General features: G+C 47.9%; 2 protein-coding genes and 1 long non-coding RNA gene across 5 annotated transcripts; 1 reads left to right on the top strand and 2 right to left on the bottom strand.

The window, feature by feature from the left end:
• Positions 1-1,842: 1,842 nt before the first annotated feature.
• COQ8A (coenzyme Q8A) lies at positions 1,843-45,587 on the bottom strand. The gene is made up of 15 exons (XM_071421631.1): positions 45,437-45,587; positions 33,491-33,685; positions 30,934-31,344; positions 29,886-29,952; positions 21,657-21,731; positions 15,275-15,397; positions 11,683-11,768; positions 10,476-10,616; positions 9,324-9,405; positions 7,977-8,070; positions 7,028-7,169; positions 5,485-5,592; positions 4,711-4,776; positions 3,893-3,979; positions 1,843-3,230 (listed from the first exon to the last, which is right to left on the bottom strand). The coding sequence occupies exons 2-15, from the start codon at positions 33,665-33,667 to the stop codon at positions 2,937-2,939; spliced, it is 1,953 nt and encodes a 650-aa protein (XP_071277732.1). The 5' UTR covers positions 33,668-33,685; positions 45,437-45,587; the 3' UTR covers positions 1,843-2,936.
• A 32-nt stretch (positions 45,588-45,619) lies between these two features.
• LOC139587380 (uncharacterized) lies at positions 45,620-46,513 on the top strand. Its single transcript, XR_011678381.1, has 2 exons — positions 45,620-45,714; positions 46,210-46,513. It is a non-coding gene; the product is annotated as an uncharacterized lncRNA (long non-coding RNA).
• A 10,838-nt stretch (positions 46,514-57,351) lies between these two features.
• On the bottom strand, positions 57,352-106,232 carry PSEN2 (presenilin 2). Of its 3 annotated transcripts, XM_071421667.1 has the most exons (12): positions 106,018-106,232; positions 80,117-80,286; positions 70,760-70,955; positions 69,596-69,825; positions 68,632-68,773; positions 67,781-67,848; positions 66,756-66,976; positions 65,834-65,932; positions 64,009-64,086; positions 62,270-62,389; positions 61,652-61,770; positions 57,352-59,782 (listed from the first exon to the last, which is right to left on the bottom strand). In XM_071421667.1, exons 3-12 carry the CDS (start codon positions 70,901-70,903, stop codon positions 59,627-59,629), a joined length of 1,377 nt encoding a protein of 458 aa, XP_071277768.1. In that variant the 5' UTR covers positions 70,904-70,955; positions 80,117-80,286; positions 106,018-106,232; the 3' UTR covers positions 57,352-59,626. The 3 variants fall into 3 exon arrangements, with proteins under 3 accessions (XP_071277768.1, XP_071277775.1, XP_071277758.1); XM_071421674.1 differs by lacking the exons at positions 80,117-80,286; positions 106,018-106,232 and adding an exon at positions 76,087-76,177 and having other exon boundaries at positions 69,596-69,822; XM_071421657.1 differs by lacking the exons at positions 80,117-80,286; positions 106,018-106,232 and adding an exon at positions 76,087-76,177.
• Positions 106,233-142,938: the final 36,706 nt, after the last annotated feature.

Raw genomic sequence — 142,938 nt, forward strand, 5'->3', positions numbered from 1 at the left:
CCTGTCCCTCTCTTTCAGTCAAAATGTTCACGTGGATTGAAGCCCATGGCTCATCCCACTGAGGCAGCTGCTGTAGCTCTGGGACATAGCCTCGTTCCTGTGCTCTGACTTTTCAATCAGTGCTTTATTTCTGATTTCCCAGGGGTCCAGTTGCACATCACAGCTGTGAAGGTCTTGGGAAATGGGCCTTGTAGTCAGGGATTTGGGCATTAGAAAAGCAGAAACTGATCTGCGTGTTCACCTCCTGTTCAGCTCCTCAGCATGCAGTTTCTGTTTTGATGCAGCAGCCAGGTTGACTATAGAAAGAAAGTAGGAAAATCACTGCTACCAGAGGTAGCCTGAATCTTGTTCCTTTAGAATGGAAAATCACTGTCATTCCAGAGGCAGCTTTAATCTGCAGCCTGCCCTGTTCAAAGAAGTGTTTTCACTAGAGATTTTTCTAGACCCTAGAAGCTTCCTGCAGCACAGAAACAGTCACATCCTCAACCCTGCAAGCACAGGTCAAGCAAATGCAGTGCCTGGCATGGATCAAATGTTCCTGCTCACTGCACAATGTCACAACTTCTCTGACTTGAAGCCAGAGTTTCTAGCTCACGTTTTCTACAGGGCTGTTCCTCTGACATGCAATTCCTCCTGTCACAAATCTCTCTGGACCAAGCTACAGCCATTATTAATGCTTTCAGAGCATACACAAAAGGTCAGGAGAATTAGTGACTGAGGGCTCTAATTAGCTCTCCTAATAAAGCAACATCTCAGCTTCTGCAAGTTGCTACCCTCTGGCAAATGCAAAACAAACTGCACTGTTCAGCTGGATGTCATTCCTAAACCCTCTTGGGAAGGGGAATGTTTGCCAGGAGTTGAACACTCTTGCTCCAGCATGGTATACACAAGATCTGGGCTGACATGAGCAAGTGGAAAAGTGAACTGCAGTGCTCCAGCTTACTCTGCCACCTTTGCAAGGCCTCTGAACATGCTGGCCTTGAATCTTCAGTTTCAGAAAACCTGCTCTGAAGCTCACCTAATATAATTCCCTTGTCAGCTTTTTATACTTTACTTTTTAATCTTTAACATAAGCATTTAACAGCTCAAACAACTCTGCTGTTTTTACAGCTGCAAGGTCTAGAGCCAAAGGAGAAAAACTAAACAATGTCTATCAGAACTCAAAACAAGGGAAGTTACTGTAACTTTGTACACTGATAAACTGCTTGATGCAAAACTATTATTACTTCATTGAACAGCAGAGTTAACTCTTCTCAAAAGGTTAAGAATAATCTGACTGGGATTTTGAACTGAACTGCACTGCATCTTCTTCAATAAAGTCTTAAATGAAGTGGCTTACATGTTTATGGCTTTGCAATAAAGATAATACATAACCTGTTTTCCTGTTTCTCAGAGGTCACTCCTGAGACAGACCATTTATTCACTTACCTGTTCTCCCCCTCTGAAGTGTCAGCTGTCAGGATTTCACACATGCTGGAGTGTAAGATCAGGCCACCTGGGCATTCCTGGGCTCTGTTAGCTGAGTAGGACCAGCTGAGCCTGCTGGTAAATAAACACCTGGCACTTGCCAGACAAGGACACCTGGTAAGGCACCAGGGAAGCCTCAGCTCCACCAGCCTCTCCTTCACAAGTGGAGGAAAGGCAGAGAGACTTGTGTTCAGGAGGCTGCTACCAGAGTGATTAAAACAAAGGATAATTAAAAAACAAGTAAATTACCAGGGATTTTCATGGCATGAACAGGCCTCAGCTTCTGCTGAGCTGCTGTTTATCCCCAGACCAGGACACTGCTCGCCTGAGTGTCCATTCCCACACCAGAAGATGACACAGCCACAAGCAGCAGGCCCACGGCACAAGCACTTGTTTATTGACATCAGGAAGTCGTACAGGTTCAGGCTTTGTACAAAAACCTACAAAAGTCAATTTCCTAGCTTGACTCCAGGAGTTTAAAACTGTGCGTCTGGTTTGAACTGTGTGACATTTCAGCTGGATCTGCAGCTGCTCTCCAGAGGCAGGACATTTGTTTGCCTTGCTGCAAGTTCTGCCTCACAGGGAAACACACAGAGGAGGTTTTAGTCAGGAGTCCAGCAAGCAGTGGGGGTCAGAGTTGCAGCTTATCTAACTCGCCCTCAGGAAAGCTGATACCTACCAGACAGTGCAGAATCCCACTAGTTGTGCTCAGATCTAGCTCTGCTGATTACATGTTTGACTCCCAGAACTGAGATGGGTTGTGAGAGTGTGTATGTGTGTGTGTGTGTGTTTAAAAGAGACTGGCATTCAATTCTCGGACTTTTAAAATATTTCCTATGTTTAGCTTGCAAGCCAGAAAGAGGCAGAAAGCGTCAAACTTCAACGTACACACACGCCCCTTGCATTAACTCAATGGCAGTAGAATCCAGGAGGGCTCTCAGACTGCCACCACTTGACTTACAAAAACGTGGGGGAGGTGCTGGATGTGTCTGTGGTAGTGAACACCTTGGTATTTCATTCTCTAAATTCACAGTATGAAAACTACTTGAATTCCACCTCAGCTTTAACGAGGGAAGGTTTTAAAAAAATTTGTGGACAATTACAAATCGGTTTCAATATTAAATTCTGCTCTCATCCTCCTTCCCCTACTCGTTATAAAACCCTCTCAATATGCAGCCACCATCACAATGTTACAAATGCATTCAAGGTAGTCAGCTGGTGCCTTGAAGCAGCACAGAAGCACTCAAAGAGTTTCCTGCAAGCTGTGGGCTGTGCTGGCAGTCCAGGCAGGACACACACAGCAGGAAAGAGCAGCTTTGTCCTCGTGGAATGCACCCTTGGCTTCCAGGGCATGGGGCTGCTGCATGTCAAGAGGATGGAGGGCTGGGGAGCAATGCAGGGGAGGCTTGGAACGCTCTCTGCAAGGCTCAGCTGAACCAGGCCCCCAGAACAAGACAAGTTCCTTCTTACTACTCCTCTGGCTTCTTGCCCCTACTGCTCCAGTACTTGGTGTATGCCTCTTGGAACATGTTTTTGCAGGGAATTTTGGCCTTCAGTTTGGTGCAGATGAGGAAAGAGCCGCCCATCTTCCGATGAAGGGAGTAGGTCTCCTCCGGCGGGGGGATGAGCCGGTGCTTCAGCATGATTGGGATTAAACCATGGATCTTCTCAGTGGTGCTTTGGTTGCCAAAATCAAAAGGCTCCTTAGATGCAAAAGCCTCTCCCAGGATGAGGACAGCATTTAAGTGGGCATCTTCCATTTCCTGCCCAAAAGGAAAGAGAGATAAGTAACACTTAACTAGAGGGATAACACCACTAGCCGTGACAACCACCAAAGAAAGAGGAAAAGAAATGCCAGTGCTAACAGCAGCAGCTCAGGAGAAACAGCCCTGTCCACGACAAAGGGAACCTCCAGCCCCCAGCAAGACTGAGGAACATTTAGTTCATACAGTTTTGAGCAACTAAACCTTCCAGAAAACCATCTTCCCAGTCATACAACATGCTGGTTCTAACACATTTGCACAAGTGCACAGTGGGAAGGAGTATGTGAGAAAATCGATTTTCCTTTAACATCTTTCAGAAAAAATAACTAAATCCTTTTGAAATTACAAAATCAAAGTGACTGGATACTTTGCTATATTTTATGACTTCCCAGTCATGAAACTTCAGAATTGTCATCAGCTGCAGGGTCTTGCACGGGGAGAGAAGGAAGGACAGTGGTTTTGGGGCTAGCTGTATCCTCATTATTTTCCTGCTCCCAAGAGGAAGTGAGAACAAAAGCCAAAACCTTTTTTGCCCTCCTCATGCTTATCAAAAGGGCTTTTGGACTGACACTTTTACCACATCAAGAAGTCTGGGGAAGTTCACAGACCTGCAATCACCTTATCTGTGGCTAACACCAAAATCAGACCTTTCTGCTCCATACCTTGATTTCATAGCCAGTGAGGAATTTCATTTCAATGGACTTCTTCAGTACTCTCTCTCTGTCCATGTCAGCAGCTGCCTTGATTACCTGAGAAGGAGAAATACTTTCAGGAGAGCCAAGAGAAGACTGAACAACAGGACTGCTGCCCAGGCCACAGGAGCACACATCAACACCACCCACCTGCTCACTCCCTTGCCTCTGCCCTCTCCTCAGGGCCCTGCATGCTGGGCAGGTTAAGAGCTACTGGCTAAAAGATCCACCTCTTCCCAACAGGGCTGCACATGGCCCAGAGAATGTAAGGGACAGCAAAAAAAGCTTCACAAATAGTCAGCCCCTCCCCAAAGAAACAGCAGAGCTGACTGTGAGCAGCTTTAGGTGGGAGCTGCTGGGCCTGGCAGCTCAGTTACCAGTGCAGAACATGGTGATCACAAAGGAAGCATGTTTGACTTCACATCCATTCATCTATCTGTGGAAAATCTGAAAATCTCAGGAAGAGGTGGGGAACAAGCAATTCCTGCATATCCTCATATAAAAATCACAGAACTGTGAGTGCTCTGATACACCCTGATGCCCAAGGCCCCCAGCAAGCATCACTGCAGTGCACTTTTGTGAACATCCCACCTCAGAGAGGCAGCAGCTTGCAGCACATCTGCAGACAGCCATGGCAAGGGATGAAACAGGCACAGAGACCACTCTTGCCTCCAGCCCTGCTTCCCTCCACACCCAAAGTGTATTCCAGTACAAAGTGATAACAGCTAAGAGATAAGAGTATTTGCAAAATCGAGTGCAGCTCTCTAGGGCACAGTGTAAGTCCTCACCTCTATGTAGACATCTGTGAACTTCTCATCAAACCCTCGCGTTGCTCCAAAGTCCAGCAGGGCCACCTGGAAGTGGACAAAGCTGTTTGTATTAACTCCACCACTCTGGTAGAACCTGATCTTAAGAATCCTCCTCAGTTCTTCAGGAAGCTCAGCTGGCTTTCCCAGCTCTCCTCTGCATCCCAACTGCTCCTGACTCCTTTATTCCCAGTCTGCAGCCCAGCAGGGCTGAGGCCACTGCCCAGTGCTCACACTGCCACACCTGCTCTGCTGGCAGCTCCACTCAGGCTCCATGTGCAGGGACAGAGCAGCACTGAGCCTTTTCCCAGCACTTTGCAGCACAGACCTCAGGAATAAAAAGCAATTCCATCTGCCCTACAGAGCACAGACAAGCAGCCAAACCAATGAGCAGGAATTGCTACCCTTATCTTCAGCACAGCACAAGAGCATTTAACTGGAGAGTCCTGGGCTCAGGTGTGTCCTGCTAGAGCACTGCCTGCTGCAGCTTCCCACCTTCAGAACAGATCCTGAGGTTAAGGAAATGGCTGTGACTGCTCAAGGGCCAGGGTTACAGCAGCCCTGCTTTCCTACTGAGCCCTAGAGAGGGCACATGGCAAAGGGAGGTTCCCCTGTGCTATCTGCCCATGCCTCAAGGACAGGAAACTGAGAGAATCCCAGTCAGGACTCATTAAGCAGGGAGTGGGAGTGAAGAAAAATCAAAAGCTGGTGAAAACTGATGTTTGTGTAGGCAGGAGAGTGGCTGCTCAGCCTTACCTTGTGCAGCTGTGGGTCATAGAAGAAGTTGGACCAGTTGGGGTCGGTCTGCATGTACCGGAACTCAAACAGCTCCCGCAGGCACAGCACCAGGATGTTGTGGCAGATCTTGTACAACAAGGAGAAACAAGGAGAAACAAGAAACAAGTCAGGAGGGCAGCGAGCCCTACTCACACCTCTAACTTAGAGCAGGCATCAGCAAACAGGGCACACATTGCCACACCAGCAGGAACCATCTGCTCTAAGCAGAGCTGAAGGAACACCTCTCACCACAGCACCAGCAACTCCCAGCCCACCCCTGCCATGGGATGTCCTTAGCAGATGGCACAGATGCTCCAGTGCTCATCCAGCTGCATTCTGGTCCTGCCTTTTCACTTTCCAGCATTGACTACACACTGGGTGCCTGCAAGGATGGGAATCTTGTATGATACCTGACCCAGCATGCATTCCTGTGGGCTCAGCACTGAGCCAGCTTGAGGGAGGAGCACAGAGCCACACCTTGGGACCAACAGGCACGGAGCAGCAGTCCCTGAGAACCCCCCTGCTGCATTACACACTCCAGCAGAGCTTTTCTATGAGAATGGCTAAGCTGGAGCCTGTTCAGCAGAACTGCCAGCCTCACTCTGCCCCTCTCCAGCTGCTGCAAAGCTGAGTGAAACACCATGTCCAAGGTGGAAGGAAGGGAGCACCAAGTGCAAGCCCAGCCCTGCTACAGGACACTGCCATTAGGGTCAGAAGGCAGAGGGTCAGCCAGGCCAGTGGCTTACAGGAAAGAAGGGCTGTTCCTGCAGCAACACCCCAGCTCAGAGACTTGTTAAATGAGTCCTGGTGATGGAGCAGCTCATTGCTGGGGACAGTCCCTAAGAATAGCCAGCCAGCTCTGGCACAGCTTCAAATCTAATGTGACACTGAGATCTGTTTAACCAGGGGAACAGACTCTGCCCTCTTCCCCAGTGGCCTAACAGCTGACAGCTCACACCAAGAGACACACACACACATCCAAATACCAGGACAGTTATTTCTGCTGCTAGAACAGCTGCTTGTCCCACCACAGCACTCCAATCCCTGGCTATATTCAGCACCAACACCCACCTATCCCCACATCCCTGCTTTTGTTTACTGACAGGTACTTTTCCAGCAGCCCTGTGTAGCACTGGTCTGTCCTGCAGGAATGACACCCAAGCTGCTTGTACTGGGATGATTCTGCAATCCTGCCCAGAAGAGCAGCTGCATAAGACCCCTTTGCCCTTACTGACAGTCCCCCCAAAATTAAGGTCATCAGAAATGGCATCACACAGTGAGGCTACCTCCCCTTCAGCTGCCCTTGCCATTCAGCCCCTCCAGCCCCTCCCTGCTGAATGCTGGTGCCTGCAAGGCCCAAATAAGCCTGGAGAGACTCCAGTGTCACTGCCACCTTCCCTAAACAAGTCTTCCTAGAGGCTCCAGACAGTCCTGCTCAGGGTTTGCTGAGTGCCACAAGGCATGCCCCCAAGTCTGGCACGGGGCTCTGAGCAAGGGCAGAAACCCAACATCCCAAATTCACCTCATTTCGGATCTCCTGGCTCAGTCCTTCAGCTTGATCCAAGGGAAAGCCAGACACCAGCTCTGTGGTCAGCACGTGCTTGCTGCACAGCTCATCTATTACTCTTGGTACATAAAAGAAGGGGTGGTCTTTCAGCAGCTCCCTAGGGGTGGAGAAAGGAAAGGAAAAGGTTTAGGAGCCCTGAGAGCAGACAGACCCATCAGCATCACCTCACACAGCCCTTGACCAGCCTCTCCCCACACCCTGCCTGGGGCTGCCAGGAAATGTTTTCCTCAGCAATTACAGTAGGGATTAAGTCAGCAGAAACCCTGCCAGTGACTCAGAGCTGCTGCCAGCTCCTGAGGTCCCATCTCCTGCCAGAGCAGTGATACTAAGAAGGCTCCAGGCCAGTGCATCAAGGGGCACTGGGCTCTTTTGCTGACCCCACTTGGTTTTAGGGCCAGACTGCACACAGGGAAGAGTTGCTCTGCCAAGGGGAGCAGTGCCACAGGGGCACTTCTGCAGCAGGACAGGAAAAGCATCCAGCACCATGTAAAAATAATCTGGGTGCTTTGGCAAGCCAAGGGAGCAGGCAGCACTGCTGGTGGTAACTGCTTTAAGAGAGCTGAAGTGAAAACCTCCTAGGCTGAAGGATGGGAGAGGTTAACAACAGGCTGAGGTAAGAGCACTGCAACCCTCAGGAGTTACTGCAGCACCTTCCCATGTGGCACAACAGACAGACTTGCACCAGAGGAGGAGATCACATCTCAGCTGACTGAAGCCATGCCCAGCTGAGACAAGGTGGTGATTCTGGGGGACAGCTCAGGCCACAAGCATGCACCCTTCCCCTGTGCCACATGGCAGGGCACAGCAGTCAGCTCCCCACCACCACCCCTCAAGTTAAGCAACCTCCTCCTGCCTCTCCCACACACACACAGAGAAGGGGCTCAAGGCAATGGTGGGAACATACTGGAATTTCCTTGCACAGGCAGCTTCTCTCAGGTAGTCACACTCCAGGGCCAGCTCTCTGCTCACAACCTCAATCAGGTGCTCTGGGAACAAACCTGAAAGTCAAACAGCACAGGAGAGAGCAGGCTTAGAAAAAAGGATCTCCTCAGGCTAAGCTTCCCAGAGCTGCAGCTGAGGAGCACAGAGGCCCCAGAGCGCCATGGTGTAGTTCCAACCAGATGCAGATTGTGCAGTAATCACAGCCCAGGTACATCCACAGCAGAGCTCTGTCCTCTCCCAGCTCCCACCCCACAGCCCAAACTGTCCATTCCTGCTACTGGCATGGCTGTGCAGGAACACACACCAAAGACAAGCACCCAAACACTGGGCAAAAGCAGCAAAAACAGCTCCATAGCTGCCTCCAAGTGGCAGCAGGCAGAAACAGGCAGCATGACTAATGCAGTGTACTGCAGCAGCAGCACGTAGCCAGGGCCTGAGATGCCAAGCCCAGTCTTCTTAGTCTTGAATTTGGAAAACCAATCTACTTCTTGGGCCAGACACAGCTGGGGCTGCAGCAACTTCTGCAGGGCCCTGCCCAGCCACCAGAGAGAACAGTCCCAGATTTTCTCAGCACCCAGCCTGATTTTAGAGCAGCTTTTGTACAGTCCCACTAATATTTGCAGCTGCTGCAGGCATGTATTTGGAAAAAGGAGTGGTAAGTCCTGCATTCTCTGTGGGAAAAGGGACTTATCCATGTGCTGGGACACTGAGCAAGTTCTAAGTCAGACAGCTCTCCACAGCTCTGAAAGAATAGAGAACATCTGGGGAGAGCACAGAATGCAGGCATGGAAAGCTACAAGGGAACATGGAGAAGAATGAGTTCTGCCAAATGTACCAGAAAGTAACAGGACAAAGCAACACTACCTCACCTGAACACTGCCCACACTCCAAGCCTAGAAAGCCACCAAAAGTGAGTATTCCCAGGCACTTTATATTTTGCCAAGCATCCCTATGGAACTGTCTCTATAGAGAGCACACAGAGACAAGTGCAGTTACTCTGGCAGGTGTGTGCACACACGTGGCCAGCAAACACACAGCTGCACTTCCCACCCCACCAAGTGGGCACTGGAGCAGGCACCTGCCCCAGCAAAGGCAGCACAGCTCTGCAGCACAACAGGGGAACAGAGCATGGCTCCCCAAGCTGGCCCTGCACCCTCTGCCTCTCCTGCTTTCTGTAGGAAATCTGCTCCTGGGCACACTTAGTACCCTTAAGTTCCTTTCCCCAGTCTTTGGAGGGACACATGAAATGTGCTGCTTGAAAGGGGTTGGCAGAACTCAACCTGGGAACACAGGGTCTCTGCCTTTTTACCTTCAGGGAGAATATTGCTCATGCTCAGGACAGCCATCAGGTTGTTGACATCACTGTTGATGCTCTGGGCAACTCCAGGGTACTGTGGGACAGAATGGGAGAGAGCAGTGTTGAGGTTAGATGAGGCCAGGGCAGGATAAAACACCTGGCTCAGCACCCACTGTCCCCACATCACAGCAGGCCAGGGTATTCCTGAGCCACTCATCCCTCCTCTAAAAGCCTACTCAAAGCCCAGCATCTAAACCAGGGGACAGACAGAAAGGCTCAGATGCAGCTCCCTGCAATCAGAATGGCCTGTTCAGATCCTCTGATGGGAATTCTTCCAACACATGACGGGTTCTCAGACACACAAATCTCACAACAGCCATGGCAGTCAGTCCTTTCCCTCCCACAGCTGAAAGCACACTGCCCTGGAAGCCCCAGAGTGTCATTCCCAGCAATAGGGCAGGTGGTGAGGCCCCAGCCCAGTCCTGGCAAAGGCACCTCATCCTGTTCTCACCCTGTCTGTCAAGGGGAAGGAGCCTGCACTGCTGAGGAGAATGTGTGCTGATGCCAGAGGGTTGAGTTTCTGCTGCTGTTACCTTGGCCTGACTTCAGAGAGTAAGTGGGACACAAATGGCTTCAGAAGACACCCACACCCATTGATAATATTTCTAAAGTCTCCCCATACTACAAAAACCCACCAATGAGTTGACCAGCTTTGCCTGGGATACTGCTCAGTCAGCAGGAACCTCACTCCTTGGGATTATAAAGCATGCTGTACCAGGAGCTTTAGCTCTAGAATGTCATTTTGTTGGAAACAGCCACCTGAGGTTGCTGACACCCAGAAAGGGGCCTGGGGCATGTGCACATCCCTGAAAGGGGACTGGCCTGGGGAGCAGGTGGGACCCTCCCATAGAGCCCTGAAAGTACAAGCAGTCCCTCAGCACCATTACCCCATACTGCAGTGGAAAATCTATGGGATGTCTCCTGCTCATCTGGACACAGAGTGGCTCAAGCTGCAAAAACCTTTCCTGTCTTTTCCACTCAGCTTGCACTACATAAGACTTCTTCACTTCCATTAAAACGTTTCTTATTTCTCTAGCAGTACACACATAGCTCCCCTGCCCTTCTCTGAGCACAAACAGGACATGGCTGCTCTGGAAAGCCCACCTGGATTTTCATGGCAACTTCTTTCCCGTTTTTCAAGCGTGCCAGATGAACCTGACCAATTGAAGCAGCAGCAAAGGGGCGTTCTTCAAAGGACTCCAGTTTATCCCTCCAGTTGGGGCCCAGATCGTTGTTCAGAGTTTTCTACAAATAAATAGAAAGGATCAGGGTATGGGAAGCAAAGATTTAAGACTTTCAGTCTTGCAAATCACGTTCCTCTAAGGTGACTGAGTTCTGAGTGCCTATAACCTGCTTTCTAGATGATCCTCTGTGCCTTGTCATTGCACACCAAGGCAGGGAGTGGTGCAGCCAGCAATGCTGCCCCAGCACTCAACAGGTGCTGATCAGATCTCTGTGGGGCTCTGCCCTAAGGGACAGAAATCTTGAACACAAACACTGCTGCCTTGGCATACAAACATCCCCTTTTAGGTGCCACCTGCTATCATCCAGAAAATGAGCAAAGAAAATGAGTTAGCTATTTCTCCTCTTTCATCATGCTGCCAAGCTGAAGAGAAGCAATCCAGGCATGACTCTCTTTAAGGCAATATTGACAATTAAACATCACAGCCTACTTTAACATCTTTTTTGTTACCCTGCCAGACTCCCATATTTAAGTTCTAGCTCTGCTTAGTGTCTTTCAGAAGATAAGTAGTGCTGGCAGTTCCTTTGGCATCACCCTTTACACGTTAATTTACAGAGAACATAAACACTGGGGAAAACAAACTTAGTTCACTTCATTCTGGGTTTTCTTGATGGCAAGTTAACCAAAATGGTAAGGACAAAGCTGCTGGTTATTTTCCATCAGACTGAGGCTTGTAAGTCTGTTTCTAAAATGGGATGTAGACATATCTAGACACCACCTTAAGACCCACAAGAAAGAGAAGAGGAAACACAAGAGGAGGCTACACTCACCAACACCCTATAACCATATTTGTGGCAGCATCCTGCTCCATATCAACATTAATCTCAGGACATGAAAAACTCCCACATTTTTTCCCCTCTGTCTAGACCCAAACTTCCAATTTTTTGAGAGAAAAGACAACACATAATTGAGAGAAGGAATCACACTTTACCCCCAGCTGAAAATATGTAACCTTATTGAAACATTCTATAAAATCCCCATCCACCTCCCTTACTAGGGCATGTCACAGGTGACATTTTTTCTGTCCATTGTCTCTTTCCCTGACAGGCACTCAGGAATATTCCTCACCATCATCTGCTTTATGGGCATGAAGTCGGCACTCTGACGCACGCGCTCAAAGATCCTCTGCAGGTGGGGGTTGATGAAGGCATCATCTGCCAAGGGAAAGCACACAGCACTCAGAGCAGGCATTGCATCCTTCCACACACCAAGAAATGTGCTCCTGCATTCAGACAAGTCAGGCTGTCCTGCCCCAGGCACACCCCAGTGAAGGTTTTAGAAGTAATTCTTTAATTCTTTTGGTGTGGTGACAGGTGACAGAGCCAAGAGCAGAGCGCTCTGCCTCTGTCACACACCAGCCCATCATCTCCTGGCTGGCAGCATCCAGGTCTAGGAGAGGTCACAGAAGGAACCCTGGAGAGCCATCCCAATGCTCCAAGGTTCCCAGTGTGGTTTAATCCAGTTCATTTTAAGGGGCAGCAGCTCCTCTAAAATACTGTGCTATAGTAAAACACCACTTAGACAAGTGCTGAACTCTTGGAGAAACCAGGATTCAGCATCTGCCACTGTAAACAACTGCCCAAACACAGAGCAACTACAAATGGGAAGCAGAGAACACAGCTGACCCCAAACTTTTAAGTCAGAAGTATTTAGCAAGCAAGTATTTACACTCATAAGAGGAGGGGCTGGGGCATCTTGAAAGATTAGTCCTCTGCTTGAGCAAAGGCTTCTACAACAACTCAGAGAAAACCACCACTGCTGGCAAACTTTTAATTTCATAAATGATTATAGAGGAATCAGATTTATCTGCTGCTCTCCCAATATTGGAAAAATCCAGGCTACAAGCCTTGATTCCTGAGAACTGAACCTGCACATGCAATTGTGACATTCAACAGAAATGTATTGTTCCTCTCTAAATACACATGCACGAACCACCTTATATCTATCCCAGGAAACAAGAAACAAACAGTGACCTTAAGAGGACTGTCCTGGGAAGATGGATGAAAAGGAATGGACAAAAAAGATAAATAATGCAGAGATGTGACATTAACACTCAGCATTATTTACAAATTCCCACTGAAGCCATAGCAGCATTTAAAAGTACTAACAAAACCCCACTGTGGAGCCAAGGGAAGTTTTGAAGAGGATCAGGCTTTGCAGGAACAGTGAGTGGAGCTCCTGTGTGACGCTGCAAACCCGCAGGAAGGTGAGACATTGCATTTGCGTGTGCACTGAAAGAAACACCTGCTCTGTCACTGATGCTGTATCACTGCCCAGCCTCTGAACATGCTCCAAAATATTCTCAGGGCTCTGTGAAGGTATTAACCACCATGCTGCAGTGTGTCACCTGCACTGTCAAGGGTGACTGGGCAAAAGGAGAAGGGATCTCACTCAGAGCGACTCCCCAAAGCTGTTTGTGTCAAAGCATCAGCATCTGCCACAGGCATTCAGGATCAACCTCCTTTAGTCTGCTCACTGCTGACATCCATAAAACTCTCAAAGGGAGAGCATCCATCCTTAGCTGGGGTGCTTGACCACCCCCAGCCTTTGTTCATGAGCACAATGTCAAATAGCCAAGGAACCTGCAAGTCCAGGCTGACTGTACAGAAACTCAGCAGCAATGTCAAAAATCAGCCCTGCCGTGGAAGCAGCTCTGCCAGGCTTACAACATGCTGATGAATAAGGTTTTACGTCTTTGTGGTCAACTGCTGAGGCCTTACTGGAACAAAACACGAAGCAGGAGCCAAGGTAGGGCACTCTCAGCTGGCAAATGCAGCTGCCTTTCCACCATCTCACAGAACACAGGATGACTGGGGGCCTTTGGCATCTTTTCTGTGCAGGACCTTTAGGAATGTGGGTCCCCACAAATCCACTGACTCCCCCCAACAGACGTCAGAGGTTTTAAGGAGACTGCTTTGTGACTTGTGCTCAGCTACAGGGAGCCCCTGCCCCCAATTAACAGCCAGACCTGCTGACAGAAGCAGTGAATTCAAACTCACCAGGCCCCAGAGAAGCCTGTGAAGTGGCAGGACCTGTGTGAAACCCTCCTGTACAAACAGCCACCCCAAGAAACAGACACTCTGCACTGTCTGATTTATCTCACCACAGCTGTCCCCCAGCAAGGTCACCATGGGCCTGTGCTCTTGCCAGGCACAGCAGAATCCACACAGTTATAGCAAGAGTCCAAATGAGGCTGGGTACAACCACTGATGTTGCTGAAGGCTGTTCCTGACACCAGAGTGAAGTCAATCACCAAGTATCTGACACTCCTGCCAGAGCAGTGTAATGTTAGGAGACAGCAGGCAAGTTACAAAAATCCAGAGCATTTCTGCTCCTCAGAGACAGCCTTTCATAGCTCCCTCCTCTGCACTCACATCCAGGCCTAGGGCAGCTGTGACCACACTTGGGCACACAGCAGGCACAGCTCAGTGGTGTCCCAAAAATCTGAAATTAATCCCACCTATAGTAGATGAGTTTAAGTGCAGAGCTGATTTCCAGGCACATACCCTGCCCACATACCAGAGGCACTGGAAAGCAAGGAGCACAGGAGCTCCTCCTGGAACTGCACTGTGAGCCATCAGTTTCTGGAGGCTGAGGAAACAGCATGTGGGTGGCAGCCTTTGACACAGCAGCTGATGCCTCCCACTGGGCTCTGCCAGGTGCCATCAGCCTGGCAAGCACCTAAACCAATTGATTAGCAAATGAAATGCCAGTCAGGGCTCTCTGGGACAGTGAACTGATCTTGTTTTGTTGGTAAGCCCAACAAAAACTGTAAACTCTAAAATCCTACTCTATTAGAGTATTTAATACTCTACTAGATCCAGTCTCATCAGCTAATACCTACAAAAATTAAAGTAGAAGCGCAAGCCAAGCAAAATGAGTACTTCAAACACTCAGACACTTACTCCATTTCAGAAACACATTGAAAGCTATTTCCAGACAAGTCTCACAGCTATTTTTGGCTGGTTCTTTCCTTCCCTATCAGGCTGGGCAGCAAGGCAAATTGGAAAGATTCAGATAAGGTTTGAACTGAGCACACCTGCCAACTCCCTAACATTTTAGGGACACTGATGTCACTCATGCCTTCACCTGTGGTCACTGGCCTCAGAGCTCGAGGGGTTAAGCAGCAGTTTGAAGTCTTCTCAGGATGGAAACAAGTGTTTTATACCTGATAAGATTATCAGCTGTACTGGCCTTTCCAGTAAAGCTTCAGTGCCCACAGAGCATGTAAACCACAATCAGGTTGCTATAATGGGAGAATATTGTGGATATAACCTTGACCACTTTTGGTGAACAAAGAACAGGATCACATTTTTGTTGTCACCCTCCTCCTTTCTAGCAGGACACCTGCAATTAGAGTGTAATACAGCTCTGCTTCTTAACAATTGCTTGTAACAGACACTAAAATTCACAGTGTCACCCTATTGTCAACCAATTTCAGTTACACACAATAAGGACACTGAGAGAGTGGTGGTGTCTAAGTGCACCCACCTACTTATTTCATACTGGGATTAGATGGAAATCAAAATTTCCATCACTGCTCTCACAGGAGAAAGCCATTTGTTCAGAGTCTCCACAGTCACTTGACACTGCCTGATTGCACACAGCTGACCCTGTGTCACAGCTGGCAGCACTAAGGACCTGTGCTAAGGACACTTACCTTGAATGCTCAGCATCTGTCCCAGCTTCAGTGCTGCTCCCCGGACCTTGCACAAGGTCCTCACGATCCTTTCTGCGTTGGCCTCTGACAGGAAGGGGCTGGAATCCATCACTGCTTTCTTCCCTGAGGCAAAGGAGAGAGGGTATGAATGAACAACACCCTTATCTTGGCAAGCCCACATTCAACAGGAGATTTGCCCTTCCCTAGGGAAATCAAACCGGGACTGAATTGTACATGTGCCTTGGGACAACTTTGACACTGTTGGCTTGAGAGCCAGGAGCAGCAAGTCACAGCCTCCCAGAATGTGCTGCTCTGCAAACTGTCTGGGATCCTGGGTAATGCTGGTGCTTGAACTCACTGTGCCAGCCAGCACAGCCTAAAACACTGTGCAAAGGTGTCTTGAATCCCACACCACGGGCTGCAGCACAGCCACAGCCTCAGAAGGGCAGTGGGAGTGAGCCACAGCAAGGAGGAATCCTCAAAAGCCTTGGAAGAACACAGACCAACAGGCTTCTCTCTTCCAGCCTCTTAATGTGGAAGCTTAGACAGAACAAGGCCAAAATAGACACACTCAAACACACACTTTCCTGTCCCCAAGCATGTGTAAAGCTCATGTCTGACAGGCTCAGAGAGGTCACACAGCCATGCACACACCAGTGCCACAGTTCCAAGTATGCAACAGGGGCATTGTGTGGCGTAAGAAGCACTTCACTTTAATTTTATTTTATTTTTATTAAGGGAGAAGGGAAGGAGATCCTGATTCTAGTTTGTGGTCCCTTTGGGAGAAGCAGCCCAGAGCTCCCATGCAGGGCAATGCCCAGTGGAGCAGGGACAGAGGGGGCAGGCAGACAGCACCCACCTCTCCTGCTGACAGCAGCCAAGCAGGAGGAAGGGCAGCCTTGCAGCCAGGCTGCAGAGCTCACAGCTCACATGCTGATCTTGCAGCTACATTGTTTTTAGAATATTTTAGAGGAACAGAAGACAGAACAGCTGAAGCCCCCCATAAACAATGAGCAGACCCAAAAAGGCACAGCAGATGAAAACAGCCCTGGAGATCTCAGGCAGCAGATGGAAATGAGTGGTGTGTCCTGTGCTGACCAAAGCAGCCAGAGATCCTCTCCTGGATCTCTCAGGAAGGTACACAGAGGGACTTAGACTGGCCAGGGGACAGGAGAAATAACAGACACAGACTGAAGCAGCTGCTGTCTAAACTCTGGCAGCTCCCACAACTTGGTACCATTTTCTTGAGGTGCCAAGCATGTTACTGATCTGACAGACACCCTTCAGGCCCTGCAAGCAGCTGGACTGCTTACAGACCTTCCCTGCAGAAGTGGTTCCACAGAACTCTCCACTGGCAGAGCACAGATATGCCAGCTCCAGGCTGCTCTACTGCCCTTCATCCCCTCTCTCTCTTTCATCTGTTTCATGAGATAGCAGCAAGATGGGAGTGCATGTGGGACATTCTCTCTACAAATCCTTGTCCTAAGTCAAGGATGTACAGGAAAAAGAGGAATAAAACCACCAGAAGTACACAGGACAGCTATCCTGCTCTTGAGAGCAACATATGGAAAAGCAGGACAGGTCCAGAATTCACCACTTCCAGCACATTGCAATCCTTGGAACACATTTTGCTCTGGATAATGGATGTAAGGAGACTTAAAGACTGAACAGGTAGAGCTACCCAGGGCAGAAGGATCTGGCTTTACACACTTGAAAAGCTGTCTCTCAAGTGTCCTATCAGGAAAATTATATCCTTAGCAATGAAGAGGCAGATCCCTGTATGAGATGACACACAGGACCTAGGGAAAGTATGAAAACCATATCTCCCTTCACAGCACTGCACACAAAAACATCCTCCTTTGAGTCAGCAGCAGAATAAAGGGGTTAGTTAATGATTAAAGCCACATCCAGAAGCCAGTGAACCCTGACAATTTTAACTCTTATCAGAGAAAGGGCCAAACACAGGCAGTCCCAAATCCTCTTCTGCTGGCAGGCTCCTCACTGAAGCCAAGCCTCCAGGGGCAATACCTGAGCACCAGGCAGCCCAACAGCACAGGGGCAGCTCTTGCTTGGGTGCTTTGGTACAAGTGTGCATGAACAAGAATGTGACCTGGAAGCAAGAGTGAAAAGCACTGCTATGTCAATGGCAAGCAGAGAGAAAACAGACACAGCCTTCCGAGGCTGGGTGGAAAGGGGGTGGGGAATTAAACCCAGCTCAAGTTCATGGAAAAATATACCAATTTTCAGTGAGTTAACATTTTACCCAAAAGATGGCTGGCACCTTTTGGTGCCTCACATTATTTCTTCCCCATCTTCAGATCACAAAGCTGGTTTCACCTGTTTCACTAGGGAAAGGAAAAAATGCAAATAGGAGTCACATACAAGCTGTGGCAACACGGACACCTCAGAAGGTGCCTGGGCTTTGAGTTCTTCCACAGAACAGGCAGCAGGCAGACACCCTCCCTGCTGCTTGACCCACTTTTATTTTTTCTTCCTTTCCAAATTCAGAATCAGCATGAACCTTTCCAGACCTGTGTGCAACTCACTGCTGCATCACTCCTTTGCCACCATCAAATGGAGAACTAGTGACTAGACTTTGTTTTAGGACCATCTGCCACAGAAACTTTGGGGCAAAGGAATATTTAAGAACATGGCCTAAGCACTTGAGACTGACAACCCAAAGGCATGACTGCCTTTCATAGGAAAATCCCCCTGTGTCCAAATCCAGGCCAGGTGCCAGCCTGTCAGGGCTCTGTCCAGCCTGGCATTTGTGCAGAGCCTGAAGAACTGCCCAGGACAGATCATTAATAAGTGACAAAGTTGTCCTTGAACCCAGTCTCTATACTTGTAACAGCAGCTGTTTATTTGGGCACTCTCATTCTAATTCCTGGGAATTTATTCTGCTTTCCCATTCCCACCCTATGTGGGCCTTCTACTGTATTTACATACAAGTGTGTATTTACATACACACTGTAAATACTGAGGCTGCCATCAAGGTCACCAGTGACAGAGGGGGTTTTCAGCCTACCAGGAAAATTCAAACTGGAAATCAAGTCAGTCATCCTTTTTCTAACAAGATAAGATGAGCCAAACCCCTTAAAGATGGCAGCATTAGGGCCTTAAGCATTAAAAAAAAAAAAAAAAAAAAAAAAAAACCAACCAAAAAACTGCACCTACTCACAAGAATTTGGCAGCAGAATGAATTTATGTCCAGGACATCAGGCTTGGACAGAAAAGGAAGAAATTCACCAATTCTTGCACCAGACATATTTGTTCTAGGCTAAGTCCCTAAGAAGTGACTTGTTTATGGAAAAAGAGACAATCCAAAGTAGGGAGAGAAGAGTCCTGTGGCTACTAAACAAAGATGGGGAAGCTGAGCTGGAAAAAACAGATCAGCACCAGCAGAATTGCTAGAGAATGTGCAGGAGAGTAGGAATTTGCAGTCCCTCTGATAGCAGCAATGGAAAGAAGAAGTACAAGCTGTGCTGTCAGGATCATGTGTAGCTCAGGAGCATCTGGCAAAGGGGTTGGGACTAAAGGACCAGTGTTTCTAACTCCATTTTAAAAGTGTAAAGACACTTTAATTTGTACTATCTAGGCAAGAGGAGAGCAACCAAGAGAAAACTCTTCCTCATTACTTCTGGATGCCAGTGAGAGTGTGAAATTCTTAGGCATGCCTTTGGGCATACACACAGCCCACTTGTTTAAGTCTGGAGTGCCTATTAATATTGCAGCAGTAGGGAGAGAAATTACATCCTCCAGCAGCTTCCCAGGAACAGGACAATATGTCATTCTCCAAAGAGACAGGTCTCAGCACAAACTCATGGTGCTAGCAGCCACAAAACTCGGCAACAAATGCCTCGAGCTGAAATCAGGAAAGGAGTGCATTTTAAAGAAATGTAAAGGCACTTATGTCATGAGATTGCCCCCAAGAAGAGCTCAGGCTGGTATTGTCAGAAAAACAGCAAGAAAATGGAATCTTGGACTCCCACTGTGTACCTGCCTATCCTCTGCTGTGCATTTCTGCAGGAGCAGAGCCCATGGAGAGAGCTCTCATTCATGGAGCCTTACCCAGCATTCTAAAATACTGTGGAAAACACATGCAAGGACACCAGCTAGAGGTGTAGCTGAGTTACCTGGAAACCCTCCTGTGGCTTTTGCCTGAGAAGCTCCAGAGGAGTACAATGATGGAAATGTTTCATTTTGCCTCACCTCACTTGCTGCTCTTGGCCCATTCTCAGTTCCACTACTGATATTACTCTACAGCACAACCACTGCTCCAAGATCTTATCTAAGCAGACTTGACAGCAAGATGGGAAGCAACAAGGAAAGACAAATAAACACCTAAAAATAAAAGCCAGGTCATTTTCTTATTCCCTGCCTAGCACTGAAGTTGGCAGTTCTCATGGCCACCTTTTTTAATCAAGGTTTAATCAAGAAAATCACTCTTCCCAAAGCAAAATTCAAGACTGTAGAGAAGGCTTATGACAGAGAAAAATAGTAGTTTCCTCACCAAGAAGATAAAAGATAAAAAGTTTAGACTTTTTAGCAATTGCTTTATTGCAAGGAGAAAGTGTCTTCTGCTCTCTAAATAATAAAAAAAAAAAATAAAACTAATCCTTCTCATGCTGGAAGAGAGAGGAAAAAAGCTCATGTTATTCCCTCAAACTTCAGAGCTCTGCAAGCTCATGTTTTCATTTAGGGTGTGCCTAATTAGAAAACACTCTGGCAAGCAGAGAAATACCAACAGTTGTGCAATTCCACCTCTGTTAAAAGCAACACAAATCATCAGCTTCCAACAGGTATCAACAACCTGTCAAACATGCCAGGTGCTGAAAGCAAAAGGCCTTGAAGGATTCTCTACAGGATGAGCTGTGTTTGCCTGAGTGCATGTTTTTAAATCAAAGCAAAGAAACCCTCCCATCCTCAAACACCTCAGGTCTTAGAGAGAAACAAGAACTCTTTGCCAAGGATGGTTTTTCTCTGCTGGGCTGCTCTGTATTGCCTTGCTGTTAATATTTACATTTTGGTATTCCAAATACAAGCAGAGTCCTGGATTGTCCACAACTCCTGCCTCCCACTAATGGGAATGTGTTTCATATCCTGAACTGTTGTTTTATGGTTTGGGAATTTATTTTGGTTGGGATTTTTTTGTTCAGTTGCTTTGTTTTTTCAGTGTTTTCCCCCCTCCAAATTTCTTCATTTTTCAGCCACTCTAATACCTCCTGAAAAAGAGGTTCAATTTCCATCCTTCTTCCACCCCTAAAGATGACCAGGGTGAAGACAGAAACTGAATTAGAGTAGAATTACAAGGACCCAGCAGTTGCCATTATCTGAAAGTAATGCTTCTGAACCAGGAACAATTTGACTTCATTTTTACTTCTAGCTACAAGTATTTCAACCTTTCACCAGCTCCCTCCAGTCACTGGAAGTAACCTAAACACACAACCACACCAGCCAAACCAGAGAGACCAGCTGGAGACCAAACAGCCTGCAGCAACTCCAACAGACCTTGACATTCTGCAGTATCCCACCAAAGCTTTTTCTGGATAACAAGCAAGTGAATGGAACCACAAACTTGAGAGTAATCTCATGTTTTCTAGAGAAAAACACCTGAATTTTCTATGCCCTAAAGCATTCACCCACAGAGCCCCCACAATATTTTACCAACACATATGCTTAGAAGAAAGCCACCACAACACGATCAGGTACAACTTAGGAACATTTTACCTCCAATTTCACATAAGCTGGAAAGGAAGGAGGATCAGGTCAATTTGCACAGCAGAGCCTTTTGCATGTTATGAGAATCCTTTAGAAGGCAGCACAGACAGATATTGGAAATGGAGAATTCCCATTTAACAGGAGCATAAAGTGCTTTGTCTCTCTTGCAAGAGAACAGCCATCCTCCAAGTTTCTCCTAGGCAGAACATCCTTTAATTTCAAACAGACTGCAACCACTAACAAAATTTTCAGACACACAGGCTCTTGTAAAGTTTCTGTACTGATAGAAATGCATTGTTTCACTGAACAGTTTAAAGAGAATTGTTAAGGCAATCCAAGAATGGGCACAGGGATAGTATTGAACCTCAGGGATGGCTATGGGAAAGTAAAGCTGTACAAACTGTGCTGGCACAAACACATTCTCTGGAATATTCTTCTGACCTCTGTCCATGTGGTGGGGCTGTGGTGTACTGAGATGGGAGAAGAGCCAAGAGATGAAGAATAATATTGAAAATAAAAGAACTACCCATATCCCCTGTTATTCTGTCCCATTACCCAGCCTTCAAAAGAATACAAATTTTGCAAATGCAGGTAAACTGTATCTAGAAAGAAAATAAAGAAGAAGATAAAAAGAAAATGGAAGGACATGGAAATGGCTTACCACTGCGTTCCTCAGGTCTAAGGCTTTTCTTTGCCACTTCTGCCAGCGCCCCAATGCCAAGACCAACAGCTAGTCCTTTAAAATAACAAGAAAAAGACTCAAGTCAGAATGAAAAAACCTTCCAAGCCACATACAGAAGCATTTTTGGTAATTAACTTTAAGCCACACATTCAAATGCACAACAGCTCTATTAGAACATCCTGGCCTTTGCAATGGAGCCATCTTCACTGGACACTGAAGAGTTTTCTCCTCCTGTACTTCTTCAGGCCAGCATGCCAGCCAGGAATCATAGGCTAGGCCAGTCTGGGACATGTGGCTTTTATAAAGCATGTCACAAGTGTTACTCAGAGCTTTGTGCTCTGGCTGATGACCTGCTGTAGACTCAAATCATGGAGTTTAAAAAAAGGGAAGAAAAAGAAGCCAAAACTCTCACAAACATGGTTCTCAAAGTACAATTCTCAAGAAGGAACAGAATCCCTCTCACTGCCCACTGTGCCACAACAGCAGGAGGAAAAGCATCATTAGGATGAAGCCACTGCCAAGAGAGTGTAAAGTTGTGCAACCTTGCTGTCCAAGCTTTAGGTTTAATTGTGCTCATTAGCTGCCTCTTCCTTCCATGAGCTCATTTACTGTGATGAACAGAAACATGTTTTACCCCAAGGCTCACCTTACACCAGCAGTGTTGCAACCTGCAGTCCAAGGAGCTGGGCTGGGGAGTAATCCCACAGAGCAGTAAAACCAGGAGACAAAGCACCAGCACTCCCCATGCACTATCACCCTGGCAAGCAGTGAATTACAGGGTGGTTTCACAGCCACAGGTTCAGCTAGGACTACAAAAGCAGCATTATCTGCCTCTGCTAACCAGAGCAAAGGCACCAAAGAGTAAATGAGGCACAGATGGAATCGTGCAGCAATCCATACAACCAAAGGTCTCACTGCCTTCCCAAAATCAAAATGTTTATCTTTCTGGATAATAAATGGCATGAGCAATCAGAACAGATGGTGCTGCTCCACATCTCCTCAGCAGTGGTGCATCCTGCTGTGCTCTGCTCCCACACTGCTGACACTACAGCAGGGTGCACCTGCTTTCCAAGCACCCCAAGCCCTCCTTAAGGCACTGCTGGAAAACTTCCCAGGTGAAAGAACCAGGGAACAAAGTCAGCACAATGAAGGAAGCAGAGCTGTCCAGCACATGGCATTTTGCACGTGTGCAGGAAGAACCACATGCACAAGTTTTGTAGACTCAAGTGAGAAAGCCTGGCCACAAACAAGGTGACCCTGATCCTGGAGCTTTTCCTCTCTCCCATCAGGCAATTACAACTCCCCCTCTCCCAGTACAATTTCAGGCTTGTATAGTTTGTCTGCTTCACAAACAGCTCCACTTTTAATCTTACAGACTGCATGCACTGGGGCCAGAGAATCCTGCATAAGGTGAAGCACAAGAGGCATCAATGACATTACAAGGTGGTTGGGGTTTGGGTTTTTTGGTTGGTTTGGTGGGGGGTTTTGTGGGATGGTTTTTGTTTGGGGTTTTAAAAAGAAATTTCTATATTTTCTGCAAGTTTTTCTATGGAGTCACAGTACTGAAGGAAGTCTGATGTTAGTAATTATCTTGTGTAGACCCTTCAATTGTGGCAAACCATGCATCACCAATTAACAAGTGTTTTGCACCAGAAATCCAGAGATTTTATTAGCTAAACAAAGTGAGAAAAATACCCCTAGGCTTCAGAGAAAACAAGCAAAAAGGTTTTTCAAACACAGCACTAACACCTACTAAAATGCCATACACAATTATTTCCAATCAGATCCCACATACAAGACAGTAACTTGGAGCAGGCAGTACCAAGAGTCAGATAGGAAGCCAATAAATATGTATCTCATCAATAAGATGTGGTTTTCTAGACTAAATACCACTCACAGAACATTTCTGTTGGCCTTGATCCCACTTTTACCACCTCCAAAACAATGCTCCCCACCATAAATCAGCTTGATCATTATCAGAGCTAGACTGAACTGACTGGCAGTAATTGGTTTCAGAGTAAAAACATCACATCTTCTTCTACAGGCTCTATGTTCAATGTCTAAAATTAAAAATTACCAGATTTACTTCCTGGACATAAAATAAAACATATCTGAAGTTTCTAATCTCTTCATCATTAAGACACAAACCACTTCAAAGGTAAATGAAAATCTAGGAACCAGATTCTACCCTGTCTTGCAGAGTAAAGCTGAAGAAGTTACAGCTTGTTTAAAAGCAGCTTGGGTTTACATCAGTGTGGGCAAGATCAGACTACAAATGATGTGTTTTGCACCTTCCTTCTCATAAATGTGCACAGCTAAGCATCTGTACTAATATTTTAGACTGCACTAAAAAAAGAGCTGCTTTTTCAATAGGTGCTCTTACAACTTCCTCCCTGCTCACTCTATCCAATTTCCAAAAAAAAAAAATGAACCCAAATCACCAATCAACAACAGTTTCAGATAAACTAAAGTTGGGCAAAAACAAGTGCATGGTTAAACAGCTGCTAAGCTTTAAAGATCTGAAGTTTAAACAAAGGCTTCAAACATCTTCAAACTATAACCACAGTGTTTGCTGCTGCTTAGCAGTGGAGCTTGCAAAAAAAGAAGGATGTAAGGGTGGATGTTTGGGGCTAAGGTGTTTGCCTTCCCAAGTAACTACTCCAGATGCTGAGGTGCTGCTTCCCAGGAGTAGAGGACATCTGCCTGCCAGCAGGGAGTCCTGAATGAGCTCCTCTTGCTGCTTTGCTTGAACATGGAGCTTTCTTTGCTTCCCCTCTGAAACTGTCTTTATCTCAGCTCCCAAGTTTTTGCTCTTTCCTATTCCTCCCTGCAGTGGGAGGAAATGAGTAGGCAGCTCTGTGGGGCTGAGCTGCTGCTGTTCACCTGTTACCAGGAACAAATCACCCTCCAAAGAACCTGCAGTGCTCCAAAAGCAGCCTCCTCCTCTGGGCCACTAATCTACTTGCACAGGACACTCCTGATGCCCTTCACTTCCCTTGTCTGCAAGAGGTGTATTTCCTCCAAGAATAATCATTTTGGGACACTTCTCAGCAGTGCTCAACAGGCATTGTTCAGCACCTTGAAAAAATAATATCCTTAAGTACCTCTATAAAGTCCTTCTCCTGCATTTTGCACTTCATGCAGATTATTTCAGGCCTGGAAAATGCCACTTGGTTCTATAGCAGTAGAGTGGCTCTCAGCATATTTTCCAGGCATGTGCAGCATCTGGTACACTTGAAACCAAGCCTATCAAGGGATGATCTGGAACCAGTTTTGTTCAGGGCAAAACCTCTTGCTCAGCAACTGAGACAACCAAACAAACAGGAGCTGAATGGGCTGTTATCACTGCTCAGCCTGCCAAGCACAGGGTGGGAGCAAGACCCTCCCCTGGAGCAGCCTGTGCCCTGGTTTTGGTCAGGTAAAACACCACAATCACCACACAGAACACACTGAAAGCTCCTCAGCTGGACAGGGCAATGAAGAATATAATGAAAGGCTCATGGGTCAGGACAGGGAGATCACTCAGCAATCACCATCAGAGAGAAAACAGACTTGACCTGGGGAAATTAGCTCAATTTATTACCAATCAAATCAGAGTAGGATAATGAGAAATTAATACTAAATCATAAAAGATATTCCTTCTACTCCTCTGTCAGGTTTGCAAGGTGCCCCTGAGCAGGAAGAATGATGTGCGTAACTCCAACATCTGGGAGTGACTGGCATCTGACTCCAGGATATCAGAAAGCTAATTAATTACTTTATTATACTATATTATAATGTGACTATATTACACTGTATCACACTAACAAGAACTATCACTAACTAACTCAAAAAACTTGTGACTCTCTGCCCGAGAGTCCCGACACCCACACGTGGGTCAATGAATCCAAAACACCCTCACCAGAATCCAAACCAGCAATCACCTTGGGTAAACAATCTCCAGAACACATTCCACATGGGCACAAACACAGGAGCAGCAAGTGAGATAAGAATTGCTTTGATCATTGTTTTCTCTGCTTCTCTCAGGAGAATCCTGAGAAAGCGAAATCTCTCTCTGTTCAGAGGGCATGTGAATAACACACTCCTCCCTTCTTTCTGAGCTTAACTTTACTCCTGAATTCTGCTCCTCCCTCCTCAGGGAGAGAACTCCTCACTCTGCCCCTGCCCCAGTGTGGGGTTGCTCCCACAGAGACAGTTCTCCACAAACTCCCCCAATGAGAGTCCTCTCCATGGGCTGCAGTTCTACACAGCCTGCCCCAGCACAGGGTGCAATCCTTCAGAACAGGCTGCTCCAGGGGCACGAGTCCTGCCAGGAACCTGCTCCTGTGGGGGCTTCACACAGCTTTCTTCAAGCATCCATCTCTTCCCTGGGGGCTCCTCCATGGGCTGCAGGTGGAATTCCTCCATTGTGGCCCTCCCTGGGCTGCAGGGACACAGATGCCTCACCATGGCCTTCACCACAGGCTGCCAGAGAATCTCAGCCCCAGCATCTGCAGCACCTTCTCCACCTCCTCCTTCCCCACCCTTGGTGCCTGCAGGGCTGGTTCTCTCACTCCTCTCTCCAGATGCATTTTTTTTCTGGATGTTTTTCTCCCTTCTTAACTCTTATCCCAGAGGCTCTGCCACCAGTGCTGATGGCCTTGGCTTGGAGCCACCTTGGAGCTGGACACGGGGGAAGTTTCTGGAAGCTTCTCCCAGAAGCCACCCTGCAGCCAAACCCTTGACAAGCAAACCCAATCCACTCACATGAATCCTGCAGCTGTCAGGTCTGTATATACTTTACTATCATACCTCAGCAGAGAAGGTTTTTGATTTTTTTCTTTTCAAATTTGTTAAAATCATATTAAATCTAGACTTCACCACAAGCTTCCAGAATTTTCTTTATTGCAAAAGAATCTTATTATATCATTAAAATAATAAACTTAGAAACCAGGAATATGATTAAGGGAGACAGGAACAGCTTAGAAAAGTCAAATAAGGCAAGGAAGGGAGAATGGAAATAAAAAAAAAAAAACATTAAGAACTGAGTAGTGGAACTGATGACCCATCAGGCTACAAAACAAGCATGGAACAAAAAACTGCAGAAAAATCTGTTTTGTCAATTACAATCCTGGGAAGAATAAATAAATAAAAATCAAGGATGCTATTTAGTACTATAAATAGACCTACCAGCAGTCACTCTGGCTGCTGCTAGAAGCAAATAAAAATACATATAAAGGACTAAGAAGTTCAGTAGAGGATCTTGTGCTGGTCACAGAGCAATATTAGCTCAGTATTACAGGCAAGTGTTGGAAAACATGATCTTCAATCTTTCCAGTAAAATGCTCTTTGCCCACAGAAGAAGTGAGAAGCCAGGCAAACTCAGCAGTCCAAGTATTTTTGCCTCCTGTTGCTAATTTGTCCATCACTCCCAGAGTGATGGACATCACGGCTGAGACACAGCTGAACACTCCCATAACACTGAAGGGGATGAAAGAAAACATTCAAAGACAGGAGGAGGGATGGGATCATGCCAATAGCATGGGAATTTAGCTATCTGAACCCCAGGAACAGTTATATGAACTCTGGTTTTGACCTACTCAACATCACTCCATCCTATCCAACATTAAAATAATACTGTTTGAATATAGAAATAAAGGGGGAAAGTTGATTCTATTAAAAAAAAAAAAAATCAAATGCTAGTTTGACTGGTGTGGATATTGTAGGAGAAGAATCCACCTCAACCACTTTATTTCCCAGAATGATTTTTTGGGGTCTTCAAATGAAGATGGCATCCCAAAGCACACAAGAAAATTCGTGCACAAAAAGTTTACTTGCTTTAAGCTACATTCCCTCACAGACATGGAGCAGCCTCCTGCCCTTGGTTATTTCTAAGGCAATGTAAAGAGCCAGGCAGTAGAGCAGGAAATAATCACCCCCCACCTCTGCCATTCCTTGGCTGATTCTCATCATTTGAATGTCCTAGGAAGTGAGGACACAGCTGGCTCACTAATATTCCACAGGTTAACAGTGATGTTTCCTGCAATATTTCTTTATCCTCCCCCATCCAACCTGGCCTTCAACACCTCCAGAGATGGGATATTCCCAATTTCTCTGGGCAGGCTGTGCCAGTGCCTCACCACCCTCTGAATAAAGGATTTATTCCTTTATAATAATAACCTTTATAACTAATCTAAGCCTGCCCTCTGTCAGTTTAAAGCCATTATCCCTCATCCTGTTACCAGAGGTCCTTGTAGAAAGTCCCAAAATAATAGCAAGGGATATCTTAAACTGAAATAAATTACATATAGACCAAATTTTTTGTTTGCTAAGCCACTGTACTGACAGTACTGCTTCTCTTTGCTGTTGCAAATTAAAATTCAGAGGGAAAGATAAGCAATGAATGCTAACATGAGATTGCAGAGACCAGAGAATCTGAACAATTTCTGCAAAAGAATTTTCCCCCAGCAGCCCTCTAAAAGCAAGCACTCTCTCTTGCCAGCCATTTTACTCACATGAAGCAGACAACTGGAAGAAGAGTAGCAAGACCAAAACAAAAATAAATGACACAGAGATGTCTGGAGATGCTGCTTATAAGCAATCTTTCTTTCCTACTCTCCCTTAGTGGTTTTGGTCTGAGGGGGCTATTTGTTTTGGTTTTTACCTTGAGGTTAGGAGAAGACAGGTTATACTTCCCCTAGAAGGATGAGTTAGCCTTCCCTCCCACAACAGCCTTGGATGCCAAAAGCTGGAGCATAAAGCAACAGCACTGGAACCCAAAGTTCACAGAAAATTTGGTCATCTGCCACTTCACATCCACCAGCTGTCAGCAAGCAGCAACAGAGGAACTCAGAAGATGGCAGCTAAAAGTGCTGGGATATTTCCCCTAGCATTGAAGGCTAGATTAGAATGGACACCTGTGTGCTACTAGAGCTTAGGAACATTGTAAGTGAGTTTTAAAGTAATGCCTTGTTACTCCAAAAGCAGATCATGAACCCTGCTTCCCCTAAGGAATAATAAGCATGCTGTGAAGCCAGAGTGCCTGCAACAGACTACAGGGTTAAAGAGATCTGACAAGCATGAAAAACTTATCACAAAATTCACTTGCTGTTTATTCCTGCACTGCATAGGATCAGCCCCTGCCCCAACTCCTCCTAGTGTGCCTATCAGTCTGACAAGAGGACACACAGAGACATAGTAATTGTTTTTTTAATATAATAGTTGATTTGAATTACATTTGACAGGTTACTTTTCTTTCTTCTGGGATCTGTAACACAAGGATGTCTACTTTGTACATGTGCTTCTCTATCAAATTTTGTGGAAGAGAATCACAAGAGCCACAACAGACTGTTCACAACCTAGATAGGCCACTATCATCTCAAAACAGAAGAGTCACAAAAAAAACCCCAACCACAGCAAAACACAGACTCCTCATCCAAGGAGGATTACCTAAGTAGCACTAGCTGTGTTCATCTCTCCACTGGCAATATGTGATACCTTATTCCTTAGGAACATGTTTAGTCCTTTGATGATTTTGGATACAATACATTACATAAGCATCATCTGTCAATATTACTTAAGATATTTAGCTGCTTTTTGATATAGTAAGTCCCATTCTGCAAGTAGAATTCATTTAAGTTTCAGCTAGCTTGATCTTACAAGCTCAGAATTTACATTCTTCCTGGGAGAAAATGGTCTACAAGCAATGGCTTAGTAAATCAAACCTTGACTATTATCATCTCCCCATGCTCAAAAAGGAATACCAGGAGGAAATGTTTTATATTTAAACACTGTTCACAGAAGTAGCAAGGATAAGACTGGGGAAAGATTACTTAGAATAACAGCTGCTCCAGCTGTCTCTGCTTGACAGTAACAGCAAACTGTAAGGACTGGGAGAGTCCTCAAAGTGCAATCACATGTGCAGGACCAGGGTATTTGTACAGGCTGGGGAACAGCCTGCACCCCAGTCTCCCATTAGAACAGCACAGCCCACATGGAGGTGTCACCATGACAGCTCTGCTATGCACCCCCCAAATCATCAGCCCCAAACTAAAGAGCAATGACAAAGCCCAGATGGAGCTGTTTGTGGGAAAGCACTTTGCTGTTAGCAAGCTGAACTGCAAATAGGATGGCAGAGGCAACCCCCCAGTGGTGCAGAGCAGGAGCCCTGTCACAGGCAGCTGTGACAGCAGTGTCAGTGCCATGGCAAGGCTGGCAGTGCACACTCACCTCCGAAGTTGGCGAGGCGGCCGATCCTGGTGACTGGAACCTTCCTCTCCCGGGCCCGCTCACTGAGCTGCAGGGGGGAGAGAGAGAGAGGGGAAAAACAAAACAAGAAATCCACAAATTAACTGGGCACATGCTCAGACACCTGCAAAGTCAGAGCACAAGCCAGAGCACTTGAACAGCTCCATGCTGCAGAAAGCTTTCCTTGAACCCTTGGGATTTTCAAGGGAATACAGATCAGAACAGACACATCCTGAACTGAAATGCACACTGAGCAGAGGAGAGGACAGGAAGGTGGGAAAGACAGAAGAGCTGATAACCATGTTGGGAAACCCCATTTTCACTTTCAACTCAGCAGCCCTTGTATTTTGAACTTGGAGAAGCCAAACAAAGCTAACCCAAACTCCCTTCCATGCATGGCATTAGAACTCACGGAGGGTCATCAGATTCACAGAACTGTAATTCACAGGACTGTGGACAGTTCCCCCACACACAGCAGCAGGAGCAGCTAAGTGTACAGTTACATCCAATATCCTGAGTGAGTGAGCCCAGTGGCATCTGATACTGGATGTGGGGAAGGAGCACAAGGTCAGAGCAGGTGACAAGTATCTGCACTGTGGGCTCTGCACTCACACGAGGGCATGAAGCACTAAAGTGAAAATTGTGAGCTGTGCTACTCTCCAATCTACTTATGCTCAGGGCAGCATTGCCTCCACCCCTACAACTGCCTCCACCCCTACAAGATGCCACACAGGAAGCCACAGCCTCCACTGTGAGGAGCTTAGGTCCAATTCTAAGCCTACGTACACTTTTTAAACATCCTCTCACATCAGATTATCTGACACAGAGGGAGCAAGTGTGAAAAGAGAGACTGAAAAGCTATTAACAGAGCAAATATCACAGGATTAATGAGCACTGACACTTCCCTCTTTTCCCTGCAAAAAAGGGAATAGTGGAAGAGGAAGAAATGAGAGAAACATAGGAGAAGGTGAGTAAGGGCAATCTGGTACAGACATCACAGTAGTGAGAATCCTTAATTAAAACAACATACCATCTGCTTGTAGGGTTTCTGTCCTGAACCTGTTTTGGCCTGTCTGGCTTTATCAATATCTTCAGCTGTTAATCCACCAACAGAGGAATGGTCTTGGTGAAAAGCTCTATTTTGTCCAAAGGCAGTAGCAAAAGGATTTCCAGGGTCCCTAATGCCTCCAAATAACCTTGCATCCATTTTGGGAGGGAAAGGCTTCTGACCCATGCCAGAATCTCCAGTCTCATCAATATTTCTAAAAGGTCCATTTGTTGTGTAGGAATAAGCAGGGCCTTCAGTGCTGTGTTCCTGAGGCTTGCCAGGGGCAGTGGAGAAGTCCATTGGAGCATCTGATGGCTCTCTGGCTGAGAAGTCATAGTCTTTCCCAAAATCCTCACCAAGGTCAGTAAAGTTCTCCTGCTGTTTGCCAAGCTCCTGCAAACAAGAATTGAAATACTTGAAGAAAAGATCTTAAACTTTGCTCCCTACCCACCCATGGTCCTCAGAGATGAGCATGCATCTGGGTGTCATGTCTCCACAGTAAAGAACTGTAGAGACAGAGACTCTGGCGCTGCAGACATTCACAGTAAGAGACAAGAAAAAAGGAAGAGACACTGATGATGCCTGGAATCCCTGACAACCCTTTAACTCCACTGATGGGACAAATTCTTTAACAGTTTCTCAAATATCCATAACTGGAGACACCCTGTTTTTACATACACTGCCAGAGAGGGTCACTAAATATGGAGTTCACTAGAAGCAGTGCACTGCTCAGAAACAACAGGTGACTGGAGCTGCAGTATCACATAAGAATAATGTTGTTTTCCTTCCTCCCACCCTGTTTTCAGTCACACAACATGAGCACTTCCAAGCCCAAAGCCACCTGAAGCAATACCAGATACCTACTTACAGGCAGAGTAAGCTCAGCCCTTCACAGTCATAACACTGCCAACTGCAAAACACATTCCATTATTCAACCACCAAACTATGTGTTGTCATCCCAAAATAAATAAAATTCTGTGCCTGGAGCAAGGATAACAGCATCAGGCACAGCAACACTCCAGGCAAGCTTCTCCTGACACTCTTTTCTGTCCTAACCTTGCAAAAGCTGCCCCACAAAGTCCAGGTATTTTTTAACACTTTTCAGTCAAAAATAAATACATAAATAAAAATCAACAGCAGAGCATTATCTCTAGTTACCGATCTCAGCAGTGGCAATACCATAAAATAACTGATGACTGTTACAGGCTATCAACAGGATTTTAAATCCTGCTGTGGTCAGGCAACCAGGCAGCATATTTTGGGCTCTTTCCTAAATACTAATTACATTTCCCTTCCTTAGAAAAAAAGCAGAACATGGTCTTTCCTGTTATTCAGCAGGTCTCATACTATTCTGAACCTCAACATCACAGTGGGGGAGGAGAGAAATGTTTACAGATGGGAACTGTGGCTCACAATACTGACCAGTGATTACAAGCAAGAAAGCTCCCTTGCCTCCATACCAAATTTTTAGAAACATGCCAGACAGCTAAACCACTGCCAATTAATGTAAAACATCTTCCTCTCTTCAAAACAGAAAATTCTGTGTGTTTATATTTCTTACTGAGCTCTGCTTTGGCAAGAGTTTCTCTTGCAATCCCTTTACCTAAAGCAGGACAAGTGTTCTGCAGTTGTGCTCATTGGGCTTCTCTTGTGCAAAGAAACATGCACAGAAACAGAACATCTCTCCTCTTGGGTGCAAGAGGCAGGCAATGACAAGACAAAGCACTATCCCACAAACAAACATCCAAGTTAGTTCTACTGCAAGCTTAAACAGAACCAAGAAAGCACTGGCCCAGATTGTAGGACTGAAGCTATAGATTGCTCATTGCATAAAAACCATCAAAATCTCATTCCTTAGTTTCTGCTTCAAAAATGATCATCTGAGCTACACACTCCTTCCAGAGAATGATGAGAGAGAAGTACCACAGATAAGCCCCTTGCTTTCAAAAGATGGCAGCACAGCAGATGTGAAGCTTTTATAAATCTATCCCATCTCTGATGAGAGAAGCTGCTGTCTGCCTTTCCTTATGTTCCTCATTTGAAAGCCAGTTCCAAAATTCCAGCCTGGGCTGTAAGTGGTGAATGTGCAAACACCTGAACCTGAGCCACTCTGAAAAATATCACGTGCACCAATTCTGCCAAGAAAGGAAGCAGCACTGAGATAAATCCAGTGCACTCTAAAAGAGATGCAAATCAATGCCCAAAGTTTAAAGGAGACTAAATAACAAAGTTGCTGACCAGTCTTAGCAAGAGCTTGATCTTTAACAAGATGGGAACTTTTCTTATTCAGCGTGTCTTAAACACTCAGTAATGGAAACACTAACATTCCCCTCCCATTCCTGTTCAAGCACCTTCCACACACCACAAATTCCAAAGAATTCCCAGAGCCCTGCAACATTACTGTTATCAATCCCACACTTCAGAACTAGGCTCTCATTCAAGACGTGAGTTCCCTGACACTCACACAACAAAACCAAAAAAAGTACCAGGAGAAAAAGCAAAGCATCAGACTAGAGTGTGCTCAAAGAGCTTTGCTCACCTGCACCTTGCCCAGGGCAGAGCTGAACTGTTGCTCAGCAGTGGCCTGGAGAGTCTTGGCAATGGTGACTGCATCTCCCCCGAGGAGCACCTGCCGAAGCTGCCCTGCCTGGGTCTCCAGGATGGCTTTACTCAGCTTGGTCAAGCCCCTCATGACCATGATGGCATCACCCGCCATGACTGATGAATTTCTGTGCTGAAAGATAAAAAGGGAGAGGGAGCAGAGAGACAAGATGTCAAGAACAAGTTTGCAGCAGGTTTCATGTCCCCTAAGAGCTGGTAGCAGATGCCTGGAAAATCTCTTCCTGCTTTGGCAAGCAGCCACCATGGGAACCTGTTTGCAGCCCAGGGAGCAGCCAGGCCAGCCTGAGGGCCTGGATAGCTGATCTTACCAGGAAAAGAGAATTCTCCTTCTTCTCATGAGTTAGGATGACTTTCCAGGACTCTGCACAAATATCCAAGTTGCCATTCACCAAGGCAAGCAAAGACAGTAAATGTCGGTAAACACTACAAAGATTGTCTTGATTCCTTCCAGATGTTAGAAGTGGATTAAAAACATAAACATTTGACCTTTCATTATTTTGGAGCCTTGGAACACGTTCTCAGATCCTGATAGCACTGATGAAGTTCACTGTCACATTCCATCCCTGCCCTGCAGTTGTGCCTGCTCATTTTACATAGCTGAATTTCTTTACTCCCACACCAGTGATTAAGCTTTGTCCATCCTCCAAAGGCAGCCTGCTCCATAGTCTGTTTTGTCCCCAACTTGTAGCTCACTCTGCTACTTCTAACTGGAAGTTTAAGCATCTCACAACACCTACCTACCACAGCATTTGCAAAGTGCTGCACTACAGTCAATTTTTGATTTAGCCCCTATTCCTTTTCAAGAGGATCCATCTCAGATTTAGAACAGCCTGTGCCACTTCAGTGTCTTCAAATACAAAACTGGGCACTGCAGGATGGAGGACAGAGTGTGTCTGACAAGAGTAATTTCCATCAACTCATTTGGCTCAGTCTAGAACCAAGCTCAGGCTCAGGACAGTGGCTCTCCTACATCACTGTGGTTCATGTAAAAGAAATCCAGTGCTTTGGGTGCAAAACCATTTTGCAGGGGAGATTTTCACCTGCTTATTTCACTCATCTGCTACACCCTTCAAGCACAGACAGGGTCACAGTTCCAGGACTGGCTCAGCTGCACATGTTCCCATCTTTACTGACACAGAACACAGAGGCATGCAGTTGGAACAAGATGCTGACTAAGCTCCAACCTTGCCCATACAGCAGTCTCCCTAATGATTTGGAGAGGAAAAAAAAAAATGTTCTGACTGTACTAGGTAGAGAGCACTAGTCTAAGGTCACATATTTATTTCCTAGGTAGGTACACAGCTATCAACCAATTTTTAGAGGATAACTTGTCAACATGCACATCTACTCAACTATAAATGTTAATAAACTGATGTGGTACAAGTGGTCTTGAGTCAAAGCACACAAAGCATTGCATCCAGCTGCAGACCACAAGCACCTGGATCCAGTTACCTTCTCAGGAAACACATGCCCTGTCTCAAACATGTCTGCTGCACCTGTCATGAAGGAGAAGAATGGACTGCTAAAGCTAAATTTCTGTCTAAGTACACAAATTTGCTGCAATCACACAGGAACTGCACAGATTACTACAGCTGAACTTCAGAGAGACATTATTATGCAAATGCAGGATAAAGCCCAGTTACTGGGACATTTGTTCAACCACTGTTTTATCAGTGATCAAAATCTGGAACAAGCATTGCAGCCAGGAGTGTTACACTTACATGTTGTAAGTGCACTAAAAGGACAGTCAAGGGCTTACAAGGAATCTGGGCATAACAGGTTAGCTGCAAAAATAAAACTCAAGCCCACCTAGGTCATTTTTCTGTGGTTCTCACTACAAGACCTATCCATCTGCTCCAGACCTCTAAGAAGTGTTACTCCTGCATCTCTCTGAGTTCAACCACTACAATTTGTTTTAACCTTGTATAAAGCACTTTTAAACTCAAAAGTTGCCTGTCAGGCAAGGAAATCTACTCTGTCAACAGGAAGTGTTTTTCTACCCCTACATCTTCACACTGGAAATTTCCACATGGATCTCACCCAAAGCATTTATTTGCAGGCTGTCCCTGCAATTCAGAGCCAGTCAAAGAAATCAGCCAATAACCCAATACTGTCCCAGCTGAAATGAGACCATTCAAAGGTTGCCACTATTAAGAAATAAGTGCTTTTGTGATCACAAGTATTAACAGCAAGGAAAGCTTGAGTGCAAAAAAAGTTCATTTCCTCCATCCCAAGAAGGGCAACAAAAGGTAAGCCAATACAGACTTGGACAACCCACACAAAAACAAATCCACTTTTAACATGTATTCTTACTAATCAATAGTAGTAAAACTATACACTTCTTTCACCCCAAACCAGCCAAAGACCTTGTCATAAAGTGCCAGTTAGGACATGCTAAATGTGTGCTTTTTAAAAGAAATAAATCTCCAAACAAAATTTCAGGGAAGCTAATGCAGCCACCAGTAGAAAACATACATTGCACAACACTCATTCAACCCTGCACTGCTAAATATATCAACATGCAAAGAGGACCTATTGCCCTGCACAGATTTGGCTACAAGACACTGTACAGGGCAAATTCTTACCAATCTCTCTCTGACTTCCATTTTACCAGCCCCACTTGCTCTGCACAGCAGCTGTAACCACCTAGGTACCAGGTAAGTGGTTGGTTAGCTCAGAAGCATCAGCAACATGCTCCTATGCAGTGCTGCCAAAAGACAGCATTATTATTCTAAATAAAATATATGCTACATTATCAAGAAGGTAAAACACTACATACACACACACACAAAAAAAAAAAAAAAAAAAAAAAAAAAAAAAAACACACAACCAACCAACAAAATAAACCAAAACCCAAACATTAGGAAAATTACTTTTTTTTTTTTTTTAACAAAAAGGCAATAAGCAAGCACAAGCAAGGACAAAACCTCAAAAACTGAGACAGGAAGCACACACTTCTGAGAAGTTTGGTACTGTACCAAACAACTACACTCGTGTTAATACCCAGCACAGACAGCAGGCAAGGCATTTTTCCCCCTAAGACAAGTTCTATTCCTACCCTGCTAAATCAATAAATACAGTACAAGCAAGCTTTATCAGAAGGAGATTTAGGGAGTGGTTCCAAATGGAATTAGTCCAAGTGTACAAAGTCTGTATCACACTTGACTTGCTCCCTGAGGATTCTCTATCTAGCACAAGCAAAGTGGGGCACTGCTAGCACAGGGCATGGACAGGTCAGTGGTGTCTGCACAAGCTGTCAGAGTGCCTCTGACCTGGCCTGAAGAGGGCTGACAAGTGTGGATCCTGAGCCCTTTTCCAAAAATAGGCAGGGTCACAGATTTGGCTTAGCAAGCTTCTCCCAGGTGAATGAACCCCTGGAAAACCCCCACACCTTCCAGCACTGGGAAACTCGAGCCAAGGCACCCTCAGACAGCAGGCAAGGCACACACAGTGGGCAGAGGGCTCCTGCAGCTTAGATGCCACCTGATTCAGAGCCCTGCTCTAACAGCAAAACCAAACCAGTGCTGGGATCCTCCTGTGAGCAGCAATCAGCCTCACAACCCACCATTCTCTGGAGCCACTGCCGGCCAAGTGTTTCCTCCGTTTTCAACATTCCAGACTATTGGACTGAAGGTCTAAGCAAGTGCAGCTTGTTTATCACTTATCAGAGGCCAATAACAGAAACCAAGAGCCTCACTACAACCAACACGAGAAATCATGTATTTGTCCCACTCTAAAACATTCTTCCATTTATTCCCTTTCTTTTCCATGTGCTAATATGAGTTCTCCATGTGCTAATGTGTGCTCCTACAGACACACAGACCTGCTTGAGACTCCACGAGCTTTCCTCCAGATGCTTGTACAGTGAAAAGTTTTACTCAGATATCCATATGCACATGCATACACACACACACACACACATATATATAGATATATATATATATAGGATGGACCAAGTTTAAACACAAGATTTCTAATCATACAAATAGCAGAAACGTATCTGAAAGTTTTCTGTGTGTGACAACACAGCCTCTTTCAGTTTATGGGAACTACTACTACCAAACATTGTTGAATAATTTAAAAACCAAAACAACATAACACAAAATAACTGACCAAAGAAAAAACATCAGAAAAATCCCCCAAACAAAACCAGAGCAGTTTTACAGCAGCCTATATTCCGTCCATCAGGTCTGCAGTTTTAGCTGCCTTCTTTATCTTCAACTTTTATTCTAAATAAATGAAAAACAATAAAATAATACCAGCTTGGACAGGTAGTAAGGCAGATAATCAGATATCACATATCAAGAAAACAGCCTCTACATCTTCCCTCTCTCCATTATCCTTTATTACAAGCACTGTTATCTTAGTTGTATCTAAACAAGGACTAAAACCCTGGCTTCAGTGTTATAACCACCCACACCATCAGAGCAAGTGTGGCAAGAGCATAATGAAATAAAAATAATAAACACCACAAACAAGATGCAGAAGGCCAGATACTCAGGACATTGTTCCATGGCCAGGAAACAAAAGTAGACTAAGTTCAATGTAACTATTATTCATTAAGCTGCTCTGTAACTGTTCTTTTACAGAATTTTTCCCATTTCTTTTTATGTTTGTTGCCATACCAACCCTTTCATGTGATCCTTTCATTCATGGCCTTTTTCAGTTCCATCACACACCTCCCCACCAGTTCCTTTGATACCAAATTGCCAGGTCCCTGCCTAGATGTATTTTCATTAGCTGGATTCCTTGGGTTGCAGCTGACCCAAATTTTAACCATGCAGGGCACAAAACCAGCATTTTAAAAGGAAGAAGTTGCTCTCATCCTTCAAACTAAACTGAAAATCCACCTTGCTTATCCTTCCTTCTTCCCTTCCCCATAACTCCAATACATTGCAGCTCCAAAAGAAATGTCTTTAAAGATGTGACCTGTGAGAGAAGTGAGGACCCCTAGATTTGATCCTGCCCTGTGGCCTGCACTCAAGCCCCCTTAAGCTGAATTCAGCAAGTCTCTGAAAGCTGCTTTACAAGCACCCTTCCACAAAGCACTTTGCCAATGCCATTTAAAACAAACACCTCTGAAGGGCAAGCAGAACTGGTTTGCTCCCTAATCACTACAATAGCAGTGCCCACACTGATAAAAATGGGCTGCTAGGCACACAAATGCCTCTTTCCAACAAAATTCAGAAGGTTTAGCACTCATTTTTGGCAAATGACAGTTAGTTCAAAACCTAATTTTCCCCATAAATGGCTTGACACACATAAGAGTGAAAAGAATGCTTGGACACTTCAGCAAGGCCTGCTTTATTTTGGGCACAGATACATCCCTGAATGCTCTGGACCAACAGTGCTGTTTACTTCTCTCTGGACAATGCAATAGCATAGTCACAGCCCACATATCTGGAATTAACACAGTCCCCTTCTACCCACAGATGGAAATAAGCTACACAGACCTGGAAATAATTTAGCCACGATTAAGATTTACCACAATTAAGAGAGCACAAGCCTCACTACAGGTCACTCCTGATATGCCTTGGCACAGTACACCAATAAATCCTGCCCTGGGCACACACTGTTTGCTGCTACACTGAGGTAGATCCAACTCAGTTGCTGTGATGCTAAGGTCACTGCTCATTGTGATCTCTATCTGCTCCTGAGAATGAAGTCTTTGCAGCTGGGGGCCCAAAATAATAATTTAAAAAAACATCCATTTATCCCAATTGCAAGGCAAAAAGTTTTGGGCCATGGGGATGGATTTCAAGCTGGAGTTGTATTTATACCCAACACACAATCTTTGTATTACCTCTGTTACCAAGAGGAAAGGAATAAAGAATAAGAGGACAAGGAAAAAAAAAAGGGTTTTCTCTTCTGTTTATGTAGTGGGCTGTGCTTTAAGTTCATTGCACTGGATCCTCTGCCTAGCTCAAAAGCCTTAAGTGTAACTTTAATCACATTAATCCAGAGTTGATCAGAATTATTCATGTTACTTCCCATGCATGTAGATCTTTCACTCAGCAACAAGGACAACAGTATATTAAAATCAAAACAGAGCATGACCTCCGAGCACACAGATTAACATGAGATTCTGGCAGATGCAATATTTGAAGCATGTACTTAAGAACAGAACTACTGCAAGATGAAACCTTAATTTAGGTTTATGGCAAGTTTACACAAAAGCACAGTTCACTAGTTCCAAGTCACCCCATCAATGGTAACATACAGCATTACTTGAGAAGATAAATTCCCCACATTTGTATGGAATAACTCTACCTAGCAGTAATTACAAAAAGGTTACACTAAAGCTCTTCACTGATCAAACCCAAACACTGACCTTCAAACAAAATCTGACAAACACCTACAAACACCTTCCCCAAGTCTGCAGAGCAGCTCTATTCTCTCAGTCACTTCAGCATCAGAGCAGAGGAGATCATCAAAGCCCAGCTCTCTCTGATGCACAGTTCTGCACAGGAATCAACAGAGCTTCCCTGAATTAGAATATAAAGTATAAATTGTACCCTGAATTAGAATATAAAGTATAAATTACTCTGAATTTGAATATAAAGTATAAATTAAGGAGGTTATCAATTTGCAGTTAATTTTTTGTATATACTGTTATGGTACAATTGTTTTTACTGGAAGTTTTGACTTTCCAAAAGCACACCAAGGTTAATTTAGGAACTAGAAACTGATAAAGTGCTGTGCCTCACAAACAAGTGCTGATTCCTTTAGCCTCACATACACTACTTAATGCGCAAGTCTTGAGAAAAATAGCAGCTCTTCCTCTTGCTTTGAAACACACAACCCTCTTCACTTATAGCTCTCAAAAAGCTCAGGAAAGGGGACTGATACCACAGTTGTCTACTTTAGAGAAAGAGAACAGGTGATCTACCCAAACTTACCCTGCTTGTCAGGCATAGGGCTGGCAACAATAGTGATAGTAGTGATCCTCACAGCACCCAGCCTATCCCTAAGAATCCTCTAAACACCCACCTCTGTAGATCAAACACAAACAAGGATTTAGAGCTGGTTTGCTGACCACCTAAGCCATATATTGCCAACAGTCACCATTAAATGCCACTCTGGCAGTGGCTTCTAGTCAGAACCTCTCTAAGAGCTAGACACAGCCTGTAACTGAGCTGTGCAGCTGCTCTTCCTCAGGAACAAGAAGGGATTTTGTTTATCACCCTTTGTGTACACCAGGACAGAGCCTTGCACAGCACTCCCCAAGTGTGTAAGTGGCACCCCCCCAGGTCTCTCTGGGTGGCAAAGACACCCCCTGTGCTGAGAGCTGTCCCCTCTGGGAGCAGCAGGCAAACCCCACAGCCACCGATCCCACTATTGATCCTGCAGGCATTCCTGTCTGCATCGATCTCATGGCTTCCAACCTTGCCCTAGAAACTGGGGTTAAGTTCCAATTTAGCAATTTATAATACATCCTGGTCTAGTCATAGCCCCCTGACTGTGAGAGATTCCATTTTTCTGGCTGTGCCAAATCCTCCCTGCGACAAGAGGACCATAGGCAAAAAAAGACCATCTCAAGAAGACCTGAGATCATCTCTGTGCTGCAGGGGAACGTGGTCTATCAGAACCTACAGCTCCTGTGCTGAGAACAACCCCTCTGTCCCCTCTGGGAGCAGCAGGCAAACCCCACAGCCACTGATCCCACTACTGATCCTGCAGGCATTCCTGTCTGCATCGATCTCATGGCTTCCAACCTTGCCCTAGAAACTGGGGTTAAGCTCCAATTTAGCAACTTACAACACATCCTGCTCTATTCATAGCCCCCTGACACACCAGAGCCCTGGCTGTGAGAGCTTCCATTTTTCTGGCTGTGCCAAATCCTCCCTGCAACAAGAGGACCATAGGCAAAAAAAAGAAGACCTGAGATGATCTCTGTGCTGCAGGGGAACATGGTCTGTCAGAACCTACAGCTCCTGCATGGCAGCTCTGCCACAGACAAGTTATTTCTGTTTGCTCCTGCTCCCCACACAAAGGTACTTTTGACACTAGGGTAAATGAGAGTAATGAGCTCTATATTTCTCTCACAGCTAAGCCTAACCTGCAAGCTCTCACACCTGATACAGAATTTGTAATCTACAATTGTTCATGCTCTCCATGTATAGACTTTATGAAATCACATTTGCATAGTATAAATACATTGCCTTTCCAAACTAGAAAAACCAAAGCTTTTTGCATCTTATACAGTTAAAAAAAATAAAAATCCCCAAACTCCAAGTGAGTTCTGAAAGGCCATGCTCCACAATGTTTTGCTGTGCAATGTAAAATTTTATCAGGCTTACTGATTTCAGAAAGGTTCTCTAAAGGAAACACTCAATCCACTTGCAATTTAATGCCCAGTCATTCTTCTGCCATCTCTTCTCTAATCCCAAGTACTCTGTTGAGGAGCACTTTGACCAAATCAAATTAGGATGAGGATTTAATCCCTCCAAATGGCACAATCCAGACAGCAGGAGAGCTGTGACATTCAGAACAACGCCCCAAACCCTTTCATGGTTCACTTGTTCAGCAGACCCAGAAAAAAACCAAGGCATGCAACTGGTTAAAAAGGAAGCATGAATAGCAAAGAAAGGAGCCACATAAAAATTGAATCTACACCAAAAACCAGGACAAACTACAGAGGAAAAACAAACACAGCAGGAGAACTTTGTAAGTGGAAGTTATCACCTGCACATCACAAAACAGCTCTAGGACCATACAGATCATCTTTCCCCATGCCTCCACATACAGAATCTACAGTCTTCACAAAAAAGACAAAGTCTTCTGCAGCTTCCAGAAAAAAGAAAAAAAAATGTTTTTAAACTGTAGATATGCATGCAGACTTGTTTAAGTAAACATATAAACTTGTAAAGTTTCTAAAAGCCAGCTCCACAGACTGACAGCTAAGTTTTTCAGAGCAAGTAATGTCATTTTCTATGCTGTGAGAAGCACACAGAACATTTCAGAGACTGGATAGCTGGGAACTGAACATGCTTTATTTAGCTCCATACTTCTACTGATTGACAAAACACAAAAGCCATTAAAATAAAGTGCAGAAACACAACTGTGCAAAGAAAGGGCAAAACTTGTGTATTCAGTTATTTCTTGGGTCTTTGTCACCAGCTCAGACTGATTTAATTTTGCCATCTACCATACAGGGAAGGGGAGGTAAGAGGAACAAAACAAGTGGCATCTAAACAACTGAGAAGCTAAAGACAAAAAATTGAATGTGAAGATAGGAATGTGCCTATAAAATGAGTTTTCACTGCTGGGTGAGAAAGCAGTGATTGAACCCACGCCCTCAAACTACCGAGCTTCACTGCCAACTGGTATTTTAGCTCCAGATAACTGATTTTCTTCTTCAGATCCTGAAGGAAAGCAGGCACCTTTAGCACAAGGCAGCACTTTTATAAAACAAGCTGAAAGAGAAGCTACTCTGCTCCAGAATATACAGCTCCTTAAGGCAAAAAGGCTCCTCCTCCAGACTTCTTTCTCTTGCAGTTCTAAAGGGAGAAGATGAGAAGACCTACATCACACTGGAGATGTGATTGCTAAATACTGCTCAGACTCACTGCCTCCATCCTAGGCTGGACTGTTCACCCAGCAGGACAGATTTAAGGAAAAGGAGAAATGCTTATTTGTGCACCAAGCTAAGTCCTGAGATGCATTTGGCAAACCACCTGGATCAAACAATTTATCCCATGCACACTGACACACAAGATGACAGACCATGAGGCACACGTCATCCCTTGCACCTAGATTAAAAACAATGAAGAAAAAACACATGCAGACAGAAAAAAATCCACCAACCTCTACCTACAAAAATCCCAACTCCATAAGCAATCAACTAGTTTTAACAGAAAAAATTAAGAAGCAGGAATTCAGCTCCTGTCCCTTCCTCCCTCTCAGTTTCCAGAAAAACAATACAGCCTGGCAAACAGGGTGTGAAACAACCTGCCTTTAAAAGGACTACTGGAAGACTAGAAGCCAAAAAAAGTCCAGGACTTGCTGCATGGATGCATTGAGCTATTATTATCACAAATGAATTAACCAGAGCTGCACTGCACAGAATTCCCCTTGGCAGGAATGAAACAAGGTGATCAGTACTCAGATAGTAAAGGAGGCAATTCTCCACATCTGGCCTTCTCTTCTGCTCATCTCACTGCCTCATTATTAAAAGGGAGACACTGTCAAAGCACAGCAGGTCAGCCAACTTTTTTCCTCCATCTCAAGTAAGACTGGACAATATAAAGCTGTTTATTCTAAGCATACTTTATTCAAGGTTACCAATGTCACTGCTACTTAACAGCAATGAAAAAAACATGTACAAAATACAAAAAGAACTCTCCTGGTCTAAGAGCAAGAAGGTTCTTGCTTGCTCTTGCTAGCTGCAGTTCCTGTGAATTAAACTCCTTCTGATAACACATAAATGTTCTTACCCCATGACAGAGAAATGCAAAACTACCAATATACCTTTAGACACCAATCTGCATTCAGTCTGCATAAAGAACAATATCTTAATCCCTTGTTTTATTAAGTCTTTTATTGAGCTACTATTGACTTTGGCCACTACCCTCCTACACCCACTGCTAAGACTTATTCTGCATATTCTTAATTAATACACCTGAGTCTAGTAAAACAATATAATTAAAAGACAAGCAACTCAGAAAAAAAAATCTTAAATTGTTAGGTAAATTCTTTTTAGGAAAATTATACTCTCAGTTGTTGAAAGAAAATCTTTAATTTCCCAACAGTGACCACAAAGCATGGATTTTCATTGCATGGAGGGGAATACAGAGAATCTCCCCACCTACATCCCTGCCGGGTGGCACATAACCTTGTTGGGCTATTAGAAATAGTGTTATTTCTTATGATACAGTCCTGCAAAAATCAAAATGATCAGTAACCATGAAAACAACATTATACAATGTTGTTTGAAACCAAACTTTCATATTTGTAGTTATCTATAGGTCGCTTGTTCAGTGTCTGTTTAAAACTAAGTATCTCCCCATCAGTTCCCGTTCACATTGTTACAAAGACTTCACAAGCCTGTTTGCCTATAGAAAGAAAGATTATTTCCTCAGGCACTTTACCAAGGGGCTCACAGGTTTTATTTACCCCCATTTCAGCTACAAGCAAAGCTTTAAAGAACAACCAATATCTTTATTTTACAGCCGTCTCCAGCCAGACGCGCGGATCGGTCCCAGCGGCAGAGAGCAGCGAGGCTGCAAGCGGGAGCAGCCCGGAAAGCAGCGCAGCACCAGGTCCGCGCCATATCCTCGGGCAGGGCGCATTCCCTACGGAGCAGGGCAGGGAATTCCACCCTTTTCCCGATCCCCCTTGGGCTGCGCTCCCCGCTCAGCCCGCAAATCTCCCCGCCTGCGCTGAGGCGCCGGTCCCGCTCCCGGCCCGGCGCTGCCGAGCGCGGGCAGGAGGCGGGACCCGGCCGGCCCCGCTCTCGCCCCGCCGGGACGCGGCCAAGGGCACGGCAAGGCCGCAGCCCCGGGCTCCTCCTGCCCGGGCGCAGCCCCGCAGCCCCGCTGCCGCCATCGGCCGCCGGACCCCACACACGTCCCCCCGCTGGGGAACGAGCCCCGGGCGAGCGACCCCGGCCCGAGGCGCCGCGCCGGGCACCGGCGTGCTCCCCGCGGCAGCGCCGGTGCCGCCATCACCCTTCCGCATCCACGCATCCCTACCCGCACCGCTCTCCCGCATGGCAACGGGCGAGCTCCCACAGCCGGGGCACCGTCGCTGCCGAGGGCACCGCCGCTGCCGGGGGCACCGCTGCCCCCACCCCGCCGCACAGCCCGGTACAGGCCACCCCTGCCCAGCCTGGCCCCTCCACTGCCGCGGTCGCTTCCCATACCCTGGCCCGGCACAGCCCAGCGGCCACGGTTCAGCTCGGCTTGGTCCGTTCAGGTCGGCTCGGCGGCCGCGGCCCGGGCCCGCACGCCTGTTTACCGCCGCCACCGCCCCCGGCCGCGGCCGGGCCGCTCGCCCCACCCCCGCCACGCTCCCATTGGCGGAGCCCGTGCGCCCCGCGCCTCCGCCAATGGGCGGCGGGCTCGGGCGGGGCTCCGGCCAATGCGGGGCGGGCCCGGCGCGGCGCGCGCGGCGGCTGCAGGGGGACGTGAGGCCCGTGAGGTCCGTGCGGCGGCGGGCGGGGGGGGCGCGGGCGGCCGGGTGAGGCGTGAGGAGCGTGTGCTGCGAGCGGGGCGGCGACAGCCGCCGTCTGTCCGCGCTGGGCTGGCTCCCCCCGGGCTGGGCTTCTCTAGCGAACGGGGACCGCCCGGTCGCGGTGTCAGTGGGAGGGGGCGGGGCGGGGGAGGGTGGTCCCGCGGTGGGAAAGGATGAGGTGGGCTCGGGGAGGGCGGGGGTCGCTGCTCCGGCGGTCCCACATTCCCCGTTAATGTGCATGGGGAGATGGGCAGGAGCCCCGCGCCCGGCAGGCTCCAGGGAAATGCCAGGCGAAGGGAGCAGCTCCCGATTCGTGGCGCTCCCTGTCCGGGAAAGCTTTGTTTGTGGCTGCCTGTGTGGCTTGTCAAAGCATCGTGTCACGCAGGCATAGGGAACTGGTCAGGGTGTTGGGAAATGCTCGTGTGCACCTGGGAAACAAACGCGGTGCCTTGTTCCCCGCAGGTCGATGGCAGGGATGCGGTGTCGCGCAGAGGCTGCAAGGGGCTCACAGCGACAGCAGCTCCGCGCTCGTCCGGATGCTCTGGTGAGCGCCCGCCGCTGTCAGCAACTTTCCCGTCTGAAAAATAACAATACAGTCGTTCTGGGGCATTTGCCACATGGCTGCATCAGTGCAGGAGTACATTCGGATGAGGTTTGGAGATGAAATCATTCGTTCCTTCCTAAACCAAACAGGATTCGTAATCCTTCTCCAGTTGTAGCATAACTTGCAGGAGTGACCAATAAACAGCCCCGAGCTTTAATTTCACCATTGTCAATTGCTTGTTTTGGCTTACCTTTTCAGCTAACTAGTAGCTTGAATTGAGCACTTAAATCCACACCAGAGGACCTGTATCTAAGTCAGTAGGAGTTGTGGATGCTGTGGATTTGTGAAGAAGGAAAATGGATAAATGGTTCTGCTCTAAGTGTGTAGAGAGGTTGAACTGTACAAAACCTGTGAATATTACTGCCAATCTGCTATTGCCAAAGTTGTCCTCCTCTGTAGAGGGAGACAATTATTATCTCCAGCTGATCAGACCAAAGATTGTTTGGGTGGTATTTACCAAATATTGTTCAAGTATTACACATATTCCTTCATGTTTAAAAAAAAAAAAAAATTTGCATCTCCCCAAGCCCCTCTCAGTTTCCCATGTAAACCCAGAGAAGGTCTCTGAAAGGCACTGAGCAGACAGCTACAAATAAATTTAGCAATATTCATCACCCAAACATTATCGAATTAGAAGCCAGCTCCAATCAGGACTAAAAAGGCTGAATTTGAATTTGAAAGGTGAAAAAAAAACCAGTTCCCTGGGAAAGACACATTATTGAATTAAATGCTGAACACACAGGCTGTGTGTAGACAAAATATATCTGAAATGGAAAGGGCAAACACAATACTTTGATAAGGGATGGAGGCTCAATATGTAGATGAAGCAAAAACATAACTGAAATAAGATACCAGCCTTGAGAAGTTTTGTCAAAAAAATGCCTCATTTTCTTCATTTCAATATTAACACCTGTGGAAATATACACAAATTAATTGTTCCATTTGTGGTTAGGTTCATAGTATTTCTAATAAAGGAAAGATCTTATATGCCCTCATCTGGAAAGAGGTTAAGTTTTAGGTGTCTTTTCTAACGACACCCCTTTATCTATTCCTGTGCTGGATTTGGATGGCAGTGCTCAGTTTCTGTGTAACATCACTTTGCTTGCATCAGCTTGGCATTAATTGTGAAACATCTTACTCACAGTGCTGAGCACGGAGAACCGGAGGGTTTCTGCATGAGCAGGCTGCCATAGTTTGAGATGGAGGCAGAGCAAGCCCAGGGTGAAGCTCTCCCCATCTCTCAAAGACAGGCCTGGCTGGTTCCCTTCATCCACACGTGGTAAACCATTGGATATTTCTGCCACTGGTGTTCAATTTGCATCACACCTTCTCCTGCCAGACTTTCTGCAGCCTTAAAAGACCCATTGAACTTGAGCTCTTTCTGTACATAAAGAAGAGAGAAGTGTCTGTATTCCCACCTAATTTGGAGTGCAAAGAAGCAGGACTGAAAGCTGGACTGAAGCTGCTGGGAAAAAATAGTGTATGTCTCTCTTTGTTACTTTTTAGTTCTTAGGGGGAATAGGGACAGGACACCCCAGGACTCAATCCAGAATCCAGAGGTTAATTTTGCCTACTTTGTCCACAATCCTGAATAAAAAGTTGAACATGATATATATGAAGTGCTGGGAGAGCTGTTCCATGGCAGATCTCCCTGTAAACTGAGGAAAAATGGTAACAGAGAAATAATATTGTCAGTATTTGGGATTGGTTTAGTGCTACCAATTGTGAGATTGACAGCCTTTGATCCTGAAAAAAGGAAGTGTTGTACATGGGAAATAGACCAGGGAGTCATCCTTTTCTTCAGGAAGGGTGTCAGTGGTTTATGTAAAGCCTTGTTGGCTGTTTGGGGTATTCAAATTCAGGTTCCCTTCTCTGCTTGTGAAGACTTAACAGCACCCCACACACTGAGACCCTAATCATTATGCATACTCTTGTCTTCTCTCTTCAGCCTTACTCATATTATTTAATGGGAAAGTTCAGCAAGAGGAAATGAGGATGGAGCAATCCTCCAACCCCATCCAAATCCCAGACAAATCTGCAGTCAGGCCTTGTGCAAACTGTGCCTTGTCCAGGGGCAGGAGACATGGACAGGAACCCTGTGGGGATCAGCCCAGGCTGCCCCATTCTGGTTCTGTGCCCTCCACCAAAGCAGTGTAGGTGAAACAGCAGCTTCATGCAGGCCCTGAATCTGGGCAGGGTTTGTGTAGAAGCTGATCTGCTGAATGTGCTGGGCAAACATTAACTCATAAAGTTCTTCCAAGCAGGGTAGAGGGAAGAAATCTAGTCCCTATAGGGAGGTCCTTTTTTCCTCCTTGTCCTGTAGGGACATAGGACAAGGAAGAATGGATTCAAACTAAAAGAGAGCAGACTTAGGATAGATATTAAAAAGAAATTCTTTCCTATGAGGGTGGTGAGGCCCTGGCACAGGTTGCCCAGAGAAGCTGTGGCTGCCCCATCCTTGGAAGTGTTCAAGGCCAGGTTGGATGGGGCTCTGAGCAACCTGGGCCAGTGGAAGGTGTCCCTGCCCATGGCAGAGGGTTGGACTAGTCAAACTTTTAAGGTCCCTTCCAACCCAAACTATTCTATGATTCTATGAAACTTCTTTGTAAATACCTAAACATTGACATCCATGTGGCAGCACAATGAGGTTGTTGCAGGTTAAAGGGTTTTGCATCAGTGTCTAAATCCAATGTAATTTTTGTGCTGTATACCTGCACTCTTTTGGAGGTGTGTGCAGTGCAGAGATGAATTTGCAGAGCAAGCCAAAGCAGTCCTGTGAAAAAGCAAGTTCCCAGACTTTGAGGAGTCTCTTGATTAGATATAAGAATAAGTGAACATTATTAATAAATCAGCTAAAACACATTTTTTGCAATACAGCTGTCATTTTCTTCATGTAGCTTGCTTGGTAGTTTTCTATTCAGTCAAATTTCCACATACTGCCTTATCTAGAAACATTTCTGTGAGCATTTCTAGCAAGAAACTTACAACTATGAGGACTATATAAATCAGTCTTTTATTAAATTATAATAAAAACATTATGAGTTCCATTATAGTAATATTAATTATTATAAATATATATATATATTATATATATATATATAATATATAAATACTACAATGATCTATCTATCCTCATGATAGATATAAATAAAATCAAAATTACAATAAATTTAAATTATAACTAATAGTTACAATTTAACTATGTCGGAGTCACACTCCCCCAGAGACTTCTCCCTACTAAGGTTAAAATCATGTGTTCAGGATCATCTAATTCTCAAAATATCCTCATTTTGCAGGTCAGTAGGAAAGCCTCATGTAGCAGCTGGAAGTCCTGACTCCACAGCAGATGCTTCAGCTGTGCCACCCTATCCCCACCCCATATTGATTGTTGATCTTTCTGGAATGAAGGGCTGCATGGGGTGCATAAACAGCTCTGCTGCAGGCCTGGGGTAGGAGCAGCAAGAAGGGCACTGGGAAGGGCAAGCCCAAGGCTCCCTGGCTGTCACTTCCAGCAGGGTCCCTTGGGTGGGATCTTCTTCCTGCCCCTGTTCACTGTTAGTTCTGAGAGGAGTCTCTTTGCTCACCAGAGATCAGCTCACCATTTACTGGGTGCCAGAGAACACCCAAATAAACTTTTGCCAGTGCTGACTGAAGCGTCTGGGGAAAGCTGACTTCCTCAAAGCCTTGTACAAAGTGGGACACGTTCCCAGAGAGGAACACAGAGAGGAATGAGCCAGAAGGGCTAAACTTCCACAAACAGAAGAAGTTAGAGAACCAGAGCCTGGACGGATCTTTGAGCCCTGCAGTAAGAAGGCCTCCATTGCAACAGAAAATTACTAGGCAGACTACTGACCTGCAGAAAAAAAAGGTAATGGAGCCTCAATTAAGCAGCAGTTGGTCATGTAATTAGGTTGACAAGTGTCCAGGCTGTTCAGAGAACACTCAGAAATTCTCTTGCATAGGACAGGCCCAAGCTGTTTCTCCAACCACAATATGTATGGTTGGACTCAATGAACTTGGAGGTTTTTTCCAACCTTAATGATTCTAAGAATCTCTAATATACATCACCATCCTTCTATCATGTTCACACAGCTAACCACAAAGCAAAAGCTGCTCTGGAAGTGTTTCCCTCAGTCCTCCTTTTCTAAGCAACTTCTGAGGCTAAGATGAGCTACCTCTTGAGGGGTTTTGCCTTGAGTTCACTCATCTTCTCTAGAGGGTAATTTTTTCAGGGCAGATGGAATGCCTTCTCTGACTCTGTAGATTTATGGCGTCCCATCAACATAATAATACAGGGATGATGAAGTGGAACAGCTCAAGTGGAAGTCACTGGACAGGTGGCTTGGTTTTAGTAGTTAGCTTGGAGGTATTTCAAAACTTTGGTGTCAGTGATGCTGTTTGTACCATATGTTATTTATATGGCTTTTTTTTTATGGCCAAGAATGAGAGCAAGAGCTCTCAGAGAAATGGCATCTCACTGACTCAGTCAATGGTAGATGCACATCCAGTATCATCACAGGATCCAAATGATGAGCTATTTTTGTTAAGCTTAGTACTACTCTGGTTTTTGAGCTGTGTATTTTCCTCCCAAAGCATTCTGGCATTCATTGCACTTGCCCTTCCTTTTTCTCTCTCCACTCACTGCAAAGGGACAGAGACAAGGTGCCATTTCAGTTAGCACTTTAATTTTAAGATGATTTAGTGCTGTCCAAAGGGGGTGGTGTGGCAGTTCTCAAGATGAATATTTTCTGTCCAAGAGGAAGAGATAGTGCAGGGAGCAGGACAGATATTTCCTAGAATCACAGAATATGCTGTGTTGGAAGAGACCCACAAGGATCATTAACTCCAACTTCTGGGCCTGCACAGGACACCACAAGGTTGATACCATATGCCTGACTGTATTGATAACACCTCTTGGATTGTGTCAGGCTTGATGCTGTGACCTCTTCCCTGGGGAGCCTGTTCCATCCCCAGCCACCCTCTGCCTAAAGAACCTTTTCCTAATATCCAACCTAAACTCCCCCTGACATGGCTTTATGCCATTCCCTCAGGTCATGTCACTGGTCACCACAGAGAAATTTCATCATTCCCATCCCTGTTTTCCTTTTGGAGCTTTCAGTGAGCAGCCTTGCTCTGCACAGCTGGAGAGGGCAGGGAATGCCAGTGGGGCTGGCAGGAGGTGAGCAGAGGTGCCTGCCAGGTTCTGTGGAGGAGAGGGGACTGCTGAAGGGCTGTCTTGTCCCCTAATTGAAAAAAGGGAAGGTGAAGAAGACACAAAACCCTTCCCTTTGCCCCCTGTGTTTTGCCTTGCCTCTCTGTGCCCCTGCTCACACCTCCCTCCTTTCCATATCATCCAGAAAGGAGCTGCTTTGGGGAAGGGAGGGAGGGAGGATGATGAAAGAAAACCAATCTAGGTGCTGCTGTCAGGGTGAGGTGGTGACAAGCCACGACAAGCCCGAGCCACGCTGTGTCCCTCAGTGCCAGGAGGCTGCCAGCAAGGGCTGTGCAGCACCATGGGAACACCAGCACACCAGGCATGGCTGTGCCCCAGCCACCCAGCTCTCCTCCAGACTTCATGGGGGTGCCAAGTGGCTCCTGGGGGCTTTGGAAATTGGACACAAGCCCATGGGAGTGGAGTACATTAAGAGAAGGACAGTGCCAGGGGAAGAGGTGCAGATGCAAGCACTAAGTGAAAGAAAGGGATACCTGTCCTTGTTTTTAGGTTAGTGTGTGGGACAGTGCAGGGCAAGGACAGGCACCCTGCCACCTTAGCAATTTACACAGTAAAACATTCACAATGTTATCCTTGCCAGTTCAAATCCTGTTGCACAACAGTGCTTTTTATGGGTGTTGAGCAAAGCCATTTTGAATGAGATGAAGAGTGCAGTAGCCTGATTTGCAGCTGTGTGCCTCAAGAACGTGGCATTTCTGTTTCTCTGCTGGACTCAGTTAAACATTACTCAGTCTGTAATTCTTCTTTGTCTGGACTGGACAGATCAGTTGTTTCTGCTCGTTGTAAATTGCATTTGCTTGCATAGTTTGGTGTTTTGCTCTCTCCCCTTGGCACCTGATTGTTTACAGGTACCTGAACCCATCCTGCATGGACAAGGTGGGAAGGCTCAGTTCTTTGTAGCTTCCAGCCAGGATTCACTTAACAGATGATAACTGGCAAAGCCATTCACCCCCTGGGCAAACATGGCAAATTAATTTTAAAGCCAGGCAAACAGGAACAAGTTCTTTGCCTGCATTTAGCCACTCTGAAAAGCCTTTTGCCAAGGACAGAAGGGTTATCTGAACAATTTGGGCAGAGTTGTTCTAAATGGGAGGACAGGCTGGAGCCAGAGAACATGGGAGAAACAGAGTTATTTCTGAACACTTTACTGGAACTAAGAATTAACACTAGTCATCATAGTTCTGCTGGTTAATGGCAAAGTGTGCTGCCAATCTCAGCCACTGCCCCAGCTTTTGGCACAGCATTGCCCTGTCTCACAGAGCTGGAGAGCACTGAGCCACCTTGCCCTAGCCTGGAATCATCCCCAAGACACCTTGTTTTCTTTCATTGCCCTGAAAGCCAGTACTTGTTTTGGCTTCCTGGCTTCCTGCCTCGCTGTTCCAAACACAGCAAGGTGTGGGATGGAGACTGGAAAGCTGCAGGGTGTTTCTGACTGCCTGTGTGGCAAATGGACAAACTCACAACCTCCATCCACTTGCCAGATGATGATTCACAGATAGTCATGACAATTTACTTCTAGCAGCCAGTCTGCAGGGATGTTGTGGCTTCAAAAACCAAAAGCCAAAACCAGTATGGGAAAGCAGGATTGTTGCTACCTTAGGATGCTGACTGACCCTTTTCCTGCTTTGCTGTGGCTATCAATCCAATTCCAGAGGCCAACTGAGCAGGACTGCATAACCTAACCTCTGCTATCTACATCTGTGTCTGCATACCTGGACACAGGGAGACCAGCTGGGGGCAGAACATCCTGACTGACACGTACCAGAGTGCAACTAAGAGGGAGACACCAGCAATTAACAAGCCTCTGCTAGGAGTGACTGATTGAGAGATGCTCCAGACATCCAGGTTAAGCCCTTCATTTGACCCTGAGCAAATTATCCAAGTCCTATCTGTAAAATAGGGTTAATGGCATTCTTCTGCCCTGTCGTGCTCCTAATGCCTAAAGAAGTGTTTGGAAAGCCTCAGTGGAAGCACAGCAGGAGGAATTTCAACCTGCTCTGTGCTAGTGTGCAGGGAAAAGGGTTTGCCTTCAGGCACAGCAGTGCTGAGAACCAGCACTGCAGGTTCACTCTCTGCAGACACTTGTGAGATTCCTAGCCTGCAGGAGCCCAAGGTGTGAGCACAAAGATGTGAGCACAAAGATGTCCCTTTCCTTCAGCAGTCCCACCAAACACAGCATCTGAGGATGCAGCCTGGACAGTGACTACACCCTGCACCATCCACTCAGTGCACTGCAGCAGCTTTGGCTGCAGTTTAGCTGCTGCTCTGCTTTCCCAGCATAGGAACTGTTACTCCTTTCCTGAAATACAGATGTTCTCACTGTTCTGCAGCAGCGCTCCTATTTCATGACAGTGGTACATAGCATGTGCACACAAGAGTAGCAGAGAAGGTCTCTTAACCCTTTACATGCTAAATGCCCTCATTTCCCATCCTATTTAAGCCCTCTTGCCATTTGATTCTTGCTTGCCCACCCAAATCACACAGACAGAAATCAGGGCAATTCTTTTCCATATTAAAGAAGAAAGTTAAACAGTTGTCATGCCCCTTGAAACTCACAGAACACTCGAGAAGAGAACTATTAGCACAATAGCTGGAGAACAAAAATAGCTCAAATCTGAACTTCCCAGAATATCACAAAGACTGTATTTAGTAGGGGCTTAAAGAGAGGGCATGTCTTTTTTGGCTTGATGAAGGGATGACATTCCTGTTTAGAACAGTTCTGTTAATGCTACTGGCATTTTATTGCTACTAACTGTTGGTACACAGGAGAGGTAGCTTTTAAAATAATCCTGAATCCTACCTTCAGCTCCAGGGATCTTGCTGGTCTTACACCAGGTCTGAAGGAAGGCTCATATTCTTTTATACACAAATACAGCTCAGTGAAGTCAGGGAGAATTTTAAATGCTTGTAGCTTAAGCTTTGTAAAGGTTGAGGATGGCATGGCAGAAGTTAAATAGGCTGGATCAGTTTTCCACACTTTCACTTTATGCATTGTTCCTGATCTGCTTGAATGCAAGTTAGCTGTGGAATTACTCATATTTTATACCAGGGTGAGCAAGGTCTCCTTGAAATCATAGAAACCAGTGATCCAGGGGAAAGCAGGCCTAATGCTTTTCCTACTCCACCCCCTTCTGCAAGGCAGGTTCAGGAGTGCCAGGCTTCCTGGCATTTATTTCAGCACAGATCTAATCCAGAGTTGGCTGTGGGAGCAGTCACTTACCTCAGGCTGCATTTGATAGGGCTCAAACAGTTCCCAGTTTTGGAAAACTTCCACTCCATCCACTTGGCCCCGCACCTGTCTCAGGTTTCTGTATCAAGGAGTTTAGCTAGTTCCACTTCAAAGTCTCTGTTAATTTAGATCTTTTTAATAGTGAGCCACAAATAGTGCTGAGCACTGACACCTCCCAAATTGTGCTCTTGGGCACCTCTGAAATGTGTTGCACAAAGAAGATAACAGTTCATGTTTGCTTAACTCCTTCAGTGCTCAGGGAAAACATCTTGGATTTAAGAGTGGCAAAAGGTGGGTAATAGCAAACCTGCAGCAAAGCATTATGTAAAAAAGAAGTAACAGTAATTTATTTGTGTGATGGTGTTTGATGCCATGATCTGATGTGGACAGATCTTCCTTATGTATCCAAGCTCAAACCCAGCATGGTCATGTGGCCTTCCAGTACCCAAGGGGAGCCCAAAAGAAAGAGGGAGAGTGCTCCCTCCCTCTTTTTACAAGGGCTTGTAGTAATAGGACAAGGGGGAATTGCTTCAAACTGAAAGACAGTAGGTTTAGATTAGTTATTAGATTATTAAAATTCTTTACTGTGATAGTGCTGAGACACTGGCACAGGTCTCCCAGAGAAGTTGTGGCTGCCCATCCCTGGAAGTGTTCAAGGCCAGGCTGGATGAAGCAACCTGATCTAGTAGAAGGTGTCCCTATCCATATGAGGGGGTTGGAACTAGATGATTTTAAGGTCCCTTCCCACCCCAAACCATTCTATGATTCTATGATTTACTGTCTTGCTTTGTTTCCCACTTGTAGAATGAGAACAGCTCACATCACTTTACCTGACTGAGGAAGAAAGGGTAAATTCAATGAGGAATACAGTGTGTGTTGGGGGCATACAAATAGTGTTGTAGGAGAATTTCTGGCAAAGATACCACAACTCTCCAGACTGCTTTCTTACAAAACAACCAGGTTCAAGAAAATAAAGATACCCCCTGGTCCTCCTGAGGCACAAAAAACAGAGAATCATAGAATGGTTTGGGTTGGAAGGGGCCTTAAAAACCATCCAGTACCAACCCCCCTGCCATGGGCAGGGACACCTTCCATTAGACCACATTGCTCAAAGCCCATCCAACATTATCTAGCTTGTCCCTAGATTTCTCTGGAAGGACAAGCTGTGTGTTCTTTTTTCCTCCCATATTAGCAAGATCTACTGCGATAGGAGACTGGAAGAGGAAGAATCACAAATCAGTAATTATAATTATTCCTTTCCTTCTTGAAGATGCCCAGAAGAAATCTTTATGTAATAAATTGAATTTAGCAATGCCTGGGGGAGCCCCTGACTTATGCTTGGGGCTTTGAGGAAAAGAACCCAAACAAAATGGAGTGTAACAGCAGCATCTCACCCAGGACTGCAGTGCTGAACATGGCATCACACTGAAAGCAGCTGGCTTTAAATGAATTCTGGTTCAGCTTGAGCTTGTTCTCACTGAAAGCCTCTCCCATGCTGGACCAAAACTACAGCTGTGCTGGGGCGTGGGGTGCCTGCCTTTCTCTTTTCTCCTCCCACGAGGGAGACTGCAGGGCCTTCAGCCTCTCTGAAAAACAAGGGGCACAGGGCAGAGTACTTTAAAATGGCTGGTGCTTCTCCACATGGACCTACTGCCCTCCCGTGGCTGCCAAGGAGCATCTCTAAAGCAGAAACTAAGATCGGGGATGAGGGAAACAATAAAGAAAAATAACTCTATATTCAATTTAAACAAACCACAGTTTGAGTTACAAGGAAGAGGAAAGCATACACCATGGGATTAGCTGGAAGTACCTCTGAGGGCAAGAACAAAGAGCTTGAAGTCAGGTTTGATGAATCAGACCATGAGTATCAAATGAAAACTGTGTGCTCCTGCAAGGACTATCCTGTTTCTGTTTTTTTCATTATGACTATGATGCTTCTTGTGCATCCTCTGAGGACAGGGCTCATCTCCAGTCCTTGACACACAGCAGACACTTCAGCAAAACAACCCCACACCTCCCACCAGAAGTTTCACTGGGGGGTTGCATGAGGCAGGCTCACCACTACATTTTTGTTCGTGGACTTGGCTTCAGTCTTAGATCTTCAAGACTGATGTATGCCCAAGGTACATTTGAGAGTAGAAGCAATGAAACACTCATTTCAGACTGGAGAGGAGGGGTGAGTGGGAGCAGGATCACACAGGAAAATCCCAACACACAGCACCTCCTAAAGGACTTCAGGTGTTGAGTGACACCAGCACCAAGGAAGGTGTCACCTCAGTGTAGCTGGCAGCTGTGCTGGTTCAGAGCATGCAGCAAGCTGACACCAGTGAATGAAGACATTAGGCAGACAAATGCTTTGCTGATTCAAGGTGCCAGGTCACTGAGTCAGTATCTCATGTAGCAGCCAGCTGTGAGTAGGGTAAATCCTGCTCTCTGCATTTCACATCTTAGGCCATGCTGCACAATGTTAACATCACAAACAAAACTTCAGTTTATGCACAGGTGAAAACGTCCAAAGAGATGAGAAATCACTCCACATAATTTTAAAATTTGCATGTCTGTGTGTATATGGACACACAAACACAAATATATATTTGTAGTAAATACATATGAACTTTTATACATTTATAACCACTCCAGTATATCCATGATATACTCCTTTCACACACCAGGACAATACATTCTGTTGCACTGCCAGAATCTCTTGCTCAGTTACCTTTTAAATTAAAATTCTTGTAAGTTCTGCAGAATTGGTCAGTGGAAGGCCAGTCTTTGGCAATCAGGTATCTGCAGAAAACCAGTGGTGATCCTTCAATATGTGAAGGGTCCCCTTCCAGTTTCCTCCAAGTATTAACTCTGCTTTCATAGAAATACAACCCTGATAAACCAAGCAGGATTTTTCTTTCAGTATATACAAATAATTAATATCCTCTCTACACCATGCAATGCAAAAAGTACAATCACGTTTCCCAGTGATTCTAGTCTGATTTGGCCCCATAACTGTTTTCATTAAAAAGAACAAACACTAACAAACAAATAGAAAAAGCAACTCTCACATAAACCTTAAAAATCAGCAAACAAAGCTCTACTGATTTACATTTCCAAAGGAAATACCTTTTAGTAATAGTTAACTCTGCAGTTGTTAAGTCCAAACATTGCAAATGTGAGAAATGAGGATGGAAAACTAACAAAGAGCAAGAGTTACTGACTTGTCCAGACTGAGACACACACACACACACACCCCTTGTAAAAACACTTATGCACTTTTTAAAAATTAGTCTGAATCACCTGTGTGATATCCTTGTTAATTATCAAAGCAGATGAGCTTGAACAGGTCTACTGGAAAAAGCACTACATAAAATTGTGTAATTCAAAGCCTTTGCTAAGAAGTATTTCCAGAAATTAAATTCTGTGTCTCTCAAAGACATTGCATTATTCATGAATTCTCACATAATGTTACATTTACTGACACTGATCAGCTGTCAAAGAAAACTGAGCTTGTTTGAGTAACAGACACAGGTAAAAAAAAAATAAAATCACAGAACTTTGGCAGCTATTGAAAAACTGACTCAAAGAGTAGAAATAAAATTATTTTCAAAGGTGGACAAAACATGAAGGTTCAGTCTGTCCTATGTATTTTTTACTGACATCAAGCACTGTGATTTTCTTAATGAACTCACTTGAGGGTGTATAGCTATTCCTAAAAGTAATGTAACAACAGATTGAAGTTTGCACCCCAATATTTTGATACAAACTATGACTGGATATTTCCAAAAGAGTTCCTTTGACACTAAATAGCTATTTTAAAATTTTTAATTAAAAAAATAATCTTTAAACAGTACAAAAACCTAGGTAAACCAAGTCTCAGTCAGTGTAAGAGAGGACCTCTTAATAAAGGGAAGGTAAATCCTCCTTTGGAGTAGTTACAACAATGCACAGAAATGAGACCAGAAACACAGGAAGTAAGTTACAGGTCTGATTTACTGGAGTTGTTTAGTCATTTCCACCTTAGGGTCACTTCAGGATTGTAGTAATGACCCAGAAAAATATTTCCTAAAAAAATAAAACGTTGGGAGGAGAGAGCAGTATCTGTTTCTGCACGCTGAGGATCTGATGTGCTGCAAGGGGCAGCCCTGCCTCCATCAGCTGCTTGCTGCACTGGTGGATGTGCTCAGAGCCTGATGTTCCACCATCCCAGCACTGACATCCTGTCTCAATCCCTCCTGGCTCACTGTGTCTAACTGAGGTCAGGATGAATGGGCCTTTAGGGCATTTCAACAGATGCTGTGTGCACAGCAGAGTTCAGCCTCACTTCTCTAATGGCTCACACACTGCTCTGTGCATGCTCCCAGCTGGGCTTTTCCAATCACTTGCACCTCGTGTTTGCACAACACTTCAGAAGTGTAGACTTAGAAGTTCTAAGTGAAAAGTTAGAAATTCTAGATTATGGTAAAAGATGACTGGAGTTCCAGGGCTAAAACACCTTGCTTAGCTCCTGGAAGATCAGACCCCTCACCTCTCCAGTGTTCCATGCCACATACAGGTTTCTGTGCTCACAACAGCCACTGTGCACCTCAAATAAAATAAAAGTAACACTCTGACATTAGCAAGGAGCCAGGCTTTTCACCAAGAGTCCTGTGAAAAATCTCAGTTCAACATGTAACTATTAGATTTTTAGTACACGGCATATCAAGGAATTAGTGTTTTCCTTACAAATATATGGCACTAAGTGTAAAAACTTTTATGACCTATTCCAAACATTGTAACCATACTTCACAGCAAAGCTTGAAAAAGAATCCTCTAACTCTCACTTCTAAATATACAGCTGGTGGGAGGCCAGGGTGTCCATGAACGGTCGCACAAGGTTGTCTGTCGAGAAGTAGAAGATCAAGCCAAAGGTGATGGAGATGGGGAGAGCAGGCAGTGCTTTCTTAAAAACAGCCAGTAGTAAAAGTGTTAGGCATAAACCCTGTCAGAGAGAACAGAATAAGAATCACAAGGAGGTAATAGTACAACAGCCAGAAATTCATCTGTCACCAACAAGCCAACATACAGATAATTATCTAAATGCACTGTAGAGCACTGCAGACTGCCTGAGCTACCAGCAGCAGAATATGGATGTGCCCACAGCTTCATCTTTCACACAAGCTGGCCAGGTTTTTCCTCAGCAATCTTGAGCACAGAAATCTCTGCTGAGAAAGTGGTATGAACAGCAAATGCAGAGGTACAACTGACCCCAAGGGGTTAACTTCTTTACACATTATTTTATTCCTTGTTCTGTGCCATTATGAATGAAGTAGTGATCCAGCAGACAAAAGCACTTAAATCCTGGTGAACTGCACAGATAGGAGTTCCACTGGAGGTTTCTAATACTTATAACACATTCCCAGTTTACAAAGTCCCTTAGGGTAAAAAAGAAAGAAAAACAAAAAAATAAACCAAACCCAAAATGAAATCAAAAATCCACTGCTGTTCTTTTGGCTGGATTGCTTATTACAATGGGTGAATTCTGGTTTTACCTGAATAGCAGGCCAAGATCTGCTTTTTGGAGCATGTGAGGAAGCTGTTGTATATTCTGAGTAGATCCTGTGGCTAAGTACCTCTAGATTCCTTCTCTCATCAGAGCCCTTTTTAATTCTTCCATGATGACAAAACTTCAAAGACACTGGGCTCCAAAAATATCCACTAGCTAAAGATCAGCAGACAGGATTTTTTAAATTCTTTTTTTTTTTTTTTTAATCAGTGTTTCTAGACTGCAAACTTGTTCACAATCTACCTGGGCCTGTAGTTCTGTTCTTACTCTCTCATGGACCATATCTGGCCTACACCTGCTCTTTAAATCTCATCTCCCTTTTGAGATGTGCTTACTGCTGGGAAACTGGGGGGACATTTTTGGGAACCAGAAAGCCACGTAGCAGCAAGATGATGAAACTGCAAAAGGAGATGGAACAAGTTTTAAAAGTACCATAAAAGACGCAAAATGGGGCATTTGGCCTCACAAGATGGATGACCAAGAATATTTCCCCCAGCAAAGGGACCCCTCCATGCTGGACTGCAGCAAAGTGGTGATCCCATGGGTTTCTCTGAGCTGTGGGGTCAGAAAGCTACACTGAACAGACTCCAGTGAAGGCAGCTCATTTCTAGTTTGCATGCTTTTTGATGCACAATCTTCACAAGTGACAGTCACTGGCATTGTCCTTGGGATCTACGTAGGAAAAGAGAGGCCCAAGAAGGACACAGTAATCAATTTTCTTTTACATTCTAAAAATCCTGCTGTTGTCCTTCTGGTTAATTTCCATGAGGATGTTGAGGTAAACAGCAAGTGCATAGTAATTATTTTCCACTCAGGTGGAAGCTTAACAGTGTGTCTTCATTAGACCTGGCAGGACCAACTCTTTAGCAGCTACAGTATGTTAGTCACCTGCCCTTACTGATAATTTCCATGGATCTAAGTCTCCTTCCTTCTCATTTTTTCCCAGTTCAAATAGTAGAATAAGATAGGTCCTTACCCTCTTATCTATCAGCTCCCCCTAGCATAACAGAGCTTACCTTTTCAACTACACTTGCTAATCAGTGTGGAGTTCCAAATATTGACTCTTGTGGCTGAAGCAAACACACCAGCAGTTCCCTGGGGCTGTTTCACCCCCACCACATCCACACTTGGCTCTGCTCTGATTAGTCTGGATCATTCTGCTGCAGTGCCTATCTAGAGACAGAGTATTCCTAAATACCTAGCAGGTTACCTGGACTGATTCAGCAGTGCTCAGCTGCTGGTACTTCTGGCAACAATTCTGTGCTGAACAGGCTGTGACAGAGCTTTTAAAAGCTGCTCACTTACTATGAGAATGGCTACAAAGCAGGCCAGTGTGGTATTCCAGTCCCCACTTGCTGTGGCAGCTGCTTTCCCAACAAGCACGCTGTAAAATATGAAGTCTCCAAGGCCCAGCTTCACACCCCCTAAAAGAAGTGGAAAAACAAAATAAGTGTTAATTCTCAGCCTCCTGTTTTGCTTCCCTTCTGAACAAATTCTTGTCCCCTGCGGAGCAGGTAAAGGTTCCTAGTCCTGGCTACCAACCTGGACCCACACATTCCTGAGGAGGCTGAGACTTCCACCCCCTCTTCCCACTAACTGCTTTGTTCTCCCTCATTCTCTGAGGTGCTCCCCTGAACCAGCTGAGGAAGCACAAGGACAGAGAGGGACAGGAGTCAGGGGGAAGAAGGAACTGTTCTAAATTGTACATGTAGCCAACAGATGTCACTGGAACCACAATCCCAGAACAGATTCTGCAGCAGCAAGAGGTAATACACAGTCAGACTCAAGATCTTCATTGCTCAGCAAGCACAGCTATTCAGATTAACTGTGATTAGACCAAACTAGGGAACAGAGTGTTAAGCACAAAGACTAAAAATGTCAGGCTCTAATTACACTGAAAACAAGGTATAAAGCTTCCCTTACTTTCCTCCTCCTCGAGCTCCTCTGAAGAAGTGACGGGGCGGGTTGGAACAGGACTCGTCGTCTCTGACATCTGAGACTCTGCATGAGAAGGGCTCCTGAGCTGTTTTCTGCCATCCTCAGCTTGGTTCCACAAAAACAGGCCAAGAGTGGATTACCAAAAAAAAAAAAAAAAAAAAAAGAAACACAAGAGAGAGCTACATTTATAACATGTTTTAGCCCATGAAATCCACACTCCTGTGAAGCTGCCCTGCAGAGGGTGATCCCTCTGTCTCCTGGAGATGTGACCATCAGGACCAGCTGGAGCAGAGACATTTAGTGGCTTTGAGGGAAACATGTGTGTTATTGTTTGGAACAGCTGGAAGGGTGGGTGTTCCCAGCTTCTCTGGCAGCCACCAGGAGCTCAATGGCTCTAACAAGGGAGCAGGTACACAGACATAACATTGCTCTGCACAGGCCACAGTGACAAGGCAAACCCAGCAAAGTTAATGTGTATTCCCACAGTGTTATATCTCTGGGCTGGAGGTGCTCAGGTATTCCCTAACCAGTCATACACCCAAAATAGATGACTAAGAGGACTGCCATTTGTGACAGAAGTCCTGAGTCACACTGACATTCTCGGAGCTGACTGCTCACATGTAGAAAGCAAGACACATTTCATTGTCCACAAATTTCACACTTTTCCCCCCCTCTGTTAAAGCACATCTGACAGAGCCTTTGGCAGTACTTTTAGAAGCAGCCAGTCTGTGATATATGACTTTATCTGACAACTCCTATTTTTCAGAAGCTCCTACAAACACTTCAGTCCATGTCAGTTTGACAGGTTGCTGCTGCTGCAGGTGCAAGCAGATCTGGGACAAAAGCTTCTACAGAGCATTCTGCACCCCTCAGCATGTAGTCTGTGCCTGCTCTGTGCCCCATTTCCCAGCAGGATTGTGTCCCTGCCATTCCTTGGTATGTCACCTGCTTCATCCTGAAATAAGCAGCATGTTCAGTTATCAAACCCTTGCACACATTTATTGCTTTTACATTCTAAAGTACTGTCATCTCTGAAGTGCAACAGGACTAGATGGCAAATCCCCTCAAAACTACACGTAAGATTTGATTCAGTCACTTTAAAACTGAGTTTAATGCAGCTTAATTTGCATCTCAAGAAGATAAAAGCAAAGGCACCCAAATTACTGCAGAACCAGCTACAATGTAAACTTGAATCACAAAAGCTACTGGTGGTAACTGTCTTTAACTTTGGCTTTACCCAAGGGTAAAGATATTTATTTTCTTTAGCTGGGTGAGCCTTAGAACACTTACAGAGAGGTACACCATGGCACTGTTCTGAATGCAACACTGAATTTCACCAGCCCATCAGTATTATATTTAGGAGCCTATGTTGTAATTTACCATCCCCAGCATGGAAAAACGTAACTCCCCACTAGCTCCCTTTCAGCTTTGACTTCAGTACACTGAAGATGTGAGTTGAGCAACACTTCTGCTTGATTTGTTGTTTGTTTGGGGTTTTTTAAAATAAAAGTGGCCTGAATACTGGAGCTTCCTACACTGTCTGCTCATCTTTGCTGCCAGTCCTAACAGCAGGTTTATGAACATCACTGAGTTCTGCAGGTAACAATGCTGAAAAAAAAATTCATCCATCAGGATTTGGGGGCTTATGTTTACATTCAGTCTCAAACATATTCATTATTTCTGTAGGACAGTGCTCTGTATGGGAGAGGAACATGCAAACAAACCTGCATCCCATGTCTGCTGACTTGCTCCTCTTGCTGCTGTGTCTGGCTTTGCCATTCCAACTGTCCACATCATAGCAGCTGGAAGAAAGAAAGTAATCAGCTGCATAAAATACTGGCCACTATAGCTCAGAGGAAATAAGTATTTAGCTGTCCCTAAAAATACAAACCCTTGCCCCAGTAAATGCTTCTAAAACACCCAGCTGGTTTCCCTAGGAACTGAGACAGCAAGGTGGGAGAAAGCCAAGGCAATGCATCCATTCAGTTTTTAAGAAAGCTCCAGGGCACAAGTAGCTAAGAGTCAATATAATGTTCTCTGTGGATTGAAAGCAAAATTCCAGAACTAGGGTCTGCAAATCCTTTGGTTTCTTCCTTTCTGTCTCTTCTCTTCAAAGAAAACAATTTCCCAGAGAATGATGGTAATACAAAAGGTAACCAGAGGTTAACCAACACAGCTTGCTCATGTTCTGCTAAAGGTACAGCACACAAGTGAGGGATTACAGGAGCTGTCAAAATGCAAGTTTTCTCTCTGCCTGTTGTGGTTCCATCCAGTGAAAATATTGCATATTTCTGTTTGGGTTCCAATAGCAACTGATGGTTGGGGGTTTATTCTTGGGATCCTTAAATTGAAAAGGAATACAAACCCTTCCAAAATCAGCAGAAGGGACCTCAGATCAGCTTTTTATTTAAGTGTGCATCAGTCTCCCTCATTTTATAGAAGCTAAGGTAAACAAAATAAGCCAAGGCAAAGCCAGTGCCTGCTTTTCCATGATGAGCTCAGCCAAGGTGATGTTTTTGCATCTAGAGGGAGCCACAGAATGTAGCTTGCAATGGAGACACTGACATTCTGCACAAGAACTTTTTGTTCAGTATTTATTATTTGCTGAACTGCATTCTCCTTTAGGGAAGCTCTTGTTTGTTAACTAAAGCATGGGAAAGACTTCATGTAGGATTGTCTCAGGTCAGGGTAACAGAATCTCCTGTAAAAGGGAAGGCAGCTGAGGTGAGCTGAGACTCTGCTTGGAACACATAAAAGCATTTATGTAACATTAAATGCTTGAAGGAAAAAAAATCAGTCAGGTTGTAGGCATCCTCATCTTAGCACCAAACATTTGGGAATAACCCTTCATCTTCCAAGTGATGTAATGAAAAAGTCACTGAGGTCCATGAAGCACACTCAGGTTCAGGTCCCATGAGTGTTGAGTCTTCTGCCTTCCAACAATCTTATCTTAGGCATGTGGATACCTCTGACAAGGGCACCAGCCACTGTGGTAGTTAAAGAACCCAAGTAAACCAGGGCAGAGATGACTGATTCTGTTTGCAGAGCAATACTTGAATGCAGCCCTTTGCAAAGTGAGGAGCCAAACAATGAACAACAAAGCAAATTTCTAAGCACTGGCATCTGTAGAGTACAGAGGGGGCTGCAGGAAGCATGGAGCCTCATCACATGTTCAAAGTGTGTCTGTAAAGCACACACACAATGAATAAATGCATTGAGTGAGCATCACCTCATCACAGAACTTGGCAAACACTGCTGACCACCTCACACAGGGTTTTGTGTGCAGGAAAAAAAGAAGCATATTCTGCACTGTATTCATGAAAGGATCAGTCTGTTTCTGAACATACAGCTTCACAAGGTAAATGTGGGCTCCCTTTGGCTAATTAGAGTTAGCAACATTGTAAGTGGTAAACAAGGCCTTCTACAAAATCCAGAACATAATTGGGCACCATTCTTAAGGCAAGAAAATACCTAAGACAGGGCTCTTTGCTTTGACACAGACAAAGATTTTCATCTGGCTAAAAACATTAACATTTTAATCTTACTCACAGGAATAGATTAATGCAGGGAAAATGGGCTCATTTCTCTCCTGTGCAGTTTCTACCAACATTCTCAGTGGCCCCTTGGGACACAGAACAGCCATCAGATCTGCAGGAAGAAAAGGACCAATCTCATCTTGAACTGTCATGCATATTTTATGTTCTTTATCTTTAAGATGTTCTCCCCTTACATTTACATCTATCCATATAAACCAGATGATTTCCTGAACGGCACTTTCCACCACTTTGCATAACTTTAGCTGTTTTAAGTCCCTGAAAGTGTTGTTCACTTAAAATACCACCTCCAAGCCTTAATGTAATAATAAGAGTTTTCACTGTGTTAATCCTATAAAAAGCCCCTTGAGAATACCACATGAGTTCTTTGAAAGCTGATGGCAGCATTTCACTGAGATGTTAAATTTAATTAGAGGAGGAGTGGGGGTGCTTTGTTCACATTCCACACTCCATCACTTCATACCCTGGCTCTGGTTTCACATTCAGGAAGGCCTTCAGGCCAGTACCTCTTTGCCTACCCTCTCTCCTCCATCACATCTCCTCCCTCTTGTTCTGCAGGTTCTCTTGAAATTTAGAACTCACACCAAAATCCATGATCTCTTGACAACAATAAACAAAACCTGCAAGACTGTCAGGTCTGCTACTGATAAAAATCCAGCCACCCCTACCATGCAGTGGGGTGAGGTTCAGTCCTTCCCTGACTTGGTGATCCACTTTGAAAGACCTGGCTGAGGTACACTACCTACACGAACAATTAGCAAGAGACAGGACAGGGAGTCAAATTAATTGCCCATCTGGCACTTTCTAAAGCTTTTAGCACCATGAAGTTGTTTTTTGGAAGGACATACAGAGTCCTGAGACTGCCACAGAGTAACCTCTCCAGGAGCCACGCCTTGAGAGTCACAACCCAGACTTACCATAGATGGAGATTGCACCTAGAATCACCCATGCTGACCACTCAGGTAGATATTTAATGAACACCAATGCCATTAGAGCACTGATCATAATGAGATAAGCTTGCTGGAGCTGCAAGGGACCTTTCCAGTGGATGCAAATCATTCCAACAGCTCCAAAATTCCAGATGACTATGAACAAAGTGGGATAATCCATGGCCACGTTGTAAGTCTTCAATACTTCCCTGGAATACCACAAGAAAATTTAGCTAAGCAGTAAAAGCAAGTGACATGCAAAGTTAAACAAAAGGTAAGGCTGTAGCTAAACAAAAAAGCCCCCAGCTACACCAGGAGGAAGCAGAATAGAGCAACTCTCACCATGAAAGGGGAACCTGCCCTTTGGCTACTCGCTGCTCTGAGCCCTGTTCCTCCTGCCTGAGATGGATGTGCTGTGTTACAGACCAGCACCCCACTGCCTTAGTCCTCAGTTCAACAGCAATTCCAAGGGTTTGAGCAGGCAGGATTTCAAGTGAGCACAGGCCTGTGGCTACATGACTTTCTACAGCAAAGAAATCCTGTCAGTGTCATCCCACCACCAGGTGCAATATGCTCACAGTTAAAAATGAAAATGTCTCAACAAATGTCTCATCCACAAGTTAAAAGTTTCCTTTCACCTGAGCTGGGAGCTAAGGGAATGAGCTTGAAACAATGTTGTCTAAGAAAAAAGACAAATCAGGAAAGTAACTTGGCACATGAAGTGCCTTTCCACATGCTTCTCAATGTATAATTCAGGGCCTCTGTACCACAAGATTCAGCCTGTTCGTTTCATGCTCACAGTATCACTTCTCAGCGATTTCTGTAAAATTGAGCATTGACTATTAAAGATCTCCTTTTCCAGTTTTTAAAAAAGACAGCTATCTTCTTCTAACAACACTTAAATATGCATTTGGAGAAGGGAAGACATTGCTTTTCTTGTTCAAAGCGGGAATTCTCAGCAAAGAGGTGAAGGAGCCCTGAACTGCCAGGTTACCTGCACCATTCCCACTTACCCGAGGTAAATGTAGGTAAAGAGGAAGAGCAGCATCAGGGAGGACAGGATCAGCCAGCCATGGATGAACTGCCAAGGGCAAGAAGAGACAGTGATTGTAGGGGCTGTTACCCCTGCACAGGTGACAGAACTGCAGCCCAATAGTCTCCTTCTGCACTCAGTGAAGGAGGAGGGACAGCCAGTCCCTCCCAGTTCTCCCACTTTCATTTTGTATTCTGTCCCTTAGCATTTCAGCTGGTTTGGGTTTATTTCAGTCTCTGGCCAAAGCATTTTCATGGGTATTCATACTGGCTGCTAGCTCATACAGGTGAGCGCATTCTTTCTGTTTGCTAGGAAGGAGGAAGGGTTTGCCCAAGGCTGTAAAATAAACTCTGTCTTTGGGACAAGTTTAAAAAGCAGGAATAGACAGAGCTCAAATGCTGGGTTGGTACCACACATAAGAACTCCCTGAGCACCATAGAACCTGAATGTGCCTTTCTCTCCAAGCCTTGTGCTCTTCTACCCCAGGTTCCAGAAGGCAGAAATAATACCAGTTCCCACAAAGCTTGTGTGAAATGTCTTAATAGAAGCATCCACAGTAAGTGGTACAAGTACAAATGGCAAAACATTTGGATCAGATGCAGAAGACTCAGACCTGACTCACACAAAGTATCAGACCTTGTTTTTAAGGGCCTACCATTAGTGACAAAATAATAGCAAAGCCTACTCAGAGCCACAGCTCCATCACCACTGACAAAGACTTCTGCACAGTGTGATTCCTGCTGTGCCTGTGTCTCTCACTGCCATGCAAGGCCCATTTGATCCCAGGCTCACAGCACAGAGATGGAAAAGGCTCTGGCACAGATGCTGTACCTTGTAGCAGCGATATTTATAGAGCAGCACCAGGAACACAGTCATGACAATGATGACACTGATCATTACAATGGTGTTCAGCACCGAGTTCAAGAGACGCTGGCCCACAGATGGGGTGTCCTCGCTGAAAGGGGTGTAGATCCTGCAGAATAAAGCAAAAGCCATATAAAGTATAGATATTCTCTTCTAACTATCTGTCCCAGATAAAACCAGACCTCTCTGCGTGTGGGAAAGAAAGGGAGGTAGAACTGCCAAGGACGGCAAACATGAGATGTAGGCTGGGCTCAAGTTAATTATCAACTAAAGATTAGTGGTCTCTGTCAAAAGCACGTTCTTCCAGAGGAGCTGGGTTCCCAGGTGCTGTTCTGAAATGGGGGACACCCTTTCTTTCCACACTTGGTAGGAGACTCTTGGACTCTTTTATCCCTTCTCACCATCTTATTTTGTTTCCTTTGATTAAGCTCAAGGGACCACAGTCCCCCTTTCTCCATCCCATAGGTGAAGCAGTTACAGCCCCAGCAGCCAGGCACTGTCAGCAGGAGCTGGATGGAATTACGTATCCACACCACGAGTCTTTAGGAACCAGAAATATCACCAGGAAATGAGACACTCATCCAAATGAACATGCTATTCCCTCATTGCTGCCAGCTAGTGAGTGAACAGTCGAGGAGCTCAGCCTGGGCCTTTTCTGCTGCAGAATGAAGCAGCTTCATGATTATGCAGCTCACAGGCCTCGTTCAGGGCAGCCCAAATGACACTGCACAGGCATCAGTACAATGCAGCTATGGGGAAAACTTAACACAGGTGAGCACAGCATACTTCAGTAAGCTCTGGGTATGTTCCTACAGCCACCTGTAGCTGTGCCAAGGTTCTCCCAGCCTGCCAGGGAAGCACTCTGCATGCACAGAGCGTGTGTGTGGGGCAGGGGGTCCCACATGCTGAGGCTGTATCAGAGCCCACTTACAGCTGCCCGTTTTTCTCCGTATAGAAGCGCACCGACTTGATGGTGGCGACAACAACAATCATACAAAGGGTGACAGGCACAAAGAGCATGATCACATGCTTTGCTCCATATTTCAGAGTCAGTTCCTCCTCTTCATTTTCCAGGATGCTTTCTCTCACTGCAACACCCGAGCCCGACGTTTCTCCACCGGCAATATTGGTTGGGCCACAGCTGCTGCCTGCTCGCCTCTTCTGAAAAGAAATATTTGTAAATGTGTAAGATGCTTCTTTTCTTTGTGTTCAAAGCTTGATTCCATCATATCTCACGAGGCTGCTGTAGGCCACCACAGCATCACAGCTGAGTCCTAATAGAAAGGTACCAACTGAACAATACAATTACAAATTCCATTCAATTCCATTGCAAACAGGTTGCAATCGTTTTAAAACCATTTCCATGAATATCTAAGGACCTCTTCTGTCACAGACATATTTTATGAAAAATCCTTTCATTAGGATCTTCTCTCCTGAGAAGCTGAGAGGCCTCAAAAGCGAAATTTAAACAATAATTAACTGCTGCTGTGGAATGCAACAGGTGCATCTGTGATTGGTCTCATATGGTTGTTTTTAATTAATGGCCAATCACAGTCCAGCTGTCTCAGACTCTCTGGTCAGATCCTCGTCTCTTCCCTCATCCTGGGACCCCTGTGAACACCACCACACTCTTCAAATACACATATCTAGACAGACATGTGGACGTGAAGGGCAAGATGCCCAGAACCAGACAGAAAAAAATGTCACCTGAGGTGACAAAAGCTTGACATGTTCCTCCTCTCTCAGCAATGCTGTGCTTCCTTTATCCTGCTGCTTTGCTGGCAGCTGGACTAGATTCTGTTCTAACATCAGCTGCATCTGACCAGAGCAGACAAGAAGGCTAAAAAGGATGTCCTGCGACAGTCCTATCTGCATCAGGTCCTGATGAAAAGCCTGATTTGGAATCTTGATCAAAAGGAAGGAAAAGGGAGCACTATATCTATGGGGAAAAGTCAGAGTGGAGGAAGTGGCAACAGGCAGGGCTGCTGCTGGCTGCGTGTGACATCAGTGAAACAACACCAAAGCCAATGCTAGAATCCAGCCTGGCAGGAGGGATGGAGGGGGAGCAGGACTGCTTCTGTCACCACACACCTACCCTGTGTGCCTGTGCTTGCCCTGCCTCTGAGGCTGGCAGGCCATGCTGGTAGGAGGGAACAGGAGGGCTCTCTGCAGACATCAGGGATGTTCTCTCATTGCAGGGCTCCTCCTCGCTGTCCGAATTGTTCATGAACGCCGTCATGGCCGCTGCCCAAGGGAGCGCTCAGGAGGGCACAGCCAGGCACCACCCAAGGCTGTGGGGACAAGCAGAGCAGGGGGGAAGAAAACAGTGAACACCACATTGCAAAGGACTGAAAGTCTGAAGAAGATTCAGCAGATTTCAGAGCAGGGAGGCTCCATCTCCTCCCAACAGCAGATTTATCCTGCCCTCACCCAGCCATGACAATCCCTTCAGTTCAAGTCACTGGCACCGCTGCAGGCACAGCTATCAGCACAATGCAGCACTAAAGAAACTTGCTTTTCCTTCAGCACAGCTTCCACACTTGCTGCCTCTATTTCCCCTCTCCCACCAGCACATCGTCCCTGCCACAAAGGAGGTTTCTCCCTGCTCAGTGTTTGTTTGCCAGGGGCCAGACACAGATTCACCTCACACACTGGCTGCCTGTCAGAAAGCTCAGCTCTTACAAAACACTCTCAGGAGCATCAGCAAGGAGCAGAAGTTTTGTAGTAACCTGGAGCCTCAGCTTTACAGAAGGCACTAATGAGGAGCTACATGCTGTCTTATGACTGTTTATTAACCAGATGAAATTTATTAGCAGTGCTTCCCTTTGCTGATGAAGAGGTTTGCATAGCAAGGGAAACACCTGTCTCCTTTTAGGAGAGCCACTTGTGGGTTTTTCTTTATGTTGTCTTGTGATTAAAAGCAAAATTACTTGAATGGGCAAAAACACAGAGAATAAATGTGGGGGCTAGAAATGCTTGGCCTCTTTTCACCTACTGCTATGCAGAAAAGCAGGCAAAGCAGTGACAGAGTGCAGAAAGGAAAGGAACAGCTCTTCTTTCTAGACACCAGAGGGAGAAGGTCCACTGCCCTAAATATGGCAGAACAGCCTTAAAATCAGGATTTCAGGAAGTTATACATGCAACTAACAGGAAAATTCCTTTTAGCATTGATTAAGTCAGCTCAACAAAGCAAGTAATTAATCACTTTTCTGATACCCAGCCACTTGTCCACAAGCAAAACCATACCTCTAATGCATTGTCAGCAGTTATATCTACCAGAACTCTCCTCTACAGAACCTTACCCAAGTTCCTGTGTCTCAGGAAATAGAAGAGGAAGCTGAAGAAGCCACGTGATTTGGACACAGTCACTTAAATCTGAATCATACATTCACAGCCCAACCAGCACACCCTGACATCAGAGTATTTGCTTTGAAGATCTGTGAGATATTCTTGCTTCTCACTAAAGGAACTGAAATTCACTTTGCAGGAAGGAAAGAGGGAGGTGTAGGAGACCCCTCCTTTCTTTCACTGCCTCCTCAACACATCTGCACCTTCAAGAAATTTTAGAACATCAACTCAATCCACCCAAGTGAAACATTTTTCAGACATCTGCTCCTCCCCTGGCTTCTCTTGCTTTTTCATATCATTTTGTTCCTCCTTTGCTGATAAAAGTGGTACATTATGGGAAACAGAAGCAGGGCTAACCCTCACACCAGGCCTGTCAGCTTCATAGTAATCCTGTTCTACTGAGTGAGCTGCTTAACACTTGTGTGCTTATTTCTTACAGAGACCAAGATCTCCTCTCTGGATGCTTAACACACTTTATTTAATTATTTTATCTTTAAATATTTATTATATTAATAAATTATATCTAAATATTTCTATTATTATATTATTTAATAATTATCAAATGAATTTGTTATTTATAAGTAATTTGCTCACTCTTTTGACTGAGCACCTGAGGGCTCACAATTTACAGCTGGGACACCAGACTCTGCTCCAGTTCTAGGATTTAGGTCTTTAAAGAAGTCAGATCCACAGTCATTCAATCATGACATACTTCTGGATGAGGAACAGGATAAGTTATTCATGCCACAGGATCTGTGACCTACAGGATTTAAATAACTCTCAAAGCCTTCTGCTCATGCCATACACCAGGGAGGAAATAAATAAAGCTTTATTCACTGATAGTTTGGGACCAATATTTAGGTTTCAACAACCCTATCAAAATACCAAAGAACTTTTTCTCACATTATTTAAGAAATCATTTTTGCTACATAAAGAGGGCAATTCTGCAGAGGACTTGGAAGGGACAGCCAGTCAGCCTACTTTCAATACCCTGCTTATGCCCACTGGAGGAGTTAAACCAGCAGCAAAAGCTCTGTGCCAATCACTGCCCTCCCAGGCTCCCCCAACAAGGATATGGACATGCAGAGGTGCCGTGATGCTTCTGCTCAGCAAGCAGATCCAGAGCTGAACACAGCTTCCCTGTGCCTTGTTTACACAGCCATGGCTCCAGTGAGGGCTGACACAAACACACCCCAAGGGATCCAAGACTTTACAGGAGTTCCTGTGGCTAACACCAAAGTCACAGCTGTCTGACATTGATCTGAACTGTCCTGCCAAAGGCTCGTCTCACCACCCTCCAACTCTCATCAGCACCAGGTGCTCATCAGCTGTGTCCTGCTTTTGGAAAGCCAGGGAGGCACCAGATTCCCTTTGCTGTCACAGAGCCAGGAGCCAGCAGGACAGGCCCTGAGAGTGGCTGTGGGAGCAAACACAGAGCACTGTGCATCCCCCTTCCAGCAGGAGTGAGCCTGAAGGTGACAGCAGCCCATCCTCACCTCAGCCCTGCAGAACCCTTGGCAGTGTGGCTTTGTGGCTCTGACCTAAGCAGGACAGTTGAATTTACAGGGGCAGGAACATTGGCTCTCCCCGTGTGCCCCAGCACAGACCCAGCAGGGATTTTGTCTAATGGCACCATTTATTGATCACAGCTGCCCTTGGGACTGGCACCAAGGCTGTGGGGGCTGCCTGAGAGAGCTGTGGTTTGAGCAATGTGTCCTCCAGGGGAGGAAGGACCTGCCTGGTCACCCTCACACACGACAGCACCCTTTGGGCTGAGCAGAGGGAAAGAACAGAAAGCCAGGGACTTGCCTGACAAACAAACAGGAGCCAGAGAGCACCAGGCAGCTAAGACAGGGGTGTTACAAAGCCACACTGTTTTCTGGTCTCACTCCACTACTAAAACTAAGGAAAAGGGCCTTGTGGAAACGATTTCTGCCTGCCAAAAGGGTGCTGCATACACCACAATGGAAAGCAAGGCAGCTTCTTTCCTACTCATGCTCATAACAGCAAATATGCCTGTGCATATTGACTGTTTTTCTAGGCTGAGCTGAAAAAGGCAGAGGGACAGCTCAGGAATGGAAAACATGGAGATAAATAGAAGCTGTATCTGTATTCACAGAAAGCTTGAGAGCATGATCTACCAAATACATTAAACAAAATTCCAGGCCATTATCAAAGTGAAGCACTAAGTTCTATCAGGCAAGGTTCTCCTCTCTGCCTCTCAAACCATCAGGTCTCATTCAAAAAAATCATACAATGCATAAGAGCAAAATGACCCAACTCTCAAAACTCTATGGAAAAAATGAAAGAGGACAAAAAGTAGGCCAGTAGTAAGTGCTTCTTACAAGAGCTGAGGTGGGAATACAATTACTCCTGCTTTACAGCAGTCCTGTGAATCCTGAAGGGAAACAGGAGTCACCAATTCTCTTTCCAGATGTCCTTCATGCAAGAGACCTCTTTTCTCAACTGCAAAAAACCAGCTTCATGGATTTTGATTAAACTGGGCCAGTTCACTAACATTAAGATCTAGCCTCAGTTTGCCTTTTATTTTCATGCTGCAAACAATCTAAATCCTTTGCTTTGCATTTCATCCATCACAAAGAACACCTCTACAATATACAGCACAGAATGGCTGCTATAGCCTGGCAGAATACTTAATTATCCACTTGAGAGTTAAAATTCCTTCTTATCCATATTGTTCTCTTTCATTGCAATTAGATTAAGAAAAATGTATTTTCTTTGCTATATTTAGATCAAGAGAAAGCTTTGAGATGATACTGACAGCCTGATGTTCTCCTAAGTTTTGGCTGCAGCAACCACTGCTGTTGATAATTATGAGGAGAAGGAAATAAACTTAAGAAATCAGAAATGGTGGGGCCAAAATTAGGAGGAAAGATTTCCATCCTCTTGCTAATAAATAGCCAGAAGGGGCGTGCTGCTAAAATACCAGGGGACTTGGAACAAACCATCTCAGAGTGCAAACACCATTCACTCTCCACCCCAGAACACAAAAATAACAAAGCACAAGATGCTATGGGAAGCAGTAAAGATCCGTAGCTTTCTTTCTACATTGTGGCTGAACCAGCACTGCTTTCTCTTGTCCCACAAGAAAGGCACAAGATGCAGCCCCAAAGGGCGATTCTGCCGGCAGAGCTGAAATCAGACCCTGTCCAGGAGGGTCAGGATTATTCTGCCAGCACTGAGCCCAAACGCTCCTTGTCACAGCACAAAGGCACCAGAGCCCCACACAAGTAAAACCTCAAAGCTCACACTTCTCATGCGGGAGCAGCAACTCGCATCAGTCCCACTATTGCCGAGGGCATCAGAGCCAGCACAGGGGCTGGAGGTGACACTTCGGGGACACACAAGGACACCTGTGTCGGGCTGAGTTCCTGTGTCCTGGCCCAGGGGCTGCTTTTCCCTGCGCCCACAAAGGGACACAGCGGGGCTGGGCTGCTTCCCTGCGCATCCAAGGTGCACGGCCAGCGACACCGACAACATTAAAGAAAATTGAAAAAAAAAAACAAAAAACAAAAAACAAGCAAGCCCCAAGAGAAGCCCCAGCCCACCAGGCAGAGGCTTTGCAGGAGGCCAGAGGAGCTCCTGCTGCCATGCAATGTTCTCGCTGCCCGGCTGCCCTTCCGAACGCTTAAAGAACTCTGCCCGGAGTTCTCTGCCTCCCTCTGCCTCCGGGCGCTTCCAAATGAAAGCCGGGATACGCCGCCACCGCCCAGGAGAAATAGGTGTACAGGTATCCTAACACACGTACATACACTAACTCAAGTGGAAATATGTAGTTTTTTATATATAATATGCACCTATAGGTCAACATGCATTTATACGTATATACACACACAGAGAGACACAGGCAGCTCCGGGAGCGGGGCGAACCCGAGACCCCGCAGGAACGCCGGGCCCGTCCCGTCCCGTCCCATCCCATCCCATCCATAGCCCGCAGCATCCCGATTCCCATCCCGATCCCGATCCCGATCCCGATTCCCATTCCCATTCCCATTCCGATTCCCATCCCGATCCCGGTCCCAGTCCCGCGCCCCGGCCGGCCCCGCTGTTTACCTGCTCCCGGCACCGCACGCGCCCCCCGCCGCTCCCATTGGCTCCCGCCCCAGCGCCGGCCGGGAGGGACGGCCGCGCCCGCCCATTCGTCGCCGCAGCCGTCGCTCAGCAGCTATCCCCGCCTACGAGCCGCTCTTCTCCAATAGGAGAGAAGAACGGGAAGAGGCTCGGCCAATAGGAAGGCGGCTGTCGCCGCCCGCCCGGTGCTCGGTCGCAGCCTGTGAGGCGGCGGCGCCACCATGGCGGGGCGGGCGCGGGCCGTGCCCCAGCCTCGGGGCTGGCGGAGTCCGGGAATGGCTGGCGTTGGAAGGGGCGGTCATCCAGTGCCAAGCCCTTGCATGGCTTGGAGCCTCCCACCAAGCCATGTTGCTCAAGGCCCTGTCCAAGATGTCCCTAAACACTCCCAAGGATGGGGCATCCACAGCTGCTCTGGGCAGCCTGTGCCAGCGCCTCACCATCCTCAGAGTACAGAACTTCCTCCTAATATCTAGTTTATTATCGAAACCTACTCTCTTCCAGTCTGAATCCATCCCCCCCTTGTCTTGTCACTAAATCCCCTTGTAAAAGTCAATTTCTGTCGTTCTTGTAGACCCCTTTCAAGTATTGGAAGGCTTAAATGCACATCAACTTATCCCTTCAGTAAATAAAATTATATGCAAGCATACAGATCCTGATGGAAATAAAAGGAGTAATAAATAATAAGAGAAAAATGTGGAGGAGTAAACAGAGAAACCAGAGGAAATGGCCAAAGAATAGTTCTGCTGGAATTGTCTGACCCTGCTCAGTATAGAGATCAGAGGGGTGAATAAGGAAAATTACAATTTCGTCCTGTTTGCAATGGGTGTGGGAAGCTTGTATTTTCAGACTGTAAGCATTTTTGTTTAAAATTAAAAATTAAAAGAAGAAAAAAAGGCATGATAGTGAGCAAGATAATCCAGTAGATAGATGAAATTGCTTCTTCAGTCAGAAGAAAACCACTCCTGCCTCTGTTCCTATTGCTTCATCAAGCAGCAGCCAAGTGAAATTAAGATTCTGGCAGCTCTGTAGCACTTGCTCATCATCTGTGGGGGCAGAGACATGAGCTGGAGTCATGGCAATTTCCCTCTGCTGCTGTTGTCATTTCAGGAAGAACCTCAGGCACAGACACAGGGAAATTCACACTCCTCTTTGCTCCATGCCACCCAAGATGATTCTGTATACAGAGGGAATGAAGAGTAAGATGGTAATGAAGGAGAGATGAGGTACAAACACATGAACTACCCCACTATAAATCACTGGATAAAATGGAATCTTTTGCAGATCCCAAATCTTAAGTTGGCCATCACATTCTTTTCCCCAAAGTCCCTGCTCAACATCAGTGACATCCTTGTATCCATAATTCTTATTTTGAACATTGCACACAGAACTGAGTTGCATGGAAAATTCTACAGAGCCCCAGAGAGTTGCCTATTAATTTTTTTACCTTTGCCAAGGTAAAGTCAGTCTGGGAAAATGGATAAATTCTGTGTTTGGCTGTGTTCTTCACTAGCCAAGAGCTCTTCACTATCAGAGCTCTTTCTAACAGGTTTCCCTCAAAGGCTGTGTCTACCTTTGGTCTTTGTGCTGAACTCTTGAGTTCCTTTTCACTGGACACTTGATCCAGCTGAAGATTTTTTAAATGGGAATCTTTCTGATGGATTGAATCCTTCACACATGTGAAGGATGCTGCTTTGTTAACTTTAACATTAGGGGAAGGAATAATTTTGGCTGCACTCAGATTTTCCACAACTGACAATGATTTTACTCCCCTTTACTTTTACACGGAGCAAAATTATCTGACGCAAATTTGGGACAATAGTAAAAATATTTATCTGTTTTAAAACATTTTACAATTTCAAAGCCAAAGTGTTGACAGTCTGAACTGTGCTGCTCTTCACCTCACTGGCAGCTGTCAGTGCAGCTGTGCCTGCCATAGATCTGTGCAGAACACAGGGAAATTGTTCTTAGGCTCCTTCTTCTAGGGGCTGAAGGGATGGGAACTGGTTTTACAAGCCCAGTTGCCCTTTATCAGCAGCTTTAGAAGCTAAACTTGCAGCTTTTTGTATCTCAAAAGTGCTGCTCTGCTGTCTGAAGGACTCATAGGTGCCTAGTCTGGACTAAAATTTAGAGACAAACAAATTCTTTGCTTCTTTCCACATTCTCATTAAATCCCCCCTTTTTACTCTCACCCCGATGGACAAATGCAAAGAGGAGTAGGTCTTGTGCAACCTAGCAAAGGGTTTTATGAAAAAAAATCATGTACTTCAACCTTCCTGGAAGCACAAGAACATGGGGATGTAAAACCCAGCTGTCTTTCTCACAATGCATATCCTGCCTGCCTCCTTTGTAGCATGAGGCAAAAATCTATCTTAGCTCAGGGCTCCTCTTCTGTAGCCTAAAGTGGGTAATAGGAAGACAAATTATTTTGGCCTCTCCATCCATGAGTGTTATTTCCATGCTGCTTTCAGTCAGAATGCCTTTTCACATGGTTTTTCCTAGCTGCATCACATGAAAAGCATCTGACCTGGGAGCAAGTTAACAGGCTCTTTGAGCAAAGCCTTGTTCTGTATGTTATGGACATCAAAAATATTTCCGCTTTTTTCTTTTCTTTTCTTTTCTTTTCTTTTCTTTTCTTTTCTTTTCTTTTCTTTTCTTTTCTTTTCTTTTCTTTTCTTTTCTTTTTTTTTTTTAAACAGATCTGTGCAGTCATTTCCTGAAAGGATCTCTCCCAGATAATGCAGATTTGTGCTCATTGCCAGGGAAATCACAGGCCCAGCTGCATCACAGTTTCACGACTTGGGAGGTTGTTCTGAAGTACAGGGGGACATTCTCTGGGATTGCCCTAATGTGTTCCATTTCGGTACTGAGATGTTTATGGTAGGAGAATCTCAGGGAGGTTTTGGTCATAAACTGTTGCAGTCCTTCAAATATATCCAAGGAATTGTGACTGTTTTATTTCAGGAGATGTAAATAATACCCGGAAACAGGACTACTGACACAAATCCAAACAGAGATGCTTCCTTGGCTTTTGAATGGAAACAGACATGACACCATCTGTCAAAATAACATTTAAACCTCTTGTGCTTGCACAGAAGATATGAATAGGGTCAGGCCCAGCACACCAGAGTTTTGTTCTGGAATAGACAGTACTTTCCAGGAGTCTTGCTCAGTTTATTCCACTCCACAGATCTTTAGTCCCTCAAGGAAAGGTCATTGCTGAGTACCAAAGCTAACATTTTTCTCGTAACTGAAGGAGATCTCATTCATGAGAAGGCTTAGCAAGCAGCCAGGGCTCATGACTGAGTGCCACCTGTGGGGAGGAATCATGTATTGGCATCACTCTCGTCTGTGGGTTTTAAAGAGTGTTCCCACATTGGTGTATCCCTGATGCCTCTGATGTAAGCAGACAGTTCAGAGTGTGGTGTATCCTTCTATCTAAAACAGAGCTAAGCACAGATCCAAAGTCCCCTAGACTGTAGGCTGTCTGTAGGTCTGAGCCTTGGAAGCTCAGCTTTGTGCTAAGGGGATAGCATAAGATGTGTCATGAATGTTCACTCAGTGCAGATCCCCCAAGCTGTTGCACAGACCTGAGATTCACCTCGTGGTCCATTCCTTCCAGGTCTACAGCATCACAGGAGCTGTGTAGATGGCTTCTTTCTGAAGGATATTGAGCTAAATATGAGATTCTCTCAAAACAGACAGGGACAAAGTGGTGGGAAGGGAACAGGAGTTAAATCTGGTAGTGTGCAGTCACAAAGCAGTCAGAGATGCGCCCAAGTCAATGGAATGCAACCAAAATCTTGCTTTTAGGCACAGGTCCTGTCAAGCAGGAGCCCAGTGGGAGTGCCCTGTGCCTTCCTGGGAGCACAGCTCCTGCTGCCATGGTGTCCTCTGGATCAATGTCTTTCTCAGACAGCTTCTCCTGCCTCTTTATGTGCAAGTTCTTTTTACAGCTTTGCTAAAGGATTAAATTTGGGAGACACATGCACCAGTCTGACTAGCAGCATTTTACCTTTAAGATTGTTGGTGTCTCTTTGGCTTTTCAGACCTTGGGACAAATCCTTCAGGCAATCCCCAGGCTCCGAGCAATCAGCAAACCTCTTCATGTGGCTTGGAAAACTGTGAGTTCACACTGCTCTGCTCTCTTTGAAGACAATGACTTGAGCTGAAATGAGCTCTGTCCTGGGAAAAAGGGAAGCAAATGTCTAACATATTTTCAAAATGGACATGGAAAAGAAAACAAAAAGAACTAAAAAGAGAATAAAAGTTTCTAATTAAGTTCCCCATAACTACTCAGATGAACTGTATAATTGACTTGGGCCTGTTGGTGAGGAGGTTGGGACATTCCTCACTCACATGAAAAATGCATGTATTTTATGATTGGCTTTTTGCAAATATTAAAATGAATATTATATGTGTTGTGTTAGAAAGTAATGCTGTATCAATTCTCTTAAGTACTGTGTTAAATATAGTTTTAGGTGATAAAAATTGTTAAAATAGAAACGATGCTATGTAGGATACTTCTTTCAAAGAAAGGACTCGCAGCGAGATAGCAGCCACAGGACACCTCAATCTTTCAGAGAAAAAGAATTTATTGCCCTCTTTTCAGAAGAAACCAACTTCTTCCTGCCTCAAAGGCACCGTCAGGATTCAGAGGAAGAAGCTGACACTGACCAGACAGAATCCTGTGTTTGAATGGAATTTATGCATCATGGATGAAGTGTAGGAATATGCAACAGGCTGCTGCTTTTAAGAGTTAATCCTCTGTTAACGTGGGTCCTTTTTCGGGCTCCTGCTGCCCTGAAAAGGGTACCCGGACTGTCCCTAACTCTTTGTCTCTATTGTCTCAGATTGTCCTAATTCAATTTGTCCAGATTATTATTACTGTAATTGTATTACTATTTTTATAACCATTTTATTACTATTAAACTTTTAAAATTTTAAAAACAAGTGATTAGCGTTTTTCACAGGATCAATCCTGCCTCCTTTTCACTGAATTGTTGTAATGAGTCATCAGCAGGGACTGCTTTTAGCCAGCTTCAGTTCAGTTTCTTTTTCATGAATTTTTTGGTTGTTTTGAAATTGCCAAACCCTTAAGTTTGCTAAATTAACCCTGAGAAGGTTCTGCAAGCCAATGCTGAGGGGATTGGGGATTGGATAGTTAGGATCTTATGGCCCTTCAAGGGTTGGGCTCACCCCCTGATTTTGGTGCCAAGGGAAACTCCAAGTTAACACGGATCAAAATAGGAAGTAGTTCCCTCGTGAAAGTCAGCTTTCCAAACCTCTGTGCAGGATCCAAAAGAAATGGGAATGCCCTTGGCAAAAAAGGTGCCTTTGAGACAAAGCCAAGCTTAAAATGCCTGTAAGCAGGAAATCCAGGAGAAATGGATTGGCTGCTGGCATCCTAGGCTTGCCAGGCAGGTTTTGTACTCGATTGCAAGGAAATTTTCCTGCCTCTGCAGGGGGTGGCACCTGCATCCCACTGGAAAGGGGAGAGAAAAAAATTCCCCTCCTTCCCTGGCCCAGCCCTGGAGTGGGAGCAGTTTGCCCTTATCCTGGAGTTATCCTGCTCCTGCCCAGCATCCCTCTGGTACCCTCATGTGCTTCCCAAACCTCCCAGCACTGATGGATCCAAACAAGGAGAACAATCCCTGTTCCTTCTCTTTTCCATCCTTGATGCTCCCAGGCCCTGCATCTCCCTGGCTATTCCCTGTCTGACTCCTCATCTCCATCCCACCTTCTCCTGGTCACATCTTGGCCTGAGATGTGTTTAGCAGCAAATCCATTCCTTTAAAGGAAGCCAAAGAGCATCCAGCTGCAGAGGAGTCTTTAGAAGAGGAATGCAGTCATGCAAAGAAGGGCTCTGCCTTCCTGCATTTCATTTTTCTCTGTCCAGTTTCGGAGGGTTTCCCTCTGTGCTTTCCTGTGATCCAGATGTGTCCCTTCCTTTGTCCAGATCCAGTGCCAAAGGATTGAACAACTGATGAGTGGGGTCTGGGATGAGAATGGTCCTGCTAAAATTAGGGAAAGAATGCTAGAAGAAGAATGAGCTTCCTTTGAATGTCTGGAATAAAAACACTGGGAAAGGGCCCTTTTTCATGTGATTTGGTGCCACCTCCCATTTTTTTATGGCTAAAACTCCATGGTGAGCAATCCAAGCCAAAAGATGAAATGCAGGAGGCTTTGATTCTGCAGTGAGCTTAACTTCCCTTTTCTCCTCTCTTTCAGGACAGGGAGAACCACTGAACTTGTCCTGGCCTTGTCAAGAGCTTTGGTGTTTGAGTTGCCAAACCCAAACTGGTCCTGATGATGGAGGACTTAAGAAATTACTCAATCCAACTAAATGCTTTAAAAAGGGAGATGGTTTGGTTATAAAAGTATTTCTGCCTGAGACTGGGAAGAGATAAACCCCCTAGTTCTGCACAACAGCACAAGGATTTTTTAATTCTTTGCCCTTTTTTTTTCCCCCTTCCTTTGAATGGGTTTGTTTTTTTCCCCTTGGAGACTGCACACACAATAGGCAGATTTTTAAATTAAGCCATTTTCCCCACTTTTAGTCTTCAATGGAGCCCAGGTGCCAATTGTTTGCTGCTTGGTTTCTGCCTTCCCTTTCCTGTCTACAGCTTAACCCCTTTCTCTCCTTCCTGCTTTTTGGCCATCACTGGTCATGCAGATGATGCTGATGCAGATGGCTGATAAATAATTACCAAACAGCTTGGGAATGGTCTGTATCAGGTATCAATGACATTAAAAATGCAGTATATGGACCATCCACCGATGAATTTAGCAACAGGTGGATAGTAACTAATCTTTCCTTTGAAGCCCTCTTCAAAGCATATTTACTTATAAAGTGAAAGCATTTGGTTTTTATTTAAAAAAAATACTACAAATTACCAACAGCCAGCTTAAGTGAGCATGGAAGACTGACAAAGACATTGTAATGTTTTTTCTTTTAAATCCCTCACGACCCCATCACGTACTGGGGAGGCAGCTCAGCGAGTTTTAGCCCACAGCTGCCATCCTGTGCTCATGGAGAGCAACCTCTCCAGCTGCCCCAGCCTCAGGAAAGCACAGGAGAGGGCTCTGCACAGATCAGGGATTAAGCTAGACCCAGGCTGGGCTCAGTTCAGTCACCATGGCACTGTTAGAAGCCTCAGACCCTTTTTCTATCAGATTGTGGCTGTCGTGCAGCCACTGCGTTGCTGTCAATGTGCTCCCCTGCAGCCTCGCCTGACATGGTGCCTGGGGTTCTGCCTCATGTCTTAAACATCAAACCAGAAGATAAACCAACAGATAAAACCCCTGCCCTGCCATGTCCCTCACTCTGCACCACTGCTATGAGAGGAGGGTAAAAGACCCAGTCAGTTTTAGCTCTGTAAAGAAGCTACAGAGCAGTGATGAGTGCCTGAGTCACATCCCCTGCAGCCATCAGGGGAATGAGGGCAGGGAAAAGGGCAGAGAAAGGGAAATAAAAAAAACAACAGAGCCACCAAGACTGGAGGATGTGAGGATGAATCCAAAACTATGCTCTCCAAGAGCTGAAAGAAGACTTCTAAGAACAAAACATCCAAACTGGAATGAGGGACTTGCTCTCTTTCCAGATCTTCCCAGCACCATAACACATTAAAAAAAAAAAAAGAAAAGCTATCTGTGGAAATGGGATGCTCCTTTAAGCCTTGCAGAGACTTTCTCCAGCACTACAAACCATCCTTCCTGTTGCTCTTCCTTTACCACTCAGGGCTGAGCCCATGGAGAACTGCTTCTTTTGTGTGTGTGTGTGTCTGTGTATTTCAGGGTTTTTTTTTAAACCAAGAAAAAAAATCAATATCACATTTTAGAAAGAACCCCCAGAGATTTGGGGAAAGTGGGCATAAATGTCAAACAAAACACAAAGAAAGACTGAGCTACTAAGGGATCATACTTAGAGCAGCAGTGGTGGGGTGGGAGGGAAGAAATATAGCAGACAAATTTAACACCATTCAGGAGGGTTTATGCACAATGTTTTCATTGCAAGCAGCATTTAGAAGCGACAATTAGTGATTTATCATATCCCAGTACACTCCTTCCCTGTCAAAGTGATGGGCAGAAGCAGCAGAGCAGCTCTGAACACACTTTTCATTACAAGGCACCACCAACAAACCCAGAACAGCTCCACCCTTGGCCAACCCTGTCCCCTTGGGCCTTCTGAGAAGCTGGGATGTAGGAGAAGGCCTTGCAGGGGAACAGTGTTTCAAATATCAAAGGATTTAAAAATATACAAAGCTGTGAAAGCTGATGAGACCTGGAAGAATTGAAGGAGAAGGAGTCTTAGCAGAGCATCTTTGGCCAGTGCAGCCAGATAACCCTCAAAAATCATTAGTGGAGGATGTGGGAGTGAAGCCCAGCAGGAGATGCTGGCAACATGAACTCCTGCCCCACACAAGAGGTCCCCAGAGACCAAAAACTCCACGCAGAGCAGACAGGATCTGACCACAACACCTGCCTTGGGCCAAACCTGCTCTTCATTTTTCATGAGCCACACAGAAACGTGGTGTATTTATGATCACTTCTCTCATCAGACCTGGTTGAAATCAGCACTGGATCCCAGAAGTGAAGGAGAAGCCTTGTGTAGACAATTCCTCCTTCAAGGTTCAGCTCCAGTACCAGGCTCAAGACCTGGCATGTACATGCATTTGGCAGGGAGTAGAAAATCAAATGAAAGAACTTTTCAGGTTTTTTCTCAGCTGATTGTTTAGGAATTTACTTGGAATAAGCTTCCTCCCCAGGAGGGATTGCAATTCTACACATGCACAAAGAGGAGAAAACAGGAATGCAGCGTTGAGACAGCTCCGTGCTGAGAGCAGTGGTTTTAAGGTTAAGGCCCCTGTATGTCTGGGAGGATGAAACCTCTGTGTTCAACCCTCTGGGATCATCACTTGGGCTTCCTGTGTTTCTCAAGCTCTCAAAGTAAAATTGACCCACCAAACTCAGATTTGTCTCAATCCTAATCCCTGCATCATCCTTCAGGTGCTTTTCCTCACAATGAAATTGGAGTAGAAAATGCTTTAGGAAATGCTTTGCAGCCCCTTCTTCCCCAAAGGCCCAAATTGCTTTAGTTAGGAATGCTCTCCAAGCACAAGGTTTGGATGCAGCCAGTAAGACTCACATTTCAGAAGGACCATCAAGGGTCTGATAAAGACACAGCACCTTCAAGCAGGCTGCTGTGACTGAGGAGGATATTTGAAACCTGTGGATGTGCAGTTCTAGCAGAAGTGAAGAATGAAATGAAATGTGGTAGAACTGGAAAATGAAATGCTGTTAGACAAGGCTGCTCCCCAGATTGGCCCTGCCTGGATCCACCTGCCATGCAGCAGAGCCTTCTCCCTTTCTCCTCCCTGCCCTCTGCTCAGCACCAACCCAAACCTGGGCTGTTGAAATTCCTGTCAGACACAGAGCAGCTGATGGGCAGCAAATGCAGCCTTCCCAAAGTGGCTGCCCATGGCTGGCCTGCGGGGCAGAGCTCAGGGAGGAGGTGGCAGCTTCCTCAGTGGCTTTTCATGTCCTCTCTCTGCCATGCAGACACTGGCATCCATGGCACGGCTCTGTTTTGGCAGCCAGTCCCTTGGCAGGGCTATGTGAGCACAGGGTGAGCTCTCTCCTCCTTGCTGTGACACCTGGGCTGGCAGGGATGACACAGTGACCTCGGCCAGCCCATGCTGCCTGTGCCATCACCTGGCACTGTATTTTCTCCTGAGAAGCCTCAGAACAGAAATGGAAACAATAACTCTCTGCTGGCTGTGGAGATGGTTTAGCAACAGGGGCATCTTGGATTGGTCTCCTGTGCTTTGTTTCTACTTGATGACCAATCATGGTCCAGCTGTGTCAAGGCTGTGAGCAGTCCCAGGTTTTTATTATTCATTCCTTTCCAGCTTTCTGATGTCTCCTTGCTCTTTCTTTAGTATAGTTCTAATATCGAATTTTCCTTTAATAGGATAGATATCATAAAATAATAGCTCAGCCTTCTGAAAGGTGCAGTTAAGATTCTCATCTCTTCCCTCGTCCTGGGGACCCTCAAACACCACCACAATCACTGGCTTGAGCTGGGCTGGGCAGCACCAAATAAAATAAAATAAAAATTTTTAAAAAGAGAAAACTAAAAAAAAAAAAAAAAAAAAAGTTAAAATTTAAAACATAAATTAATTTAAAATAAATGAATAACAAAAAAACCCCATATAGTGCCATGAAGCACAACTGTAATAAACAGGAGTGTTGTAAAGCGCGACAGTTGCAAAAGCTGCCGTAAAACGCGACTGTCGCAAAGGTGCCGTAAAGCGCGACTGTCGCAAAACTGCCGTAAAGCGCGACTGTCGTAAAAGGTGCCGTAAAGCGCGACTGTCGCAAAACTGCCGTAAAGCGCGACTGTCGTAAAAGGTGCCGTAAAGCGCGACTGTCGTAAAAGGTGCCGTAAAGCGCGACTGTCGCAAAGGTGCCGTAAAGCGCGACTGTCGCAAAACTGCCGTAAAGCGCGACTGTCGTAAAAGGTGCCGTAAAGCGCGACTGTCGCAAAACTGCCGTAAAGCGCGACTGTCGTAAAAGGTGCCGTAAAGCGCGACTGTCGTAAAAGGTGCCGTAAAGCGCGACTGTCGCAAAACTGCCGTAAAGCGCGACTGTCGCAAAACTGCCGTAAAGCGCGACTGTCGTAAAAGGTGCCGTAAAGCGCGACTGTCGTAAAAGGTGCCGTAAAGCGCGACTGTCGTAAAAGGTGCCGTAAAGCGCGACTGTCGTAAAAGGTGCCGTAAAGCGCGACTGTCGCAAAACTGCCGTAAAGCGCGACTGTCGTAAAAGGTGCCGTAAAGCGCAAGTGTCGCAAAACTGCCGTAAAGCGCGCCTGTCGCAAAAGGTGCCGTAAAGCGCGACTGTCGCAAAAGGTGCCGTAAAGCGCGACTGTCGTAAAAGGTGCCGTAAAGCGCGACTGTCGCAAAACTGCCGTAAAGCGCGACTGTCGTAAAAGGTGCCGTAAAGCGCGACTGTCGTAAAAGGTGCCGTAAAGCGCGACTGTCGCAAAACTGCCGTAAAGCGCGACTGTCGTAAAAGGTGCCGTAAAGCGCGACTGTCGTAAAAGGTGCCGTAAAGCGCGACTGTCGTAAAAGGTGCCGTAAAGCGCGACTGTCGCAAAAGGTGCCGTAAAGCGCGACTGTCGCAAAACTGCCGTAAAGCGCGACTGTCGTAAAAGGTGCCGTAAAGCGCGACTGTCGTAAAAGGTGCCGTAAAGCGCGACTGTCGCAAAACTGCCGTAAAGCGCGACTGTCGGAAAAGGTGCCGTAAAGCGCGACTGTCGCAAAAGGTGCCGTAAAGCGCGACTGTCGCAAAACTGCCGTAAAGCGCGACTGTCGTAAAAGGTGCCGTAAAGCGCGACTGTCGTAAAAGGTGCCGTAAAGCGCGACTGTCGCAAAACTGCCGTAAAGCGCGACTGTCGTAAAAGGTGCCGTAAAGCGCGACTGTCGTAAAAGGTGCCGTAAAGCGCGACTGTCGCAAAAGGTGCCGTAAAGCGCGACTGTCGCAAAACTGCCGTAAAGCGCGACTGTCGTAAAAGGTGCCGTAAAGCGCGACTGTCGTAAAAGGTGCCGTAAAGCGCGACTGTCGCAAAACTGCCGTAAAGCGCGACTGTCGTAAAAGGTGCCGTAAAGCGCGACTGTCGTAAAAGGTGCCGTAAAGCGCGACTGTCGCAAAAGGTGCCGTAAAGCGCGACTGTCGCAAAAGGTGCCGTAAAGCGCGACTGTCGTAAAAGGTGCCGTAAAGCGCGACTGTCGTAAAAGGTGCCGTAAAGCGCGACTGTCGCAAAACTGCCGTAAAGCGCGACTGTCGCAAAACTGCCGTAAAGCGCGACTGTCGCAAAACTGCCGTAAAGCGCGACTGTCGTAAAAGGTGCCGTAAAGCGCAAGTGTCGCAAAACTGCCGTAAAGCGCGCCTGTCGCAAAAGGTGCCGTAAAGCGCGACTGTCGCAAAAGGTGCCGTAAAGCGCGACTGTCGTAAAAGGTGCCGTAAAGCGCGACTGTCGCAAAACTGCCGTAAAGCGCGACTGTCGTAAAAGGTGCCGTAAAGCGCGGCTGTCTTTTGGGACATAGTTTGAATAAAGCACTTTAATAGTATCTTATTCCAGGCTATGGCTGCTGCGGTGCTCATCCCAGCTTGCAGGTCGCTGGTTGAGCTCTTTGCTGCAAGGGCAGTGCCAGCAGCCATCGCCCCGCCCAGCTCCGCCCTTGCTGCGAGTCCCCCGTCTCCTTGCCGCCACGAGTCCACAACAGGACACGCCCCCCACCCCCCCACCTCCACGTCGGACCCCACGGCTCCGGTAGCACAGTCCTGCTCACTGCTGCCACCCTGCCCCAGCCGCCCCACCCGACCCCATGGCCCCTCCCACCGCTCCCGCCATCCCTGCCTTTGCCATCCCGTTGGCCTCTGCTGTCCCGGCTGCCGCAGTTCCCACCCCCGGTTTTGCCTTTCTCCCGGCCCCGCCCCCTAATCCCGCCTCCCCGAGCCCGCCCACCAGCTTAACCGCGGCCCCACCCCCTCCTGCCCCTGCCGGTCCTCCCCGCCCCTGGCGAATGTGGCCGCTCCTCCCGCCCCCCAAGTCCCCCTCGCCCCCGCCGACACAGCGCCCATGGTGGCCAAAGTCCCATTCGCGTCCGTCGCTGCCGTGTCTTTGCAGTCCCCCGCCACTCCTGGATCTGCGGTGCCGAGCACGCCTGGCACGGCCACGCTGGTGTCCCCGGCGCCCTTGTGCCCGCTGCCGCGGGAACCTTGCCCCCCGCCCCCGGCGTTCAAGCACATGCGGCACAGCCCGAGCTGCCCACGGGCCCCGCAGCAGTGCGGACGCCCGTGGCTAACCCCGTCCCTGCCGGTGTTTCGGCGCCATCCCCCCGTCCCAGCACCGCACCGCTTGCGCTGGGACCGGGCCGCCCCGGCCCCCCGAGCCACCCCGTGCCGGCGCCGCGGCATCTGCACCGGTGCTTGCAGCCTCTCCCGTCCCTGCCCGCCGGGGCGGCAGCCACCCCAGCCCGGCTTACGAGCTCCCAGCGGCGCCATGCCGCGGTCCAGCTGCCGACCAGCCCACCGCTCGCCATGGCCCCCCCCGCAGCAGCCTCCCGCCGCCTCCACGCCGCTCCTCCTGCCCTCCCGCCACCCCGGCATCAGCTCCTGCTGACGCGGCCGCCCCACCGCCGCCCGTGGTCGCCTTCCCACTCCTGCCGCCGCCACTCGCCACCGCGGCCTCGGGCCGAGCCGCGCCTTCCCCACCGCAGCCTCCCGCTTCCGAGCTGCTGGATGGCGCGGCTCCACCGCCTCCTGCAGCCACGGACGTCCCGTCGTTCCCTTCCACGACTGCAGCCGCAGCCCCGTCTCCCGTTTCCGCAGCTCTGCCACCTCCCGCACTCCCCAACCCGCCCGCCACGGCTCCCCACGGTGACCAAGGGACGCAACCCATGCATGCGCGGTTGCTACAACCCCCGCACCAGCAACATCACTCCACGCCGAGTCATCCAATCGCAGCGCTGCTTCCGGGATCAGCCGCACGCAGCAGTTCTCTCTCCGCCCCCCCCCTCCCCCGGCACTGCTTTCACTGCAGCTTTGGCACAGCCTCCCGGTTCCGAGCCGCTGCATGCCGCTGTCCAGCCACAGCCGGCATCCCTGTGCCCTGCCACGCCACTTCTGCCGCCACCGTGTCTATACACGGCACCAGAGCAGGCGGCAGAATACCACAGCGTCTTGCTTGTATCCCTCCGCGTCTCTCCCTCTGCCGGACCTTGAGGAGCGAAGCACAGACACTTCACCGACAGATCCCTCCGCAGCACGCAACCCTGCACAACCGATGCCTAATGTGCCTCCGCTGCCACGTCCTGTACCCACCCCCTGCCCCGCTTCCCTGCCCCCGCCGCCGCATCCCGCAGCCGACCCAAGCCGCACCGGATCGCGTCCGCACCTCCCCGATCATCCAACCGCGTTTTCGCCTTCCACACTCCTAGCACTGAGCGGGACTACTTTGTGTCACGATTCGCCCGAACAGCCGCAGCCATGCACACAAACCGTGCAACGAGGAGGGGGAGGGCGGAAGATGACAGCTGCTTTAATAAATACAGGACAGACAGAGAATTATTTTGCCCCCTGCAAATACCAACCCTTTGATCCCAACGCAAAGGAATTTCGAAAAAGAACTCTTCCCAAACAGCTCCAGAGTCCCCCCAGTGTTTGGGACAGATTTCTCGACCCAAAACAAGACATTAAACCCTGTAAATTCGTCAGCATTAATCCCAAAATTAAAAAGCTTACAAAAAATCATTTGATAATTATCAACTAACAGACTGGCATGAAGTCAGACCCCAGATTGGCAAAGAAGAAAGTCTAAATCCTCTAGCTATGCCTGTGCTATTCAGCCAGCAAGCTGGTGTCCTAGAACATGGGTGGCTATCCCACCTCATGAGATAAAAGAATTGCAAAAAGCAATAAGGGACAGTGCTGTCTGCTCCCCATATTTTAAGCAACTGCTGAAAAGTACCCTGGAAGGACATACACTCACACCAAATGACTGTAAAAATCTTGCTAGTGTAATTCTCACAGACTCACACTATAGGCTATGGGAACTCAAATGGAAAAGACTGCTTACAGGGGTACTGGCCACTTCTAGACAAAGTACTGATGCAGACCTTCGTACCCTTGCCATGTCTAAGCTGACTGGTGACCCTCCTGATGATCAGAATGATAATCAAGTGAATTTACCCAAAACAGCCTTAGATGACATTAAAAAGATGGCTCCCAGAGCCTTTTTGCAAATTCAGCCTGCAGGAAGTTTTGGAAAAGCCTATAATCTGAGTAGCCAAGACTTGTCTGAACCATTTACCACATCTGTGGACCTGGTAATCCAAGCAGCAGAAAGACAATGCGGCGATGATATAGCTCACCCAATAATGATACGGGACATTATTGAAAATAATGCCAATGCAGAATGTAAAAGAGTTATCAAAGCCCTAGGAAAAGAAAAACCCACAGGGCCTGAAACAATTGATGCCTGTAACAAAATTGGGAGGCCACAGCAAGTGGCAACTATCCAGGCAAATGAACTTGGAAAAACTCTAGGAGAAAAAATTGACAGGGCTCTTACAGCTCAAACAGCACAAGCAGCTGCACAGGCAGCACAAGCAGAAGCTTTACCTGTAAATCAACCAAAGACAAATGTCTGGGTTGCTTTAGCCAAGTCTGCAGGCTCCAATACCATCTGTCTATCTGACACAAGCCCTGACAAACCTTTTCCAACCTGTCTAGTTGGAGTACCTTTTCCAAAAGGTTTTGATAATGTTACTCTTGATAAATATTGGCCATATGATGATCATCACATTTCCCCAACTCCCAGCCAGAAACACCTAAAGCTGATAAATCTGACCTTCAAGAGCTAGAAATCCTAGGCTCATTAACTATGGAAACCTGTTACTTCTTTCATTTCCTAGGAGAAGACAGCCCTCATTTAAACGTTACCCCATATCACCCAGCTTATAGCAATATGACTTCTTGGCATAATCAAACTAAGCTTCTTCCATGTGACAAACCTCACACAGGTCGCTTTAACAAACTTCCTGTTCAATTCCCTAGAGGAATCTGGCTCATCTGGGCAGACAGGGCCTGGCAAGGAATAAAAACAGATGGTGGCCCTTGTGCCTTGGCACAACTTACAATGATTGCTCCCAGTGTCAAAGAGGTAGTCAAAAAGAAAAGCAGAAAGATTAGTTCCTCCTGGGGACATCAATATGAAAGCAACTGTGATAGTGATTTTCACCCTTGGAACTCTGGAAAAATCAATTGTTGCAAGCATTTTCCTACCTCGGTGGGGTTCCTCAGCTGCATTGACACAATTAAACAAGTTAGGGTGTTGGCTCAGCAAAGAAGTAAATGCCACCTCTACTGCAATCAGTGACTTGTTGACAGATGAAGAAGCGGTCAGACATGCCACTCTACAAAACAGAGCTGCCATTGATTTTCTTTTACTAGCACATGGGCATGGTTGTGAAGATTTTGAAGGATTGTGCTCTATGAACTTATCTGATCATTCTGTTTCCATTCATAAACAGCTACAGAACCTAAAGGATTTAGCTAACCAAATTATAATAGGTGACCCATCTTGGCTAGACAGTTTGTTTGCTGGTTGGAGCTTTGCACCTTGCCTAAAGGAACTCTGTAAAATAGGCTTGATTATTCTAATAGTAACAATTGTAGTGTTAGTAGCAGTACCCTGTATACTTCAGTGTGTGCAAAAAAATTATGAGGAAGACAGTCTAATACCTTAGTTGTTCATCAGAACAGGAGAAATACTGGGGAAGATGAAACAGGAAAGCCTTATAAATATGATTGCCTGGCAAAAGATTTTGAGAATATAGAAACTATAAGAGAGATTGAAATGAAAGCAAGCTTTGAGATCCCTTAGTTATTGAAGGGAAACAATGGTGTGGCCATCTGGAGGTAATCCCCTTTTGATGAAACAATTCCCTCTGCTTGCAGACAGGTCCAAGGGTCAGAGCAGACCCTACTAGCTCAGCAGAAGGGGTCAAAAGAGGAGCTTTTAGGGTTTAAAATGTAACACAGTATGGTATTGTAGTGATTCCTATAGGCTGTATGTAAATGCTATAGGATTTGTATATTGTATTAGATTAGTTACTGAGAATCAGAATATTCAACACAGAAGAAGATTTATTGTATTGTAACGGGAACTTTGATCTCTTGCCTTTTACCCTCTTACCCCTTTTTACTCTCTTATGCCTTTGCTCTCTTACCCTTTTATGCTCTTACCCTCTCATCCTCTCTACCCATCTCTTCTCTCATGCCTGCTCTCAGGTGTGGCTGGCAGCTCCCAAAAGGTCCCTGCACCCAGGCCCTTGGCAATAAACCCCAAGTTCCCAAACGCCCCTGCACCAAGGGCCTCTGCAATAAACCCCAAGTTCCCAAAGGCCCCTGCACCCAGGCCCTCTGCAATAAACCCCAAGTTCCAAAAGGCCCCTGCACCCAGGCCCTCTGCAATAAACCCCAAGTTCCAAAAGGCCCCTGCATCCAGGCCCTTAGAAATAAACCCCAAGTTCCCTCTGCAATAAACCCCAAGTTCCCAAAGGCTCCTGCACCCAGGCCCTTGGCAAAAAAACCCCCAAGTTCCCTCTGCAATAAACCCCAAGTTCCCAAAGGCCCCTGCACCCGGGCCCTTGGCAATAAACCCCAAGTTCCAAAAGGCCCCTGCACCAAGGCACTCTGAAATGAACCCCAAGTTCCAAAAGGCCCCTGCACCCAGGCCCTTGGCAATGAACCCCAAGTTCCCAAAGGACCCTGCACCCAGGCCCTTGGAAAAAAAAAACCCCAAGTTCCCTCTGCAATAAACCCCAAGTTCCCAAAGGCCCCTGCACCCGGACCCTTGGCAATAAACCCCAAGTTCCAAAAGGCCCCTGCAACCAGGCCCTTGGCAATAAATCCCAAGTTCCCAAAGGCCCCTGCACCCGGGCCCTCTACAATAAACCCCAAGTTCCCAAAGGCTCCTGCACCCAAGCCCTTGGCAATAAACCCCAAGTTCCCAAAGGCCCCTGCACCCAGGCCCTCTGCAATGACCCCCAAATTCCAAAAGGCCCCTGCACCCAGGCCTTGGAAATAAACCCCAAGTTCCCGCTGCAGTAAACCCCAAGTTCCCAAAGGCCCCTGCACCCAGACCCTTGGCAATAAACCCCAAGTTCCCTCTGCAATAAACCCCAAGTTCCCAAAGGCCCCTGCACCCAGGCAGTTGGCAATAAACCCCAAGTTCCCAGAGGGCCCTGCACCCAGGCCCTCTGAAATGAACCCCAAGTTCCAAAAGGCCTCTGCACCCAGGCTCTCTGCAATAAACCCCAAGTTCCCAAAGGCCCCTGCACCCAGGCCCTCTGATATAAACCCCAAGTTCCCAAAGGCCCCTGCACCCAGGCCCTTGGCAAAAAAAACCCCAAGTTCCCTATGCAATAAACCCCAAGTTCCCAAAGGCACCTCCACCCGGACCCTTGGCAATAAACCCCAAGTTCCAAAACGCCCCTGCAACCAGGCCCTTGGCAATAAATCCCAAGTTCCAAAAGGCCCCTGCACCCAGGCCCTTGGCAATAAACCCCAAGTTCCCAAAGGCCCCTGCACCCAGGCCCTTGGCAATAAACCCCAAATTCCCTCTGCAATAAACCCCAAGTTCCCAAAGGCCCCTGCACCCAGGCCCTTCGCAATAAACCCCATGTTCCCAGAGGCCCCTGCACCCAGGCCCTTGGCAATAAAACCCAAGTTCCAAAAGGCCCCTGCACCCAGGCCCTCTGCAATGAACCCCAAGTTCCAAAAGGCCCCTGCACCCAGCCCCTCTGCAATAAACCCCAAGTTCCCAAAGGCCCCTGCACCCAGGCCCTCTTATATAAACCCCAAGTTCCCAAAGGCCCCTGCACCCAGGCCCTTGGTAAAAAACACCCCAAGTTCCCTATGCAATAAACCCCAAGTTCCCAAAGGCCCCTGCACCCGGGCCCTTGGCAATAAACCCCATGTTCCCAAAGGCACCTGCACCCGGGCCCTTGGCAATAAACCCCAAGTTCCAAAAGGCCCCAGCACCCAGGCCCTTGGCAATAAACCCCAAGTTCCAAAAGGCCCCTGCACCCAGGCCCTTGGCAATAAACCCCAAGTTCCCAAAGGCCCCTGCACCCAGGCCCTTGGCAATAAACCCCAAGTTCCTAAAGGCTCCTGCACCCAGGCCCTTGGCAATAAACCCCAAGTTCCCAAAGGCCCCTGCACCCAGGCCCTCTGCAATAAACCCCAAATTCCCTCTGCAATAAACCCCAAGTTCCCAAAGGCCCCTGCACCCAGGCCCTTGGCAATAAACCCCAAGTTCCCTCTGCAATAAACCCCAAGTTCCAAAAGGCCCCTGCACCCAGGCCCTTGGCAATAAACCCCAAGTTCCAAAAGGCCCCTGCACCCAGGCCCTTGGCAATAAACCCCAAGTTCCCAAAGGCTCCTGCACCCAGGCCCTTGGCAATAAATCCCAAGTTCCCAAAGGCCCCTGCACCCAGGCCCTCTGCAATAAACCCCAAATTCCAAAAGGCCCCTGCACCCAGGCCCTTGGCAATAAACCCCAAGTTCCCTCTGCAATAAACCCCAAGTTCCAAAAGGCTCCTGCAGCCAGCCCCTTGGCAATAAACCCCAAGTTCCCTCTGCAATAAACCCCAAGTTCCAAAGGCCCCTGCACCCAGGCCCGTGGCAATAAACCCCAAGTTCCAAAAGGCCCAGGCACCCAGGCCCTGGGCAATAAATCCCAAGTTCCAAAAGGCCCCTGCACCCAGGCCCTCTGCAATAAACCCCAAGTTCCCAAAGGCTCCTGCACCCAGGCCCTTGGCAATAAACCCCAAGGTCTCAAAGGCCCCTGCACCCGGGCCCTTGGCAATAAACCCCTAATTCCAAAAGGCCCCAACACCCAGGCCCTTGGAATTAAACCCCAAGTTCCCAAAGGCCCCTGCACCCAGGCCCTTGGTAAAAAAAAAAAAAACAAATTCCCAAAGGCCCTGCACCCAGGCCCTTGGCAATAAACCCCAAGTTCCAAAAGGCCCCTGCAACCAGGCCCTTGGCAAGAAACCCCAAGTTCCCTCTGCAATAAACCCAAAATTCCAAAAGCCCTCAGCACCCAGGCCCTTGGCAATAAAACCCAAGTTTCCAAAGGCCCCAGCACCCAGGCCCTCTGCAATAAACCCCAAATTCCCAAAGGCCCCTGCACCCAGGCCCTTGGCAATAAACCCCAAATTCCAAAAGGCCCCTGCATCCAGGCCCTTGGCAATAAACCCCAAGTTCCCTCTGCAATAAACCCCAAGTTCCCAAAGGCTCCTGCACCCAGGCCCTTGGCAATAAACCCCAAGTTCCCTCTGCAATAAACCCCAAGTTCCCAAAGGCCCCTGCACCCAGGCCCTTGCAATAAACCCCTAATTCCAAAAGGCCCTTGCTCCCAGGCCCTTGGCAATAAACCCCAAGTTCCCAAAGGCTCCTGCACCCAGGCCCTTGGCAATAAACCCCATGTTCCCAAAGGCCCCTGCACCCAGGCCCTCTGCAATAAACCCCAAATTCCAAAAGGCCCCTGCACCCAGGCCCTTGGCAATAAACCCCAATTTCCCTCTGCAATAAACCCCAAGTTCCCAAAGGCCCCTGCACCCGGACCCTTGGCAATAAACCCCAAGTTCCAAAAGGCCCCTGCAACCAGGCCCTTGGCAATAAACCCCAAGTTCCCAGAGGCCCCTGCATCCACGCCCTTGGCAATAACCCCCAAGTTCCATAAGGCCCCTGCACACAGGCCCTCTGCAATAAACCCCAAGTTCCCGCTGCAATAAACCCCAAGTTCCCAAAGGCTCCTGCACCCAGGCCCTTGGTATTAACCCCAAGTTCTCAAAGGCCCCTGCACCCGGGCCCTTGGCAATAAACCCCTAATTCCAAAAGGCCCCTGCACCCAGGCCCTTCGCAATAAACCCCAAGTTCCAAAAGTCCTCTGAACCCAGGCCCTTGGCCAATAAACCCCAAGTTCTCCCTGCAAAAAGCCCCAAATCCCAAAAGGCCTCAGCACCCAGGCCCATGGCAATAGACCCCAAGTTCCAAAAGGCCCCAACACCCAGGCCCTTGGAATTAAACCCCAAGTTCCCAAAGGCCCCTGCACCCAGGACCTTGGTAAAAAAAAAAACCCAAATTCCCAAAGGCCCCTGCACCCAGGCCCTTGGATATAAACCCCAAGTTCCCTCTGCAATAAACCCAAAATTCCAAAAGGCCCCTGCATCCAGGCCCTTGGATATAAACCCCAAGTTCCCTCTGCAATAAACCCCAAGTTCCAAAAGGCCCCTGCACCCAGGCCCTTGGAAATAAACCCCAAGTTCCCAAAGGCCCCTGCACCCGGGCCCTTGGCAATAAACCCCATGTTCCCAAAGGCACCTGCACCCGGGCCCTTGGCAATAAACCCCAAGTTCCAAAAGGCCCCTGCACCCGGGCCCTTGGCAATAAACCCCAAGTTCCAAAAGGCCCCAGCACCCAGGCCCTTGGCAATAAACCCCAAGTTCCAAAAGGCCCCTGCACCCAGGCCCTTGGCAATAAACCCCAAGTTCCCAAAGGCCCCTGCACCCAGGCCCTTGGCAATAAACCCCAAGTTCCTAAAGGCTCCTGCACCCAGGCCCTTGGCAATAAACCCCAAGTTCCCAAAGGCCCCTGCACCCAGGCCCTCTGCAATAAACCCCAAATTCCCTCTGCAATAAACCCCAAGTTCCCAAAGGCCCCTGCACCCAGGCCCTTGGCAATAAACCCCAAGTTCCCTCTGCAATAAACCCCAAGTTCCAAAAGGCCCCTGCACCCAGGCCCTTGGCAATAAACCCCAAGTTCCAAAAGGCCCCTGCACCCAGGCCCTTGGCAATAAACCCCAAGTTCCCAAAGGCTCCTGCACCCAGGCCCTTGGCAATAAATCCCAAGTTCCCAAAGGCCCCTGCACCCAGGCCCTCTGCAATAAACCCCAAATTCCAAAAGGCCCCTGCACCCAGGCCCTTGGCAATAAACCCCAAGTTCCCTCTGCAATAAACCCCAAGTTCCAAAAGGCTCCTGCAGCCAGCCCCTTGGCAATAAACCCCAAGTTCCCTCTGCAATAAACCCCAAGTTCCAAAGGCCCCTGCACCCAGGCCCGTGGCAATAAACCCCAAGTTCCCAAAGGCCCCTGCACCCAGGCCCTTGGCAATAAACCCCAAGTTCCAAAAGGCCCAGGCACCCAGGCCCTGGGCAATAAATCCCAAGTTCCAAAAGGCCCCTGCACCCAGGCCCTCTGCAATAAACCCCAAGTTCCCAAAGGCTCCTGCACCCAGGCCCTTGGCAATAAACCCCAAGGTCTCAAAGGCCCCTGCACCCGGGCCCTTGGCAATAAACCCCTAATTCCAAAAGGCCCCAACACCCAGGCCCTTGGAATTAAACCCCAAGTTCCCAAAGGCCCCTGCACCCAGGCCCTTGGTAAAAAAAAAAAAAACAAATTCCCAAAGGCCCTGCACCCAGGCCCTTGGCAATAAACCCCAAGTTCCAAAAGGCCCCTGCAACCAGGCCCTTGGCAAGAAACCCCAAGTTCCCTCTGCAATAAACCCAAAATTCCAAAAGCCCTCAGCACCCAGGCCCTTGGCAATAAAACCCAAGTTTCCAAAGGCCCCAGCACCCAGGCCCTCTGCAATAAACCCCAAATTCCCAAAGGCCCCTGCACCCAGGCCCTTGGCAATAAACCCCAAATTCCAAAAGGCCCCTGCATCCAGGCCCTTGGCAATAAACCCCAAGTTCCCTCTGCAATAAACCCCAAGTTCCCAAAGGCTCCTGCACCCAGGCCCTTGGCAATAAACCCCAAGTTCCCTCTGCAATAAACCCCAAGTTCCCAAAGGCCCCTGCACCCAGGCCCTTGCAATAAACCCCTAATTCCAAAAGGCCCTTGCTCCCAGGCCCTTGGCAATAAACCCCAAGTTCCCAAAGGCTCCTGCACCCAGGCCCTTGGCAATAAACCCCATGTTCCCAAAGGCCCCTGCACCCAGGCCCTCTGCAATAAACCCCAAATTCCAAAAGGCCCCTGCACCCAGGCCCTTGGCAATAAACCCCAATTTCCCTCTGCAATAAACCCCAAGTTCCCAAAGGCCCCTGCACCCGGACCCTTGGCAATAAACCCCAAGTTCCAAAAGGCCCCTGCAACCAGGCCCTTGGCAATAAACCCCAAGTTCCCAGAGGCCCCTGCATCCACGCCCTTGGCAATAACCCCCAAGTTCCATAAGGCCCCTGCACACAGGCCCTCTGCAATAAACCCCAAGTTCCCGCTGCAATAAACCCCAAGTTCCCAAAGGCTCCTGCACCCAGGCCCTTGGTATTAACCCCAAGTTCTCAAAGGCCCCTGCACCCGGGCCCTTGGCAATAAACCCCTAATTCCAAAAGGCCCCTGCACCCAGGCCCTTCGCAATAAACCCCAAGTTCCAAAAGTCCTCTGAACCCAGGCCCTTGGCCAATAAACCCCAAGTTCTCCCTGCAAAAAGCCCCAAATCCCAAAAGGCCTCAGCACCCAGGCCCATGGCAATAGACCCCAAGTTCCAAAAGGCCCCAACACCCAGGCCCTTGGAATTAAACCCCAAGTTCCCAAAGGCCCCTGCACCCAGGACCTTGGTAAAAAAAAAAAACCAAATTCCCAAAGGCCCCTGCACCCAGGCCCTTGGATATAAACCCCAAGTTCCCTCTGCAATAAACCCAAAATTCCAAAAGGCCCCTGCATCCAGGCCCTTGGATATAAACCCCAAGTTCCCTCTGCAATAAACCCCAAGTTCCAAAAGGCCCCTGCACCAAGGCCCTTGGAAATAAACCCCAAGTTCCCAAAGGCCCCAGCACCCAGGCCCACTGCAATAAACCCCAAGTTCCCAGAGGCCCCTGCACCCAGGCCCTTGGCAATAAACCCCAAGTTCCTAAAGGCCCCTGCACCCAGGCCCTTCGCAATAAACCCCAAGTTTCCTCTGCAATAAACCCCAAGTTCCCAAAGGCCCCTGCACCCAGGCCCTCTGCAATAAACCCCAAGTTCCAAAAGGCCCCTGCACCCAGGCCCTTGGCAATAAACCCCAAGTTCCCAAAGGCCCCTGCACCCAGGCCCTCTGCAATAAACCCCAAGTTCCAAAAGGCCCCTGCACCCAGGCCCTTGGCAATAAACCCCAAGTTCCAAAAGGCCCCTGCACCATGGCCCCTGGCAATAAACCCCAAGTTCCCTCTGCAATAAACCCCAAATTCCCAAAGGCCCCTGCACCCAGGCCCTTGGCAATAAAGCCCAAGTTCCCTCTGCAATAAACCCAAAGTACCAAAAGGCCCCTGCACCCAGGCCCTTGGCAATAAACCCCAAGTTCCAAAAGGCCCCTGCAACCAGGCCCTTGGCAATAAACCCCAAGTTCCCAAAGGCCCCTGCACCCGGGCCCTTGGCAATAAACCCCAAGTTCCCAAAGGCCCCGCAACCAGTCCCTTGGCAATAAACCCCAAGTTCCCAAAGGCCCCTGCACCCAGGCCCTTGGCAATAAAGCCCAAGCTCCCAAAGGCCCCTGCACCCGGGCCCTTGGCAATAAAAAGTCCAAGTTCCCAAAGGCCCCTGCACCCAGGCCCTTGGCAATAAACCCCAAGTTCCATGACCTGGCTTCAGAGATCTCTCGGCTCCGTCTCTCCCGACCGCGCTACCCCCCGACGCTCCTACAGGTCGAAAGTCACTCACTACCAAGGGAAAATCCTTCCAAAGCATTTTTTTCTATTTTTATCCTCTGCATGTCCAAATCCTTTTGCTAAATTTCCACAGATTGGAGCTCAAATTACCATTTCTGACCAGCACAGAGACAAATGATGAAACATTCCTGAGTTATTCTTACTCTTCATCTTATGGAAGCACCAGCCAGCACGAAATTTGCATGATCTAACCAAAGAGGACATTTCACAGAAAAGCACTTTCTCGAGCAATATTGAAAAACTATAGATTCAGGTAAAACCATCAACTTGCTGCCCTCACTGCTGCAAAGTCACCCCTTGTTTGAAGAGCATCCCACTGAATTTTCTAAAGATGTGTCAATGTTGTCATCTGGACCACAGGAGATAAAGCAGGGTTCAAACACTGAGCAAAACTGAAGGGAACAAGCACAAGGTTCATCAACCTTGCAAGAGAAGCTTGCAGAAACCTTGCAAGGCTCATCCAATAAAGCCCTATGGCACTTTGTTCTTCCCCCTCCTCTCAAATCTCCATCTCTCTGAGCCAGCATCTGCAGGAAATTTTGCACGGAAGCTTGCCAGAAAAAAGTACTGGATCATCTGCCATTAGTTTTAGAGAGTTCTTCAAAATAGGTTAAAAAAATCTCTATTATTTTTTAGCTGTGTCCTAAGTGAGGGATGGGCCAAGTCTTGTGTCTTTGTCTCTCAGAAAGGTGGCTCATGTGTGCTTTAGTATCATATGTGCAAATATTTCCAATCTGCATGCTGCCTTATCAGAAGGCTAATTAATGACTTTATTATACTACATTACATTACATCTAAACTGAATCTGCCAAGCACTCAACCCTGCTCACACTGCACAGAACTTGGGACTGTCACCCAACAGTCCCCACACACACACACACCCCTGGCCCTGACAGGCCAAGGACACAAAACACCATCACTGTGGGTAAACCATCTCCATGTTGCATTCAACTTTGGCACAAACACAGCAAAGGAGATAAGAATGGTTTTTCCTTCCTCCGAGGTTCAGAGAATGTGAATCCCAGAAATATTCTTGGGAAGAATTGTGCCTTGCTTTTCTCTGTGCAGAGAAATGAGGTGACAGGTGCACCCTTGCCTCCAGGCCAAAGAACCATGGACTGGTTTGGGTGGGAAGGGACCTTGAAGGTTCATCTTTGCTTTATCCAACACTCCAACAGGCAAGAGGGGGCTCATCTGCTTCAGAGCTGCTTGCTTTCCTCACACCCTTCACAACCAAAGCCTGAAGGGCAGCACCTCAGTGAGGAGCTGTTTACAGAGAGACTTGGGAATTTCTGCAGAGCTGTTTCCTCACAAGTGAGCAAACAAGGCACTGGCTCTGTCCCTGACCAGCAGGAGTTGGTTTAAGAGGCTGCTCTGGAAGGATGGAGAGCTCACAGCTGGAGCAAAACCAGATCCTTTCCAAAGGCTTTAAGAGCTGAAGCTGCTTGAACATTTCTGTAGCCCCAACACCAACCTCTAGCCAAGCCAAAAGCAGATCCCTCAGGGAAATCAGGAAGACTGGAGCAAACACAGCCCTGCTGCTTCCAAACACTCCTGCAGCCTCCAACTGCTGCTGGTTATGGAGAGCACAAAAGGACATTTCTGCACCCTGTGCTGGAAACAACCTGGAGTGCAACTTCTCACCACCCTCAGCACATTTTCACCGAGACAAATGCAGGTTTTGTGGCCCCCTGGAGTGTCTGGGGAGGGAGAAGCAAGACCTGGCCAGAGTGGGGCACGCAGAGCACAGCTGTTTGTCTATCAGGAATTGCAGGCTCCAGGCATGCTGGGCTGAACTGATGGCCCAATGGAAACAGAGCTTGTAAACCCTGCCAAAATGCAGAACTGCTTGGGAGAGGCCAGCTTGGGTACAGCTTTCACTGACAGACTGACACCCTGGAAAGACAACTGCCTGAATGAGCTTCATTTCTGCATTTGATGAGCATTTTGTGCACCAGCCTTGTGGTTCACAGCACAGAAAACAGAGGCTTTGCACCTTCAGCCATCATCAGCATCACCATCGTCCCTTCCCATCTCTGGCAACCTGGGGCTCTGCAGATGAAGCCAGCAGATTCCCTTCCTTTTGGCAGCCATGGAAGAGCAGCATCACCCAAGATGGACTCTGAGCCCTTCTTCCTCCCTTTCCTTGCAATGCCCCAGCAAAGGACAAGGTCTCTGTGCCAGCAGGGCCAGCAGCAACCAAACCCCCTGCCAGGACATGGGCACAGCCCCAGGATGGAGCTGGGCTGGCAAATTGCTGCTGCCTCTGCACTACAAGAGGGATTTTAGCTCTCACATTAGAACTTCAGGAAAGATTGACTTCTTCATCTGAGGAACTACAATAGGTGAAGCACAGAAATGAACTGACAGACACCCACATGAAACCTCTCAGCCAGGAGCCAGGCTCAGGAGTGAGCATTTTCCTGTGCAAGCCTGCAGAGGCCAGGGCTCAGGAGCATCCACCTGGCATTGCTGTCGGGGGGGGTCACCTTCACAGCCCCAGTATCACACCCCAGCAAGAGCTGGCCTTGTTCAAAGGTGCAGAGCAGGGCAGGGCATGAAGTTCTCATCACCTTGTGCTCTGCAGTTGTGCTCTGCAAAAAGCACTGGGAGACCTTGAATCAGCACACGGTGAAAATGAGGATTAGGAGGCAGTCATGAACCAACAAGAGCTGCATGCCCTGAAAGCCTCTCCCTTCATGGAGTGCTGAGAGATTATTGACACTGTGCCATGAAACAGCCTGATAACCAAATGGCTCATCAGCTCCAGATGTGCCCTGTAATTCCTGCTGCCTTGCTAAAACCTCATGGCAAACCTGCATGGACTCTGCTCACAGCAAAAATGAATCTCTTCCCTCTGCTGGAAGGCAATTTTTCCTGACCAGAGTTATGGATCCGGGCAATGAGGTGGAATAGAAAAGCGTGGAGGAGTCTCACGTCAGTTGAGATGGAAGGACTGGCACCTAAAGGGAACAGATTCATCTTTGCAAGAGCCAAAACCATCCCCTGGCTCCTGCCAGAGAGACCTGCTGCACCTCAATTGCTTCCTCTGACATGCACAAAACGAAAGGGACTTCATTGACAGAAACAAAACACAAATGGGCACAACTCAGACCTGTAGCTCATGCCCACACAACCTTGGACCTTGGGATTAACTGGGCATGGAGGACACGAGCTGTGGACAGGACACACTTCAGAGCCTTTCAGGAATACCGGAGCAGTTTTTGTGGCCAGGCATTGCCTGGGCAGGAGTGTCAGAGCACCCCCACTGCCTCCCTCCCTCCCTCCCTCCCATCCAGCAGGATGTGCCACCAGGACTGTCTCACTTGACCCTATGTCAAGCAATTTTACTTCTTCAATACATTATTCATTTCATTCACTTGGATGTCTGGGAGATTTCTGTTTTTTCAAGCCCCGCCTAAAGCCAAGAGGCGCTTAGAGGAAAGATCATCACTGCTTGTACAGAAATACAAATAGGCCAGAGGGGATCATTCTGATACTCTTGGATGATCTCTTGCCACCTCCCAGCAAGGTCTGAACAGTCTGCAGTAAATGAAGTCTAATCTTAAGCTCCTAAGAACACCTGACCCTAAAAGGACAGGTGTTTGACAAAGGGTCACCTCCTCTGGCGTGGATGTCCCAGGAATGGAAGGATGGAAGTCAATACCAGACAAAGAGGCTCTACATATTATTATTTAAAAAAAAAAAAAAGAAAAAAGAAGCAGGCTTTAAAGGCCAATCTTCAATACGCATCAAATTCATAGATGCAAGTTTTTCCCATTGTTTTAAGAAGTTAATCCCAGCTCCCAGCCACCACTGAATGGCTAGAAGAAGGCAAGAACACCAGGGACCAAGGTCAGACTTCCCTGAGCAAGATGTTCCAGAGCATCAGCACCCTCACGGTGAAGAATTTCTGCCTACTATCCAATTGAAAACATCCCTTTGTCAGTTTAAAGTCATTCCCCCTTGTCCTACAATTGCACGTGCCTGTAAAAAGTCCCTCTGCAGCTCTTCTGTAGCCCTTTAGGTGCTGGAAATTGTTCCAAGTTCGGCGCAATCGGCGTAGAGCCTGCGCAAACGGCGTAGAGCCTCCGCAATCGGCGTGCGGCTGAGCATTTGGAATAGAGCCTTGGCAATCGGCGTGCAGCCAGCACAATCGGCGTAGAGGCTGCGCAAACGGCGTAGAGGCTGCGCAAACGGCGTGCGCCTGCGCAGTCGGCGCGCGGCTGAGCATTTGGCGTAGAGCCAGCGCGATCGGCGTAGAGCCTGCGCAGTCGGCGTAGAGCCTCCGCAATCGGCGTGCGCCTGCGCAGTCGGCGTCCGGCTGAGCATTTGCCGTAGAGCCTACGATATCGGCGTAGAGCCTGCGCAAACGGCGTAGAGGCTGCGCAAACGGCGCGCGCCTGCGCAGTCGGCGTGCGGCTGAGCCCTTGGCGTAGAGCCAGCGCGATCGGCGCGCGGCTGAGCATTTGCCGTAGAGCCTACGCAATCGGCGTAAATCCCGCGCAATCGGCGTAAAGCCTGCGCAAACGGCGCGCGCCTGCGCAGTAGGCGTGCGGCTGAGCATTTGGCTTACAGCCTCCGCAAACGGCGTAGAGCCTGCGCAAACGGCGTTCAGCCTCCGCAATCGGCGTAGAGCCCCGCTAAAGAAACCCTAAAAACCCTTCAGGAAACGTCAATAATTCCAAAAATAAAATACACAAAATTAAAAAATAAAAATAAAATTTGAAAAATAAAAATAAAAAAATAAAAACACCCGCAAGGACACGGGAGCCAGCCAGCAGCCTCAGCTGTCCCTCCCTCCCCAGGGCCTGGGGGAAGGAGCAGCAAGGAGCCCACACAGCACGAGTGGGGCAGGGAGAGCAGGACAGCCAAAGCTCTCAGCGCTCTGATGGTGGCAGCTGGGCCAATTGTTACTTTTTAGGACGTCTTATCTGCCTACTCTGCTGTGAAAAATGCATCTATTTTATGAGTGGCTTTTTGCAAAGATTAAAAGGAATAGTATATATGTTGTGTTAGAAAGTAATGCTGTATTCATTCTCTTAAGTACTCTGTTAAATATAGTTTTAGGTGATAATAAATGTTAAAATAGAAACGATGCCATGTAGGATTCTTTTTTAAAAAGAAAGGACTTGCAGCAAGATAGCAGCCACAGGACACCTCAATCTTTCAGAGAAGAAGAATTGATTGCCCTCTTATCAGAAGAAACCAACTTCTTCCTGCCTCGAAGGCGCTGTTAGGATTCAGAGGAAGAAGCTGACACTGACCAGACAGAATCCTGTGTTCGAACGGAATTTATGCATCATGGATGAAGTGTAGGAATATGCAACAGGCTGGACTAGATTCTGTTCTAACATCAGCTGCATCTGACCAGAGCAGACAAGAAGGCTAAAAAGGATGTCCTGCGACAGTCCTAGCTGCATCAGGTCCTGATGAAAAGCCTGATTTGGAATCTTGATCAAAAGGAAGGAAAAGGGAGCACTATATCTATGGGGAAAAGTCAGAGTGGAGCAAGTGGCAACAGGCAGGGCTGCTGCTGGCTGCGTGTGACATCAGTGAAACAACACCAAAGCCAATGCTAGAATCCAGCCTGGCAGGAGGGATGGAGGGGTAGCAGGACTGCTTCTGTCACCACACACCTACCCTGTGTGCCTGTGCTTGCCCTGCCTCTGAGGCTGGCAGGCCATGCTGGTAGGAGGGAACAGGAGGGCTCTCTGCAGACATCAGGGATGTTCTCTCATTGCAGGGCTCCTCCTCGCTGTCCGAATTGTTCATGAACGCCGTCATGGCCGCTGCCCAAGGGAGCGCTCAGGAGGGCACAGCCAGGCACCACCCAAGGCTGTGGGGACAAGCAGAGCAGGGGGGAAGAAAACAGTGACCACCACACTGCAAAGGACTGAAAGTCTGAAGAGGACTCAGCAGATTTCAGAGCAGGGAGGCTCCATCTCCTCCCAACAGCAGATTTGTCCTGCCCTCACCCAGCCATGACAATCCCTTCAGTTCAAGTCACTGGCACTGCTGCAGGCACAGCTATCAGCACAATGCAGCACTAAAGAAACTTGCTTTTCCTTCAGCACAGCTTCCACACTTGCTGCCTCTATTTCCCCTCTCCCACCAGCACACCTTCCCTGCCACAAAGGAGGTTTCTCCCTGCTCAGTGTTTGTTTGCCAGGGGCCAGACACAGATTCACCTCACACACTGGCTGCCTGTCAGAAAGCTCAGCTCTTACACAACACTCTCAGTAGCATCAGCAAGGAGCAGAAGTTTCGTAGGAACCTGGAGCCTCAGCTTTACATAAGGCACTAATCAGGAGCTACATACTGTCTTATGACTGTTTATTAACCAGATGAAATTTATTAGCAGCGCTTCTCTTTGCTGATGAAGAGCCCCAGCACCCAGGCCCTTGGCAATAAACCCCAAGTTCCCAAAGGCCCCTGAACCATGGCCCTTGGCAATAAACCCCAAGTTCCCTCTGCAATAAACCCCACGTTCCTAAGGCCCCTGCACCCAGGCCCTTGGCAATAAACCCCAAGTTCCCAAAGGCCCCTGCACCCAGGCCCTTGGAAATAAACCCCAAGTTCCCAAAGGCCCCTGCACCCAGGCCCTTGGATATAAACCCCACGTTCCCTCTGCAATAAACCCCAATTTCCCAAAGGCCCCTGCACCCAGGCCCTTGGATATAAACCCCAAGTTCCCTCTGCAATAAACCCCAAGTTCCCAAAGGCCCCTGCACCCAGGCCCTTGGCAATAAACCCCAAGTTCCAAAAGGCCCCAGCACCCGGGCCCTTGGCAATAAACCCCAAGTTCCAAAAGGCCCCTGCACCCAGGCCCTTGGCAATGAACCCCAAGTTCCCAAAGGCCCCTGCACCCAGGCCCTTGGCAATAAACCCCAAGTACCCTCTGCAATAAACCCCAAGTTCCCAAAGGCCCCTGCACCCAGGCCCTTGGCAATAAACCCCAAGTTCCATGACCTGGCTTCAGAGATCTCTCGTCTCCGTCTCTCCCGACCGCGCTACCCCCTGACGCTCCTACAGGTAGAAAGTCACTCACTAGCAAGGGAAAATCCTTCCAAAGCATTTTTTTCTATTTTTATCCTCTGCATGTCCAAATCCTTTTGCTAAATTTCCACAGATTGGAGCTCAAATTACCATTTCTGACCAGCACAGAGACAAATGATGAAACATTCCTGAGTTATTCTTACTCTTCATCTTATGGAAGCACCAGCCAGCACGAAATTTGCATGATCTAACCAAAGAGGACATTTCACAGAAAAGCACTTTCTCGAGCAATATTGAAAAACTATAGATTCAGGTAAAACCATCAACTTGCTGCCCTCACTGCTGCAAAGTCACCCCTTGTTTGAAGAGCATCCCACTGAATTTTCTAAAGATGTGTCAATGTTGTCATCTGGACCACAGGAGATAAAGCAGGGTTCAAACACTGAGCAAAACTGAAGTGAACAAGCACAAGGTTCATCAACCTTGCAAGAGAAGCTTGCAGAAACCTTGCAAGGCTCATCCAATAAAGCCCTATGGCACTTTGTTCTTCCCCCTCCTCTCAAATCTCCATCTCTCTGAGCCAGCATCTGCAGGAAATTTTGCACGGAAGCTTGCCAGAAAAAATAACTGGATCATCTGCCATTAGTTTTAGAGAGTTCTTCAAAATTGGATAAAAAAATCTCTATTCGTTTTTAGCTGTGTCCTAAGTGAGGGATGGGCCAAGTCTTGTGTCTTTGTCTCTCAGAAAGGTGGCTCATGTGTGCTTTAGTATCATATGTGCAAATATTTCCAATCTGCATGCTGCCTTATCAGAAGGCTAATTAATGACTTTATTATACTATATTACATTACACCTAAACTGAATCTGCCAAGCACTCAACCCTGCTCACACTGCACAGAACTTGGGACTGTCACCCCACAGTCCCCACACACACACACACCCCTGGCCCTGACAGGCCAAGGACACAAAACACCATCACTGTGGGTAAACCATCTCCATATTGCATTCAACTTTGGCACAAACACAGGCACACCAAAGGAGATAAGAAAGGTTTTTCCTTCCTCCGAGGTTCAGAGAATGTGAATCCCAGAAATATTCTTGGGAAGAATTGTGCCTTGCTTTTCTCTGTGCAGAGAAATGAGGTGACAGGTGCACCCTTGCCTCCAGGCCAAAGAACCATGGACTGGTTTGGGTGGGAAGGGACCTTGAAGGTTCATCTTTGCTTTATCCAACACTCCAACAGGCAAGAGGGGGCTCATCTGCTTCAGAGCTGCTTGCTTTCCTCACACCCTTCACAACCAAAGCCTGAAGGGCAGCACCTCAGTGAGGAGCTGTTTACAGAGAGACTTGGGAATTTCTGCAGAGCTGTTTCCTCACAAGTGAGCAAACAAGGCACTGGCTCTGTCCCTGACCAGCAGGAGTTGGTTTAAGAGGCTGCTCTGGAAGGATGGAGAGCTCACAGCTGGAGCAAAACCAGATCCTTTCCAAAGGCTTTAAGAGCTGAAGCTGCGTGAACATTCCTGTAGCCCCAACACCAACCTCTAGCAAAGCCAAAAGCAGATCCCTCAGGGAAATCAGGAAGACTGGAGCAAACACAGCCCTGCTGCTTCCAAACACTCCTGCAGCCTCCAACTGCTGCTGGTTATGGAGAGCACAAAAGGACATTTCTGCATCCTGTGCTGGAAACAACCTGGAGTACAACTTCTCACCACCCTCAGCACATTTTCTCAGAGACAAATGCAGGTTTTGTGGCCCCCTGGAGTGTCTGGGGAGGGAGAAGCAAGACCTGGCCAGAGTGGGGGAAGCAGAGCACAGCTGTTTGTCTATCAGGAATTGCAGGCTCCAGGCATGCTGGGCTGAACTGATGTCCCAATGGAAACAGAGCTTGTAAACCCTGCCAAAATGCAGAACTGCTTGGGAGAGGCCAGCTTGGGTACAGCTTTCTCTGACAGACTGACACCCTGGAAAGACAACTGCCTGAATGAGCTTCATTTCTGCATTTGATGAGCATTTTGTGCACCAGCCTTGTGGTTCACAGCACAGAAAACAGAGGCTTTGCACCTTCAGCCATCATCAGCATCACCATCGTCCCTTCCCATCTCTGGCAATCTGGGGCTCTGCAGATGAAGCCAGCAGATTCCCTTCCTTTTGGCAGCCATGGAAGAGCAGCATCACCCAAGATGGACTCTGAGCCCTTCTTCCTCCCTTTCCTTGCAATGCTCCAGCAAAGGACAAGGTCTCTGTGCCAGCAGGGCCAGCAGCAACCAAACCCCCTGCCAGGACATGGGCACAGCCCCAGGATGGAGCTGGGCTGGCAAATTGCTGCTGCCTCTGCACTACAAGAGGGATTTTAGCTCTCACATTAGAACTTCAGGAAAGATTGACTTCTTCATCTGAGGAACTACAATAGGTGAAGCACAGAAATGAACTGACAGACACCCACATGAAACCTCTCAGCCAGGAGCCAGGCTCAGGAGTGAGCATTTTCCTGTGCAAGCCTGCAGAGGCCAGGGCTCAGGAGCATCCACCTGGCATTGCTGTCGGGGGGGGTCACCTTCACAGCCCCAGTATCACACCCCAGCAAGAGCTGGCCTTGTTCAAAGGTGCAGAGCAGGGCAGGGCATGAAGTTCTCATCACCTTGTGCTCTGCAGTTGTGCTCTGCAAAAAGCACTGGGAGACCTTGAATCAGCACACGGTGAAAATGAGGATTAGGAGGCAGTCATGAACCAACAAGAGCTGCATGCCCTGAAAGCCCCCCCTTAATGGAGTGCTGAGAGATTATTGACACTGTGCCATGAAACAGCCTGATAACCAAATGGCTCATCAGCTCCAGATGTGCCCTGTAATTCCTGCTGCCTTGCTAAAACCTCATGGCAAACCTGCATGGACTCTGCTCACAGCAAAAATGAATCTCTTCCCTCTGCTGGAAGGCAATTTTTCCTGACCAGAGTTATGGATCCGGGCAATGAGGTGGAATAGAAAAGCGTGGAGGAGTCTCACGTCAGTTGAGATGGAAGGACTGGCACCTAAAGGGAACAGATTCATCTTTGCAAGAGCCAAAACCATCCCCTGGCTCCTGCCAGAGAGACCTGCTGCACCTCAATTGCTTCCTCTGACATGCACAAAACGAAAGGGACTTCATTGACAGAAACAAAACACAAATGGGCACAACTCAGACCTGTAGCTCATGCCCACACAACCTTGGACCTTGGGATTAACTGGGCATGGAGGACACGAGCTGTGGACAGGACACACTTCAGAGCCTTTCAGGAATACCGGAGCAGTTTTTGTGGCCAGGCATTGCCTGGGCAGGAGTGTCAGAGCACCCCCACTGCCTCCCTCCCTCCCTCCCTCCCATCCAGCAAGACGTGCCACCAGGACTGTCTCACTTGACCCTATGTCAAGCAATTTTACTTCTTCAATACATTATTCATTTCATTCACTTGGATGTCTGGGAGATTTCTGTTTTTTCAAGCCCCGCCTAAAGCCAAGAGGCGCTTAGAGGAAAGATCATCACTGCTTGTACAGAAATACAAATAGGCCAGAGGGGATCATTCTGATACTCTTGGCTGATCTCTTGCCACCTCCCAGCAAGTCTGAACAGTCTGCAGTAAATTAAGTCTAATCTTAAGCTCCTAAGAACACCTGACCCTTAAAGGACAGGTGTTTGACAAAGGGTCACCTCCTCTGGCGTGGATGTCCCAGGAATGGAAGGATGGAAGTCAATACCAGACAAAGAGGCTCTACATATTATTATTTAAAAAAAAAAAAGAAAAAAGAAGCAGGCTTTAAAGGCCAATCTTCAATACGCATCAAATTCATAGATGCAAGTTTTTTCCATTGTTTTAAGAAGGTAATCCCAGCTCCCAGCCACCACTGAATGGCTAGAAGAAGGCAAGAACACCAGGGACCAAGGTCAGACTTCCCTGAGCAAGATGTTCCAGAGCATCAGCACCGTCACGGTGAAGAATTTCTGCCTACTATCCAATTGAAAACATTCCTTTGTCAGTTTAAAGTCATTCCCCCTTGTCCTACAATTGCACGTGCCTGTAAAAAGTCCCTCTGCAGCTCTTCTGTAGCCCTTGAGGTGCTGGAAATTGTTCCAAGTTCGGCGCAATCGGCGTAGAGCCTGCGCAAACGGCGTAGAGCCTGCGCAGTCGGCGTGCGGCTGAGCATTTGGAATAGAGCCTTGGCAATCGGCGTGCAGCCTGCGCAATCGGCGTAGAGGCTGCGCAAACGACGTAGAGGCTGCGCAAACGGCGTGCGCCTGCGCAGTCGTCGCGCGGCTGAGCATTTGGAATAGAGCCAGCGCGATCGGCGTACAGCCTCCGCAGTCGGCGTACAGCCTCCGCAGTCGGCGTGCACCTGCGCAGTCGGCGTCCGGCTGAGCATTTGCCGTAGAGCCTACGATATCGGCGTAGAGCCTGCGCAAACGGCGCGCGCCTGCGCAGTCGGCGAGCGGCTAAGCATTTGCCGTCGAGCCTACGCAATCGGCGTGAAGCCTGCGCAAACGGCGTAGAGGCTGCGCAAACGGCGCGCGCCTGCGCAGTCGGCGAGCGGCTGAGCCTTTGGCGTAGAGCCAGCGCGATCGGCGCGCGCCTGCGCAGTCGGCGTGCGGCTGAGCATTTGCCGTAGAGCCTACGCAATCGGCGTAAATCCTGCGCAATCGGCGTAAAGCCTGCGCAAACGGCGCGCGCCTGCGCAGTAGGCGTGCGGCTGAGCATTTGGCTTACAGCCTCCGCAAACGGCGTAGAGCCTGCGCAAACGGCGTTCAGCCTCCGCAATCGGCGTAGAGCCCCGCTAAAGAAACCCTAAAAACCCTTCAGGAAACGTCAATAATTCCAAAAATAAAATACACAAATGAAAAAATAAAAATAAAATTTGAAAAATAAAAATAAAAAATAAAAACACCCGCAAGGACACGGGAGCCAGCCAGCAGCCTCAGCTGTCCCTCCCTCCCCAGGGCCTGGGGGAAGGAGCAGCAAGGAGCCCACACAGCACGAGTGGGGCAGGGAGAGCAGGACAGCCAAAGCTCTCAGCGCTCTGATGGTGGCAGCTGGGCCAATTGTTACTTTTTAGGACGTCTTAGCTGCCTACTCTGCTGTGAAAAATGCATCTATTTTATGAGTGGCTTTTTGCAAAGATTAAAAGGAAGAGTATATATGTTGTGTTAGAAAGTAATGCTGTATTCATTCTCTTAAGTACTCTGTTAAATATAGTTTCAGGTTATAATAAATGTTAAAATAGAAACGATGCCATGTAGGATTCTTTTTTAAAAAGAAAGGACTTGCAGCAAGATAGCAGCCACAGGACACCTCAATCTTTCAGAGAAGAAGAATTGATTGCCCTCTTATCAGAAGAAACCAACTTCTTCCTGCCTTGAAGGCGCTGTTAGGATTCAGAGGAAGAAGCTGACACTGACCAGACAGAATCCTGTGTTCGAACGGAATTTATGCATCATGGATGAAGTGTAGGAATATGCAACAGGCTGGACTAGATTCTGTTCTAACATCAGCTGCATCTGACCAGAGCAGACAAGAAGGCTAAAAAGGATGTCCTGCGACAGTCCTAGCTGCATCAGGTCCTGATGAAAAGCCTGATTTGGAATCTTGATCAAAAGGAAGGAAAAGGGAGCACTATATCGATGGGGAAAAGTCAGAGTGGAGCAAGTGGCAACAGGCAGTGCTGCTGCTGGCTGCGTGTGACATCAGTGAAACAACACCAAAGCCAATGCTAGAATCCAGCCTGGCAGGAGGGATGGAGGGGGAGCAGGACTGCTTCTGTCACCACACACCTACCCTGTGTGCCTGTGCTTGCCCTGCCTCTGAGGCTGGCAGGCCATGCTGGTAGGAGGGAACAGGAGGGCTCTCTGCAGACATCAGGGATGTTCTCTCATTGCAGGGCTCCTCCTCGCTGTCCGAATTGTTCATGAACGCCGTCATGGCCGCTGCCCAAGGGAGCGCTCAGGAGGGCACAGCCAGGCACCACCCAAGGCTGTGGGGACAAGCAGAGCAGGGGGGAAGAAAACAGTGACCACCACACTGCAAAGGACTGAAAGTCTGAAGAGGACTCAGCAGATTTCAGAGCAGGGAGGCTCCATCTCCTCCCAACAGCAGATTTATCCTGCCCTCACCCAGCCATGACAATCCCTTCAGTTCAAGTCACTGGCACTGCTGCAGGCACAGCTATCAGCACAATGCAGCACTAAAGAAACTCGCTTTTCCTTCAGCACAGCTTCCACACTTGCTGCCTCTATTTCCCCTCTCCCACCAGCACACCTTCCCTGCCACAAAGGAGGTTTCTCCCTGCTCAGTGTTTGTTTGCCAGGGGCCAGACACAGATTCACCTCACACACTGGCTGCCTGTCAGAAAGCTCAGCTCTTACACAACACTCCCAGGAGCATCAGCAAGGAGCAGAAGTTTCTTAGGAACCTGGAGCCTCAGCTTTACAGAAGGCACTAATCAGGAGCTACATGCTGTCTTATGACTGTTTATTAACCAGATGAAATTTATTAGCAGCGCTTCTCTTTGCTGATGAAGAGCCCCAGCACCCAGGCCCTTGGAAATAAACCCCAAGTTCCCTCTGCAATAAACCCCAAGTTGCCAAAGGCCCCTGCACCCAGGCCCTTGGCAATAAACCCCAAGTTCCCAAAGGCCCCAGCACCCAGGCCCTTGGCAATAAACCCCAAGTTCCCAAAGGCCCCGCAATCAGGCCCTTGGCAATAAACCCCAAGTTCCCTCTGCAATAAACCCCAAGTTCCCAAATGCCCCAGCACCCAGGCCCTTGGCAATAAAAACCCCAAGTTCCCAAAGGCCCCTGCACCCAGGCCCTTGGCAATAAAGCCCAAGTTCCATGACCTGGCTTCAGAGATCTCTCGTCTCCGTCTCTCCCGACCGCGCTACCCCCCGACGCTCCTACAGGTAGAAAGTCACTCACTAGCAAGGGAAAATCCTTCCAAAGCATTTTTTTCTATTTTTATCCTCTGCATGTCCAAATCCTTTTGCTAAATTTCCACAGATTGGAGCTCAAATTACCATTTCTGACCAGCACAGAGACAAATGATGAAACATTCCTGAGTTATTCTTACTCTTCATCTTATGGAAGCACCAGCCAGCACGAAATTTGCATGATCTAACCAAAGAGGACATTTCACAGAAAAGCACTTTCTCGAGCAATATTGAAAAACTATAGATTGAGGTAAAACCATCAACTTGCTGCCCTCACTGCTGCAAAGTCACCCCTTGTTTGAAGAGCATCCCACTGAATTTTCTAAAGATGTGTCAATGTTGTCATCTGGACCACAGGAGATAAAGCAGGGTTCAAACACTGAGCAAAACTGAAGTGAACAAGCACAAGGTTCATCAACCTTGCAAGAGAAGCTTGCAGAAACCTTGCAAGGCTCATCCAATAAAGCCCTATGGCACTTTGTTCTTCCCCCTCCTCTCAAATCTCCATCTCTCTGAGCCAGCATCTGCAGGAAATTTTGCACGGAAGCTTGCCAGAAAAAATAACTGGATCATCTGCCATTAGTTTTAGAGAGTTCTTCAAAATTGGATAAAAAAATCTCTATTCGTTTTTAGCTGTGTCCTAAGTGAGGGATGGGCCAAGTCTTGTGTCTTTGTCTCTCAGAAAGGTGGCTCATGTGTGCTTTAGTATCATATGTGCAAATATTTCCAATCTGCATGCTGCCTTATCAGAAGGCTAATTAATGACTTTATTATACTATATTACATTACACCTAAACTGAACCTGCCAAGCACTCAACCCTGCTCACACTGCACAGAACTTGGGACTGTCACCCAACAGTCCCCACACACACACACACCCCTGGCCCTGACAGGCCAAGGACACAAAACACCATCACTGTGGGTAAACCATCTCCATATTGCATTCAACTTTGGCACAAACACAGCAAAGGAGATAAGAATGGTTTTTCCTTCCTCCGAGGTTCAGAGAATGTGAATCCCAGAAATATTCTTGGGAAGAATTGTGCCTTGCTTTTCTCTGTGCAGAGAAATGAGGTGACAGGTGCACCCTTGCCTCCAGGCCAAAGAACCATGGACTGGTTTGGGTGGGAAGGGACCTTGAAGGTTCATCTTTGCTTTATCCAACACTCCAACAGGCAAGAGGGGGCTCATCTGCTTCAGAGCTGCTTGCTTTCCTCACACCCTTCACAACCAAAGCCTGAAGGGCAGCACCTCAGTGAGGAGCTGTTTACAGAGAGACTTGGGAATTTCTGCAGAGCTGTTTCCTCACAAGTGAGCAAACAAGGCACTGGCTCTGTCCCTGACCAGCAGGAGTTGGTTTAAGAGGCTGCTCTGGAAGGATGGAGAGCTCACAGCTGGAGCAAAACCAGATCCTTTCCAAAGGCTTTAAGAGCTGAAGCTGCGTGAACATTCCTGTAGCCCCAACACCAACCTCTAGCAAAGCCAAAAGCAGATCCCTCAGGGAAATCAGGAAGACTGGAGCAAACACAGCCCTGCTGCTTCCAAACACTCCTGCAGCCTCCAACTGCTGCTGGTTATGGAGAGCACAAAAGGACATTTCTGCATCCTGTGCTGGAAACAACCTGGAGTACAACTTCTCACCACCCTCAGCACATTTTCTCAGAGACAAATGCAGGTTTTGTGGCCCCCTGGAGTGTCTGGGGAGGGAGAAGCAAGACCTGGCCAGAGTGGGGGAAGCAGAGCACAGCTGTTTGTCTATCAGGAATTGCAGGCTCCAGGCATGCTGGGCTGAACTGATGGCCCAATGGAAACAGAGCTTGTAAACCCTGCCAAAATGCAGAACTGCTTGGGAGAGGCCAGCTTGGGTACAGCTTTCTCTGACAGACTGACACCCTGGAAAGACAACTGCCTGAATGAGCTTCATTTCTGCATTTGATGAGCATTTTGTGCACCAGCCTTGTGGTTCACAGCACAGAAAACAGAGGCTTTGCACCTTCAGCCATCATCAGCATCACCATCGTCCCTTCCCATCTCTGGCAATCTGGGGCTCTGCAGATGAAGCCAGCAGATTCCCTTCCTTTTGGCAGCCATGGAAGAGCAGCATCACCCAAGATGGACTCTGAGCCCTTCTTCCTCCCTTTCCTTGCAATGCTCCAGCAAAGGACAAGGTCTCTGTGCCAGCAGGGCCAGCAGCAACCAAACCCCCTGCCAGGACATGGGCACAGCCCCAGGATGGAGCTGGGCTGGCAAATTGCTGCTGCCTCTGCACTACAAGAGGGATTTTAGCTCTCACATTAGAACTTCAGGAAAGATTGACTTCTTCATCTGAGGAACTACAATAGGTGAAGCACAGAAATGAACTGACAGACACCCAAATGAAACCTCTCAGCCAGGAGCCAGGCTCAGGAGTGAGCATTTTCCTGTGCAAGCCTGCAGAGGCCAGGGCTCAGGAGCATCCACCTGGCATTGCTGTCGGGGGGGGTCACCTTCACAGCCCCAGTATCACACCCCAGCAAGAGCTGGCCTTGTTCAAAGGTGCAGAGCAGTGCAGGGCATGAAGTTCTCATCACCTTGTGCTCTGCAGTTGTGCTCTGCAAAAAGCACTGGGAGACCTTGAATCAGCACACGGTGAAAATGAGGATTAGGAGGCAGTCATGAACCAACAAGAGCTGCATGCCCTGAAAGCCCCCCCTTAATGGAGTGCTGAGAGATTATTGACACTGTGCCATGAAACAGCCTGATAACCAAATGGCTCATCAGCTCCAGATGTGCCCTGTAATTCCTGCTGCCTTGCTAAAACCTCATGGCAAACCTGCATGGACTCTGCTCACAGCAAAAATGAATCTCTTCCCTCTGCTGGAAGGCAATTTTTCCTGACCAGAGTTATGGATCCGGGCAATGAGGTGGAATAGAAAAGCGTGGAGGAGTCTCACGTCAGTTGAGATGGAAGGACTGGCACCTAAAGGGAACAGATTCATCTTTGCAAGAGCCAAAACCATCCCCTGGCTCCTGCCAGAGAGACCTGCTGCACCTCAATTGCTTCCTCTGACATGCACAAAACGAAAGGGACTTCATTGACAGAAACAAAACACAAATGGGCACAACTCAGACCTGTAGCTCATGCCCACACAACCTTGGACCTTGTGATTAACTGGGCATGGAGGACACGAGCTGTGGACAGGACACACTTCAGAGCCTTTCAGGAATACCGGAGCAGTTTTTGTGGCCAGGCATTGCCTGGGCAGGAGTGTCAGAGCACCCCCACTGCCTCCCTCCCTCCCTCCCTCCCATCCAGCAAGACGTGCCACCAGGACTGTCTCACTTGACCCTATGTCAAGCAATTTTACTTCTTCAATACATTATTCATTTCATTCACTTGGATGTCTGGGAGATTTCTGTTTTTTCAAGCCCCGCCTAAAGCCAAGAGGCGCTTAGAGGAAAGATCATCACTGCTTGTACAGAAATACAAATAGGCCAGAGGGGATCATTCTGATACTCTTGGCTGATCTCTTGCCACCTCCCAGCAAGTCTGAACAGTCTGCAGTAAATTAAGTCTAATCTTAAGCTCCTAAGAACACCTGACCCTTAAAGGACAGGTGTTTGACAAAGGGTCACCTCCTCTGGCGTGGATGTCCCAGGAATGGAAGGATGGAAGTCAATACCAGACAAAGAGGCTCTACATATTATTATTTAAAAAAAAAAAAGAAAAAAGAAGCAGGCTTTAAAGGCCAATCTTCAATACGCATCAAATTCATAGATGCAAGTTTTTTCCATTGTTTTAAGAAGGTAATCCCAGCTCCCAGCCACCACTGAATGGCTAGAAGAAGGCAAGAACACCAGGGACCAAGGTCAGACTTCCCTGAGCAAGATGTTCCAGAGCATCTGCACCCTCACGGTGAAGAATTTCTGCCTACTATCCAATTGAAAACATTCCCTTGTCAGTTTAAAGTCATTCCCCCTTGTCCTACAATTGCACGTGCCTGTAAAAAGTCCCTCTGCAGCTCTTCTGTAGCCCTTGAGGTGCTGGAAATTGTTCCAAGTTCGGCGCAATCGGCGTAGAGCCTGCGCAAACGGCGTACAGCCTGCGCAGTCGGCGTGCGGCTGAGCATTTGGAATAGAGCCTTGGCAATCGGCGTGCAGCCAGCGCAATCGGCGTAGAGGCTGCGCAAACGACGTAGAGGCTGCGCAAACGGCGTGCGCCTGCGCAGTCGTCGCGCGGCTGAGCATTTGGAATAGAGCCAGCGCGATCGGCGTACAGCCTCCGCAGTCGGCGTACAGCCTCCGCAGTCGGCGTGCACCTGCGCAGTCGGCGTCCGGCTGAGCATTTGCCGTAGAGCCTACGATATCGGCGTAGAGCCTGCGCAAACGGCGCGCGCCTGCGCAGTCGGCGAGCGGCTAAGCATTTGCCGTCGAGCCTACGCAATCGGCGTGAAGCCTGCGCAAACGGCGTAGAGGCTGCGCAAACGGCGCGCGCCTGCGCAGTCGGCGAGCGGCTGAGCATTTGGCGTACAGCCTGCGAAATCGGCTTGCGCCTGCGCAGTCGGCGTGCGGCTGAGCCTTTGGCGTAGAGCCAGCGCGATCGGCGCGCGCCTGCGCAGTCGGCGTGCGGCTGAGCATTTGCCGTAGAGCCTACGCAATCGGCGTAAATCCTGCGCAATCGGCGTAAAGCCTGCGCAAACGGCGCGCGCCTGCGCAGTAGGCGTGCGGCTGAGCATTTGGCTTACAGCCTCCGCAAACGGCGTAGAGCCTGCGCAAACGGCGTTCAGCCTCCGCAATCGGCGTAGAGCCCCGCTAAAGAAACCCTAAAAACCCTTCAGGAAACGTCAATAATTCCAAAAATAAAATACACAAATGAAAAAATAAAAATAAAATTTGAAAAATAAAAATAAAAAATAAAAACACCCGCAAGGACACGGGAGCCAGCCAGCAGCCTCAGCTGTCCCTCCCTCCCCAGGGCCTGGGGGAAGGAGCAGCAAGGAGCCCACACAGCACGAGTGGGGCAGGGAGAGCAGGACAGCCAAAGCTCTCAGCGCTCTGATGGTGGCAGCTGGGCCAATTGTTACTTTTTAGGACGTCTTAGCTGCCTACTCTGCTGTGAAAAATGCATCTATTTTATGAGTGGCTTTTTGCAAAGATTAAAAGGAAGAGTATATATGTTGTGTTAGAAAGTAATGCTGTATTCATTCTCTTAAGTACTCTGTTAAATATAGTTTCAGGTTATAATAAATGTTAAAATAGAAACGATGCCATGTAGGATTCTTTTTTAAAAAGAAAGGACTTGCAGCAAGATAGCAGCCACAGGACACCTCAATCTTTCAGAGAAGAAGAATTGATTGCCCTCTTATCAGAAGAAACCAACTTCTTCCTGCCTTGAAGGCGCTGTTAGGATTCAGAGGAAGAAGCTGACACTGACCAGACAGAATCCTGTGTTCGAACGGAATTTATGCATCATGGATGAAGTGTAGGAATATGCAACAGGCTGGACTAGATTCTGTTCTAACATCAGCTGCATCTGACCAGAGCAGACAAGAAGGCTAAAAAGGATGTCCTGCGACAGTCCTAGCTGCATCAGGTCCTGATGAAAAGCCTGATTTGGAATCTTGATCAAAAGGAAGGAAAAGGGAGCACTATATCGATGGGGAAAAGTCAGAGTGGAGCAAGTGGCAACAGGCAGTGCTGCTGCTGGCTGCGTGTGACATCAGTGAAACAACACCAAAGCCAATGCTAGAATCCAGCCTGGCAGGAGGGATGGAGGGGGAGCAGGACTGCTTCTGTCACCACACACCTACCCTGTGTGCCTGTGCTTGCCCTGCCTCTGAGGCTGGCAGGCCATGCTGGTAGGAGGGAACAGGAGGGCTCTCTGCAGACATCAGGGATGTTCTCTCATTGCAGGGCTCCTCCTCGCTGTCCGAATTGTTCATGAACGCCGTCATGGCCGCTGCCCAAGGGAGCGCTCAGGAGGGCACAGCCAGGCACCACCCAAGGCTGTGGGGACAAGCAGAGCAGGGGGGAAGAAAACAGTGACCACCACACTGCAAAGGACTGAAAGTCTGAAGAGGACTCAGCAGATTTCAGAGCAGGGAGGCTCCATCTCCTCCCAACAGCAGATTTATCCTGCCCTCACCCAGCCATGACAATCCCTTCAGTTCAAGTCACTGGCACCGCTGCAGGCACAGCTATCAGCACAATGCAGCACTAAAGAAACTCGCTTTTCCTTCAGCACAGCTTCCACACTTGCTGCCTCTATTTCCCCTCTCCCACCAGCACACCTTCCCTGCCACAAAGGAGGTTTCTCCCTGCTCAGTGTTTGTTTGCCAGGGGCCAGACACAGATTCACCTCACACACTGGCTGCCTGTCAGAAAGCTCAGCTCTTACACAACACTCCCAGGAGCATCAGCAAGGAGCAGAAGTTTCTTAGGAACCTGGAGCCTCAGCTTTACAGAAGGCACTAATCAGGAGCTACATGCTGTCTTATGACTGTTTATTAACCAGATGAAATTTATTAGCAGCGCTTCTCTTTGCTGATGAAGAGCCCCAGCACCCAGGCCCTTGGAAATAAACCCCAAGTTCCCTCTGCAATAAACCCCAAGTTGCCAAAGGCCCCTGCACCCAGGCCCTTGGCAATAAACCCCAAGTTCCCAAAGGCCCCAGCACCCAGGCCCTTGGCAATAAACCCCAAGTTCCCAAAGGCCCCGCAATCAGGCCCTTGGCAATAAACCCCAAGTTCCCTCTGCAATAAACCCCAAGTTCCCAAATGCCCCAGCACCCAGGCCCTTGGCAATAAAAACCCCAAGTTCCCAAAGGCCCCTGCACCCAGGCCCTTGGCAATAAAGCCCAAGTTCCATGACCTGGCTTCAGAGATCTCTCGGCTCCGTCTCTCCCGACCGCGCTACCCCCCGACGCTCCTACAGGTAGAAAGTCACTCACTAGCAAGGGAAAATCCTTCCAAAGCATTTTTTTCTATTTTTATCCTCTGCATGTCCAAATCCTTTTGCTAAATTTCCACAGATTGGAGCTCAAATTACCATTTCTGACCAGCACAGAGACAAATGATGAAACATTCCTGAGTTATTCTTACTCTTCATCTTATGGAAGCACCAGCCAGCACGAAATTTGCATGATCTAACCAAAGAGGACATTTCACAGAAAAGCACTTTCTCGAGCAATATTGAAAAACTATAGATTGAGGTAAAACCATCAACTTGCTGCCCTCACTGCTGCAAAGTCACCCCTTGTTTGAAGAGCATCCCACTGAATTTTCTAAAGATGTGTCAATGTTGTCATCTGGACCACAGGAGATAAAGCAGGGTTCAAACACTGAGCAAAACTGAAGTGAACAAGCACAAGGTTCATCAACCTTGCAAGAGAAGCTTGCAGAAACCTTGCAAGGCTCATCCAATAAAGCCCTATGGCACTTTGTTCTTCCCCCTCCTCTCAAATCTCCATCTCTCTGAGCCAGCATCTGCAGGAAATTTTGCACGGAAGCTTGCCAGAAAAAATAACTGGATCATCTGCCATTAGTTTTAGAGAGTTCTTCAAAATTGGATAAAAAAATCTCTATTCGTTTTTAGCTGTGTCCTAAGTGAGGGATGGGCCAAGTCTTGTGTCTTTGTCTCTCAGAAAGGTGGCTCATGTGTGCTTTAGTATCATATGTGCAAATATTTCCAATCTGCATGCTGCCTTATCAGAAGGCTAATTAATGACTTTATTATACTATATTACATTACACCTAAACTGAACCTCCCAAGCACTCAACCCTGCTCACACTGCACAGAACTTGGGACTGTCACCCAACAGTCCCCACACACACACACCCCTGGCCCTGACAGGCCAAGGACACAAAACACCATCACTGTGGGTAAACCATCTCCATATTGCATTCAACTTTGGCACAAACACAGCAAAGGAGATAAGAATGGTTTTTCCTTCCTCCGAGGTTCAGAGAATGTGAATCCCAGAAATATTCTTGGGAAGAATTGTGCCTTGCTTTTCTCTGTGCAGAGAAATGAGGTGACAGGTGCACCCTTGCCTCCAGGCCAAAGAACCATGGACTGGTTTGGGTGGGAAGGGACCTTGAAGGTTCATCTTTGCTTTATCCAACAGGCAAGAGGGGGCTCATCTGCTTCAGAGCTGCTTGCTTTCCTCACACCCTTCACAACCAAAGCCTGAAGGGCAGCACCTCAGTGAGGAGCTGTTTACAGAGAGACTTGGGAATTTCTGCAGAGCTGTTTCCTCACAAGTGAGCAAACAAGGCACTGGCTCTGTCCCTGACCAGCAGGAGTTGGTTTAAGAGGCTGCTCTGGAAGGATGGAGAGCTCACAGCTGGAGCAAAACCAGATCCTTTCCAAAGGCTTTAAGAGCTGAAGCTGCGTGAACATTCCTGTAGCCCCAACACCAACCTCTAGCAAAGCCAAAAGCAGATCCCTCAGGGAAATCAGGAAGACTGGAGCAAACACAGCCCTGCTGCTTCCAAACACTCCTGCAGCCTCCAACTGCTGCTGGTTATGGAGAGCACAAAAGGACATTTCTGCATCCTGTGCTGGAAACAACCTGGAGTACAACTTCTCACCACCCTCAGCACATTTTCTCAGAGACAAATGCAGGTTTTGTGGCCCCCTGGAGTGTCTGGGGAGGGAGAAGCAAGACCTGGCCAGAGTGGGGGAAGCAGAGCACAGCTGTTTGTCTATCAGGAATTGCAGGCTCCAGGCATGCTGGGCTGAACTGATGTCCCAATGGAAACAGAGCTTGTAAACCCTGCCAAAATGCAGAACTGCTTGGGAGAGGCCAGCTTGGGTACAGCTTTCTCTGACAGACTGACACCCTGGAAAGACAACTGCCTGAATGAGCTTCATTTCTGCATTTGATGAGCATTTTGTGCACCAGCCTTGTGGTTCACAGCACAGAAAACAGAGGCTTTGCACCTTCAGCCATCATCAGCATCACCATCGTCCCTTCCCATCTCTGGCAATCTGGGGCTCTGCAGATGAAGCCAGCAGATTCCCTTCCTTTTGGCAGCCATGGAAGAGCAGCATCACCCAAGATGGACTCTGAGCCCTTCTTCCTCCCTTTCCTTGCAATGCTCCAGCAAAGGACAAGGTCTCTGTGCCAGCAGGGCCAGCAGCAACCAAACCCCCTGCCAGGACATGGGCACAGCCCCAGGATGGAGCTGGGCTGGCAAATTGCTGCTGCCTCTGCACTACAAGAGGGATTTTAGCTCTCACATTAGAACTTCAGGAAAGATTGACTTCTTCATCTGAGGAACTACAATAGGTGAAGCACAGAAATGAACTGACAGACACCCACATGAAACCTCTCAGCCAGGAGCCAGGCTCAGGAGTGAGCATTTTCCTGTGCAAGCCTGCAGAGGCCAGGGCTCAGGAGCATCCACCTGGCATTGCTGTCGGGGGGGGTCACCTTCACAGCCCCAGTATCACACCCCAGCAAGAGCTGGCCTTGTTCAAAGGTGCAGAGCAGGGCAGGGCATGAAGTTCTCATCACCTTGTGCTCTGCAGTTGTGCTCTGCAAAAAGCACTGGGAGACCTTGAATCAGCACACGGTGAAAATGAGGATTAGGAGGCAGTCATGAACCAACAAGAGCTGCATGCCCTGAAAGCCCCCCCTTAATGGAGTGCTGAGAGATTATTGACACTGTGCCATGAAACAGCCTGATAACCAAATGGCTCATCAGCTCCAGATGTGCCCTGTAATTCCTGCTGCCTTGCTAAAACCTCATGGCAAACCTGCATGGACTCTGCTCACAGCAAAAATGAATCTCTTCCCTCTGCTGGAAGGCAATTTTTCCTGACCAGAGTTATGGATCCGGGCAATGAGGTGGAATAGAAAAGCGTGGAGGAGTCTCACGTCAGTTGAGATGGAAGGACTGGCACCTAAAGGGAACAGATTCATCTTTGCAAGAGCCAAAACCATCCCCTGGCTCCTGCCAGAGAGACCTGCTGCACCTCAATTGCTTCCTCTGACATGCACAAAACGAAAGGGACTTCATTGACAGAAACAAAACACAAATGGGCACAACTCAGACCTGTAGCTCATGCCCACACAACCTTGGACCTTGGGATTAACTGGGCATGGAGGACACGAGCTGTGGACAGGACACACTTCAGAGCCTTTCAGGAATACCGGAGCAGTTTTTGTGGCCAGGCATTGCCTGGGCAGGAGTGTCAGAGCACCCCCACTGCCTCCCTCCCTCCCTCCCTCCCATCCAGCAAGACGTGCCACCAGGACTGTCTCACTTGACCCTATGTCAAGCAATTTTACTTCTTCAATACATTATTCATTTCATTCACTTGGATGTCTGGGAGATTTCTGTTTTTTCAAGCCCCGCCTAAAGCCAAGAGGCGCTTAGAGGAAAGATCATCACTGCTTGTACAGAAATACAAATAGGCCAGAGGGGATCATTCTGATACTCTTGGCTGATCTCTTGCCACCTCCCAGCAAGTCTGAACAGTCTGCAGTAAATTAAGTCTAATCTTAAGCTCCTAAGAACACCTGACCCTTAAAGGACAGGTGTTTGACAAAGGGTCACCTCCTCTGGCGTGGATGTCCCAGGAATGGAAGGATGGAAGTCAATACCAGACAAAGAGGCTCTACATATTATTATTTAAAAAAAAAAAAGAAAAAAGAAGCAGGCTTTAAAGGCCAATCTTCAATACGCATCAAATTCATAGATGCAAGTTTTTTCCATTGTTTTAAGAAGGTAATCCCAGCTCCCAGCCACCACTGAATGGCTAGAAGAAGGCAAGAACACCAGGGACCAAGGTCAGACTTCCCTGAGCAAGATGTTCCAGAGCATCAGCACCGTCACGGTGAAGAATTTCTGCCTACTATCCAATTGAAAACATTCCTTTGTCAGTTTAAAGTCATTCCCCCTTGTCCTACAATTGCACGTGCCTGTAAAAAGTCCCTCTGCAGCTCTTCTGTAGCCCTTGAGGTGCTGGAAATTGTTCCAAGTTCGGCGCAATCGGCGTAGAGCCTGCGCAAACGGCGTAGAGCCTGCGCAGTCGGCGTGCGGCTGAGCATTTGGAATAGAGCCTTGGCAATCGGCGTGCAGCCTGCGCAATCGGCGTAGAGGCTGCGCAAACGACGTAGAGGCTGCGCAAACGGCGTGCGCCTGCGCAGTCGTCGCGCGGCTGAGCATTTGGAATAGAGCCAGCGCGATCGGCGTACAGCCTCCGCAGTCGGCGTACAGCCTCCGCAGTCGGCGTGCACCTGCGCAGTCGGCGTCCGGCTGAGCATTTGCCGTAGAGCCTACGATATCGGCGTAGAGCCTGCGCAAACGGCGCGCGCCTGCGCAGTCGGCGAGCGGCTAAGCATTTGCCGTCGAGCCTACGCAATCGGCGTGAAGCCTGCGCAAACGGCGTAGAGGCTGCGCAAACGGCGCGCGCCTGCGCAGTCGGCGAGCGGCTGAGCCTTTGGCGTAGAGCCAGCGCGATCGGCGCGCGCCTGCGCAGTCGGCGTGCGGCTGAGCATTTGCCGTAGAGCCTACGCAATCGGCGTAAATCCTGCGCAATCGGCGTAAAGCCTGCGCAAACGGCGCGCGCCTGCGCAGTAGGCGTGCGGCTGAGCATTTGGCTTACAGCCTCCGCAAACGGCGTAGAGCCTGCGCAAACGGCGTTCAGCCTCCGCAATCGGCGTAGAGCCCCGCTAAAGAAACCCTAAAAACCCTTCAGGAAACGTCAATAATTCCAAAAATAAAATACACAAATGAAAAAATAAAAATAAAATTTGAAAAATAAAAATAAAAAATAAAAACACCCGCAAGGACACGGGAGCCAGCCAGCAGCCTCAGCTGTCCCTCCCTCCCCAGGGCCTGGGGGAAGGAGCAGCAAGGAGCCCACACAGCACGAGTGGGGCAGGGAGAGCAGGACAGCCAAAGCTCTCAGCGCTCTGATGGTGGCAGCTGGGCCAATTGTTACTTTTTAGGACGTCTTAGCTGCCTACTCTGCTGTGAAAAATGCATCTATTTTATGAGTGGCTTTTTGCAAAGATTAAAAGGAAGAGTATATATGTTGTGTTAGAAAGTAATGCTGTATTCATTCTCTTAAGTACTCTGTTAAATATAGTTTCAGGTTATAATAAATGTTAAAATAGAAACGATGCCATGTAGGATTCTTTTTTAAAAAGAAAGGACTTGCAGCAAGATAGCAGCCACAGGACACCTCAATCTTTCAGAGAAGAAGAATTGATTGCCCTCTTATCAGAAGAAACCAACTTCTTCCTGCCTTGAAGGCGCTGTTAGGATTCAGAGGAAGAAGCTGACACTGACCAGACAGAATCCTGTGTTCGAACGGAATTTATGCATCATGGATGAAGTGTAGGAATATGCAACAGGCTGGACTAGATTCTGTTCTAACATCAGCTGCATCTGACCAGAGCAGACAAGAAGGCTAAAAAGGATGTCCTGCGACAGTCCTAGCTGCATCAGGTCCTGATGAAAAGCCTGATTTGGAATCTTGATCAAAAGGAAGGAAAAGGGAGCACTATATCGATGGGGAAAAGTCAGAGTGGAGCAAGTGGCAACAGGCAGTGCTGCTGCTGGCTGCGTGTGACATCAGTGAAACAACACCAAAGCCAATGCTAGAATCCAGCCTGGCAGGAGGGATGGAGGGGGAGCAGGACTGCTTCTGTCACCACACACCTACCCTGTGTGCCTGTGCTTGCCCTGCCTCTGAGGCTGGCAGGCCATGCTGGTAGGAGGGAACAGGAGGGCTCTCTGCAGACATCAGGGATGTTCTCTCATTGCAGGGCTCCTCCTCGCTGTCCGAATTGTTCATGAACGCCGTCATGGCCGCTGCCCAAGGGAGCGCTCAGGAGGGCACAGCCAGGCACCACCCAAGGCTGTGGGGACAAGCAGAGCAGGGGGGAAGAAAACAGTGACCACCACACTGCAAAGGACTGAAAGTCTGAAGAGGACTCAGCAGATTTCAGAGCAGGGAGGCTCCATCTCCTCCCAACAGCAGATTTATCCTGCCCTCACCCAGCCATGACAATCCCTTCAGTTCAAGTCACTGGCACTGCTGCAGGCACAGCTATCAGCACAATGCAGCACTAAAGAAACTCGCTTTTCCTTCAGCACAGCTTCCACACTTGCTGCCTCTATTTCCCCTCTCCCACCAGCACACCTTCCCTGCCACAAAGGAGGTTTCTCCCTGCTCAGTGTTTGTTTGCCAGGGGCCAGACACAGATTCACCTCACACACTGGCTGCCTGTCAGAAAGCTCAGCTCTTACACAACACTCCCAGGAGCATCAGCAAGGAGCAGAAGTTTCTTAGGAACCTGGAGCCTCAGCTTTACAGAAGGCACTAATCAGGAGCTACATGCTGTCTTATGACTGTTTATTAACCAGATGAAATTTATTAGCAGCGCTTCTCTTTGCTGATGAAGAGCCCCAGCACCCAGGCCCTTGGAAATAAACCCCAAGTTCCCTCTGCAATAAACCCCAAGTTGCCAAAGGCCCCTGCACCCAGGCCCTTGGCAATAAACCCCAAGTTCCCAAAGGCCCCAGCACCCAGGCCCTTGGCAATAAACCCCAAGTTCCCAAAGGCCCCGCAATCAGGCCCTTGGCAATAAACCCCAAGTTCCCTCTGCAATAAACCCCAAGTTCCCAAATGCCCCAGCACCCAGGCCCTTGGCAATAAAAACCCCAAGTTCCCAAAGGCCCCTGCACCCAGGCCCTTGGCAATAAAGCCCAAGTTCCATGACCTGGCTTCAGAGATCTCTCGTCTCCGTCTCTCCCGACCGCGCTACCCCCCGACGCTCCTACAGGTAGAAAGTCACTCACTAGCAAGGGAAAATCCTTCCAAAGCATTTTTTTCTATTTTTATCCTCTGCATGTCCAAATCCTTTTGCTAAATTTCCACAGATTGGAGCTCAAATTACCATTTCTGACCAGCGCAGAGACAAATGATGAAACATTCCTGAGTTATTCTTACTCTTCATCTTATGGAAGCACCAGCCAGCACGAAATTTGCATGATCTAACCAAAGAGGACATTTCACAGAAAAGCACTTTCTCGAGCAATATTGAAAAACTATAGATTGAGGTAAAACCATCAACTTGCTGCCCTCACTGCTGCAAAGTCACCCCTTGTTTGAAGAGCATCCCACTGAATTTTCTAAAGATGTGTCAATGTTGTCATCTGGACCACAGGAGATAAAGCAGGGTTCAAACACTGAGCAAAACTGAAGTGAACAAGCACAAGGTTCATCAACCTTGCAAGAGAAGCTTGCAGAAACCTTGCAAGGCTCATCCAATAAAGCCCTATGGCACTTTGTTCTTCCCCCTCCTCTCAAATCTCCATCTCTCTGAGCCAGCATCTGCAGGAAATTTTGCACGGAAGCTTGCCAGAAAAAATAACTGGATCATCTGCCATTAGTTTTAGAGAGTTCTTCAAAATTGGATAAAAAAATCTCTATTCGTTTTTAGCTGTGTCCTAAGTGAGGGATGGGCCAAGTCTTGTGTCTTTGTCTCTCAGAAAGGTGGCTCATGTGTGCTTTAGTATCATATGTGCAAATATTTCCAATCTGCATGCTGCCTTATCAGAAGGCTAATTAATGACTTTATTATACTATATTACATTACACCTAAACTGAACCTGCCAAGCACTCAACCCTGCTCACACTGCACAGAACTTGGGACTGTCACCCAACAGTCCCCACACACACACACACCCCTGGCCCTGACAGGCCAAGGACACAAAACACCATCACTGTGGGTAAACCATCTCCATATTGCATTCAACTTTGGCACAAACACAGCAAAGGAGATAAGAATGGTTTTTCCTTCCTCCGAGGTTCAGAGAATGTGAATCCCAGAAATATTCTTGGGAAGAATTGTGCCTTGCTTTTCTCTGTGCAGAGAAATGAGGTGACAGGTGCACCCTTGCCTCCAGGCCAAAGAACCATGGACTGGTTTGGGTGGGAAGGGACCTTGAAGGTTCATCTTTGCTTTATCCAACAGGCAAGAGGGGGCTCATCTGCTTCAGAGCTGCTTGCTTTCCTCACACCCTTCACAACCAAAGCCTGAAGGGCAGCACCTCAGTGAGGAGCTGTTTACAGAGAGACTTGGGAATTTCTGCAGAGCTGTTTCCTCACAAGTGAGCAAACAAGGCACTGGCTCTGTCCCTGACCAGCAGGAGTTGGTTTAAGAGGCTGCTCTGGAAGGATGGAGAGCTCACAGCTGGAGCAAAACCAGATCCTTTCCAAAGGCTTTAAGAGCTGAAGCTGCGTGAACATTCCTGTAGCCCCAACACCAACCTCTAGCAAAGCCAAAAGCAGATCCCTCAGGGAAATCAGGAAGACTGGAGCAAACACAGCCCTGCTGCTTCCAAACACTCCTGCAGCCTCCAACTGCTGCTGGTTATGGAGAGCACAAAAGGACATTTCTGCATCCTGTGCTGGAAACAACCTGGAGTACAACTTCTCACCACCCTCAGCACATTTTCTCAGAGACAAATGCAGGTTTTGTGGCCCCCTGGAGTGTCTGGGGAGGGAGAAGCAAGACCTGGCCAGAGTGGGGGAAGCAGAGCACAGCTGTTTGTCTATCAGGAATTGCAGGCTCCAGGCATGCTGGGCTGAACTGATGGCCCAATGGAAACAGAGCTTGTAAACCCTGCCAAAATGCAGAACTGCTTGGGAGAGGCCAGCTTGGGTACAGCTTTCTCTGACAGACTGACACCCTGGAAAGACAACTGCCTGAATGAGCTTCATTTCTGCATTTGATGAGCATTTTGTGCACCAGCCTTGTGGTTCACAGCACAGAAAACAGAGGCTTTGCACCTTCAGCCATCATCAGCATCACCATCGTCCCTTCCCATCTCTGGCAATCTGGGGCTCTGCAGATGAAGCCAGCAGATTCCCTTCCTTTTGGCAGCCATGGAAGAGCAGCATCACCCAAGATGGACTCTGAGCCCTTCTTCCTCCCTTTCCTTGCAATGCTCCAGCAAAGGACAAGGTCTCTGTGCCAGCAGGGCCAGCAGCAACCAAACCCCCTGCCAGGACATGGGCACAGCCCCAGGATGGAGCTGGGCTGGCAAATTGCTGCTGCCTCTGCACTACAAGAGGGATTTTAGCTCTCACATTAGAACTTCAGGAAAGATTGACTTCTTCATCTGAGGAACTACAATAGGTGAAGCACAGAAATGAACTGACAGACACCCAAATGAAACCTCTCAGCCAGGAGCCAGGCTCAGGAGTGAGCATTTTCCTGTGCAAGCCTGCAGAGGCCAGGGCTCAGGAGCATCCACCTGGCATTGCTGTCGGGGGGGGTCACCTTCACAGCCCCAGTATCACACCCCAGCAAGAGCTGGCCTTGTTCAAAGGTGCAGAGCAGGGCAGGGCATGAAGTTCTCATCACCTTGTGCTCTGCAGTTGTGCTCTGCAAAAAGCACTGGGAGACCTTGAATCAGCACACGGTGAAAATGAGGATTAGGAGGCAGTCATGAACCAACAAGAGCTGCATGCCCTGAAAGCCCCCCCTTAATGGAGTGCTGAGAGATTATTGACACTGTGCCATGAAACAGCCTGATAACCAAATGGCTCATCAGCTCCAGATGTGCCCTGTAATTCCTGCTGCCTTGCTAAAACCTCATGGCAAACCTGCATGGACTCTGCTCACAGCAAAAATGAATCTCTTCCCTCTGCTGGAAGGCAATTTTTCCTGACCAGAGTTATGGATCCGGGCAATGAGGTGGAATAGAAAAGCGTGGAGGAGTCTCACGTCAGTTGAGATGGAAGGACTGGCACCTAAAGGGAACAGATTCATCTTTGCAAGAGCCAAAACCATCCCCTGGCTCCTGCCAGAGAGACCTGCTGCACCTCAATTGCTTCCTCTGACATGCACAAAACGAAAGGGACTTCATTGACAGAAACAAAACACAAATGGGCACAACTCAGACCTGTAGCTCATGCCCACACAACCTTGGACCTTGTGATTAACTGGGCATGGAGGACACGAGCTGTGGACAGGACACACTTCAGAGCCTTTCAGGAATACCGGAGCAGTTTTTGTGGCCAGGCATTGCCTGGGCAGGAGTGTCAGAGCACCCCCACTGCCTCCCTCCCTCCCTCCCTCCCATCCAGCAAGACGTGCCACCAGGACTGTCTCACTTGACCCTATGTCAAGCAATTTTACTTCTTCAATACATTATTCATTTCATTCACTTGGATGTCTGGGAGATTTCTGTTTTTTCAAGCCCCGCCTAAAGCCAAGAGGCGCTTAGAGGAAAGATCATCACTGCTTGTACAGAAATACAAATAGGCCAGAGGGGATCATTCTGATACTCTTGGCTGATCTCTTGCCACCTCCCAGCAAGTCTGAACAGTCTGCAGTAAATTAAGTCTAATCTTAAGCTCCTAAGAACACCTGACCCTTAAAGGACAGGTGTTTGACAAAGGGTCACCTCCTCTGGCGTGGATGTCCCAGGAATGGAAGGATGGAAGTCAATACCAGACAAAGAGGCTCTACATATTATTATTTAAAAAAAAAAAAAGAAAAAAGAAGCAGGCTTTAAAGGCCAATCTTCAATACGCATCAAATTCATAGATGCAAGTTTTTTCCATTGTTTTAAGAAGGTAATCCCAGCTCCCAGCCACCACTGAATGGCTAGAAGAAGGCAAGAACACCAGGGACCAAGGTCAGACTTCCCTGAGCAAGATGTTCCAGAGCATCTGCACCCTCACGGTGAAGAATTTCTGCCTACTATCCAATTGAAAACATTCCTTTGTCAGTTTAAAGTCATTCCCCCTTGTCCTACAATTGCACGTGCCTGTAAAAAGTCCCTCTGCAGCTCTTCTGTAGCCCTTGAGGTGCTGGAAATTGTTCCAAGTTCGGCGCAATCGGCGTAGAGCCTGCGCAAACGGCGTACAGCCTGCGCAGTCGGCGTGCGGCTGAGCATTTGGAATAGAGCCTTGGCAATCGGCGTGCAGCCTGCGCAATCGGCGTAGAGGCTGCGCAAACGACGTAGAGGCTGCGCAAACGGCGTGCGCCTGCGCAGTCGTCGCGCGGCTGAGCATTTGGAATAGAGCCAGCGCGATCGGCGTACAGCCTCCGCAGTCGGCGTACAGCCTCCGCAGTCGGCGTGCACCTGCGCAGTCGGCGTCCGGCTGAGCATTTGCCGTAGAGCCTACGATATCGGCGTAGAGCCTGCGCAAACGGCGCGCGCCTGCGCAGTCGGCGAGCGGCTAAGCATTTGCCGTCGAGCCTACGCAATCGGCGTGAAGCCTGCGCAAACGGCGTAGAGGCTGCGCAAACGGCGCGCGCCTGCGCAGTCGGCGAGCGGCTGAGCCTTTGGCGTAGAGCCAGCGCGATCGGCGCGCGCCTGCGCAGTCGGCGTGCGGCTGAGCATTTGCCGTAGAGCCTACGCAATCGGCGTAAATCCTGCGCAATCGGCGTAAAGCCTGCGCAAACGGCGCGCGCCTGCGCAGTAGGCGTGCGGCTGAGCATTTGGCTTACAGCCTCCGCAAACGGCGTAGAGCCTGCGCAAACGGCGTTCAGCCTCCGCAATCGGCGTAGAGCCCCGCTAAAGAAACCCTAAAAACCCTTCAGGAAACGTCAATAATTCCAAAAATAAAATACACAAATGAAAAAATAAAAATAAAATTTGAAAAATAAAAATAAAAAATAAAAACACCCGCAAGGACACGGGAGCCAGCCAGCAGCCTCAGCTGTCCCTCCCTCCCCAGGGCCTGGGGGAAGGAGCAGCAAGGAGCCCACACAGCACGAGTGGGGCAGGGAGAGCAGGACAGCCAAAGCTCTCAGCGCTCTGATGGTGGCAGCTGGGCCAATTGTTACTTTTTAGGACGTCTTAGCTGCCTACTCTGCTGTGAAAAATGCATCTATTTTATGAGTGGCTTTTTGCAAAGATTAAAAGGAAGAGTATATATGTTGTGTTAGAAAGTAATGCTGTATTCATTCTCTTAAGTACTCTGTTAAATATAGTTTCAGGTTATAATAAATGTTAAAATAGAAACGATGCCATGTAGGATTCTTTTTTAAAAAGAAAGGACTTGCAGCAAGATAGCAGCCACAGGACACCTCAATCTTTCAGAGAAGAAGAATTGATTGCCCTCTTATCAGAAGAAACCAACTTCTTCCTGCCTTGAAGGCGCTGTTAGGATTCAGAGGAAGAAGCTGACACTGACCAGACAGAATCCTGTGTTCGAACGGAATTTATGCATCATGGATGAAGTGTAGGAATATGCAACAGGCTGGACTAGATTCTGTTCTAACATCAGCTGCATCTGACCAGAGCAGACAAGAAGGCTAAAAAGGATGTCCTGCGACAGTCCTAGCTGCATCAGGTCCTGATGAAAAGCCTGATTTGGAATCTTGATCAAAAGGAAGGAAAAGGGAGCACTATATCGATGGGGAAAAGTCAGAGTGGAGCAAGTGGCAACAGGCAGTGCTGCTGCTGGCTGCGTGTGACATCAGTGAAACAACACCAAAGCCAATGCTAGAATCCAGCCTGGCAGGAGGGATGGAGGGGGAGCAGGACTGCTTCTGTCACCACACACCTACCCTGTGTGCCTGTGCTTGCCCTGCCTCTGAGGCTGGCAGGCCATGCTGGTAGGAGGGAACAGGAGGGCTCTCTGCAGACATCAGGGATGTTCTCTCATTGCAGGGCTCCTCCTCGCTGTCCGAATTGTTCATGAACGCCGTCATGGCCGCTGCCCAAGGGAGCGCTCAGGAGGGCACAGCCAGGCACCACCCAAGGCTGTGGGGACAAGCAGAGCAGGGGGGAAGAAAACAGTGACCACCACAATGCAAAGGACTGAAAGTCTGAAGAGGACTCAGCAGATTTCAGAGCAGGGAGGCTCCATCTCCTCCCAACAGCAGATTTATCCTGCCCTCACCCAGCCATGACAATCCCTTCAGTTCAAGTCACTGGCACCGCTGCAGGCACAGCTATCAGCACAATGCAGCACTAAAGAAACTCGCTTTTCCTTCAGCACAGCTTCCACACTTGCTGCCTCTATTTCCCCTCTCCCACCAGCACACCTTCCCTGCCACAAAGGAGGTTTCTCCCTGCTCAGTGTTTGTTTGCCAGGGGCCAGACACAGATTCACCTCACACACTGGCTGCCTGTCAGAAAGCTCAGCTCTTACACAACACTCCCAGGAGCATCAGCAAGGAGCAGAAGTTTCTTAGGAACCTGGAGCCTCAGCTTTACAGAAGGCACTAATCAGGAGCTACATGCTGTCTTATGACTGTTTATTAACCAGATGAAATTTATTAGCAGCGCTTCTCTTTGCTGATGAAGAGCCCCAGCACCCAGGCCCTTGGAAATAAACCCCAAGTTCCCTCTGCAATAAACCCCAAGTTGCCAAAGGCCCCTGCACCCAGGCCCTTGGCAATAAACCCCAAGTTCCCAAAGGCCCCAGCACCCAGGCCCTTGGCAATAAACCCCAAGTTCCCAAAGGCCCCGCAATCAGGCCCTTGGCAATAAACCCCAAGTTCCCTCTGCAATAAACCCCAAGTTCCCAAATGCCCCAGCACCCAGGCCCTTGGCAATAAAAACCCCAAGTTCCCAAAGGCCCCTGCACCCAGGCCCTTGGCAATAAAGCCCAAGTTCCATGACCTGGCTTCAGAGATCTCTCGGCTCCGTCTCTCCCGACCGCGCTACCCCCCGACGCTCCTACAGGTAGAAAGTCACTCACTAGCAAGGGAAAATCCTTCCAAAGCATTTTTTTCTATTTTTATCCTCTGCATGTCCAAATCCTTTTGCTAAATTTCCACAGATTGGAGCTCAAATTACCATTTCTGACCAGCACAGAGACAAATGATGAAACATTCCTGAGTTATTCTTACTCTTCATCTTATGGAAGCACCAGCCAGCACGAAATTTGCATGATCTAACCAAAGAGGACATTTCACAGAAAAGCACTTTCTCGAGCAATATTGAAAAACTATAGATTGAGGTAAAACCATCAACTTGCTGCCCTCACTGCTGCAAAGTCACCCCTTGTTTGAAGAGCATCCCACTGAATTTTCTAAAGATGTGTCAATGTTGTCATCTGGACCACAGGAGATAAAGCAGGGTTCAAACACTGAGCAAAACTGAAGTGAACAAGCACAAGGTTCATCAACCTTGCAAGAGAAGCTTGCAGAAACCTTGCAAGGCTCATCCAATAAAGCCCTATGGCACTTTGTTCTTCCCCCTCCTCTCAAATCTCCATCTCTCTGAGCCAGCATCTGCAGGAAATTTTGCACGGAAGCTTGCCAGAAAAAATAACTGGATCATCTGCCATTAGTTTTAGAGAGTTCTTCAAAATTGGATAAAAAAATCTCTATTAGTTTTTAGCTGTGTCCTAAGTGAGGGATGGGCCAAGTCTTGTGTCTTTGTCTCTCAGAAAGGTGGCTCATGTGTGCTTTAGTATCATATGTGCAAATATTTCCAATCTGCATGCTGCCTTATCAGAAGGCTAATTAATGACTTTATTATACTATATTACATTACACCTAAACTGAACCTCCCAAGCACTCAACCCTGCTCACACTGCACAGAACTTGGGACTGTCACCCAACAGTCCCCACACACACACACCCCTGGCCCTGACAGGCCAAGGACACAAAACACCATCACTGTGGGTAAACCATCTCCATATTGCATTCAACTTTGGCACAAACACAGCAAAGGAGATAAGAATGGTTTTTCCTTCCTCCGAGGTTCAGAGAATGTGAATCCCAGAAATATTCTTGGGAAGAATTGTGCCTTGCTTTTCTCTGTGCAGAGAAATGAGGTGACAGGTGCACCCTTGCCTCCAGGCCAAAGAACCATGGACTGGTTTGGGTGGGAAGGGACCTTGAAGGTTCATCTTTGCTTTATCCAACAGGCAAGAGGGGGCTCATCTGCTTCAGAGCTGCTTGCTTTCCTCACACCCTTCACAACCAAAGCCTGAAGGGCAGCACCTCAGTGAGGAGCTGTTTACAGAGAGACTTGGGAATTTCTGCAGAGCTGTTTCCTCACAAGTGAGCAAACAAGGCACTGGCTCTGTCCCTGACCAGCAGGAGTTGGTTTAAGAGGCTGCTCTGGAAGGATGGAGAGCTCACAGCTGGAGCAAAACCAGATCCTTTCCAAAGGCTTTAAGAGCTGAAGCTGCGTGAACATTCCTGTAGCCCCAACACCAACCTCTAGCAAAGCCAAAAGCAGATCCCTCAGGGAAATCAGGAAGACTGCAGCAAACACAGCCCTGCTGCTTCCAAACACTCCTGCAGCCTCCAACTGCTGCTGGTTATGGAGAGCACAAAAGGACATTTCTGCATCCTGTGCTGGAAACAACCTGGAGTGCAACTTCTCACCACCCTCAGCACATTTTCTCAGAGACAAATGCAGGTTTTGTGGCCCCCTGGAGTGTCTGGGGAGGGAGAAGCTAGACCTGGCCAGAGTGGGGGAAGCAGAGCACAGCTGTTTGTCTATCAGGAATTGCAGGCTCCAGGCATGCTGGGCTGAACTGATGTCCCAATGGAAACAGAGCTTGTAAACCCTGCCAAAATGCAGAACTGCTTGGGAGAGGCCAGCTTGGGTACAGCTTTCACTGACAGACTGACACCCTGGAAAGGCAACTGCCTGAATGAGCTTCATTTCTGCATTTGATGAGCATTTTGTGCACCAGCCTTGTGGTTCACAGCACAGAAAACAGAGGCTTTGCACCTTCAGCCATCATCAGCATCACCATCGTCCCTTCCCATCTCTGGCAATCTGGGGCTCTGCAGATGAAGCCAGCAGATTCCCTTCCTTTTGGCAGCCATGGAAGAGCAGCATCACCCAAGATGGACTCTGAGCCCTTCTTCCTCCCTTTCCTTGCAATGCCCCAGCAAAGGACAAGGTCTCTGTGCCAGCAGGGCCAGCAGCAAGCAAACCCCCTGCCAGGACATGGGCACAGCCCCAGGATGGAGCTGGGCTGGCAAATTGCTGCTGCCTCTGCACTACAAGAGGGATTTTAGCTCTCACATTAGAACTTTAGAAAAGATTGACTTCTTCATCTGAGGAACTACAATAGGTGAAGCACAGAAATGAACTGACAGACACCCACATGAAACCTCTCAGCCAGGAGCCAGGCTCAGGAGTGAGCATTTTCCTGTGCAAGCCTGCAGAGCCCAGGGCTCAGGAGCATCCACCTGGCATTGCTGTCGGGGGGGGTCACCTTCACAGCCCCAGTATCACACCCCAGCAAGAGCTGGCCTTGTTCAAAGGTGCAGAGCAGTGCAGGGCATGAAGTTCTCATCACCTTGTGCTCTGCAGTTGTGCTCTGCAAAAAGCACTGGGAGACCTCGAATCAGCACACGGGGAAAATGAGGATTAGGAGGCAGTCATGAACCAACAAGAGCTGCATGCCCTGAAAGCCTCTCCCTTCATGGAGTGCTGAGAGATTATTGACACTGTGCCATGAAACAGCCTGATAACCAAATGGCTCATCAGCTCCAGATGTGCCCTGTAATTCCTGCTGCCTTGCTAAAACCTCATGGCAAACCTGCATGGACTCTGCTCACAGCAAAAATGAATCTCTTGCCTCTGCTGGAAGGCAATTTTTCCTGACCAGAGTTATGGATCCGGGCAATGAGGTGGAATAGAAAAGCGTGGAGGAGTCTCACGTCAGTTGAGATGGAAGGACTGGCACCTAAAGGGAACAGATTCATCTTTGCAAGAGCCAAAACCATCCCCTGGCTCCTGCCAGAGAGACCTGCTGCACCTCAATTGCTTCCTCTGACATGCACAAAACGAAAGGGACTTCATTGACAGAAACAAAACAGAAATAGGCACAACTCAGACCTGTAGCTCATGCCCACACAACCTTGGACCTTGGGATTAACTGGGCATGGAGGACACGAGCTGTGGACAGGACACACTTCAGAGCCTTTCAGGAATACCGGAGCAGTTTTTGTGGCCAGGCATTGCCTGGGCAGGAGTGTCAGAGCACCCCCACTGCCTCCCTCCCTCCCTCCCATCCAGCAAGACGTGCCACCAGGACTGTCTCACTTGACCCTATGCCAAGCAATTTTACTTCTTCAATACATTATTCATTTCATTCACTTGGATGTCTGGGAGATTTCTGTTTTTTCAAGCCCCCCCTAAAGCCAAGAGGCGCTTAGAGGAAAGATCATCACTGCTTGTACAGAAATACAAATAGGCCAGAGGGGATCATTCTGATACTCTTGGATGATCTCTTGCCACCTCCCAGCAAGTCTGAACAGTCTGCAGTAAATTAAGTCTAATCTTAAGCTCCTAAGAACACCTGACCCTTAAAGGACAGGTGTTTGACAAAGGGTCACCTCCTCTGGCGTGGATGTCCCAGGAATGGAAGGATGGAAGTCAATACCAGACAAAGAGGCTCTACATATTAGTATAAAAAAAAAAAAAAAAAGAAAAAAGAAGCAGGCTTTAAAGGCCAATCTTCAATACGCATCAAATTCATAGATGCAAGTTTTTCCCATTGTTTTAAGAAGTTAATCCCAGCTCCCAGCCACCACTGAATGGCTAGAAGAAGGCAAGAACACCAGGGACCAAGGTCAGACTTCCCTGAGCAAGATGTTCCAGAGCATCAGCACCGTCACGGTGAAGAATTTCTGCCTACTATCCAATTGAAAACATTCCTTTGTCAGTTTAAAGTCATTCCCCCTTGTCCTCCAATTGCACGTGCCTGTAAAAAGTCCCTCTGCAGCGCTTCTGTAGCCCTTGAGGTGCTGGAAATTGTTCCAAGTTCGGCGCAATCGGCGTAGAGCCTGCGCAAACGGCGTACAGCCTGCGCAGTCGGCGTGCGGCTGAGCATTTGGAATAGAGCCTTGGCAATCGGCGTGCAGCCTGCGCAATGGGCGTAGACGCTGCGCAAACGGCGTAGAGGCTGCGCAAACGGCGTGCGCCTGCGCAGTCGGCGCGCGGCTGAGCATTTGGCGTAGAGCCAGCGCGATCGGCGTAGAGCCTGCGCAGTCGGCGTACAGCCTCCGCAATCGGCCTGCGCCTGCGCAGTCGGCGTCCGGCTGAGCATTTGCCGTAGAGCCTACGATATCGGCGTAAATCCTGCGCAATCGGCGTAAAGCCTGCGCAAACGGCGCGTGCCTGCGCAGTAGGCGTGCGGCTGAGCATTTGGCTTACAGCCTCCGCAATCGGCGCGCGCCTGCGCAGTCGGCGTGCGGCTGAGCATTTGCCGTAGAGCCTACGATATCGGCGTACAGCCTGCGCAATCGGCGCGCGCCTGCGCAGTCGGCGAGCGGCTAAGCATTTGCCGTCGAGCCTACGCAATCGGCGTGAAGCCTGCGCAAACGGCGTAGAGGCTGCGCAATCGGCGCGCGCCTGCGCAGTCGGCGTCCGGCTGAGCATTTGGCGTACAGCCCGCGAAATGGGCGTAAAGCCTGCGCAAACGGCGCGCGCCTGCGCAGTAGGCGTGCGGCTGAGCATTTGGCTTACAGCCTCCGCAAACGGCGTAGAGCCTGCGCAAACGGCGTTCAGCCTCCGCAGTCGGCGTAGAGCCCCGGTAAAGAAACCCTAAAAACCCTTCAGGAAACGTCAATAATTCCAAAAATAAAATACACAAATGAAAAAATAAAAATAAAATTTGAAAAATAAAAATAAAAAAATAAAAACACCCGCAAGAACACGGGAGCCAGCCAGCAGCCTCAGCTGTGCCTCCCTCCCCAGGGCCTGGGGGAAGGAGCAGCAAGGAGCCCACACAGCACGAGTGGGGCAGGGAGAGCAGGACAGCCAAAGCTCTCAGCGCTGATGCTGGCAGCTGGGCCAATTGTTACTTTTTAGGACGTCTTATCTGCCTACTCTGCTGTGAAAAATGCATCTATTTTATGAGTGGCTTTTTGCAAAGATTAAAAGGAATAGTATATATGTTGTGTTAGAAAGTAATGCTGTATTCATTCTCTTAAGTACTCTGTTAAATATAGTTTTAGGTTATAATAAATGTTAAAATAGAAACGATGCCATGTAGGATTCTTTTTTTAAAAAGAAAGGACTTGCAGAAAGATAGCAGCCACAGGACACCTCAATCTTTCAGAGAAGAAGAATTGATTGCCCTCTTATCAGAAGAAACCAACTTCTTCCTGCCTCGAAGGCGCTGTTAGGATTCAGAGGAAGAAGCTGACACTGACCAGACAGAAGCCTGTGTTTGAACGGAATTTATGCAGCATGGATGAAGTGTAGGAATATGCAACAGGCTGGACTAGATTCTGTTCTAACATCAGCTGCATCTGACCAGAGCAGACAAGAAGGCTAAAAAGGATGTCCTGCGACAGTCCTAGCTGCATCAGGTCCTGATGAAAAGCCTGATTTGGAATCTTGATCAAAAGGAAGGAAAAGGGAGCACTATATCTATGGGGAAAAGTCAGAGTGGAGCAAGTGGCAACAGGCAGTGCTGCTGCTGGCTGCGTGTGACATCAGTGAAACAACACCAAAGCCAATGCTAGAATCCAGCCTGGCAGGAGGGATGGAGGGGGAGCAGGACTGCTTCTGTCACCACACACCTACCCTGTGTGCCTGTGCTTGCCCTGCCTCTGAGGCTGGCAGGCCATGCTGGTAGGAGGGAACAGGAGGGCTCTCTGCAGACATCAGGGATGTTCTCTCATTGCAGGGCTCCTCCTCGCTGTCCGAATTGTTCATGAACGCCGTCATGGCCGCTGCCCAAGGGAGCGCTCAGGAGGGCACAGCCAGGCACCACCCAAGGCTGTGGGGACAAGCAGAGCAGGGGGGAAGAAAACAGTGACCACCACAATGCAAAGGACTGAAAGTCTGAAGAGGACTCAGCAGATTTCAGAGCAGGGAGGCTCCATCTCCTCCCAACAGCAGATTTATCATGCCCTCACCCAGCCATGACAATCCCTTCAGTTCAAGTCACTGGCACTGCTGCAGGCACAGCTATCAGCACAATGCAGCACTAAAGAAACTTGCTTTTCCTTCAGCACAGCTTCCACACTTGCTGCCTCTATTTGCCCTCTCCCACCAGCACACCTTCCCTGCCACAAAGGAAGTTTCTCCCTGCTCAGTGTTTGTTTGCCAGGGGCCAGACACAGATTCACCTCACACACTGGCTGCCTGTCAGAAAGCTCAGCTCTTACACAACACTCCCAGGAGCATCAGCAAGGAGCAGAAGTTTCGTAGGAACCTGGAGCCTCAGCTTTACATAAGGCACTAATCAGGAGCTACATGCTGTCTTATGACTGTTTATTAACCAGACGAAATTTATTAGCAGCGCTTCTCATTGCTGATGAAGAGCCCCAGCACCCAGGCCCTTGGCAATAAACCCCAAGTTCCAAAAAGCCCCTGCACCATGGCCCTTGGCAATAAACCCCAAGTTCCCTCTGCAATAAACCCCACGTTCCTAAGGCCCCTGCACCCAGGCCCTTGGCAATAAACCCCAAGTTCCAAAAGGCCCCTGCACCCAGGCCCTTGGCAATAAACCCCAAGTTCCAAAAGGCCCCTGAACCATGGCCCTTGGCAATAAACCCCAAGTTCCCTCTGCAATAAACCCCACGTTCCTAAGGCCCCTGCACCCAGGCCCTTGGCAATAAACCCCAAGTTCCCAAAGGCCCCTGCACCCAGGCCCTTGGATATAAACCCCACGTTCCCTCTGCAATAAACCGCAATTTCCCAAAGGCCCCTGCACCCAGGCCCTTGGATATAAACCCCAAGTTCCCTCTGCAATAAACCCCACGTTCCCAAAGGCCCCTGCACCCAGGCCCTTGGCAATAAACCCCAAGTTCCAAAAGGCCCCTGCACCCAGGCCCTTGGCAATGAACCCCAAGTTCCCAAAGGCCCCTGCACCCAGGCCCTTGGCAATAAACCCCAAGTACCCTCTGCAATAAACCCCAAGTTCCCAAAGGCCCCTGCACCCAGGCCCTTGGCAATAAAGCCCAAGTTCCATGACCTGGCTTCAGAGATCTCTCGGCTCCGTCTCTCCCGACCGCGCTACCCCCCGACGCTCCTACAGGTCGAAAGTCACTCACTAGCAAGGGAAAATCCTTCCAAAGCATTTTTTTCTATTTTTATCCTCTGAATGTCCAAATCCTTTTGCTACATTTCCACAGATTGGAGCTCAAATTACCATTTCTGACCAGCGCAGAGACAAATGATGAAACATTCCTGAGTTATTCTTACTCTTCATCTTATGGAAGCACCAGCCAGCACGAAATTTGCATGATCTAACCAAAGAGGACATTTCACAGAAAAGCACTTTCTCGAGCAATATTGAAAAACTATAGATTGAGGTAAAACCATCAACTTGCTGCCCTCACTGCTGCAAAGTCACCCCTTGTTTGAAGAGCATCCCACTGAATTTTCTAAAGATGTGTCAATGTTGTCATCTGGACCACAGGAGATAAAGCAGGGTTCAAACACTGAGCAAAACTGAAGTGAACAAGCACAAGGTTCATCAACCTTGCAAGAGAAGCTTGCAGAAACCTTGCAAGGCTCATCCAATAAAGCCCTATGGCACTTTGTTCTTCCCCCTCCTCTCAAATCTCCATCTCTCTGAGCCAGCATCTGCAGGAAATTTTGCACGGAAGCTTGCCAGAAAAAATAACTGGATCATCTGCCATTAGTTTTAGAGAGTTCTTCAAAATTGGATAAAAAAATCTCTATTCGTTTTTAGCTGTGTCCTAAGT

This window comes from Agelaius tricolor, unplaced genomic scaffold, assembly GCF_023055355.1.
Source record: "Agelaius tricolor isolate 1412-34295 unplaced genomic scaffold, bAgeTri1.0.p SCAF_1, whole genome shotgun sequence".
NCBI lineage: Eukaryota > Metazoa > Chordata > Aves > Passeriformes > Icteridae > Agelaius > Agelaius tricolor.

What these genes read in the sequence shown, in the direction of transcription:
- COQ8A (XM_071421631.1), bottom strand. Translation starts at nt 33,667, where the DNA reads ATGGCGGGTGATGCCATCATGGTCATGAGGGGCTTGACCAAGCTGAGT. An exon ending in CTGCCCTGGGCAAGGTGCAG is followed by an intron (nt 31,345 to 33,490) that starts GTGAGCAAAGCT and finishes TCTTGTTTGCAG; the next exon opens with GAGCTTGGCAAACAGCAGGA. An exon ending in ACAGATGCTGAGCATTCAAG is followed by an intron (nt 11,769 to 15,274) that starts GTAAGTGTCCTT and finishes TTCCCTTGGCAG; the next exon opens with ATGATGCCTTCATCAACCCC.
- PSEN2 (XM_071421667.1), bottom strand. Translation starts at nt 70,903, where the DNA reads ATGACGGCGTTCATGAACAATTCGGACAGCGAGGAGGAGCCCTGCAAT. An exon ending in ACGGAGAAAAACGGGCAGCT is followed by an intron (nt 68,774 to 69,595) that starts GTAAGTGGGCTC and finishes TTTATTCTGCAG; the next exon opens with GATCTACACCCCTTTCAGCG. An exon ending in TCAGCAGACATGGGATGCAG is followed by an intron (nt 62,390 to 64,008) that starts GTTTGTTTGCAT and finishes TGTGGAACCAAG; the next exon opens with CTGAGGATGGCAGAAAACAG.